Source organism: Macaca mulatta, chromosome 12 (genome assembly GCF_049350105.2).
Source record: "Macaca mulatta isolate MMU2019108-1 chromosome 12, T2T-MMU8v2.0, whole genome shotgun sequence".
In the NCBI taxonomy this organism is placed as follows: Eukaryota; Metazoa; Chordata; class Mammalia; order Primates; family Cercopithecidae; genus Macaca; species Macaca mulatta.
Window position 1 is genome coordinate 90,834,715 of NC_133417.1, and position 144,179 is coordinate 90,978,893.

Sequence of the window (144,179 nt, forward strand, 5' to 3'; positions counted from 1 at the left end):
TTTTGCATTCATTACCAAGAAACTATCTCATTTCACTTAGGTCACTGACAGCAGGTGAGTGACAAAATGCAGTCCATTTCTGCTACTGCAGGCAATTAATTTCTACTTCCCAATGTAGGCAGAGATTCTGGAATATTCTTTAATGATATAGAGAAAGAAACGTAATAAGTTCATACTGTTGATGCAAAAAAACGATACTGGAGAAACTACACAATTATTCCACAGTGGTATGTTAACTACAAACCTGGAATCACATTCTTTCACTAATATTTGGATATTAAAAATCAAGGCATCATTTATTTATGAATTGAGGCATGTATCTTAAATTTCCATATAACAATGCCTGAGTGGTATTGTGTTCATATTTCACTGAAATACTTACAGCTGATATTTGTGTGCCACTCAACAGTTTATAGTATATTATATATATAATGTTATATATATATCACTATATTTAATAACTAGGTAAGATACATAGGACAGAAAATAGTATTCCATGAGATGTGACACCACTAATTTCAGAAGAATACTAATAGCTTAATACTATATATCTAATCAATTGGAATCTTTCTGTTTTGCTAGACTGTGAAAAAGGGTAAAGTACACAGAAAAACTGTCAGAATTAAGTCATTATTATTACCCTAATACACCATGTTTGGGAAGTGAGTTAATGAAAGGAGAAGGAAAAGAATAAAAAAGAAAAGCTTATAAATAGAATTAATAGAGGAAGAAGATGATTACATAGGACTTCCCAATTAACTTATATGTTCTCATCAATATTGTATCCCATATCTTTTTATAATATGAACTAAAATTGATTTATGTTAATTTAAACATGTTTATTATCTTATATTTGGAGAAATTCTGCATTATGGGTGTGTCAGCATTCTTGTCAACTTGTCTGAGCTGCTAAATGCTTAGCAGATACATACTTACCACAAGTTTTATATCCCCAGAGGTTTGAGACTTGAGAGCAAACTAAAGAATGTTTCCAAAATTGCCAAGTGGTACAATAAATGATTGTAACAAAGTAAAACTTAAGCTTAATTTAAAGTTAAAATAACTTAAAAGGCAACCTAAAAGGCTCCTTCTTGATTTTATAAAACCTACAAAATGTCAGTTAGGTCACAACCGTGAGAGTATAATGCCTGATGATCTGATTATCTGAGGTGGAACAGTTTCATCCAGAATCCATCCACCCCCACCCCCCACCCACATCCATGGAAAAATTGTCTTCCATGAAACTGAAACCAGTTCCTGGTGCCAAAAATGTTGGGGACCACTGATCTAAACTATGTAAGTAACAACTACTTACATAGCATTTACATTGTACCATATAGAGATGATTTAAAGCATCCGTGGATTTTGAAGGGGTCCTGGAACCAGTTCTCTATGGATACCGAGGGATGACTGTATTAGTATTAGTAGTGAACACGTGAAAACCGAAATTAAAAACCACCACTGCTTAAAAGGATAATATATCATGACCATATAGAGTTTATCTCTGGAATACAAGATCAGCTTAATATTCAAAATTGACTTAATTAACAAATTAATAGATTTAATTAACAATTATACAATTTAATTAACAATTATACAATAATAATATAACAATATATATAATAATATACAATAATAATAACAATAATAATATAATATAATAATATATTATTATACAATATAATATTGTTATATATAATAATATATTAATATTATAATATTATATATAATATTAATAATATATTAATAATATAATATAATAAATATTAATTGATTTAATTAACAATATTAATGAAATAAAGGATAAAAATCTTTGTTCACTTAAATATATACATAAAATTTGAGAAAAAGGGCAACACTCATTTACAATACACACTCAACAAATTAGCATTAATAGACACCTTCTTCCTTAACCTAATAAAATGAATCTAAGAAACACCTACAGACTTTATTTTTTTAGTGGGGAAATCGTGACTCATTTCCTTCTGAAATCAGGAAAATGGAAATGATGCCTACTTTTACCACTCCTGTTCACATTTTTCCTGGGGTGGGGGTTGTAATTTTCACAATAAAGTGCAAAATAAATTAAAGACATAGAAACAGGAAAGGAAGAAGTAAACCTTCTATAGATGGTATAATGATTTAAGTAGAATAATTCTATGGAATATAAAAACAAACAAGCAAATAAAAAACTACTAGAACGTATAAAGGAATGTGTCAAAGTCCAAGGGTAGAATGACAGATACAAAAAAAAAGTTGTATTTTTATTGACTAGTGTCAAACTATTGTAAAATAAAGTATCTAAAAGTTTATTTACTGTTTCAACACAATATATAAATAAATAGGAAGAAACCTAACAAAATATGTATAAGATCTCTACAATGAAAACTACAAATCATAAATGAGAGAAAATAAAGATGACCTAAGTAAATGGAGTAATATAGAATATTCATGGACTAAATCACTCTATGTGTTAAGATAACCATCTCAATTGAACTATATGGTAAATATAATTCCACCTACACAAATTGATTAGTTGATTCTGAAAATGATACTAAAGAAGAAGAAAAAGTTGAAAGCATCATTCTGCCTGATTTCAAGAATAAAGCTACAAAAATTAAAACTATTTGTTATTAGCAAAAAGGCAGATGTGTAGATCAATGTAATAGAATGAAGCATACAGAAATAGGCCTGCTCATGTAAAGTTAATTTATTTTTGACAAAGGTGCCAAAGTTATTCAATTTAATTTGTATGGATAAAGATTGAGGGCTGGGCCTGTAATCCCAGCACTTTGGGAGGTTGAGGCCGGTGGATCGCTTGAGCCCAGGAGTTCAAGACCAGCCTGGGCAACAGGGTGAAACCCTGTCTCTATAAAATGTACAAATATTAGCTGGGCATGGGGGGTGTCCACCTGTAGCCCCAGCTACATGGGAGGCTGGGATGGAAGGATCACCTCAACCTCAGAGGTCGAGGCTGCAGTAAGCCTTATGTCACCACTGTACTCCAGTCTGAGCAAGAGTGACATCCTCTCTTAAAAAAAAAAAAAAAAATAGCATTCTCCCTATCTTACACCATGCACACATCTAACTTCAAATGAAAAGTTTTCCTAAATGTGCAACTAGAAACTATAAAGTTTCTAAAAGAAAAAGACAGGAAAAATTTGTGATCTTGCAAAAAAATTTTACATAGGCTAAATAAAACATGAAATATAAAAGTAAAAACACAAATTATGACTTCATAAAAAATGCTCCTCCAAAGATACCATTTATACGATTAAGACAAAAGCAGTTTAGCTACCAGGTGTTGAGGTGGTAATTAGGGCGAGCTAAACCAAAAGTCACAATCAAACCTTTATTCACTTACCACGTGTATTCATTTGCTTGGTCTGTCGTAACAAAGCACCACAGACTGAGTGGCTTAAACAACAGAAATTTGGTTTTTCACAGTTACGAAAGCTATACTTCTGAGATTAATGTGTTGGCAGGACTGTTTCTTCTGAGCGGTGCCTCCTTGGCTTGTGGATGGTCATCTTTTCCCTTTGTCTTTCATACTTCTCCCTCAGTGGGTGTTTGACCCTAATTTGCTCTTCCTGTAGGAATACCAGTCATTATTAGATTACGGCCCATCCCAGTGATCTCATTTATCTTTAATTACCTTTTTAAAGACCCTGCCTCTAAAGACAATCACATTCTGAGTTATTGGTGGTTAGGACTTCAACATATAAATTGGTGAGGGAGGAGATGCAATTCAGCCCATAACACTTCAACAGTGAACAGCCATAACACTAACAGTGAAGGTGAGGGGCAAAGAAAAAAAAAAAAAAGTGCTCACTACCAGTGTTCCATTTTCTTCTACAAAATGGCTCTGGTCAAGGGTCAGTCAGATGACATGCAGGGCAGGTAGAGGAATAATCTCATGGCTGATAATCCTGAAAACAACAACGAAAACCTTTCTGTCTTTTTACAGACCCAGGTAGCCAGGAGGAAGGTGAGGGAAATGTGCCAGGAGTGGAAACTGTTACGTCAGAGTGGAGAAAATATCTTAGTCAAGGTTCCCTGATAAGGTTTCAGCAGAAGCACCTAAAATATATCCAGCCTCAGTCCCCTCATAATGAGGTCTCTGAATGGAGGCACCTGTGCTAGAAATGCTGCAAAGCACATGAGCATGCCTGGCCCAGGAGTGGGGGGCTGCATCCTTGACTGCACTTCCTCTATATTTAAACTATCAAAAATACAATGTATAAATGAAAGTCCACGTTTTTAATACATTCTGGATATATAATCTAAAAGTAACTAAAATTAAATTGTCAGTGTACTAATAAAGGAACTGTAGAAATAAACAAAATCCACTTAAATGAGAACAAGCAAAGGCTATTGATTCAGAGCTTCCCATATAGCGATGGAGTGAGACACCATTCCTCGTGTTTGGCAGAGACTCAAAGGCAGGCACACAAGTGGCTAAGTTTTATATGGAAAAAAAGAAAGGCTACAAGTATGCTCTGATTGGAGTCTGTTGCCATGGAAAAGCTGTAGGCAGGCCAACTACAATCAAGGGCATGCTCTATGATTAGTTATGGAGGCTTATTTGGCTTTCTCTCATTAGTTCTAAGTTGGAAGTAGGGGCAAAAATTAGAGATGATGTCAGTTATTTATCATGCCTTGGCTGCTTTGGGCCAGTGGCTACTGGGATTGTTGTTCCACTTCCTGAACCGGTTGCTACAGAATAAGAGAGTTCTCTTTTTATATATGGTGTGACTATTGTCTGTTGTATATTCAGTCTCTCAAAGAGAAAGCAGTATAATATAAGCTCAGGACTTTATGACCAAATTATACTGTCGGTTTTTGAATAAAGCCCAGCTAATGAATATTCTTTTGCATTTTCTTCCCGGAAACTGGAGTTTATACATGAAATGGAAAGCAACAGAAACATACCTTATAAAATTAGAATTAAAATTACATGTTAAAGTAGAAAAATGTTCAAAAAGCAGAAAATTAAGTGCAATATGCATGAATATACCACAAAATACTAAGGATGAAAAATCTGAGCCGGGAATTCCATGGAGCATAGTGAATAGCAATGCAAATCATAAATAAGGCAAAATACAAGATCAACAGGTCTTAGATCCTAATAAGTTATAATTTTTAATTCATCATACTGTGTTCAGGAAAAAAAATATGTGGAATAGCAAGTTTTAGCATGTTGGAGAAGGCATATATTCCAAGGTATTGATAAAATTAACGATCAGAGAACAAACAAAACTTCCGGCTGTCTCTCAGCCAGTGTAAAAGTAAATGTAAATTGCATTGCTCTTTTTATGTGAAAGAATGAAAAACGTCAAAACCTCAGAGAAGAGATAGTAACATTTTACTTTAAACACTAAAGCACATTTCTCATGCTTTGATAGTTTGGTATGATGGTTAATTGCATAGTCTCTGAAATTAGACTACCAAGGTCAAATCCTATCTTTGTCACTTACAAGCTAACAGTTTCTCTTCATGACATGGGATTCTTGTCATGATTATGTATCATACATTTGAAACACTTAACATAAAACCTATCATGTAGGTTGTTAATACCTCGTCAATGTTTTCTATAACTGTGTTATTTACATGAGTGATAGGTACCGAGTGTCGAATGCTTTACAATCACCATTTAAAACACTGGGGATTCAACAGTAAACCAAATAAACGAGTTCTTTCGTTTTATTGAGGTTGCATTCTGGAAGAATATAAATGTTTTAAAGAAGATTAGGGCAAAATAACAGCTAGAGAGTGATAGTGGAAAGAAGTACATTCTATATAGAATGGTCCAAAAGGATCTCTTTGACGAAGCAACCTGGGAGCAGAGACATGAAGTAAACGAGGAAAAAGTCCCATGAAGACGCAGTGTATTTGATAGAAGGAGTTTGGAATATCCATTACACTTCAATGCATTTTTAATATGTTCCAGAAATAGCAAGGCCAGTTTGGTGGAAAGAATAAGGAAAGAGATGACTGATAGGAGAGATAGACGGGCAAGAACACATACAGTCTTATGAGACACGATGAGAACTTTGGAATTTACTCAGAGTAAGATGGGAAATTACGAAGTATTTTAAACAAGCAATGACTTGATTTTATTCTGAAAGATTACACTGGCTGCTCTTTGAAGTATGAACTATAGAGGGACAAAGAAGGAAGAAAAAAGACCGTTACCGTTGTCTCTGTCTGCCTCTTTCTCTCTCTCTATCTATGTATCTATGAATTCATCTATTATTTACCAATATATCTCTGTCAATAGCTATCTAGAGCATATGTAAGTATATATATTATGGATAACAGTAGAAAAACTATCACATTTCTCTTATCTATCTAAGGTGATATAACAAGGACTCATTTTGGAAGACTTTTTTTTTTTTTTTTTTTGAGACGAAGTTTAACTCTTGTTGCCCAGGCTGGAGTGCAATGGCATAATTGTACAACACTAAAATAAATCAATAGCACATTAGAACAAGTGAGAAGGTTCAGCAAAGTTCTTAAATCTGTGAAAAATGAATAGTATTACTCTACATGAATAATTTACAAAAAATTATTAGTAATGGCATTATGCTATACCAGTAACAGCAAATATAATGGAAAATAAAATACTATGCACAATAACAACAATATCTAATACTCAACCTAACAAAGAAAGCAAGAGTCTTTTACAGAGAAAAAAAGTAAAGCTATATTAAATTGTACAAAAGGAGATTTTTAAAATGAAACTATATACATCTTTGCAAGTAGGGTAAATCCTTCAGTTTTACTCTTCTTTTTTGAAATTATTTTGCCTTTTCTAGGTCTTTCACATTTCTTTATTCATTTTTGAATCAGCTTGTCAACCTCTGAGGAAAGCTCCCATTGAGATTTTTATTGGAATCTAGTATTTGTAAGGTTTGCAAACAGTTGTCTGCAAAATATTTATAGTGTACATAAGAAAATATCTTAGCTTTCAAAGATGTTTAACCTAGGAAAATATAAATTATTCACTAGACAATAATATAGAGAAACATTTGGCCAATTGTTTTTTAATCAATATTTTTCTTCATTAAAATACATAAATCCAGCAGTAATTATTCCTAAATATAAGAAATACAATATTCTCTAATTCTCTTTAGGTATCACTCTAAATTTACATTAAAATATCTTTCTCACTAGATTACAGGTGAAAATTAAAATGTTGGTCCAAATTAACAGGACTTGCTATAATAAGCATAGCATAGACCCTAATTAATGTTCTTAATTTTCATTAATGTGATAGCATATTTTATTTACATATTATTATTTTATTGTAAATATAATTAGCACTCAGTCTTCTCAGCTGTACAATTTAATGGGTTGAGTTTGATCACACAATTATCAAGAAAGAACAATATATAATTATGAATGATTAAAAGAAAATATTCTTTAACAGTTTATCTCTGTAAAAAACTAAAAAATTCATTTAATTCTTATAAACATATTTAAATTCTGCTTAAATTAGAAAATGCCAGTTTAAAAAAGATACAACAAAAATTTAATATAATTTTTTTTAGGTATAAGTAAACAGGGACAAATATTAAAAGTCACAATTCACCTGTCATCTCTTTTGGTCCACATTTATCACTACATTGCCTTAATATGTGTCTTAGTCTATTCTGCATTAGTATGAAGGAACACCTGAAGCTAGGTAATTTATAAAGAAAATAAGTTTATTTAAGTCGTAGTTCTGCAGGCTGTACAAGCATAGTTCCAGAATCTGCTTCTGGTGGATCTCAGGAAGTTTTCAATCATAGTGTGAAAGAAGGGGAGTAGGCATTAGATGGTAAGAGGAAAGAATCAAGAGAGAGTAGGGGTGCCAGGCTCTGTGAAACAACCAGCTCTCATATGAATTATTAGAGTAAAATCTCAATACCATGGGAAAATGCCAAACCATTCATGAGGGATCTGCCTCTGTGATCAAACACCTCCCAAAAGATGCCATCTCCAACACTGGGAGTCAAATTTCAACATGAGATTTGGAAGAGACAAATATATAAACTCTATGTATTTAAGCACTGGACATTTGCACCATTGTTGGCTTGACTAACAACAGGAAATTATGTAGAGTAGAACCTTGGAGAAATATATTTAAGTATTCTGTCTTCTGGGGAGCAAAGTCTGTGAAATATCTCGGTCTAGCACTGCTCCTACTGAATGAGCTGAAAAGCACAGGCAAAAGTTCCCTGGGAACTGGAAGGGTTCAGTGTTTATAGATGTTGGGTTATCTGTTGGTCTTTCCAGATGATCAGTGATACGGTTTAGCTTTGTGTCCCCACCCAAATCTCACCTCTAATTGTAATAATCCCCACAGATTGTGGGAGGTACTCGGTGGGAGGTAATTGAATCATTGGGCAGGTTGTTCTTTTTTTTTTTTTTTTTTGAGACGGAGTCTTGCTGTGTTGCCCAGGCTGGAGTGCAGTGGCGCCATCTCGGCTCACTGTAAGCTCCGCCTCCTGGGTTCACGCAATTCTTCTACCTCAGCCTCCAAAGTAGCTGGGACTACAGGCGCCTGCCACCAAGCCAGGCTAATTTTTTTGTATTTTTTAGTAGAGCTGGGGTTTCACTGTGTTAGCCAGGATGGTCTCGATCTCCTGACCTCATGATCCGCCTGCCTCGGCCTCCCAAAAGTTACAGGTGTGAGCCACCACCCCTGGCCATTGGGCAGGTTTTTACCATGCTGTTCTTATGACAGTGAGTGAGTCTCACAAGATTTGATGGTTTTATAAAGGGGAGTTTCCCAGCACACTCCCTCTTGCCTGCCACCATCTAAGATGTGTCTTTGCTCCTCCTTCACCCTCCACCATGATTGTGAGGCCTCCTCAGCCATGTGGAACTCTGAGTCCATTAAACCTCTTTTCCTTTATAAATTACTCAGTCTCGGGTATATCTTTATTAGCAGTGTGAGAACAGACCAATACAAACAGTCTGGGATAGCTAACCGGTTAATCATCTTATGTAGTTGCAGTGTGTCTAGACTGACCAATATATCTAAAACTGCAACCACTTCTTACTGTATTCACTACAACTGACCTTTATTGCCATTTCTTAGCTACATCATCATAATACATTTCTAAGTGGTCTTTCCTTGCATTTCTGCTGTTCGTTCTCTATGAAAAAAAAGAGTGAGCCTTTAAAATCATTATTCAGATCATCTCATTCTACTGTTCAAAATCATTCAATGTTTTAATCACGGCAATTTGGGAGGCCTAAGCAGGCAGATCACTTGAGGCCAGGCATTCAAGACCAGCCTGGCCAACATGGTGAAACCCCATCTTTACTAAAAATACAAAAATTAGCCAGGTGTGGTGGCTCACACCTGTTATCCCAGCTACTTGGGTGCCTGAGGCACAAGAATTGCTTGAACCCTGGAGGCAGAGGTTGCAGTGAACCAAGATTGTGCCACTGCACTCCAATCTGGGTGACAGAGCAAAAGTCTGTCTCAAAATAAGAAAACAAAATCTTCAGTGGCTTTCCATTTAACTCAAAGCAAAAGCTAAAAGTTCTCATAATGGCCTGCATTACTGCCTAAAATCTAATTCTTGGTAATGCTGTGTCCTTGTTTCTTTTAAGACAATATTAAAGGCCATAAAAATGGGCCAACACAACTATAGAGTTTGACAGTTTTCTACTTAGTTTTTGAAACCTCCAACCCCTGCAGTTGTATGATATGTGATCTTCTCCCACACACATACCCAAAGAGATTGTTTAACCAGCTGCTTCATTATCAAATATGGATTGTCCCTACTTGTTAGTGGAAGAATATTCATATCCATCTAGTGACACAAAAAAGTCATACTTTAAAGCCTGTGAGATATAATACCCTGCTTCCAAGTACCAGAATAAGCATTAAGTACTGCAGATGATACCAATGCATCCCAAACTAGTTCTAAGAAAAGAAAATATAGTGCTTATCAAAAAAGAACATTAAGAGGGGACATGAATTCAGGGATATCTCCTTTTCTTTTGACTTTACCCTTCTTCCTACTGTATGAAGCTCCTTTTATAAGCTTTACAGATGAGGTTCCAACATTCAAACAGCTGAGAGGATCCAATGTCATGTCTTCACAGTATACGGGTTTAGAGATTTTTTTTTATTATTTCCCCCTTTTTCTTGTTTCTTAAAAATCAATATTAGAGAGTACACATTATTGTCACTCTTTAGTTTATATGCTCAATTTTTGACAGACATTGTTGAAGAGGGAAAGAAAAACAATAATTGACCTGATCTGGGTCATTGTTCCCCTGAAACTTCTAAGTCAGGGCTCTCGGAGTGCCTTACCAGGGTGGCTCGGTGTGTAAAATTGACTTCTCAAAGGGAGAGATGCTGTAAACTACAGCCAAGTGTGGCTGAAACGAGGAAAATTATCTGATTTTCTTGCTGTGATGTAGTATGTCTGCACTGCAAAGATAAGATATGGAAGAAAGTAACATTTGTCACCTGGCAAATTCTGCATCTTTGACTATAAAAAGGTTTTCACCCTGTAGAAGAATGTGACATTTTCATAGAGAAAATTAGCAACAGACTCAGAATTGATGTTTTGCTCTCAAGAAACTTGAGTAACCCATATCAGTGAGAAACCCAGGGGTTAATGCTGTATGTCTGCAAATATGTAATATGATAAGCCTTACATGGGTAAGGCTTCAAAAAGGTTAAATTCCATGAAAAAAGTGGAAAAAAACTGCTATAAGAAGGAGGAATCTTGGATCTAAGAACATATAAATTAATACTAGTTTTCAACATAAAAAAACAACAAATTATTTAACAGAGTAGCAAGAACTGCCACAAAAATATATGGATTCACCTAACAAAAAAATACGTAAGTATTTTATAATTTCAAAACTTTATTACAGAACATATTATAAAAGAATACCTATACAAATACAGCCATATATCATGTTTATAGCATGATAAAAAAAATCAGTATTATAAAGATGCTCTTCTCTCCACATTATAAATAAGTTTAAATCAATACAAATCAAAATATAAGGTTATATATAAAGGTCCAAAATGTGCATAGGAAAATAGGTGCCTACAAAGAGTAAAAAAAAAAATTTAAAAGAACAGACATAAGGGAAGCCAAGGAAAGTTCACCCTAACAGATATTAAGCTATCTGAAGCCACTGCAATCAAAATAGCATGGAACTTGCAAAGACAAATAGACCCAATAGAGTTCAGAAATCAGTGTGAATTTATGTAGAGATATCATCATAAATAAAAGCGAAAATAATATAATAAATGACTTTGGAAAATTGTCTCACTTTATTAAAAAATAGCTTTATTATTATCATAAACTCATATCACATATGAAAATAAGCCCCAGATGGATTAAATATCTAGACATGAGAAGCAAAATTACAAAGCTAAAGAAGATGAAGCTAAAGAAGATTTTTTGGAATAGGAAAAATTTGTTATACAGGGCCTCAAAAACACAAACTCCAAAATAAAATGTGATGAATTAACTACAAAATATAATGATAAATGCATACTCGTTTAGCTACTCTAACTTGTTCTAAACAATCTTCATAGTCAATATAAATTTACCAGTAATCATTAAGCATTATGTTAAAATCTAAAAAGTACTGCTGAGAGTGCAAAAAAAAATCCCTGTTTTCAAGAAGTTGACATGCATGTTAAAAATAATTCTGATTCCAATTAGAATATAATACATATCTCAAAATAATTGGAAACCACTGGTCATTTTTTCCACATTGTATATTTTAAAGAATAATGTTCTATATATATGTTACCTTGTCCTAATTTCAGAGAAGCATGAAGGATAAATTCAATAATTTTATGTTTTCATTTATGATGCTATCAAGTAAGCTTACTAATGTATTTTCAAAAACTGCTTTAAAACATCTATTCATTTCAAATTAAATTTAATATAAATAGGAAAAAGTATAATGTTGCAATAGCCTGTTGACTGACAAATCTGTTGCTTTAAACACTGATAAAAATGTATAGGCTTTCCCCCACACCATGATTATATTCTGCAAAGTTCTACGTAAGCCACGTACCATATGGGTCACACCAGAGGAAATTCATTTAACATGTTACAAAAGACTATTTTCTTCCCCTTTAATTAAGACTCTAATGCCAACAAATTAAATCACATTAACCACTGCACCCTAAGTTAGCCACAGAAATTATTAACATTATGCTTAGATTTGATTTAAAATTTTATTATCCCTTTTAACATAGTAATGCAAAAAAGCTAATAAATTAGAATAAGATTTATAAGATTTATAATTTTTTTTGAGACAGTGTCTTTCTCTGTTACCCAGGCTGGAGTGCAGTGATGTGATCACTGCTCATTGCAGCCTTGACCTCCTGGGCTCAAGTAATCCTCCCACTTCAGCCACCTAAGTAGCTGGGACTACAGGTGCACGCCACCATGCCCGACTAATTTATGTATTATGTGTAGAAATGGGGTTTCTCCATGTTGCCCAGGCTGGTCTCGAACTCCTGGGCTCAAGCAATCCACTCACCTCAGCCTCCCAAAATGCTAGGATTACAGGTGTGAGCCAGCATACCTGGCAAGATACAATAAAGATATATGTTTTATATTTAAAAAATTAGATGTTTTGAATATGCACTTTAACTTATTTGGAAATAACCTAAAAGTGATGTCAAGATCCAACTAGGTAATATTGTGGCATCCATTCTATGTTATATTCAAATGCAAACTGGTACTGATTTCTAAGTGACAAAAAGGTTCTAAAAACACCCTACATAATGTATCACATCCAGTGAGGCAAAGACAATATATACTCATATAGGGAATATTATAATATTTTCTTAACTGTAACATCTGCCACCATCTTCTGTCCTTTGAATTTTTCCAGTATAGTGTTGCTTGCTTATTCTTTCAAAACCACTCTCAAAGATTTCCCTGTTCAAGAGTCATCAATTCTTCACTGCCTCCGGGAAAAAAGATGTCTACACTTATTAACTGACTTAATGCCTTCCACACTCTTGCCCAAATAGATTTGCAACTATATTTTCTCTTAGTATCTTACAGGCAATTTGCACTTCAAGATTAAGAGCTTACTTGCTGTTATATAACACTTATAATTCACTCAAATATTGAATACCTACTATGTATCAGGTATCATTTTAGCACCTTTGTTTATCTAATGCATTTCATATGACATCCTCTGGTGATTCTAGTTATTAAAAGTCTATGGGTCTTTCATGTCTCAGAACAGACCTCATCTGTACCATAACATGTTTCTTGAATAAAACATGGCCATCTCTACTAACACTAATAATGTATGTTCTGTACAATCTGAAACATCCACATAACATACTTCTTTGTGTTGTGTTTTCTATTTTCTCATATTATTATTTAATATGAATGTTATTGCTCCTGCTTTCCAAAGCTTATAAAACCAAAGAGCAGACAACCACTCCAATACCTTCTTCTGCCACATGCCTCAATAGGCATCCAGTCTATCAATCAATCAATCTAGCTAGCGATCATCTACTTATTTATATATCTATCTACACACACATAATTTATGAAGTTCTTCTTCTTTATTTACATATTCCTTTTTCATTCACTCTCCAACTGTCTTCAACTACTTTCCTAATCTTTGTTTTCTTTTAAAACCTTTAATATATTTTTTTTTTCTTAATCTCTGCTGATGACCTTGGTTCCTATTTCATTGATTAAAATGCACACACACACACCACCACTGCCGTCGCCACCTGGTCTACTAATAGACTCAGATTTGTTCCTATAAATTCTGCCTTTCTTCCTTTTTTAACCTATTTTGGGTCTTATCTAAGACCAATCACTCCATATGTGCCCTGTATCTAAGGTTATTATACATTCTCAATTTTTCAAGTATAATCCTGATTTACAGGTATATTTTGTGTGTATTTATGATAAAAAATCTTTCACTAATGTGATTATATGTACAAAGTTCAATAAAATACAATTTCACTGTCAATATTTCTTTTAAGGCTATTATCAGTATTTGGGGTTTATTTTCATGGTAATAACTAAAAATGATGTTGTTGTATATAGGAGGGAAATGTCAAGAAATAATCTGCTCCTGGTGTCAAATCCATTAGATATGCCATTATCTCCTTGTAGACAGATCCAGCAATTAATATCCTCTTTTCTATCAGCATGTTTGTACATAGTTGATGTCTTCCTCCTCTTCGCACATTCTTTCCCTCAGAACATCGGTCCCTTAGTATTCTTCCCCATCACCAACCACTGCTGTTTGGTCCATTTTTCTGATGCCCTTTCATCAATCCGACCCCTAACTGCTAAAATGTTTATCTCACATCTTATCTCTTTTATATTAACATTTACTCCCAGAGTTTCAGGCAGAATCATAACCCTTATTAAGGTATAACTTTTAAAATGTTAAATTTATCACTCTGCATACATTATTAAAATAGACAAACTTCTAGTCAGAATGATCAAGGAAAAAAGGGACCAGACACAAATAGCAACATTATCAATACAAAGAATAGTTGAGAGAATCTTACTACAGATACTTATAGACATTAAAGGATAATAATTAAATATTACGAAGAAATGATTCCAGTAAATTTTATAATGTACATGAAATGGACAGATTACTTGAAATATACAAACTATCAAAGGTCTAGGAAAGAATGCAATAATTTGTGCTTGCCCCAAGCAGCTCCTCTCGTATTCCAGTGCCAACCATAGAGCAAGACTCTCTATTCTTTCTTATGAGCCCCCAGTGATAATACTGAAAAGAATTTGCCAAGTAATTATAAACTTTTCCTATGTCTGGAGCCCAAATCATCCTGAAATACTAACCCACACATAACATTTAGGAATCAGTTAAAAATTATAATTTGATGACTAAATTCTGACCTTTTTTCTTTTTCTCTTGCCCAAATTCCTATGTAAGGGGCCTGGGAGTCACACCCTACAAACCATAAAATCTCATTAGACAGATTTTCATTAACCTTATATAATGTGTCTTATTCCAGCTTCGCTGTATCATATAGTATCACATGACAGCAGACCCTGAAAGAAATAAAAATAATTTCCCCAAAATATATTTTTGACATATTTGAAAATGGCTGCCACAGGGTCAACAGATTGAAATGGTCCTGCAAAGCTGTCTTTTGTTGGGGGAATTTGCGCCTGTAGAGAATCTGTATTAATGTAGCCACACCTTTTCTCTTCTAGGCCTTTCCTGGATCTAAGAGAGATTAACTGAGAGCCTGATACCTTCAAATTCTTAAAAGAAACATTTACCATCTATTCTTTCTGAGGGCTGCTACCTATGAAGCCTCCTCTACACAACAAGAATCTTGAGCTCCAAAATTCCCTTATTTCAACTCAGGCAATCTTATTTTTTTATTATTTTTTTGATACAGGGTCTTGCTCTGTTGCCCAGGCTGGAATCCAGTAGCATAATCATGGCTAACTGCAGCTTCAACCTCTCAGGCTCAAGCAGTCCTCCCACTTCAGCCTCCCAAGTAGCGGCATGTATCACAGGCATGTACCAATATGACTAATTTTTTAAATTTTCTGTAGAGATAGGGTCTCCCTATGTTGCCCAGGCTAGTCTGAAATTCCTGGGTTCAATTGGTCCTCCCACACTGGCCTCCCAAAGTGCTGGGATTACAGGCATAAGCCACCATGCCCAGCCTCAGGCATTTCTTTCTACTGATTTTGTCTTTAGACAGTAGCTTAACTCTCAACCAATTGTCAACTAAAGAATTCCTAAAACCCACCTATGATTTGTCAGCCCCTACTTGTAGTTGCCCCACCTTTTCAGGCCAAACCAATGTATACTTTCCATGTATTGATTTATGGTTGTACTTGCAGTTCCTGTTTCCTTGAAATATATAAAACCAAACATAACACAAACACCTCAGGCACACTTTCTAAGGAGATTAGAAATCTCACACCTCTTGGGATTGTGTAAGCCAGGCCTCAGTCACTCATATTGATTCATAATAAACCTCTTTAAATATATTTTGATGGAATTTGGTTTTTCCATCATCAAAAGAATTGTTCTCACCTGTTTTTATGACAGCCCATTCTTTTTCACATGTTCTAACAAATTGAAGTAATACATTTGTCTTGTCTTTCTTTGGAGAGACCTGCCATTCTGTGAAACTCAGATAACCTAGTGACATCAGATCTCTTATGGTTTTTAAAAACAAACAAACAACAACAATGACAAAAAAACAACAACAACAATAACAACAACAACAAAAAGCAGCGTCTCACTCTGTCACTCAGGCTGGAGTGCAGTGGCATGATCACAGCTCACTGCAGCCTCAACCTTCCAGACTCAAGGGATCCTCACACCTCAGTCTCCTGAGTAGCTGGGACTATAGACACGTGCCACCACACCCAACTATTTTTTGTTTGTTTGTGTTTTGTAGAGATGGGGCTTAATGATATGATTTTTCACATTGTCTGGATTTTTTTTCTCTTTATTTGGGATGACAATGATGTTCTCTCACAGTTTTCTGTTACTGGAGCTCAGAAGCTGATACCTCAAAATAGGGTGTTTTGATATACGGAACTACAGAATCCTCAAGGTCCTTGTGAAGTTCTCTCACCCTAGTCTTGCCCAAAGCATAGAATAAAGTTGTTCTCTGAAGTTTTTTTATCTGTCTAAAATACAGACTTTTCTTAGTGAAAAACAATTATTTTTTTCTTTCCCTTTCTGTTGTCTCATTATCTTTTGCAGAAAAGAAGACCAAGAATGTAATTACACCTTAACAGACCCTTTCTCAAGATAATGCCTGTCTCTCATATTCATTCAAATTCCCAAAGAATTATTTACCAATTAATCTCTGCTTCCCAATTCATTCATTCTTGCTAGTAATCACTTATTGCCCCCCAACAGGATTCTTCTTTTTCCCCTTTCCATAACCTGTTAGCCAGGATGGTATATAAGCCTCTGAACTCCTTTGTGGAGGTAAGTAATCATTCTGTGATTCTTCCCCTGTAAACACATTAAATAAATTGACATTCCTTTTCTCCTATTAATCAATCTGCCTTAGCCCAGTAATTTTCAAACCTCCAGGGAACCAAGGGCCTTGGTCCCTATGCTATATTTAAGCACAAGTCAAAATCCTTCCAGAGACTTTTTAAAATTATATAAAATGTATAAATGCTTGAATTGTTTAACATTTACATTTGCTCTTGTTTTAAATTTTGATTCTTTTTTCTTAAAGGATTTTCAAATAAAAATATAAATACAAATTTGGTAGTCTCAAGTCATTTCACTCTCTTGCGTAAAACCTTTCAAAATACAAACTTCTCAAGATATGTGTTGTCCCTGCACTGCCTATTGCTCTGTTGTTTCCCTCAAGACTCAGTAGATGCTGTTTCCTATACCTAAGTTCCTCCCTTGCATTCACACCAGCTAATTTTTTAAGTGCTTTTTTTTTTTTCCTCTTCAACTTTAATTTTATATTGCAGAGGTACATGTGCAGGATTGCTTCAGAGGGATATTTCTTTATGCTAAGGTTTGGAGTACAATTAAACCCATCACCCAGGAAGTGAGCATAGTACCCAATAGGTAGTTTTTCAACCCTTCATCCCCTCCCTTGTACCTACTTCTTGTATTCCCCAGCATCCCTGTTCCACATGTTCATGTGTACTCAATGTTTAGCTCGCAATTATAAGTAAAAACATGCCATATCTGATTTTCTGTTTCTGTGTTAGTTCACTTAGCATAATGGCCTCCAGCTGCAACCATGTTGCTGCAAAGGACATGATTTTATTCTTTTTATGGTTGCATAGTATTCCATGGTGTATATGTACCATATTTTCTTTACCCAGTTCACCATTGGTGGATACCTGGGTTGATTCTGTGTCTTTGCTATTGGGAATAGTACTGAAATCAACACATGGGTACCTGTATATTTTTGGTAAAATGATTTGTTTCCCTTTTGGTATATACCCAGTAATGGGATTGCTGGGTTAAATAGTAGTTAAACTCTTAGTTCTTTGAGAACTCCAAACTGCTTTCCATGGTGGCAGAACTAATTTACCCTCTTACCAACAGTGTAGAAGCATTCTATTTTCTCTGCAGTTCTGCCAACATCTGTTATTTTTTACTTTCTAACTACAGCCATTCTGACTCATATGAGATGGTATCTCATTGCAGTTTTGATCTGCATTTCTCTGAGGATTAGTGATGATGAGCCTTTTTTTTTTTTTATGTTTGTTGACTACTTGTATGTCTTCTTGTGAGAAGTATCTATTCATGTCCTTTGCCCACTTTTTAATAGGGTCATTTGTTTTTGCTTGTTGATTTGTTTAAGTTTCTTATAGATTCTGGATATTAGGTCTTTGATAGATGCATAGCTTGCAAGTATACCTCAGATTAATTATAATTATTTTAGGGTACTTTATCTGGCTATGCCATCAAAATGATCACCCCACTCCCATTTTTGCTATTCATTCACCAAACATCTCCACTCTTCCACAAAAGCACCTATATAATTTTATTCTCCTTGGAACTTCTTTGATTGTATACAGAAAGTCTACCGGTGATAGATTCATTTAATGCATTCTTATTTTACCTTTCCTTCTGAACAATAATTTGACTGGACATGGAATCCTAAATGGGCATAATCTTTTCTTTCAACATTTTATTTCACTTTCTTCATGTTTGCATGGTTTCTGGTGAGAAATCTGCTGTAATTCTTATCCTTATTCATCTGTACATAAGATTTTTCTAAAAAAATTAATTTTTAATTTTTGCAGAGACATAGTATGCATATATATATTTATTTATGGGGTATATGGGGTATTTTGATACAGGCATAAAATGTGTAATAATCACATCAGGGTAATGAGGTTATCTATTACCTCAAGCACTTATCCTTTGTGTTACAAACAGTACCCTCTGGCTTCTTTGAAAAGTTTGTCTTGTGTTCTCTGTATTAGGAATATGCTATACCCAGGTGTAGAATTTCTGGTATTTATTCTGCTTAATTTACTCTGAGCTTCATGGAACTGTGCTTTGGTGTCTGTCACAAATTTTGAGAAATTCTCAGCCGTTATTATTTCAAAATTTCTTCTCTGTTGTCTCATTCCCTTTTTTATATGTTATATCTTTTGTCATTTTCCACAGTTCCAAGACATTCTGACTTATGTTTGTTTTCATTCTTTTTTTTACTCTTTACTTTTCAGTTTGGGAAGTTTCTGTTGACCTGTTCTCAAACTCACTGACTCTTTCCTCATTCATGTTTAGTGTAATAACGAGTCCATTAAAGGCATTTTTAAATTTCTGCTACACTGTTTTTGAGTTCCAGCATTTTCTTTTTCTTTTCTTACAGTTTTCACTTCTCCACATAAAATAACAACTGTTCTTCAATGTTTTCTACTTTTCCCATTTGAACCTTTAACATATTAATTATAGTTATTTTAAAGTCCATGTCTACTAATTCCAACATCTGTGTCATAGCTAAGCTCAGTTCTTATTCTGCTTTATATTTTCAGATTACATTTTTTTCTTGCCTTTAATATGCCTTGTAAATATTTTGTTGAAGTCAGTCATGATATATTTGAGCAATAGGAAGTATAGTAACTAAATGTTTACCATGCGATTTTCTGTTAATCTGGGATTTTGGCTTTGTTTAATGTTTCCTGTGGTTACAATTTCAGCTTCTTCTACTGTCCTTGTTTTTGTTTTCTTCCTTGGCTTTGGACTTCCCTACGTATTTCTCTGAGACAGCCTGGCTTGCAGCTTTTTCAGCTGAAATCCAATGTTGTAATACTGGAGCTCCATCGGTGTGGTGGCAAGGTAGGTGGGAAGAGATGTACTCTATAACTTATAAATCACTTTCGGTTTTTTAGTAGGTCCTTGAATCTAGTCTGCGACCCCCCCTCAAATATTTGTTATTTCTTCCACTTTTTGGCAATCAGAAGGCTGCAAGGGGCTGAGTGGGAGAAATGCGCTGTGAGATAACACTCTGGTAAGATCCTCTCCCCTGGAGAGTAGCAAATGCTCCAGGTACATTTCTCAATTGTTAATCTTCCCCAACCTCTATAAGAGCTAAGATGAGACATTTCCTGGCTGTTCAGTGTAAAAATCTAGTGCAGTAGGAGAAGCCACACAAAAGTGTGGGCCACCATGGAGACTACGGCTTCCAGGAGCTTCTCATTCTCATAGTAATCCACACTAAGCCTCCAGAAGTTTGTCAAAATTACTTAAGTGTTCCTACTAGTTTATGGCTCCAGCAGCTTCTCCCCCAGGTAAGGAGATCTCAGCTGTGACTCCCTAGATTTGTCCAAGTCTCGAGATTATGGGGTAGCAATTTGCCATGAAATTTCAGTTCTCTCATAGGCCTTAGAAAAGCATTGGTATTCCGTTTGTTTAGCTTGTTTCTTGTTGTAAGGATAAAAGTGACAACTTCCAAACTTTTTACGTTAGAGCTGAAACCAGAAGTACTTATTATTTATTTGTACATTTATCATTTCTATAGTTTGCCCTCCCCAAATGATAAATTTCATGACCACAAATATTATTTGTCTTCATATTGAACCTAAGTAGTAGCACAGTTTCTGGAATATGGTAGATAATTATATTTTTGAATTAATAAAAATTTACTATTGCATTTTTAAAAAGCATTTCAGTAAGATAGCATATTCTCTATTGTTATCATAACTTTGTAAAAAAAATAAATATTTGGTCAAAATTACATTTGTTGATTAAAAGAACCCTAATTTCTTTCACTGCTGCCACAGTGATGATTCTTTTACATGTGTGTGCAGTCAACAATCTTGTAATTGGATATTATAAAGTAACATTTAAAATTTTAGAAAAAGACATTATCTTATAAAAGTAAAAACATTTGAAAATCAGCAATTAATATAGAAGGAAATTAAAAATTAAATTGTTAATCTGCTCCTTCAAAAATCAGAGTAAGCAACTACTATGGAAAAACCCCTCATGTTCTTTAATCATCTCTCATAGGATATTAAATGAAACAATTATAAAGGCTTTATTATAATATAAATTATAAATGGTTTCAAAATGAAAAATCAAAAAAACCAAAAATGAAAGTCACAGGATTTTCCATATAAATCAAGGTCTTTTTATTTCTGAAGCAAATGACTGCATCCACTTTAAATTTTAAACTATGTTTAATTCTCTTCATAGAACTATTATCTACTTTGAGAGACAGTAAACCTCTATCTGTGGAATAAATTTAAAAGTGTATATAATCCTACTTTCATACCTGATGTTCACTTCAGTTTATTGATTTACACAGACATTCTAATATCTTGAAGCTAAATTTTCTGAGTACAGTGAAATAAAATTCTACTCATCATTGATGCCTTATGATGAACACTGCACTTCTGCATTTGCTGTCAATGTAAAAAAAATCAAAAGACATTAAAGTGCTTACTTTTACGACACAAACACAAAGAAAAACAAAGTACTATAAATGTAAATTACAAAATCAATTTAAAAAGAAAACTCCCTTTTAATAAAGTTAAATACACATAACTATCTTGACATCTTTAAAATATAAGGTTGTGATATTTTATAAGTCATCTCGGTTAAGCCTGTAGCCGACAATTCTTTCCTATCTCTGAAGAGTGCTGCAGCAAGTATGCTATGTGGGAGTCAAAGATGCCTTAGTAGATGTTATAATAGGTTATCGGAATATAATCTCAGTCAGGATGCTGACTCCAGTGTACCATTCTTTAGTACTTTAGTAAGGTACTGCACTAGAGGTATCAGCATAACCTGGGAACTTGTTAGAAAGGTAAATGCTCCAGCCCCGCTAAGACTTACTGGGTTAAAAATTCTGGTATGTGTTTTAATAAGCAAGCCCTCCATGCCTGTAATCCCAGCAGTTTGGAAGGCCATGGCGGGCAGATTGCCCAAGACCAGATGTTTCAGACCAATCTGGGGAACATGGTAAAACCTCATCTCTACAAAAAATACAAAATTTCGCTCGGCATGGTGACACACATCTGTAGTCCCAGCTACTTGGGAGACTGAGGTGGGAGGATCTCTTGGGCCTCAGTGGGGCCGAGGCTGCAGTGAGCTGTGCTCATGCCTCAGCACTTCCAGGCTGGGTGACAGAGTGAATAAATAAAATAAAATAAAATAATAATAAAATAAAATAAAAATAAGCAAGCCCTCCATGTGTCTCTGCAAAATGCTAATCTGTGAGAACCGCTACTCTAGACATCTGGCATGCCCCATTAGCTGATTATCTCACCTAAAAGGATGAGAATCCTCCACTTTCAAAGCCAGCAACAGCAGGCCCCATCTTCTCATGCTTTAAGTCTGCCCTGTTCTCTCTCTCTGTTCTCTCTCTAGCCACACCCTGGAAAGATTTTTCACTTTGGAGGACTCATGTGATCAGATGAGGCCTACCTAGATCATCCAGAATAATGTCCCCATCTCAAGATCTTTAACCTTAAGCATATCTGCAAGATGTCTTTTGTCATGTGAGGTAACATATTCACAGGTTCTAGGGGTCAGAAGGTGAGCATCTTTGGGTACAGAGGGCATTATTCTGTCTATCATGACTCTGAACCCTATAATCCAAGAACTGAGTTAGTTTTTCCAAGAGGATTTTATAAGCATGGGCTTCATAAAGTTAAATTTAGGAATAACTGAAGTTTCCAATTATGCCCTGGTAACAAGGAATATAGATTCCTATTGAATCTATGCACATAATTACAAGGTTATGAGAATAAGAAAATGAGGGCTTTCAAAACCTGGAGAAGCCAAGCAGAGAAAAGAAGACAGATTATTTTATTTCTCTTTACAAAAGCATGGTCTATTAGACTGTTATGACTTATAGATATCTTAAGAGGAGAAATATATTCCCTATATATACAAAAATAGAACGTTAAAACCCCAGCAATATTCCAAATAAAAACCAAAGTCATCCCTCATCGAGTCATTTATGTCATGTAATTAATTCTTTTTGCTCCATTTTGAATTTAGTGGTCTCAGGAACCCATCTGCTTCTTGACTAGAATTCTGGAATTTGTGACTCAGTTTAAACGTAGAGTTACAAATTTATTTAAGTGATACCATCAGAAGCTGGTACCTAAAAATACCTGACATAGTCCTTTTCCACTGAACTCTGAGACAGTCCTTCTTTGTTTTAGACAAAGCACCATAGCCGGTAGCTGATGGCAATTGCTTTCAGGGAAACAGTGTAAAACAAAAGCTACTGGTAGATTACAAAAGACTTAAAATGGCTGTTGTTAACTTATACCTGATGATTTTCAAAAATGAAAAACCTGATAAGAGTTCATATGAAGAACAGTGCAACTTAAACAAAATCTTATTGTTCCTATTACATGCAAAAAAGATATTAAAATCAATCCCAAAGTATTTTATTTAAAAATCTATATTTTTATATATCTATAAAAATAAAGATAACCGTATTTTTAAAGAAAAGTATATATTACATCTTATTTATAAAAAATAGGTGAACAAAAAATTTTCAGATATAATATTCCCAAACATAATATGCCATGAATATACCATGAATATACCATGGATATAGTTAGAATATACTGAGAATACATCAAGGATATCAGTTAAAAAGATTCAGTAAGTCTAGAGTAAGTCCTAAATATGTGTATATTAATAAACCTAAACAGGTAAGTGACATAAATTGGAGAACTGTGGAACACTAACCAAGAAGATGCAAAATTCAAATTAAAGAAGTAAAGTAGCATCCACGTTATCGTTCAAATAAACAGCTAAAATGACCAATAATATTATACTATTGATGTCTGATATCAGGTAATACATCCATCAGGAGTCCTATAAATAGAAACATATCCTGGACAGCTAGAGCATTGACAAATTTTTAGGCACTATTCATATAGCACAGTTTCTAAAATATTTATAATAGTAGCATGTTACCCATAGAAATTTAATCTAAAGGATATTAACCATGTATTCTGATGTGATCTTTCTTCCTACGCAACTCTTCAATAATAACATATCAAATAAACTTAATTATTTTCAGCATCTCCTTTTTGGTAAGATGAAAGCATATATATTTGTGATCTCTGGGGCATCTCAAATATAGTTTTTGGGGTAAAGTGTATCCTGCAAGTTTTATAGCATTTTACATCTAGGATTTAATTTCAGAAAAAAAAGTGGGATGCAGTAAAAAATAAAGTCACATGCCTAGGGAGAAAATCATATTAAATGCTTGAAATTTATTTTCTTTATTTATTTAGCATTTAAAGAGAAGTGGATTTACACAAAGAGAAATATCGTATCTTTAGATTTACACTCTCTGTCTTCTGACATATCCTGATTAGAAAAAGCATTAAAAAATGAAATGAAACAAAACACTATAAATGCTCAAAAACCAAAGCACTTTGTGTCCACTTAAAGGTAAGTAAGAAAATGAGTTAGGAACCATAAGTTTGATATCCACCTATAATTGAGTCACATGAAGGAAGTAAGATGGCAACCAGGAAATAAACTCTTTAGGGGAATAAGCATATGTAGTCCAGGAACAAAAATTATGTTGATTATTCAAGTGAAAAAAACAGGCTCAGAAATTGCCTTTTGGCTCACAAATTTGTCTGTAGTGCTAGGTCCCCAGTACTTAACATGGCTTGCACTGTTTTATATTGGTAACAGATGGAGTTAATGAGGAGACCAAGTGCATGCCATCTCCTTCTTGACATACTTAAGGATTCAGAAACATTGAAGCAGAATTAAAAGCAAAATGCGTTGACACCAATGGGACCTTTTTGGCCCTAATTCCCAAAAGATGTGAAGCTGCTGGCAATGCTGTTCAAACATAAAAGGGTCCAGCCAGATTTGAAAAGTTGGTAATTCCTATCTCTAAGAAAGATTTTTTTCCCTCTGCAATACCACACTTTGAATTTCAATTAATTAAACTGTGTTTCAATCATTCATTATAAAATCAATAACATTTTTAAGCATCTACCAACACTAGGCTAGGTACAAACAGTGATGATCAAAATAGATGTGACTCTTGCCCTCATGACCCTTATATTTTGGTGTTATCAGAAAGGAATAATAGTTGAGCAAACATATTAGGTCCCATAGTGCTTAAAATAAATTTTGGAGGTAAGATTTGATGATTAAATGCTAATGATTAGTGCATATGCCATAGGAGTCATAGTTCTTTAAGACACTGATAGTCTTCACTGATAGTCTTCATATTTTATTCTTAACAAGAATGGAGAGAGTATTGCTGGCTAAAATGGTAACATGAACAAAGAAAAGAGGAACAGGCTGAAAAAATCTTACATTACTTTATTCAAAAATATTTTGCATATCCACATAATGTAATTTCTAGAAATCTCTGTAATTTAGTTCTTATTTTTCAATTTTCTATCTAGGATAGGTGAGATATAAAAAGGTAATTGATGTGTTCAAGTTTAGTGAAGCTAAAAACTGCCTGAACTAGGACTAGATCATACATTTTCTTTAATCCAGTGCTTTTATACCATAATGTTATATAAATTACCACTCAAATAACATTTTCTGAAGCAAACGATCACAGTAGATGCTATGCATAGTTTGTACGACAGAAATCAGATCTGGTAATAAGAATACCAATTCATAATTTTTCAAAATACATGCTAAATGAGTTTAGAGAAATGGTTGGTTGCTTTTTTCCCCAAATTTTCAACAATATTGTACTTTTACCTCTTTACATTGAACATTTGCTGTAACAAATATTTTGAAATTTTTCAACATATTTAAATTATTATTATTTTCTTTTTTTCTTAAAAAAAAAAAAAAAAAAAAAACAGATGAGGCCTCACTATGTTGCCCAGTCTGGTCTCAAACTCCTGGGCTCAAGTGATCCTCCTGTCTCAGTCTCCAAAGTGCTGGGATTTCAGGCATAGCTCAGGACACCCAGCCTCAAATTATGTGGTTGAAAGCTATATAAGATCTTCCCTACATTTTACTATTACATAAGCATTTATTCACTAGGATAATATAAGAAGGAATATATTTAAAGATGAGAAATAATCATAATTATAGAATATAGGAAAATTAGACAGTTATTATATAGATTATCCTACACTGTTTAGTTTCTAATTCCTGTATTTAAGAAAAAAAGGAACAAATAATATTATCTAATAAAAAAAGGATATATAAATAGGCAATATTGACACAAATGATAGCGTTATAAAATAATATGGTAGAATTAATCAATTTTCCCTTTTTCATACTCATAGGTATGTACATTTAAGTATTCATATTTCCACTTATAGACTATCCACATATAATACCAGTACTTGAAAGTAAAAGATATTCACTCTTTTCCTCTACTGAAAACTGTATAATGTTTTTATATATACCAGTAGCTAGTGAGTAGATTATGGAAAAAGAAGAGAGAGGAGGTGAAAGCAAAAAAGGAAGGAAGGAGAGAGAGGACAGGAGGGAGAAAAGAAGGAAGGAAGAGAGGAAGAGAAGAAGGGAGGAAGGGAGGGAGGAAGGGAGGAAGGTGAATGGGCAAGCATCACGTTCACTTTGTGAATCGGCTTTATGGCCTTTTAAGTTTGAATTCTTTGATACTAAGTTACTAGTGTTCAGAAGGTTCAAATGCAGAAAGCAGCAGAAATATAGAATTATTATGTAATTGACATTCACAGTCCTATATTACAAAAATCCTCATATAAAGAGTGCCTGTATGTAACTAGTACACGTACAAAGCAAGAAACAGTTGCTAATTTTTGTCCATTTTTATTATCAAGCTAATGGAGTACTTTACTGAAGCATGAACTAACATTTTTACTGCTGTATACTTACAATGTAATCTTAGAGCTTATAATTTATAATGTTTATAGAGTACCTTTTTATCATATGGACAGGTCTATTAGTAGATAAACATTCACAGTTCTATTTTATAGATAAAATGAAGGTTTGGGTGGCTAAATGATTTTCCGAAGGCCGCTCAACTAATAAATGGTAAAGCCCAGACTTAACCGTATCTTATGAGTTTAAAGGCTGTGTACTTTCCATTGCTAAATAATCCCTATTGTAATGAGTTTTCATTATCTAGTGGTCATAATCAAGGCACATGCTCATCAACAGCCATGTGAATTGAAGTCAGAGCAGCCAGATGACCACTGAATTAGCTCCTTTTCCTTTCATGCTAAAGATAATAACTTGAGCATGCTTAGAAAATTTTAAACTTTCATCATATTTTAGATATCAAAACACTACCTACTGAATAAATAGCTCTGTCTCCTCTGTAAAATTTTGCTTCTCATCTCAATTAGAGTTCAAATTTGGTGCTATGGTGCATAAGGAGTTTATGTCCCCTGAAAATTCATGTGTTGAAATTCTTAACTCCAAAGTTATATATCAGAAGGTGGAGGCTTATAAAGTGATTAGGTCATGGGGCATTGTCTCCCGAAGGGGATTAGTGCCCTCATAAAAGACATCCAAGAGGATCTCCTAGTTCCTCTGCCATGTGAGGTAGCAGTAAAAGAGGGTGATTTATGAGAAAGCAGGCCCTTGCCAGATGTCAAATCTATTGGTGCCTTTATCTTTGACTTCAAATTTTCCAGTACTGTGAGGAACCATTTTTTGCCTCGGCTGGCATGCGGCGGCAGGATCTCGGCTCACTGCAAGCTCCGCCTCCCGGATTCACGCCATTCTCCTGCCTCAGCCTCCCAAGTAGCTGGGACTCCAGACGCCCGCCACCTCGCCCAGCTAATTTTTTGCATTTTTAGTAGAGACGGGGTTTCACCTTGTTAGCCAGGATGGTCTGGATCTCCTGACCTCGTGATCTGCCTGCCTCCGCCTTCCACAGTGGTGGGATTACAGGTGTGAGCCACCGCGCCCGGCCTAAATTTTTTTTTTTATAAGCAACCTAGTCTATAGCATTTTGTTATAGTAACTCAAACAGACTAAAATACCTAATGAGGAGAAGAAGCACTCACCATTTATTTATCTCTTGGAAAATTTCTATTTTTTACAAAGAGGAAAATCCCAAAGTGGAATGTTCCCTGAAATGACCCTCAGATTACAATAAGACATCACGTGCCACAGATGCCAGGCAAAGGTCTCTTAGACCCATTTGTTTTCACAAAGTATGCCTTCTGATCTTAGGTCTATACTACTTTATCACAAATTATGTTCCACTCCTGGTAGAATGAGTTTCCTTGCAGGTGTCCTAAATCCCTAACCCACTCTTGAAAATGATTAATTTTTCTCCCAGGGCTAAATACATACTTAGCCTGAATGTAAAATGCTTTGGTGCAAATAAATAACAAAATAACCCTCTTGCTGAGGTCTTGAAGTTCTCTTCTGCATGTACCCACTGGGCCATGAATTTCCCAATGATCTAATCCACTTTGTAATTCAAATTGTTATGTTTTCTCCCTTGCCCAAGCATTCTCAGGTTATCTAAGCCTCAGAAACTTGTGGATATTTATTAGAGAAATCTTACCAGAGTTAACTAGAGTAATTTCTTCTAGGCCATTCTTTGATGCCTGCCTCAACTGTGAGAAAAATATTTCCAAATTTAAACATTTATTTATCTTTATAGTCAACATTTCAGAAGAAGCCTCGAAAAATTATTGAGATTATATCAGATACAGACATTGGCATCAGTTTGTGGATCTTTTTTCTTATTAATTCAATCTTTTTATTGACTATGTATGATATGCTAAGTAAGATATTGAGAATATAATGCTGTGAAAAATAAAACATGGCTCATTTATTCATGGATTTTAGGGTCTAGTGTGATTGATAGTCAACCAATCACACAAATAAAAATAAAAATAACCAAGCATTATAATTGCTATGAAATAATGGTCTTACAAAAGATTAGCACACAAAACAGGAGAACTCCCCAAAAATTTTCCTTGAGGATGTGATATTGAGTTGAGTTTTGAAGAGTAAGATTAAAAGAATGATAAAAATGCTTTGGGCAGACATTTCTCAAAAGAAGACATTCATACAGTCAACAGACACATGAAAAAATACTCATCATCACTGGCCATCAGAGAAATGCAAATCAAAACCACAATGAGATACCATCTCACACCAGTTAGAATGGCGATCATTAAAAAGTCAGGAAACAACAGGTGCTGGAGAGGATGTGGAGAAATAGGAACACTTTTACACTGTTGGTGGGATTGTAAACTAGTTCAACCACTATGGAAAACAGTATGGCGATTCCTCAAGGATCTAGAACTAGATGTACCATATGACCCAGCCATCCCATTACTGGGTATATACCCAAAGGATTATAAATCATGCTGCTATAAAGAGACATGCACACGTATGTTCACTGCGGCACTATTCACAATAGCAAAGACTTGGGATCAACCCAAATGTCCATCAGTGACAGACTGGATTAAGAAAATGTGGCACATATACACCATGGAATACTATGCAGCCATAAAAAAGGATGAGTTTGTGTCCTTTGTAGGGACATGGATACAGCTGGAAACCATCATTCTCAGCAAACTATCGCAAGAACAGAAAACCAAACACTGCATGTTCTCACTCATAGGTGGGAACTGAACAATGAGATCACTTGGACTCGGGAAGGGGAACATCACACACCGGGGCCTATCATGGGGAGGGGGGAGGGGGGAGGAGGGAGGGGGGAGGGATTGCATTGGGAGTTATACCTGATGTAAATGACGAGTTGATGGGTGCTGATGAGTTGATGGGTGCAGCACAGCAACATGGCACAAGTATACATATGTAACAAACCTGCACGTTATGCACATGTACCCTAGAACTTAAAGTATAATAATTAAAAAAAAAAAAAAAAAGAAACCAAAAAAAAAAAATGCTTTGGGCAGAGAAAACGACGTAGACAAGGGCCCTCTGAAAAATACGACACATTCAAAAGAATAAAAAAAGTCTGCATGACTGGCACAGAGAGGGAGAACATGATGTATGCTGTGATAAACTTTTGACAGTCCTCAGTTTGGTTTCTCTGTTGCCTATCATATCTGCTTTTTGTAGCTTTTCTTTTCTATCCTTTTTATTTTCTTCCTTCTTTTTCTGCTATCCAGTCCTTTTCGTCTTTTCATTTTCCCTACAGAATGGTGAATGCTTATGACCCATGATCAGATAATAAGTAAATTTATTAGGCTTCCAAGAAATGTACTAACAAGTAAAAACTATATATGAAATAAAGCAGTTTCACATACTTTCTTTTGTTTTTGTATTAAGTACTACAACATTTTAACCAACATACATATTTAGACTATTACAAACTCTTTTAAAATTATGATTCTGAAAATGTAACAAGAATCTTTTATGTAGTAATTTTTCATAGTCCATAATTAGTGCATGTGCACTGAGTATAGATTAAATGGATTAGAAGATTAAAATAGCTAGGTAGTCATGTTTTTACCCCATGCTTCTCACTGAAATCAATTAGGAAGACAGAGAGAGTTAATATGTGAATAAGTGTCACATAGAAAATATTTTGATACCAACCATTGGAAAATAACAAAACGTGACATATAAATGCATTACAGATCTCATGTACAGTGCAGAATTGTCTAAAAGAAATTGGCATGTCCCTAATCCATTCAAACAACAAAATCGTTTTGAAAATGTAAGTTCTAGGCTTGCTGCAGAAGAAAGTTAAGTGATTCCCATATATTTCCCTTTTTATACTGCATTATAGCTAGGAAGGAAGAATAAAGTGGGATATACGCTTCTTAGTTTTTTGATATCTAGTTGTATAAACTAGAAATGTGAATGGAAATGTGATGAACAGGAGAAAAAAGGTTGAGCAGAAAGCAGCTCCGTAGCCACTAACTCAAGTCTGTTGAGCCTAGATAAATAAATTTCTACTCAAAAAAACTATGGGAGCAATGAAAGCTCCTACTTACACACATGAAAATGGGGCACCAAATACCTATGGGCAAATATGGCACCCAGGGGAAAGGACCCAATAGATGAAGACAGAAAGTGTCTTATAAAGTATAACCTAATCAAAACTTTCAGATGATTCACGGCATTTTCCCCAGCTTTCCCCAACAATTTGTGATATAGACAAAATTTTAAAAAGTTGTCGGTGGTATGAGCAACATAGCAGGTTAGATGTTTGGTTTCCTATTCAATATATTGATGTGTGCACATAAAACAACAGTTAACAATGATCACACATTCACACACAAAAGAAACACTTCTTTCTCAGGAAAAAACACACTTGTGCCTAGTAAATGCTGAAAGGAAATCCTAAAATTCTCTCTGCTGGCAGCTACAATAGAGAACTTTAGAATTATTAAGAAGTAGCAGTGACAGTGACAGAATAGAATAGGGAAAGACAATGAGGCACTGAATAGTAGATGTCTGAAATCAAAAGGAAACACGGGTTTGAGTCATGTGTGGCATTTGCACAGCACATAAGTACATATGAAGGTGTAAAAAGAAGGTATAAAAATAGCTCAGTAACAGGAAGGCGACAGATCACATGAAGTATGAGGAATAAATGTCTTCTAAAAGAGAGAGGGGCCAGCTGTGGTGACTCATGCCTATAATCCCTACACTTTTTGACAGTCTGCGGCTGGAAGATTGCTTGAGCCCAGAGTTCAAGACCAGCCTGGACAACATGGCAAAACCACATCTCTACAAAAAATGCAAAATTAGTCACATGTGCTGGCATGCACCTGTAGTCTCAGCTACTCAAGAGCCTGAGGTGGGAGGACCACTTGAGCCCTGGGAGATTAAGGCTGCAGTGAGCAGTCATTGCACCATTGTAGTCCAGCCTGGGTGACAGATTGTATTAGTCTGTTCTCACATTGCTATAAAGACATACCTGAGACTGGGTAATTTATAAAGAAATGGGGTTTAATTGGCTCATAGTTCCACAAGCTGTACAGGAAACATGACTGGCGAGACCTAAGGAAGCTTTCAATCATGGCAGAGGGCAAAGGGGGAGTAAGCATTTCACATGGCTGAAGCAGGGGGAAAGGAGGGAGTGGGGAGGTGCCACGCACTTTTAAACAACCAGATATCATGAGAACTCTATCACTGGAACAGCACCAAAGGGATGGCGCTACACCATTCATAGAAGATCCACACCCGTGACCCAATCACCTCCTACCAGACCCACCTCCAACACTGGGGATTACAATTAAACATAAGATTTGGATGGGGACACCCATATCACAGAGCAATATCGTGTCTCAATAAATAAATACATACAAACATACATACATACATACATACATACATACATACATACATACATACATAAATACATAAGAGAGAGAGAGATCTTACAAGGCAGGGGCTAGGAATTTTGGTGACAGCAATCAGTGAAGGAACTAGAGAGCATTGGAAGCTCCCTGGAACATATTTGGGTTCAGAAAATCAAGCTTGACTGTCTAGATTAACCATATTTAAAGAGAATAGTAGCCTTCACAAAGTTTCTGGGAGAGATTTACTTGCCATCTCCTCTTGTGCAAAAAGAAGCTGGCACAGGAAAATTGAACTTAGAAGCAGATAATAGCAGTAAGCAAACTGTTGAGTGAGAAATAGGCAAACTTTAGTTTCTTAGAAAAGTAAAACATTCACAAAAATAAAGATAAATTTTTAAAGAACACAGGATATATAGACCTGGTAAATAGCAATATAGGGAACAGAAAGGATATAAATACTAAATTAGTAAACTGAAACAAAAATACAGATTAAAAGCTACTGGTAAGAAATTGATAGACGAGCAGGGAAAAGATAGCCAACATAGGCATACTTGGAGTTTCCAACGGAAAAGAACAACTGGAGAAAATAAATATTTGGTAATATAATTCAACCAGCATTTCCTGAATCTGAAGTTGAAAGAGGACATTTTCTAAAAATTAATCGAGAGTGTTTGAGCCATGGTAAAGATGGCAAACTAGGTGCAGTCAGGAAGAGCTTCTCCCACTGAGAGACCAGACCATCAAGAAGACTGGAACACTCCACGCAGATCTTTGGAAGGAAGGCATTAAAAGTGGACAGCATTGGGGGACTGAGGGAGGATGCAGACTCTAGGCTAAAGGGGGAAGATTGGAATCCTGAATGGGGTTGCAGAGCACCAATTCCTGGCCCTGATGGGCTACTGGGGAAGAGGTGAGTTAAATAAAAATGAAATGGCTCATTCTCACCACAGACTTCTGGAATCCTAGCCACAGGAGCCACCACAACCCCCATGGACATTTGAGCTGGCAAGGTGTGCTGCTTGAAGATTTGGCAGGGACAGATAATTAGTGAACAAGCATAAAGGTCTCTAATAAGTATATGAAGTGAAAAACAGAAAGTATGATATTTGACTCTTTTAGGGTTAGTTGTCTCCACATAGTTTCTGGGAGGGAGGGACTTACCTGCTTTTTCCCCTTATGCAAAAAGCTGTTACAGGAAAATTGAACTTACAAGTAGACAATAAGAGTAAGTAAACTGTTAAGTTAGATACTGGTGAAACTCAGTTTCTAAACTCTCAGAAAAAAAAAAAAAAGAGAGAGAAATATAGAAAAAAGCAAAAGGAATACACAGCATATGGTAGAAAAGTGTAACATAAAGTACAGTTGAGATGGTGACAAGGGGGAGAGAAGGAATGTGGCAGAATAAATACTTAAAAGAGTTTATCACTGAGAACTTCTAATTCTAATAAAAGGCTTCAATCTATATATTCTATGAGCACTGGGAACACCAAACTGGAAGAAAAATGTCAAAAATACCTAATTCTCCATAGTAAAATTGATGAAAGCAAAAAGAAAGAAAAATGTTTTAGATGCATCAATAATAAAAAGAGAAAACGAGTTCTGCTAAAATGAGACATATGTGTTCATATATAAATAGCCATGCTCTGCAAAATCCCACTACAAATTTATAGGAATTATGGCTAAATGGAGTTACAGGAACAACACTCAAAAACTTTGTTAGTGATCATGATGTTGATCTGAATAAAAAGCAACATAGTTTTACATGTTACATGATTAAAAATGCATTACTATAATAAGTATAGTGCTTCGCCTTGAAAAAGCTGGAAGTTTACTTATAAAGTGGGAAGTCGAAAGAGTTGGAGCTGATAATACAATCATCTGAGGTTTTTTTTAATGTGTCTAATCATCACTACTTTCAGTAACTGTATTACACAGTTATTTTGAGTATAAAATACAAGCAAATCAATTAAAAGAATATGTGTCAAACTTTTTAAGCATTGACTAATTATTATTATTTATCAAGGAAGTAAAAATAAAAACCAGTTTTTACCACTTTATATCCACTAAAATGGTGGAAATAAAAGTGTATTTAGTGCTGCCAAGAAGGTAGAAACACTATAATTCTCTATATTTCAAGTATGTAAACTGACAAAACTACTTTGGAAAACTGTTATATAGTTTAAAATAGATTTATGCTATGATGGAATAATAGCACTAATATGTATTTACCCAAGAGCAATGGATGTATATGCTCACAAAAAGATTTGTAAAATAATATTCATAGCAGTTTTATTCATAATGGTTAAAAACTGGAAACAACACAAGTACACATCAACAAGTGAATGGATGCAAAACTTTTGGCATATTTTTATATTTTAATACTAAGTAGCAAATGGTATAAAATACTAATTCATGCAACAACATGGAAAAATCAAAATATATATATTTATATATGATTAATTTATATATAATTTATATATGATTAATTTATATATAAATGTATATATGATAAATTTTTTTTAAAAAAAACAAAGCTAACAATGCTGAAAAATGAGAGAAAATATTTTATGATTCAATATTATATGTAGTTACAGGATAAGGAAATCTAAGCTAATGGTGATAAAAATCAGATCAGTCGTTACTGGAGGCCAAGGCATTGAAGGCAAAGTATCAGAAGAAGCTTCCAATGATTACAGAAGTAATTTTTATCTTAATTTATATTGTGGTTCCAGATATGCATATATTTGTCAAGACTCACCAAATTGTATTCTTAAAATCTGCTCTTTTTATGTACATTATACCTCAGTAAAATTGATTTTTATGATTCTGAATACAACCCAAATGCCCATTAATAAATGAATAGATAAAACATTTGAAATACAGCCGGGGACAGTGGCTCATACCTGTAATCCCAGCACTTTGAGTGGCCACGGTGGGCAGATCACTTGTCAGGAGTTCAAGACCAGCCTGGACAACATGGCGAAACCTTGACTCTACTAAAAATACGAAAGTTAGCCGAGCGAGGTGGCATGCACCTGTAGTCCCAGTTACTCGGGAGGCTGAGGCAGGAGAATCGCTTGAACCTGGAGGGGGCGGAGGTTGCAGTGAGCCTAGACGGTGCCACTGCCCTCCAGCCTGGGTGACAGAGTGAGACTCTATCTCAGAAAACAAGCAAACAATAACAAAGGAAAAAACATTTGAAGCATACTCATATATGTAATATTTATTGGAAATAAAAATAAATAAACCATTGATCCATGTAACAACCTAGATGAATCTGAAAAACACTGTGTTAAGTCCAATTAGAACACATACGATATAAATGCATTTGCATGAATTTCTATAAACAGCAAAACTCAGCTAAGCTGCTAAAAGTCAGAATACTGACTGCTTTGGATGAGGTAAGGATATTGGGTGGAAAGAAAAAACAACAAGGATTTCTGAGATGATGGGAAAGTGGCAGAGCTCATAAAATGTACAATTAAAAATTTGTTGATTTTCTTGGATGTTGCTTATACCTCAGTAATTAAAGATAGTATAGAAATATATGGGTGGATGTCTTTGAAAAAAAAATCTGTGACTATTTCACTTTAAAATATGTTCTAATATTTGAGATAGTATTAAATTCTTAACATATGCCATAAAATATGAAAAAAAATCAAGCTATGTTTTTGCTAGTCCTAGTATGTAACTAGTATGAACACTAATTGATGTTTCAAAAATGAATTTCAAGTTCTCTGAAAATAAATCCAAAATTAGAGCAAGCAGAGGGGAAAAACTTGTTAGTCAAAGAAAAGATGCATGATTCTAATTTGGGGGTGGAAATATACAAATAATTAAAAAATAAAACACCTCCTTTCATCATGATGACTGCATATATTCGTTTACAATCTTATGGAAATAAAAACATTAAAAAATCAGTGTATTTGCTCGATGTTTCCAGAGTCATTTTCAAAAAGACAACCTCCTGTCTTATATATCAAGATCTAATCATGCAGCTCAGTGGCCTGCATCTACGCCTTCACTGCTTGAGAGTGAATTTTGCCCATAACTGTAACCAATGGCCAAATTGAAGCACAAGTCAATTCATCATCCGTTTAAATATTTTTCACTCATGATGACATTAATATTACTAGGTAGATAATGTCTAACTCCTGTAAGACACCTATACTAATTCCCTTTCATTCTAATAAAACATTTTTCTCATTTCTCTAAATTTTATATTATATTCACATTTTAGGGAGAAAGGCAGAAATAGACTCTAACATAAATTGGAAAACCGCTGCTTGTCTCCCAAAACGTGTGCACTAGGCCAAATGTCTGTGGGTCCTGTCTCTCCTTTGTGTTCCTTATCAATTGTATTACACAATTTTAGAGTCTTTGTTGTTAACCAGTCTCCTTTCAATATTCTCTAATTTGTTCCAGCACCCACTCCAGTGTTCATGTAATCTGATTAACATCCAGAAACTTACATTGTCTATTTGTGGTTGTAACACCAAGATAGAATGCACTAAATCTGTGGTTTTTAATAATTTCTGGGCTCACAAATGCTTTTAAGAGTGCAATAAAAGTATGAACTAACTCTCCTGAGTGGATCGTATAGGTTTTTTTCTGGACGCCAGATTGAGAGATCTTTCTACAAGCAGATCTCCACATTTGATTGTATCTACTTTGAACGCTAGTGTTTTGTCAGCTTCAGATATCTCTATATATCATTATCTGAAATAGACTTTTATGCAAATTTTATAAGATTGGCAGGATTTTTAAATTTATTTTAATTAGACACACAATATTGCACATGTTTATGAGGTACAATGTAATTTTTAAAATCTGAATACAATTTGTAATAAATTAGGGTGATTGGCTTATCTATTATTTCAGGCATTTGTCATTTTTTTGTAGTAAGAAGGTTCAAAATCATTTCTTCCAGTTATTTGGAAATATACAGTATAGTATTGTTAACTATGGTCAACTGTATGCATTTCTCTGATGCTTTGATATTGATCATTTTTTGATCATTTTTTCATATACTGTTAAATATTCATCATCCTCTTTTGAAAATTATGTATTCATTTTTTTGCCCACTTTTTAATGAAATTGTTTGTTTCTATATTGTTGAGTTGTTTGAGTTTCTTGTATATTCTGGATGTTAGTCTTTTGTTTGGATCAATAGTTTGCAGATATTTTCTCCTTTTCAACAGGTTGCCTCTTCACTCTGTTGTTTCATCTGCTATGTAGAAGCCTTTTAGTTTAATATAGACCTGTTTGTTTATTTTTGTTTTAGTTGTCTGTGCTTTTGAGGTCTTAGCCATAAAATCGTTGCCCAGACCATCAGTTTTATTCTTCTGCATATGGATATCCAATGTTCCCAGCACCAATTGTTGGAGAGAATGTGCTTTCCCCAGTGTATGTTCTTGGTGCCTTGTTGAAAAACAATTAGCTATAACTATGTGGATTTATTCTCGGGTACTCTATTTTGTTCCCTCTGTCTGTGTTTCTATTTTCATACCAACACCATGCTGTTCTGGTTACTAAAGCCTTGTTATATATACGTGTGTGCGTGTGTGTGTGTGTGTGTGCGCGCGCGCATGCGGGCTTGTGTGTGTGCTTGTGTGTGTTTGAGACAGGCTCTCACTCTGTCACAGAGGCTAGAGTGCAGTGGCACAGTCTCAGCTCACTGTATCCTGGAGCTCCCAGGGGTCAAGCGATCCACTTCAGCTTCTCAAGTAGCTGGGACTAAATGTGCATGCCACCACAAATTATTTTAAATTTTTTTGTAAAGAAGAGTTCCTACCATATTGCTTGATCATGAGGTCCTGGGCTTAAGCAATCCTGCCACTTCGGCCTCTCAAAGTGCTAGTATTACAAGCATGGGCCACCATGCCCAGACCCTTGTAATATATATTGAAGTCAAGTAGTGTGATGCCTCCAGCTTTGTTCATTTTGCTTACGATTAGTTTGAATATTCTGACTTTTTTGGTTTCATATGAATTTTATAGTTTTTCTATTTTTGTGAAAAATAACATTGAAACTATGTAGAGATTTAATTATATATATATGTGTATATATTGCTTTGGGTAGTACGGTTATTATAATGATATTAATTCTTATGATCTATGAGCATGAAATTTTGTTTCATTTGTTTGTGTCCTCTCCAATTTCTTTCATCAATGTTTTGTAGTTTTTCTTGTAGTGAGCTTTAACTCCCTTGGTTAAATGATTTCCTAAGTGTTTTTCTGCAACTATTGTACATTGAATTCCTTCTTAATCTCTTTTTCAGCTAATTCATTATTGATACATAGAAATGTTATTGATTTTCGTATGTTGATTTCATATTCTGAAACTTTACCAAATTTGCTTATCAGCTCTAAGAGATTTTGGTGGGATCCTTTTCTAAATTTCAAATCATGTCATCTACAAAAGGGCACAATTTGACTTTCTTCTTTCCAATTTGGTTGCCTTTCGTTTTATTTATTGCATGATTATTCTGGATAGGACTTCCAGTACAGTGTTGAATAGTAGTGGTGAAAGTAGGCACCTTGTCTTGTTCCAGTTTTTAGAAGAAAAGCTTTCAACTTCTCCCGATTCAGTATAATGCTGTTTGGTTTGTCATATGCAGCCTTTAATATATTGACTATGACTAGTTTATGGAGAGTATTTATCATGAAGGGGTATTAAATTTTATCATTTTTTCTGCATCTGTTGAGATAATCATATGGTGTTTGACCTTATTTTATTTATGTGATGTATCATGTTTATTGATTTGCATATGGTAAACCATTCTTGCATTCCTGGGATAAGTGCCACTTTATCATGGTGTATAGTCTTTTTGATGCACTGCTAAACTCAGATTGCTAGTATTTCATTGAGAATTTTTGCATCTATGTGTATCAGGGATAGTCACCTGTAGTTTTTGTTGTCATTGTTGCGTACTTATCTGCTTTTGTTATTAAGGTTTTGCTAGACTTGTAGAATAAGTTAGGAAGTATTTCCTTCTCTTCAATTTTATTGGAATAGTTTGCAGAAGATTTGTAATAGTTCTTTCTTATATGTTTTGTAGGATTATGCAGTGAATTCATCAGATCCTAGACTTTATTGGGAGACATTTTATTACAGATTCAGTCTTGTTACTTATTATTGGTGTATTTATGTTTCCTATTTCTTTTTGATTCAATCTTGGTAGGTTATAGATTCCCAGAAATTATTGCCTCTGGATTTTCAGTTTGTTAGCATATAGTTTTTCATCTAGCATATAGCCTCTGATTCATAGCCTCATACCTGGCATCTAGTCTCTGATAATTTTTTGTAATTCTGTGGTATCAGTTGCAACGTCTTTTTAAAGTTCTGATTTTGCTTATTTGGGTGTTCTCTTTTCTTTTCTTTGTTAGTCTGGGAGGGAATTTATCAGTTTTATTTATATTTTCAAAGAGACAACTTCTCATTTCCTTGATGCTTTGTATTGTTTTCCAGTCTATATTTTATTTAGATCTGTTCTGATCTTTACAGTTTCTTTCCTTTTGATAATTTTAGGTTTTATGTATTCTCACTTTTCTAGTTCTTTTAGGGACATCATAAAATTCTTTATTTGAAATATTTCTACTTTTTTGCCGTAGGTATTTGTTACTATAAACTTCTACTTTATTACTGCTTTTGCTGTATTCCCCAGGTTTTGATCTGTTGTGGTTTAATCTCATTTGTGTCAAGACATTTTTTTTTCAAATGTTTATCTTAATTTCTACATTGACTCAATGGTCATTCAGGAACATATTGTTTAATTTCTACGTATTTGTAAAGTTTTATAAGTTATTTTTGGTATTTATTTCTAGTTCATCTTCTTGCGGTTTGAGAAAATACTTTAAGACACTTGATATGATTTTGATTTCTAACAATTTATTGAGATTTGTTTTGTGGCATAATATATAGTTTATCTTTGAGAATGTTCCATGTGCTGACAAGAAGAATGTGTATTCTGCAGCAGCTGTTCTATACATTTCTGTTAGGTTCACTTGGTCTAAAGTCCAGTTTAAATCCAATGTTTCCATGTTGATTTTGTATCTAGTTGATCTGTTTAGTGCTATGAGTAGCATGTTGAAATCCCCCATCATTATTGTATTGGAATCTCTCTAAGTTTAATAATATTTGCTTTATGAATCTCCATGCTCCATGTTGAGTGCATATATATCATATATATTTAGAATTCTCATATCCTCTTGCTAGATTAATTCCTTTAACATTATATAACAACCTTCTTTGTCTTTTTTTTTAACTGTTTTTTGCTTAAATATGTTTTATCAGATATAAGCATCTCTACTTACACTCACTTGTGGTTTCTGCTTGTGTGGAGTATCTTTTTACATCCCTTTACTTTCAATCTATATGTATCTTTACAGGTAAAGCGCATTTCTTGTATGCAGCATATACTTGAATCATGATTTTTTAAATTCATTCAGTCTCTATCTTTTCAATGGATAATTTAATCCATTTACATTCAAAGTTATGACTGATATTATTGATACAACAGGTTTTGTTCCTGTCATATTGTTAGTTGTTTTTTGGTTGTTTCGTGTATTCTTTGTTCCTTCTTTTTCTCCCATTGTTTGTCATTGTGCTTTGGTAGTTTTCTCTGTTAGTACCACTTGAATCCTCCCTTTCTCGTTTGTGTGTATGCTTTACCATCGAGTTTTATACCTTTGTGTGGTTTCATGATCGTATTGCCACCCTTTCACTTCTGGGTTTCTTGAGTATTTCTCATAGGACTGACCTAGTGTTGATGAATTCTCTCAGCTTTTGCATGTCTGGGAAAGAATTTATTTCTTCTTTATTTATGAAAGCTAATGTTGATGCATATATTACACTGGGTTGGCAGGTTTTAATTTTCTTTCAGCACTTCGAATATATTATTCCATTCTCTACTGGCCTGTAAGATTTCTGCTGAGCAATTTTCCATTAGTCTAATGTAAGTTTCTTTATAGACATTATACTCTTCCAGTTTTTAAAATTCTCCATTTGTCTTAGACTTTAGATAGTTTGACTATAATGTGCCATGAAGAAGACCTTTTTGCATTATGTCTGCTTGGTGATCTCAGAGCCTTCTGTATCTCGATGTCTAAATATTCAGCTCAACTTAGGAAGTTTCCACCTATTATTTCTTAAATAGGTTTTCTAACATTTTCCTTTTCCTTTTGTTCTTTGGAACTGTAACAGTGCAAAAATTGTGTTGCTGTATGGTGTCCCATATATGACAAAGGCTTTATTCATTTTTTAAATTATTTTATCTTATAATTGTCTGTCTTCAAGTTATGAGATTCTTAATTCTACTTGATCTAGTCTATTGGTGAAGCCTTTAGATGTATCTATTTGCATTTATTCAATAAATTCTTTAGTTCCAGAATTTTTGTTTGGTTCTTTTTTTATGATATCTATTTTTTAGTTAATTTATTATTATATCCTGAATTGTTTTTTCAATTTATTTGAATTGTTTTTCAAAATTCTCTTAAATCTCCCTAACCTTCTTTAGAATCAATAATTTAAATTATTTTTCACAGAATTGTGTCAATTTCTTTTTTATTGGGATCTATTTCTGGAGAATTATTGTATTCCTTAGGATGTGTCATATTTTCTTGCTTTTTTATATTTCCTGTGTCCTTGCATTAATATCTGTACCTCTGGTGTGTCAGTCACTTCTTCCACTATTTTGAATTTGTTTTCATAAACGCTGTTGAGAAACTGTGAGAGATTTTGATAATAGTAAGACCAGGGAAGCAGGAATATTTCTTCTTCTTCTTTACCAAACACAATAAAGACCTTTGGTCTTTCTCAATTTGAAGAAGTTTCTAGCACATTCTTTGCACAGGCAGAAAGATATCACCTTGTAGAAATATATCTTTGGTTTTTTGAGACTTTAGAGAAACTCATTTTAGTTTATACAAATTAAATATAGTAAACACTTTAAGAGAAAAATTGTTTCAACATGGCATGACTGCACTACACCTCGTTATTAATATTCAGAGATCTGGAAAGTATGGACCAGTTTATTTAGCTAGAGGTCTTTTTGGTGGTAGAGACCCAATCTTTCTCTCCATAAAATTCAAAATTCTAGAAATTTGTCAGCTGAATCTGAGTATCCTTGATCAAGGGACATTACAAGCTAGATGATATTAATTGACTGACCATGAGAGGAGAGTCAGGATCGATTACCTGAGCCTAACCAAAGGACATAAAGTTTCTTACACAACTGATGTTACTTGGGGAAAATGACATGTGGACCTTGGAGTTTTGGGTTAGGGAATTATAACAGTGTAAGTAGCGATCTATATTATCTACTATTGATTCCACTTCTCTGATTGAACCCCAAGTGACATGTAATTCAGCATTGGGAATGATTCCAGAAAAACAGACTCTTAAGGATGAGTTCTCTAAACTGATTCTGTGATTTATGAGATAATGGCTTAGTCCATTTTGCGCTAATGTAACAAAAAATATAAATTGGGTAGTTTATAAAGAAAAATCCAAGATAAAGGTGCTGACAGGTTCAGTTATTTGGTGAGGGCTTTACTCTCTGGATGGGGGGACACTGTGTCTTCATGTGGAAAGTGGAAGGGCAAGAGACTGAACACTGTGTGAAGCTTCTTTAGTAAAGACTTTAATCCCATATGTGAGGAAGGAGCTCTTATGGCTCAATTACCTCTTAAAGGTTCCACCTCAATACTATCACATTAGCAACACCTTAATTTTGGAGGGGACATATTCAAACCACAGAACATAAGTTCTCTAATCTGATTTGATATAAAAAGTTTGATTATGCTTCCAATGGTAAGGAAAGTGCTGATAGTCCACGGCATGCAGTGGCAAAACAGTTACTCAAATTATCATGCGAAGATGCTTCTAATAAAGGCAAGACTCTGGGTGATGATGCATTTGCCCCCACAGAATATTACAGTTAAAATAAGGAGAATTATGTGGTTGGTTGTTTAGTTGCATCTAACTGCACTGGAATGCTTAAGAAAAGATGATGATAAGCTTGTTACTTTAAATTCCTAGCTCAAGGCCTTACATAAGAGACATGAAAGCCTTTATGAATGACCTGGAGAAAAAGAGCTCTCTTTCTGAAGCCACAAGACCAATATTTCTAAAAATCAAAGTTTAATCTTTTGGGTGGCTGACCACAAGCACAATGAACTCTTAAACATGTTAGGCTCTCTTGTATTAAAGTGAGGACATTGATTGGGAAGAAATGAGATTCTAACAATTAGAATGGGAACAAATTCCAATGAATATTGGAAATGCAAAGCAGGTGGAGAGTACTGCTCAGCTGTGAATATATGCCATATTTCATACAAAAGTAAACATGACTTAAAAGAGCCTAAAAGGTAGAATTCAGAGCCATGGAGATTTATTCCCAGGCCTTGAGACTATTTAAGAAACTCTCAACAGTAGTCCACTTGAATTTCAGGAATTCTATGGACCGGTGACTCACTTGAGCCTCCTAGTTTTAGGGTTTTTAATAGGAATGTCCACAGTGGTTATCCTGTGTCTATCCCACCATTGTATGGCAGGTGTGTGACAGGGAAACAGTTTATATCTTCAGTTTCACAGGTCAAGATAAATTGGGTTCAAATAGTTGTATTTAAGACATTACACCTGAGAAGCCTTATCAACACCTGGACCTCATTTAAAGAATAAGATTTTGGAGTTTGTGCTGATGCTATAGTAAAATGAGACTTTGAGTGTCCTTGGAAATGAGACAGTATATCTCAAATGTAAGAGGGATATGAATCATTAGGAGTTACAGGGGACCTTGTGGAAGTCAGCTTCTGAGATGAACCCCAATCATCTCTACCTCTTGGTATCCAAGCCTGTATTATAATTCCCTCGTCTTGTGTGTGGTCTGGATTCAGTGACTTATTTCCAATGAAAATGATAAGTGCTAGTGAAGATGTAAAGAAATTGTAATTCATTAGACACTATTAGGTGTAATGTAAACTGGTTTAGATAACATAGAAAATGGTATAGATTTTTCCCCCAAAAAATTAAAAATAGATCTACCTTATGATTCCGAAATTCTACTTCTGATTATATATATATGAAATAATTGAAATCAGAATCTTGGAGAGATATCTGCACCCCCTTGTTAATTGCAGCATCATTCACAATCGCCAAGGTACAGAAACAGTTCAAATATCCATCGAAAGATAAATAAAGAAAATGTTGTATACATACAGTGGAATTTTATTCAGCTTTAAAAAAGTAAATTCTACTATTTGGGACAACATGAATGGACCTAGAGCATATAACACTAAGTTAAATAAGCCAGTCACCGAAGGGCAAATGCTGCATAGTCCCACTTATATGAGGAATCTAAAATAGTCAAATTCAGACAAGCAGAAAATAGAATACTGGTTGTTAGCAGATGGGGGAGGAGGAAATGGGAAATTGTTTCTAAACAGATATAAAGTTTCAGTTGTACAAGACAAATAAGTTATAGAAATATATTTTACAGCATGGTAACTATAAATAACAGTACAATATTGTGCAGTTTAAAATATGTTAAGGAGATAGGTGTCATGTTATGGTGTTCTTATCACACACACACATATATACACACAGAGAGACACATACAAGAAAACACAACAGAACACAAATAAATTTCTGGAAGTAATGGGTATGTTTAATACCTTGATTGTGGTGATGATATCATGGATGTATACATATGTTCAAATTCATCAAAATGTATTGCATTAAATATTTGCAAATTGTGTAGATCATTTCAATAAAGCATTCTTTAAAAATACATCAGAAGTAATATTACTTCTGAGATTAGGTCATATGTCTGAGGCGCACTCTTCCTCAATTTGTCTTAGATCATTTGCTCTGGGTGAAGCCAGCTACCATGTTGTGAGGTGTCCTACAGAAAGGTCCATGGAGCCAACAGCCAATGGTGAACTGATGTTGTCAATCCAACAGCCCACACAAAACTGATGTCTGCCAAAAATCTTGCAAGTGACTTTGGAAACAAATTCTGCCCTAGCCAAGTATTTAGAGGAGAATTCAGGCCCAGCTCACAGCCTGACTACACAGTTATGAGACCTTGAGCCAAACCAGCCATCTAAGCTGCTCCCAAACTTATGATCTACAGGATTTCTAAGATAATAAATGCTTGCAGTTTTAAGCTGTTAAATATTGGAGTAATTTGCAACAATATATAACTAATATATTACTTCTAAAATGAATAAACAAAATTATAAGAGATATAGACTGTGTTTCTGATGGCAATATCCCAAATTTTCTTAGAAAGCAACTGAAAACTTCAGTAGAGTTTCCGAATACATGTGTTCTATATCCATGGATTCAAACAACCATATATTAAAAAATTTTTGGCTGGATGCAGTGGCTCACGCCTGTAGTCCCAGAACTTTGGGAGGCCAAGGTGGGTGGATCACGAGGTCAGGAGTTTGAGATGAGCCTGGCCAATATGGTGAAACCCCATCTCTACTAAAGATACAAAAAATTAGCTGGGAATGGTGGCATGCTTGTAATCCCACTCACTTGGAAGGCTGAGGCAGGAGAATCACTTGAACCTGGAAGGCAGAGGTTCCAGTGAGCCGAGATCACACCATTGCACTCCCGCCTGGGCAACAGGATGAGACTCCGTCAGAAAAAAAAAAAAAAAAAAGGCCAGGCACAGTGGCTCACGCCTATAATCCCAGCACTTTGGGAGGCTGAGGTGGGCAGATCATGAGGTCAAGAGATCGAGACCATCCTGGCCAACGTGGTGAAAGCTCGTCTCTTCTAAAAATACAAAAAAATTAGCCAGGTGTTGTGGCACACGCCTGTAGTCCCAGCTACCTGGGAGGCTGCGGCAGGAGAATTCTTAATCCGAGAGGCGGAGGTTGCAGTGAGCTGGGGTGGCACCACTGCACTCCAGCCTGAGCAACAGAGCCAGACTCTGTCTCGAAAAAAAAATAATTGTGTTTATAGTGACCACACGCAGACTTTTTTCCTTGTCATTTTTCCCTAAAAATCACAACTATTTATATAGCATTTACATTGTATTAGGTATTATAAGTAATCTAAAGATAGTTTAAAGTATACAGGAGGATGTGCATAGGTTATATGCAAACACTAAAATATTTTATATTAGGAACTTGAGCATCCATGGACTTGGACATCTGTGGGAGGTCCAGAAATGAATTCCCCACAGATGCCAAGGGACTACTACAAATCTAGGAAACTTTTCAAGGGATGGGTATCTTTTCTGGGCTAGTTTCGATTTCATACCTTTTTCATTATTGCGGATTCTATTTTGAGGATCCAACATTCCTTTATTTCTTTATATCCTAAATACTAGAATTCAACTTCATTGTTTTAAAGTCTTTACTATTAAGTTCTTAGCCTTTGTATATTCAATGCTGCAAGTACATCTTAACCACTGAATCTTTATCCGTTGATTTTCAATTCAGGATCTCCTAATGTTTGCTACAAAGTGCCAGCTCTCTGCTTTAGTTGTGGTCCTTGAGAATGTTTATGTGTTTGGCCCTACACGCCCTTCTATAATTAATCAGCCTGCCTTGAATTCATATTTTTCAGTTAGCCATGTCACCTCTGCATACTGAGTCAAATGTGAGGGTGTTTATTTTAAAATTCTTATTCTTACTACAAGGAGGAGTAGAAGGCATGCAATCTTATATAGTTATGGAATAGCTCTTTTACCAAAAATTTATTTGTGGCGAGTCTACCTGCAACTTATTATCTCAATTTATACCTATTGTCCAAACACAATGTTAGCACATTTTTTCATTCTGGGAAGTATTCAGAAGTGAATACTACAGTTTTGACAATTCCTTTTGTAACGAAAATTGCCCAATCAGGAGAAGCAGTGTTGGATTGTAAGAATGCAAGCTTTGTGAAAACTGGAATTGAAATCCTAACACTACTTTTTTCAGCTTTTTGCTCTTGGTCAAATGACCTGATCTTTACTTTTAAAATAGATGAGAAAAACATAATAAGAATTCATAGGCTTGTTATGAGTATTCAATAAGTTACTATACATAAAGTCCTGAGAAAAGTGCCATACAGTGATTACTCAATAGATATGAATATTGTAATGGGTAATTTTATAAGTACACTGGATTGGCCATGAAGTACCTAGATATTTGTTCAAACATTATTCTGGGTATTTTTGTGAGTGTTTTTTTGGATAACATTTACATTTAAATTGGCGTACTGAGTAAAGCACATTGCCCTCCCCAATGTAAGTGGGCCTCATCTAATCAATTGAAGGCCTGAATAGTGAGAAAAAGCTGATCTCTAAGTAAAAGATAATTTCTTGTGCCTGACTGACTTTAAACTGAGACTTCAGCTTTTTCCTGCCTTCAAACTTGAACTGAAACATTGGCAATTCCTGGGTCTTAAGGCTGCAGGTCTTTAGGCTGGAATCACACCATCAGCAATTCTGAGACTCCAACTTGCTGACTCTCCCTGCAGATCTTAGGACTTGTTAGTCTCCATAATCTGGTGAGCTAATTCTTTATAATAAACAAGTACACATGCACACATCCTTAGTTTTTTTCTCTGGAGAGCCCTGAATAATAGAAGTATTAAAGAGGCTATAACAAAATTGCTTAATAACAATCATATATGCTAGAGAAGAGGGATACATTCTTCAACTTTTCCACCTGTAACTTTCTTAGAAAAGGAGATTTGACACTGATGCTATACAAGTCTATTAACAAAATATTCTGTAGGGGATGTGACACATTAGCTTAGCATTAAAAATATGGAATATTATCATTTAAGATTTGAGTTCTCAAACTTTTGATAATTATTCTGATGAGGATCATGATGATAATTATTATGGTTATGGAAATCAAAGCAATTGTTATAGACATAGTTTACCTTAATACAAAGCTACCATGGTTTGAATTCAGCTGTAAGGTATGGAACATTAAAAAGTCAAAGAAAATATGTGATTCTTAGCATCAAAGTACAAGTTATTCAATGCAAAATAATAAAGCACAATTTAATCTGTCAGAATAGCAAAGTGTTTCCTTTTTCAAGTAACTACTGGTTTCAAATAGCATTATGTTAAATAGCTGGTTTCTTAGGTTTCGAGCAGCTATAATCTTAGAACTAATTTACCTTAAAAAAAAAAAAACTTGTCTAAACCAAGAGTTAACATCAAATTTAATGTTGAAAAACTAAAAGCTATATCTAAGATCAACAACAAAATGAAGATGCTCCATCTCTCATCACTTCTACTTAACATAGTACTACAAGTCCTAGCCAGAGCAATTAGTCAAGAGAAAGAAATAAAGGCATCCCAATTAGAAGGAAGGTAGTGCAATTGTAGCTGTTTGCAGATGATATGATTTTATATATAAAAAGTCCTAAAGACTCCATAAAAATGCTGTTAGAACTAATAAGGAAGTTCAGTAAAGTTTCGGGATACAAAACAACATATCAGTAGTGTTTTTACATGCTAAAAATGAACTTTCTATAAAAGAAATTTAAAAAAAACTTATGGTAGCTATAGAAATAAAGAGTATTTTACAGCATTACAGCATTGCAGCATGGTGACTCTAGTTAATAATATTGTATTGTATACTTGAAATTTGCTAATAAAGTAGATCTTAAGTGTTTCACTACACACATGTACACAAAAAGTAACTGTATCAGCTGATGAATATGTTAACTAGCTTGATTGTGTATACATCCATCTAAATTATTCTGATGTATACCTGAAACATATACAATTATTATTTGTCAATTATACCTCAATAAGTCTAGGGGGAACAAAACTTGACTAGGAAAATAATCAGAAATGCACACTAAAAAAACACATACACAAAAAAATTACTTTTGCCATATTTAAAAGGGGAATAATTGAGATAACAGAAATTACTCCAGTTATACTACTTTAAAAGAATATTGTGCCCATGCTAAAATTAAGTTTATTAAAAATTACTAATGGCATGTCAAATTAATGTTAATTGACAAAAAATCAGGGTGCAATGCGATTGCAACCGCATTTAAAATACTCTAGAAATAGAAAATATAGCATATTATAATTTTTACTTTTGAGTAAGAAGATCATAGTTTTTAAAAATGATAGTCCCAGCTACTCAGGAGGCTGAGGCAGGAGAATGGCACGAACCTGGGAGGCAGAACTTGAGGCGAGCCAAGATGGTGTCACTGCACTCCAGCCTGGGGGACAGAGCGAGACTCCGTCTCAAAAAAAAAAAAAAAAAAAAGGATATTCTTTAAAAATTTTAAATACATTTTCTCCAGTTTTCACCAATAAACATAATACTTCAATTATATGGGGAAGATGAGGAGCAAAAAATATAAATAAATGAATTATTTACTGAACAAAAATAAACGTGGTCTTTGCCATGGTGATCTTTTTTTTCAACCTTATATATCATATTGTAGTGAGAACACTTAAAATCTCTTAGCAGTTTTCAAGTATAGAATGCATTGTTATTGACTATAGTCACCATGTTGTACAACAGAGTTCTTGAACTAATCTCTTCTGTCTAAGTAAAATTTGGTATCCTTTGACCAATATTTCCCCAATCCCTCCATCACCCCCAACCCCTGGTAGCCACCATTCAACTCTCTGCTCTGAATTTGACTTTTTTCAGATTGCACATGTAAGTGAGATCATGCAGTATTTACCTTTCTGTGCATGATTTATTTCACTTAACATAGTGTCTTCCAGATTTATTTGTGCTGTCACAAATGACAGAATTTTCCCCTCTTTTAAGGCTGAATAGTATTTCATTGTGTATGTATACCACATTTTCTTTATTCATTGATCTGTTGATGGACAATTAAGTTGATTCCATTTCTTGGCTATCGTTAATAATGTTGCAATAAACATGGGAGTACAGATAACTATTTAATATACTGACTTCATATCATTTGAATATATAGCCAGTAATGGGATTGTTAGGTCATACACTAATTTTATTTTTAATTGTTTGAGGAAACTCCATACTGTTTTCTCTAATGACTATACTAATTTACATTCCCAGGCATGTTGATTTTAAAGCACGATGGGGCTTAGGGAAATCTCTTGAATTATTTTGACGTGTGAGTCAGGATCAACTGTCACTTTGAATCCCAATTTTTTAGACAATATAAGCTTCAAACTCTCAAGAACAAAGTGGGTACCTCAATTGGTAATGCAGAAATCACCCGCTTTCTGTGTTGATCTCGCTGGGAGCTGCAGACTGAAGCTGTTCCTATTCGGCTATCTTGCCAGCCGCCTCAAAGTATGAATGTATATCTGCTACACAAAAGCATCTATAATGCGAACACTGGGAGAATATGACTGATTGAGTATAGTAAAGTCTTAAGATATTGTAAGTCTATTATTTCATAATATCCATATTAATGAAGCCATTTCATTGAATTTTGATTTTAATTGTTTTTCCTGAATATAAATTAATAGAAGTACAAATTCTAACATTTTCAGCCACTATTTTGCTCTAAGCGAAAGTCCCCATTAAAATCACCTACAAAGTATAACTATTATTAATAATTTTTAAAATATATGTTTTTCTAGACATCTGTGACTGTCCTCTCTCTCTCTGTCTGTTAGTTTATATTATTTGGTCATACTACAAAAAGTATAAAACGACTTTTCCACCATATATATGTATACATATATTTCCACCATATATATATATACACACACACACACACAATTTCTATACCTATTTAAAATTTTGTAAAATAGTAAATAGCATAGACTTGTTAATAATAAACTGCATTCAAATTCTACCACATATTGTCTGTGTCACTTGAAGCAGAATTATGTAAACTCCTCAAAGTCCAATTTTCTAATATATGAAATGCAGATAATATTATCTGGATAGGATTCTAATAAAAATTTAAGGCAATAATACACATAAAGCTTTTAGCACATTATCTAAGAGATGAATGTTAAATATCTTAGGTAGTTTTTGAGTTGTTGGTATTATTATCATTCCATATTTTATAACAAAATATTATTTTATATGTATAAATAATTTTATTCCTTCCCTTACTGTTGTAATTTCTGTCATTACAAATATATAATAGATAAACATGTCTATGCAAATATTGCTCAAGGATTAATTCTTGTAAGTGAAATTTTAAGTTTTATTTATTTATTTATTTATTTATTCATTCATTTCTTTTTTTTTCTTTTTTTTTATTATTATAAGTTCTAGCATACACGTGCATAACGTGCAGGTTTGTTACATATGTATACTTGTGCCATGTTGGTGTGCTGCACCCATCAACTTAGCACCCATCAATTCGTCATTTACATCAGGTATAACTCCCAGTGCAATCCCTCCCCCCTCCCCCCAACCCCCTCCCCATGATAGGCCCCGGTGTGTGATGTTCCCCTTCCCGAGTCCAAGTGATCTCATTGTTCAGTTCCCACCTATGAGTGAGAACATGCAGTGTTTGGTTTTCTGTTCCTGCGATAGTTTGCTGAGAATGATGGTTTCCAGCTGCATCCATGTCCCTACAAAGGACACAAACTCATCCTTTTTTATGGCTGCATAGTATTCCATGGTGTATATGTGCCACATTTTCTTAATCCAGTCTGTCACTGATGGACATTTGGGTTGATCCCAAGTCTTTGCTATTGTGAATAGTGCCGCAGTGAACATACGTGTGCATGTGTCTTTATAGCAGCATGATTTATAATCCTTTGGGTATATACCCAGTAATGGGATGGCTGGGTCATATGGTACATCTAGTTCTAGATCCTTGAGGAATCGCCATACTGTTTTCCATAATGGTTGAACTAGTTTACAATACCACCAACAGTGTAAAAGTGTTCCTATTTCTCCACATCCTCTCCAGCACCTGTTGTTTCCTGAATTTTTAATGATCGCCATTCTAACTGGTGTGAGATGGTATCTCATTGTGGTTTTGATTTGCATTTCTCTGATGGCCAGTGATGATGAGCATTTTTTCATGTGTCTGTTGGCTGTATGAATGTCATCTTTGGAGAAATGTCTGTTCATATCTTTTGCCCACTTTTTGATGGGGTTGTTTGTTTTTTTCTTGTAAATTTGTTTGAGTTCTTTGTAGGTTCTGGATATTAGCTCTTTGTCAGATGAGTGAGTAGATTGCAAAAATTTTCTCCCATTCTGTAGGTTGCCTGTTCACTCTGATGGTAGTTTCTTTTGCTGTGCAGAAGCTCTTTAGTTTCATTAGATCCCATTTGTCAATTTTGGCTTTTGTTGCCATTGCTTTTGGTGTTTTAGACATGAAGTCCTTGACCATGCCTATGTCCTGAATGGTACTACCTAGGTTTTCTTCTAGGGTTTTTATGGTTTTAGGTCTAACATTTAAGTCTCTAATCCATCTTGAATTAATTTTCATATAAGGAGTAAGGAAAGGATCCACTTTCAGCTTTCTACTTATGGCTAGCCAATTTCCCCAGCACCATTTATTAAATAGGGAATCCTTTCCCCATTTCTTGTTTTTCTCAGGTTTGTCAAAGATCAGATAACTGTAGATGTGTGGTTTTATTTCTGAGGACTCTGTTCTGTTCCATTGGTCTGTATCTCTGTTTTGGTAGCAGTACCATGCTGCTTTGGTTACTGTAGCCTTGTAGGATAGTTTGAAGTCAGGTAGCATGATGCCTCCAGCTTTGTTCTTTTGACTTAGGATTGTCTTGGCAATGCGGGCTCTTTTTTGGTTCCATATGAACTCTAAAGCAGTTTTTTCCAATTCTGTGAAGAAACTCATTGGTAGCTTGATGGGGATGGCATCTAATCTATAAATTACCTTGGGCAGTATGGCCATTTTCACGATATTGATTCTTCCTATCCATGAGCATGGTATGTTCTTCCATTTGTTTGTGTCCTCTTTTATTTCACTGAGCAGTGGTTTGTAGTTCTCCTTGAAGAGGTCCTTTACATCCCTTGTCAGTTGGATTCCTAGGTATGTTATTCTCTTTGAAGAAATTGTGAATGGAAGTTCATTCATGATTTGGCTCTCTGTCTGTTACTGGTGGATAAGAATGCTTGTGATTTTTGCACATTAATTTTGTATCTTGAGACTTTGCTGAAGTTCCTTATCAGCTTAAGGAGATTTTGGGCTGAGACAATGGGGTTTTCTAAATATACAATCATGTCATCTGCAAACAGGGACAATTTGACTTCTTCTTTTCCTAACTGAATACCCTTGATTTCTTTCTCTTGCCTGATTGCCCTAGCCAGAACTTCCAACACGATGTTGAATAGGAGTGGTGAGAGAGGGCATCCCTGTCTTGTGCCAGTTTTCAAAGGGAATTTTTCCAGTTTTTGCCCATTCAGTATGATATTGGCTGTCGGTTTGTCATAAATAGCTCTTATTATTTTGAAGTACGTTCCATCAATACCGAATTTATTGAGCGTTTTTAGCATGAAGGGCTGTTGAATTTTGTCAAAGGCCTTTTCTGCATCTATTGAGATAATCACGTGGTTTTTGTCTTTGGTTCTGTTTATATGCTGGATTATGTTTATTGATTTGAGTATGTTGAACCAGCCTTGCATCCCAGGGATGAAGTCCACTTGATCATGGTGGATAAGCTTTTTGATGTGCTTCTGGATTCGGTTTGCCAGTATTTTATTGAGGATTTTTGCATTGATGTTCATCAGGGATATTGGTCTAAAATTCTCTTTTTTTGTTGTGTCTCTGCCAGGCTTTGGTATCAGGATGATGTTGGCCTCATCAAATGAGTTAGGGAGGATTCCCTCTTTTTCTATTGATTGGAATAATTTCAGAAGGAATGGTACCAGCTCCTCCTTGTACCTCTGGTAGAATTCAGCTGTGAATCCATCTGGTCCTGAACTTTTTTTAGTTGGTAGGCTATTAATTATTGCCTCAATTTCAGAGCCTGCTATTGGTCTATTCAGGGATTCAACTTCTTCCTGGTTTAGTCTTGGGAGAGTGTAAGTGTCCAGGAAATTATCCATTTCTTCTAGATTTTCTAGTTTATTTGCGTAGACATGTTTATAGTATTCTCTGATGATATTTTGTAGTTCTGTGGGGTCAGTGGTGATATCCCCTTTATCATTTTTTATTGCGTCTATTAGATTCTTCTCTCCTTTCTTCTTTATTAGTCTTGCTAGCGGTCTATCAATATTGTTGATCTTTTCAAAAACCCAGCTCCTGGATTCATTGATTTTTTGGATGGTTTTTTGTGTCTCTATCTCCTTCAGTTCTGCTCTGATCTTAGTTATTTCTTGTTTTCTGCTACCTTTTGAATGTGTTTGCTCTTGCTTCTCTAGTTCTTTTAATTGTGATGTTAGAGTGTCAATTTTAGATCTTTCCAGCTTTCTCTTGTGGGCATTTAGTGCTATAAATTTCCCTCTACCCACCGCTTTAAATGTGTCCCAGAGATTCTTGTATGTTGTATCTTTGTTCTCATTGGTTTCAAAGAACATCTTTATTTCTGCCTTCATTTCGTTATGTACGCAGTAGTCATCCAGGAGCAGATTGTTCAGTTTCCATGCAGTTGAGCGGTTTTGATTGAGTTTCTTAGTCCTGAGTTCTAGTTTGATTGCACTGTGGTCTGAGAGACAGTTTGTTATAATTTCTGTTCTTGTACATTTGCTGAGGAGTGCTTTACTTCCAATTATGTGGTCAATTTTATTTCATTTTTTTTTTTTTTTTAGAGACAGGGTGTCTCTCGGTTGCCCAGGTTGATCTCAAACTCCTAGGCTCATGTTATGCTCCCACCTCAGCCTCCCAAAGTCCTGGGATTATACACATGAGCCACTGAGCCCAGCCAAAATTATGGGTTTTAAATTTTGTCATCTTAACTATTTTTAAGTAGTTTTAGATGATTAACATTCCCTAAAACAATATGAGAGCTATTGGAATACTTTTTTACACATACTAAACAGAGAATGTTTTCTGGAGTTTTTATTATTTTGCCAAAAAAAGAGGTAATTTTATTTGTTTCTCTTTATTTTCCAGATCTTTATGTATTTCAGTTGATATCACTTCATCTATTTTTTTTTCTTTTCTTTTAGAGACAAGGTCTCATTCCATCACTCAGACTGGAGCACAGTGGTGTGATTGTAGCTCACTGCAGCCTGAAACTCCTGGGCTCAAAGGGTCCTCCCATGTCAGCCTCCAGATCAGTTGAAATTATAGGTGTGCACCATCATGCCCAGCTAATTTTTAAATTTTTTTTTTTTTTTTTTTGTAGAGACATGGTCTTCTAGTGCTGCCCAGGCTGCTCTCGCACTCCTGGACACAAGCAATTCTTCCTCCTCTGCCTCTCAGAGTACTGGGATTAAAGGCATGACTAACCACACCCCACCCATCTATTTCTTAACATGTGTGTATTTGATATTTGGATGTGACATCATATAACAGAGAACTCTTAGCACAGTGAAATAAACAAGTAAGGAATTTAGAGGTTGATTTATTTTCCATAAAAACCAGGAGATAATAGCTTTATGCATCAAGTTCCCTTTCAGGTAGAATGACATTTTACATATATATATATAAAATACAGATAGGATCGATCTATCTATCTATCTATCTATCTATCTATCTATCTATCTAGAACCTATGTGATAAAAGCAAAGCTTTCGCCAGTGGCCAACATTTCTACCTATGGCTGATGGACAAGAACTGTCATAAGGCCCTCCCTAATTTCAAAGGAACCCGAGAATCATATCCAGCTGGTGCCATCACTGTCCCAAAAAAAGCAGTTTCTGTTATTAAGAAAAAAGATAAGTGACATTAGATAGTTTATCAATCTCTATTTCATTAACCTTTTATAGTTCTTTTTTTTTCTAACCTTTTTACTTTTTGGTCCATTTTTCTGTTCACCTGCTCTATTTTTTCCTCTTTATATTATTATACAGTTTGGTATAATGATGTGCTGATAAATGTTTAACAACTAGCTCTCATCACAAAATGAAAGAGCCTAATTTGTAGCATTTTTTAATATTTATGGCATAAATGCTGTTACTGTGGTCAATCTCACATTCCCAAAGTAATGTAATTAAATGTGGAGTTAGAAAGGAGATGAGCAGTAATACACCATTATCTAGTAATTCCACGCCAAAGATACAATAAAGATAAACTTGAAAGCATAGATAATAGTACAATGCAGTAAACTAATTAGAAAGTGATGTTTTTCCATGTTTACTACTTTTATTTCTTATTTAATTTTATATTTATATAATTTTCATAATAATGACTGTATTTAACAACTGACACAAAATTAATGCAACAGTTGGCTCTTACAAGCTATGAGCTGGCTCCAGCATACAAGTGGTTTGACATGCGTGTCTGTTTCTGTATGTGAGAGAGCATGTTTATGCTAGAACACTCTTATTAATCATATTTTATTTTTACATACCAATAATTTGTTTTTAATTTTGATAGAGGCATGTTCAGATCTCTTCATTGCTATTTTATTTTTGTATAATTCTAGTATTACATTATAATTAAATGAAATTTTGTCTTGCATCATCAATGAGGATTAGATTTTCTTGTAACTTTAAAATTTTTTCATTTATTTATGAACTTCACAAGCTACTAAGTGCTAAGTGTAGTTTTAGGTACTGGAGATACAGAAGTGACGTCTTTGAAAGTACTTGCTCTGAAGAAGTGGGTTTGTGTTGGGAGATGGGGAGTGTATCTGGAGTAGGAAGAAAAGGGTTAGTAGCCAGCCTACAGCTTATCACCATTCCCATGAGGACATACATGCAGTCAGAAAAAGAAAAATGTTCAGGTCAACTCATCTTGACAACATGTTATCAGACCTTCTGATGGTATTTACCAGAAGAAAACAGAGTCTTTATCTGTGAGATGCTTTTCTCAGGACCTGCTCTAGTTGCTTATAAAACATAAATCTGGAATTGATGGAATTATGGAGCAAAGTATCCTGGAAAACATTATATCTCATGTAATTATTAAGTATAAAATGCATATATTTTATGATCAGTTAAGTTACTTTTGTATAAACGATGCTTCAAATGCATTGCTTTAAACCTCCTATGTTAAATCTCAATCCAATGTCCCCAATGAAAGAAGACATAGGGATATGTGCTGATGGTTTTAGACTGTTTTAGACATGCTCTTCCTTGGTCATGCGATTGCCTGTATCCATTGAATTTCTTTCTTTTTTTTTTTTTTTTTTTTTTTTTTTTTTTTTAAGACGGAGTCTCCCTCTGTCGCCCAGGCTGGAGTGTCGCCCAGGCTGGAGCCATCTCGGCTCACTGCCAGCTCCGCCTCCCGGGTTCACACCATTCTCCGGCCTCAGCCTCCCGAATAGCTGGGACTACAGGCGCCCGCCACCACGCCTGGCTAATTTTTTGTATTTTTAGTAGAGATAGGGTTTCACTGTGTTAGCCAGGATGGTCTCCATCTCCTGACCTCGTGATCCGTCCGGCTCCCCCTCCCAAAGTGCTGAGGTTACAGGCGTGAGCCACCGCGCCCGGCCCATCCATTGAATTTCTAGTAACATTTCTTATTGGTCAGATCTCTTTGATTTTCATGAGTCTGGCCTGGTTTTTTTGTTTGTTTGTTTTTAATTTGAGGGATAGCAAATAATAATACTAAAGAAAATATCTGATAATAACTACTATGCAGATAATTAAAATTCTTTCAGTTTCAAGAAATTTAAAATGTGACTGATTTAGAGCTTGTGATCAGAGAAAGACAATTTGAGAAGACAATGTTTAATTTTGAACTGAAAAGTGAGTGATACAACATTCCAGAAGAGCATTCCAGGCAGAGACCTGGCAAAAGAGCCAAAGATGAAAATGAGCTAAGTTCACATCGAAAAACTGAAGAAATTCCAGATGTCGAAAATGTCATGGGATTGGGTAAGAAAGACAGAACATAAGTCCAGAAAGATGAAGAGATGCCAAGTAATTCAGGCCTCATAGCCACAGGTGAAAAGTTTAACATTTATTTTAAGTCCCCAGTGAAGCCATTAAAAAGTGACAAAATATATTTATATGGTTTCTGTGTGAAGAATTAATCGTAAAGAGCCATGATTGAAAACAAAGAGAAATTACATACAAGAAATTGCATACAAGAAAACAGTCCATACAAGAGAAGATACTGACTTTGAACAGGGAGTTAGGAGTGGAATGGAAAACAAATGGAAGGATTCAAAATAAAGAGGTAGGGTCTAATGCAGTCATTCCAAATTGGTTTATTTTGTGCCTAGAGAACATCTGACAATATGTGGATACCTTTTTGATTGTCACAACCGGAGACAGAGATGGTACAACTGGCATCTAGATGGTAGATGCCTGGAGTGATGTTAACCATCCTACAAAGCACAAATACAAAGAATTATCCAGCCCAAAATTTCAATGGTGTTGTGGTTGAGAAACCCTGGTCTAGCAAAATTTTTGCTAGATTAGGTACATAGGTGTGACAGAAAGGGGGAGCCAAAGTCTGATTTCCAGATTTTTAGGTCTGAGACATTATTGATCTTCCTTTTCTTGTACACATTTTTAAATTTTTTTTAATGTTAGTTGATTTAATTTAATTTTCCTTAATATTAGTAATTTAATTTTCTTAATTTAATTAAGATTGATTTAATTTTCTTAAATGTCAGTAATTTAATGTTTATTTTATTTGTTTTGTATAAGTTTTATAAATTTTTGCATACTCTTAACATTTGACTCATTGGAACTTTTAATTTCTAACTTAATTGTATTATGGTTGTAAAACGTGGTCTAAATTAAAACATTGAATATTTATAATTTATTGAGATTTTATTTGTGCCAAATGCATCTTCACATACTCCTTGCCCATATACCCCCTGCCCAATGACGTTTAATTGAAATGCTTTAAAACATGGAAAACAGAGAGAAGAGAAAATAATCTTCACTTTATTTTTTACAAAATGATAATTAAAAACAGAAAATTCTTTTTGTTTATAAGTACGTATAAAAAAGAAGTGTTCCAATAACTTCACTGCATTTACATTTTCATAGTTTAATTATAAGCAAATTTTCATTCCTTTTTGAATTTTTTGAAGTATAATATATAGAAAAGTTGAGAAATCGTACGTGTATGGTTTGATGACTTCTTACAATTTAAATTCCCCCATGCAACCAGCACCTAGATCAAAAAGCAGAACACATGCACCCTTTTATTCATTGTGCCTAAAGGGTAACCACTATTCTCCTTTTAATGCCATATATTATATTAGATTTTCAAAAACCTTTTATCCTGAGAACCATACAAATAAAGATTGAATTTTATTAATTCAACCATATGTTGTGAGATACATTCATAATGTTTGTAGTTGTAATTCATTCACTTTCATTGTTCTACAGTATTCTAATTGATAAGCAGTTGAAAATTTATTCCTACATTTTACCTATGGTAGTTGCCAGTATTCTACCATTATGACTAAGGCTCTTACTTTCATTCTTGTGCATATCATTTGAACATGTATGTGCATTTCTGTTAGGAATATACTTAGAAGTTAAAAGGCTGGTTATGGATATGCTCTCCTCTAGTAAACACTGCCAAATGATAGAATAAATTACTGTACAACCAGCCATGTGTGGATTTTTAGTTGCTCCATATGTCTTTTTTTCCTTTTCTCTTTTTTTCATTTGAGCAATTGTGAGTATGCAGCAGAATTGTAATGTGATTTGAATCTGCACTTGCCTGATAAATAATAAAGTTGATCACCTTTTCTTACGTTTATTGCCCATTTGGATATTCCCTTGTAAAGGGCTTTTAAAGTGTTTTGTCTAGACATACATATTTTTCAGTTTGTTTGTTTGTAGTCAAGAGGTCTTCTATTTTTATTTACACCTATTATGCCATGAATTCATAGGAAATAGCTTCCAGCAGCTCGGCTTCGCACGGGGTCTCAGAAAGTATACTTATTTGCGTGGAGCAGGCTGGCACTTCGGTTGAACTCACATGTGTTTCTCTTTTGCTTCCTTCTTTTTCTGATCATTTTCCTTCCTGCATTTCAAAAAGTTATCTCGGCTGTTAGAACGCTTAATATGCTCAATATGCACACTAATTATCTTGGCAAGAATCTTGCTCTTAACTTGTTTGTTTATAACAATGCCAACAGTATGCTGGGTACGTTGTAGAGAGAATATTCCAGTTTTTCCATGGTAACATTTGTGGGGCATTCCTTTCTGAACAGTATGCATTCCTTTGATGTCTGCAGTATCACCATTCTTAAAGATTCACATGTATATGGCCATAGGAGCACCTCCATGTTTTCTAAAAAGCCTACAGAACATATATTGGGTGCTTCTCCTCTTCTTTCCCTTTGTGTTCATCACTTTGGCGGATTACTGGAAGAAGGAGGTTCTAACTGAAAGGCTAAATTTAAAGTGTGAGTAATGTTTTAAATAGTACACAGTATTTTGTAACACATTTCTTCAGCAATAATTTCTGCTATAAGTTTCATGTATACTCTTTCAGTGATAACCTATGCAAATATAAAGTTTTTCATATTTTTATATTTATATAAATATAGAGTTATAACAAAAGGAAATCTGTTATGACTTTATATGGATGTATGTAAGCGCATTGTATATGTAAAAATTATTTTTAAAAAGCAAATGGCAGGACTTGCACTTCTGGGAAGATAGAGCGAGGCATTTTTTTTCTGTTCCTTTCATTAAGTACAATAACCCCCCCCGGGCATTATATATAACATAAATATAAGAATATTTGCAAAAATAGAGAAAAGAAGGCAGACTATACAGTAACTTGGGACACAAGCAATGACATGAAGGGAATTTTACTGGGGTTTCTTTTTGCCTCATATACTCTAGGCTGGGTACTGAAGAAACCAGGAAAAAAAAAAAAAAAAAAAAAAAGCAGCAGACAAAAATGTCCCCAGGAAAAGCATACTCTCTCAAGTTAGAGAACCTGGAATGGAGCAATTTAGAAAGATAGAAAACTTTTAGATAATCACTGTATTCCTGCTAAACAGTGCAGAAAAATTATGGCCTCATTTTCATCCCTACCAGCAAATGTTGAGGGGAGAGTCTAGACTTCAACTCTTGCCCAGCTGTACCAAGACATATCCATTATCCTGGCCCTCTAATGTAGTATCAAAGAAAAACCATTGAGAGTTAGGACTTTTTTATTCTCATAGACAGTAACAAGGTATTATCCTTATTCACTTACCAGAGTGATCTCAGAAGATATCTCATAAAATAAGATTTTTAAAAATTATTTTTTTATTTCAATAGGTTTTTAGGGAGCAAGTGTACACTGTACCCAAAGTGTTGTCATTTATCCCTCATCTCCTGCCACAGTTTCCTCCAAGTCCCCAAAGCCCAATGTATCATTCTTATACTTTTGTGTCCTCATGACATAGCTCTCATTTATGAGTGAGAACATATGATGTTTGGCTTTTCATTACTGAGTTACTTCAGTTATAGTAATAGTCTCCAGTTCCATCCAGGTTGCTGCAAATGCCATTTTCATTCTTTTTTATGACTGATTGGTGTGTGTGTATATGTGTGTGTGTGTGTGTGTGTGTGTGTGTGTGTATCCCTATATATATTTCCATATATAGGGATATATATTAATCTATATATAGGGATATATATGGATATATATGAATATATATGGATATATTTGAATATGGGGATATATATGGATATATAGGGATATATATGGATATATATGATATATATATATATCACATTTTGTTATTCACTCATTGATTAATTGATGGGCATTTGGGCTGGTTCCATATTTTTGCAGTTGTGAATTGTGCTGCTATAAACATGCATATGCAAGTATCCTTTTCATATAATGACTTCTTTTCTTCTGAGTGGATACCTAGTAGTGGGAGTGCTGGATCAAATGGTAGATCTACTTTTAATTCTCTAAGGAATCTCCACACTGTTTTCCTCAGCAGTTGTACTAGTTTACATTCCCACCAACAATGTAAAACTGTTCCCTTTTTACCACATTCATGCCAATATCTATTTTTTTTTTTTTATTTTTTGAACATGGCCGTTCTTGCAGGAGTAGGGTGGTATCTCATTGTGGTTTTGATTTGCATTTCCCTGATAATTAGTGACGTTGAGCATTTTTCCAAATACTTGTTGGCCATTTCTATATCTTCTTTTGAGAATTGTCTATTCATGTCTTTAGCCCGCTTTTTGGTGGAATTGTTTAATTTTTTCCTGATGATTTGTTTGAGTTCTTTGTAGATTCTGGATGTTAGTCCTTTGTTGGATGTACAGATTGTGAAGATTTTCTCTCACTCTGTGTGTTGTCTGATAACTCTGGTTATTATTTATTTTTCTGTGTAAAAGTTTTTTAGTTTAATTAAGTCTCATCTATTTATCTTTGTTTTTGTTACATTTGCTTTTGGGTTCTTGGTCATGAAGTCTTTCCTTAAACCAATATCTAGAAGGGCTTTTCTGATGTTATCTTCTAAACTTTTTATAGTTTCAGGTCTTAGATTTAAGTATTTGATCCATCTTTAGTTGATTTTTGTATAAGGTGGGAGATGAAGATCCAGTTTAATTCTTCTACATGTTCCTTGCCAATTACTCTAGCACCATTTGTTGAGTAAGGCGTCCTTTACCCACTTTATGTTTTTATTTGCTTTGTTGAAGATCAGTTGACTCTAAGTATTTGGTTTTATTTCTAGGTTTCTCTATTCTGTTTCGTTGGTCTATGTGCCAATTTTTATAGCAGTGTCATGCTATTTTGGTGGCCAGAAAGATACAGAAACTCTAAACAGGCCAATAACAAGCAGGGAGATGGAAACGGTAGTAAAAAAAAAAAAAAAAAAAAAAAAAAAAAAAAAAAAAGCCAACAAAGAAAATTTCAGGACCAGATGGATTCACAGCTGAATTATATCAGACATTCAAAGAAGAGTTGGAACTAATACTATTGACACTATTCCAAAAGATAGAGAAAGATAGAATCCTCCCCAACTCATTGTGTAAAGCTAGTATCCCCCTAATACCAAAACCAGGGTAAGATATAACAAAAAAAGAAATGTACAGACCAATATCACTGATGAACATAGATGCAAACATCCTCAACAAAATACTTGTCAACAGAATCCAACAGCATATCAGAAGGATAATCTACCATAATCAAGTGGGTTTTATACAAGGGAGACCAGAATGGTTTAACACATGCAAGTCAAAAAATGTCATACACCATGTAAACAGAATTAAAATTAAAAAGATCTCATAATTATCTCAATAGATGCAGAAAGAGCATTTGACAAAATCTAGCATCCCTTTATGATTAAAGCCCTCAGCAAAATCAGCATATAAGGGACATACCTTAAAGTAATAAAAGCCATCTACGACAAACCCACAGCCAACATTTTACTGAACAAGGAAAAGTTGAAAGTATTCTCCCTGAGAACTAGAACAAGACAGGGATGCCCACTTTCAGCACCTCTGTTCAACATAGCACTGGAAGTCCTAGCCAAAGCAATCATACAAGAGAAAGAATAAAGGGCATTCAAATCAGTAAAAGGGAAGTCAAACTGTTGCTGTTTGCTGATGATATGATCAGGACCTAGAAAATGCTAAAAACTCATCCAGAAAGCTCCTAGAACTGGTAAATGAATTCAGCAAAGTTTCAAGATACAAAATTAAGGCCAATCTAACACAAAGATGTGAAAATCCTAATTGTGTATGTAACAAATAACAGAGCTGCAAAATATGGGAATTGAAATCTGGTAGAACTGAAAGGATAAATAGACAAATGCACAGTTATAATTGGAGAGTTTACTTCAAAACCCTTTCTCAACAGGTGAAAGAACGCAGAAAATCAGCAAGGATATAGAAAAACTCAACACTGAAGCAACAGGGTATAATCAACATTTATGCCCCCAAAAATAGAATATGCACTTCCCCCCAACCTAGCATAAGCCATATACCAAGATAGGCTATATTGTGGGTCATAAAACAAACCAAGCAAATTTAAAATCATATAGAATATGTTCTCTGACTATAATGGGATCAAATGATACTGATACAGAAATCAATAGCAGAAAGATAACAGAAAAATTTTCGAACATTTGGAAACTAAACGACTAATTTCTTAGCAATGCATTGTCAAAGAACAACTCTTAATGGATAATTTAAAATGCACTGAATAAAATGAACATGAAAATAAAATACATCAAAATTTGTGGGTAGAAGTTATAGTGATGCTTGCTGGAGGGAAATTGTAGTAGTAAATAATTAAATTAGTAAATAGGAAATGTCTTGAGTGAGTTAGTTATCAAAGTGCCCACTTCAAGAATCTGGAAATAGAATAGAAAAATAAACCCAAGGCAAGCAAAAGAAGGTAAAGAATAACAATAAGAGTAGATACCAATAAAATGTAAAACAGAAAAAAAAGCACAATAATAAAAATGAAGCTTGTTCTTTGAAAAGATTAATAAAATTGACAAATTTCTATGAAGACTGACAAAGAAAACAGAAAGAAGACACATATTGGTAATGTCAGGAACAAAGCAAGGGATATCACCATGGTCCCTGTTGATAGTAAAAATATAATAAGGGAATATTATCAGTATAAGGATAAAAAGAAAATTCTACACACAGAAATTGATCACTTTACATAAAATAGACAAATTCTTCAAAAAGTCTAAACTACCATAACTCATCCAATATAAAATTTATCCAAAATAAAATGTATCCAAAATAAAATTTTTAGTGGCTATATAACTACTAAGGATATTAAATTGTTATTTAAACTCTCAGAAAGTAAATCTCCTGCGCCAGATGGTTTCAATGGACAATTAATTCTACCAATTGTTTGTAGAAGAATTAACATTAATTCTACACAATCTTTTCAGAAAATAGGGATGGAGGGAATGTTTCACGATTTATCCTATGTACCTCGTATTGACACTGATACTAAAACCAGACTAAGTCAGCACACACACAAAAAGGAAATTACAGACCAATGTCCCTCATGTATACAGTTGCAAAAATTCTTGACAAATTTTATAGAAGTCAGCAATGTGGAAAAATAACTGTACATTATCAACCAAGAATATTTATTTCCAGATATGCAAGACTGATTCAATGTTCAAAAATCAATCAATGTAATCCACTATATTAACAAGCTAAAAAGGAAGCCACATGGTCATATCAATCACATAGGAAAAGGTTTTGGCATGATTCACTTTCATTCATAAAAAAAATTCAGAGACTAGAAATGGAAGAAAAGTTTGTCGATTTGAGAAAGAGAATCTATAAAACCTATAGTCTAAATTATATTAAAAGGTGAAATATTGAATGCTTACCCCCTAAGCTTAGAAATAATATAAGAATGTCAATCCTCACTACTACTAGTCCACACAGTACTGACATTTCTAGCAAGCATAGTAGGACAATAAAATGAGAGTTAAAAAAATTACTGCTTGGAGAGAATTAATTAAAACTGCTTCAATTTTAAGATGACATGATGTTCCACAAAGAAAATCACAAGGAATGTAAAATTAGTAAGAGGGTTCAGCAAGGTGGCTATACATAACACATGAAATTATATTTCTATATACTAGCAATGAATACATGAAAACAGAAATTAAAAATCGAGTTTTATGTATAGTCATTCATAAGTAACGAAATGCAAGGGTTTTAATCTAACAAAACAATTACAAGGCTTGAATGCTGAATACTATAAAACTGTTGGAAAAAAATCAAATAAATTCTAAATAAGTGGAGAAATATTCTATATTCATGGATTGGAAGATTCAGCATAGCAAGGATGTCAGTTTTCTCCAAAATAACATATATTTGATATTGAAAAGCTAAGGAACTAAAATAGTTAAAACAAATTCTGGGGGAAAAAAGTAGGAGGAACCGTTTTACCTGATTTTAAGTCTTATCATCACCACAGTAATCAAGACTCTAAGGTATTGGCAGAGGGATAGAAACAGTCAATTGAATAGAATAGGGAACTCTCAGAAATAGTGCCACAAAAGTACAACCAACAGATTTGTGACAAAGGTGCAAAATCAATTTAAAAGATTGAAACTGGCTCAATTGTCCCACAGGACTGATATTTATCGTTTCTTATGAATAAACATATAAATAGACCCTTCCAGTCTAAAAGATTGAAAAAGTTAAATTTATCTTAGCTGAGTTCTTTTGTCAGGAAAATCAACCATCAGGCCTCCCATCTGGGAGTATCAAGGAACTTAAACTAATACATTTCTTTCCAGGTCACTGCATCTGTACCATGAGATGCCAGATCTCTCAACTATCATGATTGCCTAACCAACCACCTGCTTCCTGTTGACCAACTCTTCTCCTTAACTCTCTAATTTCTGTTTTCCCATACACGGTTACATTTCTTCCGTACTATATAATAACCCCCAATTTTACTCAGTCAGGGAGATGGATTTGAGACTGATTTGTCACCTTCTCTGCTGCAATGTTGTCTTGTGATTAGGCTTCTGTCTGGTAGGCAACAGGATCTAGACCAAACCCCTAGTTTTTTGGTAACAGGATCAAGGATAATGTTTTTAACAAATGGTGCTGGAGCAACTGAATAGCCATAGACAACAACAACAAAACCAAACAAAAAACCCCCAAATTTTGATTTAGGTTTCACACTTTGTGCAAATATCAACTCAAAATAGATCATAGTCTTCAATGTAAAACAAAACTAAAACAACTTTATAAGATAACATAAGAAAAAATATTTGAGACATAGGGCTTGGTGAAGAATCCTTTAAAATGATATCAAAGTACAATTCTTTAAAAATATTGCTAAATTGAACTTCATTTATATTAAAACTTTTGTTCCATGAAAAACCCTGTTAAAAGACAAACTACAGATTTGGAGCAAATATTTTTAAAACTATATATCTAACAAAGAATTCATATAAGAATATACAAATAATTATCAAAACTCAACTGTGAAACCAAACTATTTAATTCTAAAATGTGTAAAGGATATAAAAAGACATTTCACAGAAGTGAATATGTGGATTGAAAACAAGCATAGGAAAAGATGTTCAACATTGCTAGCCATTAAGACCAGGATGAAATATCACTACATACTTACTAGCATGGCTAAAATAAAAGTGATGTTTAAATATTATAAATATAGTGATTTAATTTAAATATATTTAGTAAATTTATGTTATTGAATAATAGTAACTATAAAAATAGTAATAACCAAAGGATGCAGAGAATCTGGGTCTCTCACACATTGCTAGCAGAAATGTAAAATGGTACAGTCTCTATAGAAAACTACTTCAGCAATTTCTTTTAAAAAAACTAAACACACACTTACCATGCGTACTACTCCTTGGGCATTCATGGCAGAGAAATGCAGATCTATGCCCTAAATGTTCCCATGATTTCTTATAGCAGTTTTGGGGGAACTTTTCCTCGGAAATTAGAGCCTAACACTGGAAACAGCCAAAATATCCCTTAACGAATGATAGTTAAACAAACTGCAGTACATTCATACTGTAAAATACTACTCAATAATACAAAGAAGAAACTATTGATATACTCAGCACTTTGGATATATCTCCAGCATGTCTGCTGAGTTTAAAAACAACAAAAAAGCTAATCTCAGAAAGTCACATACAGTATGATTTCATTCATAAATCGCTCATGAAATGTCAATATTATAGAATTAGAAAATATTTGATTTGTTTTCAGGGGTTAGGTATGGTGGGTAGGGGTGTGACTGTAAAGATGTAGCATGATGGAGATCTTTTAGGTGATTTAGAGTAATTTTTGTCTCTACATGACTGTAGTGGTTACATAAGTCTACCTATGTGAATGAATGGTATAGAACTATATATATACAGTGTACCAATGTTAAGTTCCTGGTTTTGATATTATTATACTATAGTTATGTAAGATATAACTGTTATGGAAAATTCAGTGAAGAGTACAGGGGACCTCCCTCTGTACTATCTTTGTAATTATTTTTTATCTATAATTATACCAAAATTAAAATATTTATACAAAAAATGTTAGCATAATGTACTCATTTATTTTCACCTGGAAAAAATTAACAATTTGTCCTGGGGATTATACCACACTACCTAATTCTTTTTATGGCTGTGTATTATATCAGTTTTTATTTGGTCCAGAATCCTTTGGTATTTTGTGGGTTTTTTTCTGACTTTTTGGTATACTAAACATTGTTGTAATAAATGTAGTTTACAGAACGGATATCAGCAAGTGCTTATCACAGTACATTCATAATAGGTGGCTACAGTGGTCATCTATTCCAAAAGAGTGGGCATACAATTTGATGAATCAGTTCCATTATAGTACTGGCTACAAATGTTCTATGTTTTGTGCTTATCTGTATGATAAATTTCTAAGAGTGAAATTACTGGATAAATCTATTTTTATTATAGCAAACTTTAAATTAGTTTTAATAATAGAAACAGTATTTCCCTATTTTATTTTATTTCTATAAAATTCCTTAAGAATATTTATTATTTATTTTAATGTAAATTTTGGAATCAACTTTGCTAACTGCAAAGTTCACACTGACATATTATTAGATATATGTTATATATGTTAAAAGTATAGATTAAAATAGGGATAAAGAGTATCTTTCTGATACTATATTGTCTCAAGATCACACTGTGAGTATAATTATTCAGGTCTTCTTAGCTATTCCTTAATTTTTTACATAGACTTAAAACATTTCTAGTTAAATTATTTTTATTTTTGAGGCTCTTGTAAACTGGATTTGTTCTTCAAAGGTGTTTTCTAATAGTACTGGAATTTTTAAATAAGTAGTTTATTATTTGTGTATTTCAAAAGTTATCTGCAGAACATGGCCTGATTTACTAGGTGTCTACAAATTTTTTGGTTTTCATCTTGAATATACAGAACACATCTCTTAGGCACAGTGCATGTGTGTGTGCGTATGCACGCGCACACACACACCACCTTGGAGTTAGGTATTCCATGTGATTAAGTTCTGACTAACAAATATAGGCAGAAGTGTTATGACACATTTTCAGGCCTTCACCAGGAAAACTACTTATATAGTCCTACACATTCTCTCTCTACCACCCCAGCGTGGAGAGTTGCAGGAGATAGGTCAGTGTGGTGGGAGAAACTATAGGGAAAATGAGCAGGCAGATTACTGATATCAAAGCAAATTATACTAATAAGGTATGAACATGGAATCATCCTTGCATTCCTGGTATAAACCCCACTTGTTTTGGTATATCAACATGTGATATGCTAACCAATTAAATTCACAAATATGTTTTTTTAATCAATTATGTTCCTAAATTAAACTGTTTTTTTGAAGCTTTTATATGAATAATAGATGGCTTCATAAAATAAATTTGGAAGCTTTCATTTCTACTCCATGGTCTTGTATTAGTCAAGATCGTCCAGAGAAACAGAACCAACAGAACGTGTGTGTGTGTGTGTGTGTGTGTGTGTGTGTGTGTGTGTGTGTGTGTATGAGATTTATTATGAGGAAATGGCTCACAGTATTGTGGAGGCTGAGAAATCCCACAATATACTGCCTGCATGCAAGCTGGAGACCCAGGAAAGCCAGTGGTGTAATTTCAGTCCAAGTTCTAAGGACTGAGAACTGAGGGAACTAATAGTGTAAAACCCAGTGCAAAGGCAGAAGAGTGATATTCCAGCTAAACTATGCAGGCAGGAAGCAAAAAGGAGTTAGTTCTTCCTTCTTCTACATTTTGGTTCTGTTCAAACCCTTAATAGATTGGATGATTGATTTCCCATGCACATTGGAGATGGCAGTCTATCATTGAGCCCACCAATTAAAATGCTAATTTCATCTGGGCACATGTTGTCAGGCACATCCAGAGATAATGTTTATATACACATTCCGTAGAGCAGTCAAATTGACACATAAAAATCATCATAGTTTTGAAGGGTACAAATGACAATGAATAATTTGTATCCTGTAGATATTGTGAATCCCCCCAGTCTCATCCGGGCTAACACTTCTAAAAGGGATACATCATTTACAAATTTCTCACCTTTTTAAAAATATTAAGCATATATAATTTTTTATATCTTGAAATGTTTAGAAATTCAAGTTTCATAAAAATATCAGTACCTCCAACTTGTAAACTTATTTTCCTTTTCCTAGATCCAACAAAAACATCAAAGAAGAGTTCAATAGGTAATTTCAGAAATTATTTATGTTTCAAGTTAACCAACCCTAAATTTCAATTATTTTTAAAATAATCTATGATTTGGCTCTGTGTCTCCACTCACCTCTCATATGGAATTGTAATTCCCAATGTTGGGGGAGAAACTTGGTAGGGGGTGATTACATCATAGGGGTGAGTTTCCCTCTTGCTGTTGTGATAGTGAGTGATTTCTCACGAGATCTGTTTGTTTAAAAGTATGTAGCACTTCTACATTTGCTCTCTTTTCCCCTTGCTTCAGTCATGTAGGACATGATGGCTTCCCCTTCACCTCCTGCCACAGTTGTATATTTCCAGAGGCCTCCCCTAGCCACGCTTCCTGTACAGCCTGTGGAACAAAAGATAAGTCAATTAAACCTTTTTTATTTATAAATTATACAGTCTCAGTTAGTTCTTAAAAGCAATGTGAGAATGAACTAATAGAGATAATTGGTACCAGAAGAATGGGGCATTGCTATAAGGACACCTAAAAATGTGAAAGCAGGCTTAGAATTGGATAATGGGCAGAGGTTGGAACAGTTTGGAGGGCTCAGGAGAAGACAGGAAGATTGGCAATAGTTTGAAACTTCCTAGATACTTATAAGATAGTTGTAACCAAAATGCTGATAGTGATATGGTCAGTGAAGTCCAGACTGGTCTCAGATGGAGATGAGGAACCTATTAAAAACTGGAGTAAAAGTCACTCTTGCTGTGCTTTAGCAAAGAGACTGGTGGCATTGTGCCATGGCTCTAGAGATTTGTGGAACTTTGAACTTCAGAGAGATGACTTAGGGTATCTGGTAGTGGAAAAATTTCCAAGCAGGAAAGCACTCAAGATGCAGCCTCACTGCTTCTAACAGTGTAGGCTGTTACGACTTCATAAATAAATGGTCTGAAATTGAAATTTATATTTAAAAGGGAAACAGAGCATAAAAGTTTGGTAAATTTGCAGGCCAACCATGTGGTAGAAAAGAAAAACCCATTTTTTCTGGTGAGAAATTTAAGACTGCAGAAATTTTACATAAATAAAGAAAAGCCACTTATTAATAGCCAAGACTATAGGGGAAAATGCCTCAAAGTCATTTCAGAGACCTCATGGCAGCCTCTCCCATCATGGGCCTGGAGGGCATGGGGGAAAACTGTTTTTGTGGGCCAGGTCCAGGGTCTCGCTGCTCCGCACAGCCTTGGGACTTGGCATCCTGCATCCCAGCTGCTCCAGCTCCAGCCATGGGTAAAAAGACCTCAGATATGTCTCAGGCTACTGCTCCAGAGGCTGCAAGTCATAAGAAGACTTGGTAGTTTCCATGTGGTTTTAAGTATGTGGGTGTGCAGAGAGCAAGAATTGAGACTTGGGAGCCTCCACCCAGATTGCAGAGGATGTATGGAAATACCTGGGTGTCTAGGCAGAAGTCTGCTCCAGGGGTGAAGCCTTCATGGGGAACCTCTACTGTGGAAGTGCAAAGGGAAAATGTGAAGTTGGAACCCCCTCACAGAGTCCCCAATAGAGTACTGCCTAGTGGAGCTGTACAGTCAATTTCTCCCATTTGAAATGGAAGTATTTACCCAATGCCTACATCCCCATTTTATCTTGGAAGTAACTAGCTTGTTTTCGATTTTACAGTCTCATTGGTGGAAAGGACTTACCTTGTCTCAGATGAGACTTTGGACTTGGACTTTTGAGTTAATGCTGGAATGAGTTAAGAATTTGGGGGACTATTGGAAAAGCATGATTGTGTTTTCAAATATGAGAAGGACATAAAATTTGAGAGGGGCCAGGGGCAAAATGATGTGGTTTGGCTCTGGGTCCCCATTCAAATCTCATCCCAAATTGTAATTCCCAAAGTTGGAGGAGGGTTCTGGTGGGAGGTGATTGGATTATGGAGGTGGATTTCTCCCTTTCTGTTCTTGTGATTATGAGTGAGTTCGCATGCGATCTTTTGGTTTAAACGTGTGTAGCATTTCCCCCTTCACGTTCTCTTTCTCTCCTCCCCCCAGGTGAAGATGTGCCTGCTTCTCCTTTGCCCTTCTGCCATGATTGTAAATTTCCTGAGGTCTCCCCACTCATGTTTCCTGTACAGACTGTGGAACTGTGAGTGAATGAAATCTCCTTTCTTTATAAATTACCCAGTCTTAGGTAGTTCTTTATAGCAGTGTGAGAATGGACTAATATAAATATATACTTCTAATACATTTAGGTATAATTCTAAGTAAAATTGTTTTAAATTTTTAAAAATATTTTCTATTTTTCTTTTCTACTTGAACTAGTGATGTCAAAATTTACTACATTTCCAGGAATAATTACGTGTCATTTAAATTATTCTCTAATTTGAAATATTTAAGTATTGTAGAAATGGTGGAAAAATTACTCTTTTGACAGGTAGACATTTCTGACACTTCTCAAATCATTTAAGAAATTGACTTTCAATTGACTTAGATATAAGACTGGTTCTAAATAAATGAAAAAAATGGTATAATGGATTCATTACTTAAGGCATTTGGAGCCTGTGAATTTGAAAATGTCAAAACATATCTAAAAATAATCTTAGGCTATAGCAAAGACTAGATGACCCTAATTGTTTATTCGAAGGAAAAAATTATTAGAAAATGAGTTTTGAACATCAGACTAGTTCGATCATACCTAAAACTTTGCCTTAGTCTCAAGTATAAGAAATTTATAAGCGTCAATTATTTAGTAAATTAAATGATTGCAGTGTTCATATATCCTTTTCTATATAGTTACATGAATATTTTCTTACTGTTTCAAATTAAGTTCCAGAATTTTAGAAAAGTCTCTTGAGTGTATATTTTTTTCTCATTATCTCCCTCAATTATGACAGATTTTATATTGACTTTCAAAATTGTGACAATTAGGACTGAGAGAAGTGTAAAAACATAGATAGCATTTAAAATTTTAAGCTCCTGTGTCGTGAACTGAAACTCATTTAATATAAGTGTGCCAGACATTCCTCTGTGTGTTTGTTTGTGTGTGCAATGGTTTTACTGTCCTTCAATTGCTATGGGCTTTGAAAATGTATTTTTATAAATATCAAAAAACGAACATTTATTTATGCATTTTTCATTTGAATTTCATTTGAATTTAGAAAACTGTTGATATTTTAAATAAAATTATAAATATGGTTTTAGAGACATCCAAAATTAAATTTTAAAACACAATACACAAAAAACACCATGGGTGAATGTGATAATGTGATTGCTAACATTATGTATGAATTTGACTGAACTAAGGGATGCCCAGATAGCCGATGGATTTGTCCATCCCAACACCGCCATAAAGAACTAGTTTAGATTAGGTAATTGATGAAGAAAAGTGGTTTAATTGACTCACAGTTCCACAGGCTATACAGGAACTATGTCTGGAAGGCCTTAGGAAACCTACAGTCATGGCAGAGGGTGAAGGGAAAGCAAGCACATCTTACCATGGTGAAGCAGGAGAGAAAGAGAGAGAGAGAGAGAAAGGGAGAAGTGCTACATACTTTCAAACAATCAGATCTCATAAGAACTCCATCATGAGCACAACAAGGAAGAAGTCTGTCCCCATGACTCAATCATTTCCACCAGGCCCTTCTTCAATACTTGGGGATTACAATATAACATCAGATTTGGGTGTGAACACAGAGCCAAACCAGCAAAACACCATTTCTGAGTGTATCCATGGGGGTGATTTTAGAAGATATTAACATTTGAATCAGTAGTTTGAGTAAAAAAGATTGCCTTGATTAGTGTGAACAAGCATCAGTCAATCTGCTGAGGGCATAAAATAGAATAAAATGATGGAAGAAGGTTTAATTCACTTTCTCTATTTGAGTAAGGGCATCCATCTTCTCCTGCCCACAGACTTGAACTAGGACATACACCATTGGCTTCCTTAATTCTCAAGCCTTTGAGCATGAACTAGAATTATACCACTGGTTTCTCTGGGCTTCCAGGTTATAGACAATAGATGAAGGAACTTTTTGGCCTCCATAATCATGTGAGCCAATTCCTGATAATAAATATATTTTTATCTCTTGATAGATAGATGATAGATAGATAGATAGATAGATAGATAGATAGATAGATAGATAACCTGTTGATTCCTTTTCTCTGGAGAACCATGATGAATTCAGTGAGAATATTAAGAAATCCTTTATCAAGTTAATATTTTGAAAATAATTCTGCCTATTATTGAAATATAACAATTTTAAATAAATGCTTCCATGCATTACAAATTTTATTCAAATGTTTACATCCTATCTTGTCTCTTTGAAGGCATAGATACAGATATAAAGGCACAGGGATAGGTAAGTAGATGGATATAGATGTATAAATATATTTGTGTATATTATTGTTATATACACAAATTTGACTTCTCTAAGATTTTATAAACATTAAGTACCTAGACATTTTACATGGTTTCCAGAACACTAAGTTTATCCAAAATATAAGTGCTTTTCCAGACAAGATGTATTATTTAAAGACTTCTAATTTCTTGTAGCATGAGGATAAAATAATAAAAATTTTAAATGCATTGCTACCTTGTTTTCTCTTGGACATCATAAGCATTATGTCATTTTCTCATTTATAGGAATAAAAAGAATTATTAATTCCAAGCTAAATTAGAATTTCATAAATAAAAGCATAATTCTTTTCATAATTCAATTTCTCACTTTCTCTTTTTTATGACATTTATTCTTACTTTAGAATGACTAAGATGATCTTTATTACATTGCTTTTTAAAAGTCTTTGGTAAACAGGCACCTGAGGTTACCTCATATTTTCCTTTGTGTAATGGATCAGCTTAAATCAGCCTGGAGGTTAATTCATCATTTTTAAGTTATACTGTAAAACTAATTAACTCACATAGCTCAATACTGCCAGTATATCTTAAAATATTTATTTCTAATTCCCACTTGGTTTTCTAGATCCATTGTTTTATAATATTTTATATTATTTTCAATTAATATCTCTATAAAATCCCCTTGAGAAAAACATACATCCTTCTACATTATTTCTGAATATTATTTTTTGAGTGGGTTTCTTCAGTCTAATTGTAGTTTATTACTCATTTCCTTTCCTTTATGTTATAGTATTTTTCTCAACTTCTGAAAATATTCTTCACTTGAATTTATCCCTGAATAGTTACACGTAGGTATCTTTGTTCCTTTGAAAATTTTTTCTGTTTTAGTAAACAAATATTAGTTATTAAGATGTGCTACATTTCCTCCAGCCTGGGTGACAGAGCGAGACTCCGTCTCAAAAAAAAAAAAAAAAAAAAAAAAAAATGTGCTACATTTCTTTGACTCCTATTATCCATTCTTTATCTTGTTAACAATTAAGAGAAGAGGTATTGGTGTTTTTTATATATGCAACTACAATTATTCTAACATTTACAAAACATTGATTGGGAACAAGATATATAGTTCCTTTTTTTCTTTTGCATTAAAATATGTGGGTTTTGCTTTTTAAAGGATTTTTAAAATATTAATTGATTCATAAGAAATATTTGTAACATTTTATTAATTTAATACTTTTAAGTCCTTGTTTGGAGTTAATGTAAGTATTTTTGTGTGTATGTGTGTGTCTGTGTGTGTGTATCTGAGAGAGATAGAAGATAGAAAGAGAGATTCTATGTGTCTCTACTTTTGTTTTTAGTTTTCTTTTGCTACATTCTAGCTTTGTTATGTTATAGTCAGAATAGTGTCAACACTGTGATTTATTGGAATTTTGGATTGTCTAAAAATGAGATAATTTTTAAAGTGATACACTTACATAAGTTCAAAGAAAGGACAAAACAGAAGTTATAGAGAATGTTATGAAAACATGGGATACAACTAGAACACTGCAGAGGAAAATTCTGCTTTAAATATTTTCATTTCTAAAAACAAAAAATGAACACAAATTAATTACATACTTAATTCAAGAAAATAGTTTTTAAAAAGACAACCAAATGAACCTAAGAAAATTTGATGAAAGTAATTACTAAAGAGAAATACAGACATTAAACATTAGAAAATAATAAAAAGTATACAAATAATAAATAAAACCAAATGTTGACTATTGGCAATAAAAGCAAACCATAAGATTAAAAAAAAAACATTAGTTCACCTAATCAAAAGAACACAAAAAGCAAAAATATGCAAAATGAAAAGAAGCAACATTTCAATTTGATAGGAAAAGAACATTCTTAAATTTACTCATTCTTCATTCAGGGTGAATATGAGATGACAGTCTGCTGAAAAGAAACATGATATTCTATAATTATCCAGAACATCAAATAAGGTATCTTCTAAAACTCAGTTACATCAAATGCCTCACACGTTCTGCAGTGTTTACTTGTATTCATGGCTTAAGGCAATATACAAAGTTGAGACTACAGAAAGAGTCTCGTGAAACATAATAAAGTGTGGGTCACATAATGCTAAAGTAAAAAAAGTATTAATTTTCTTAAATGTGTAAGAGTCATGTGATTCAGCTGGGATATATGAAGGAAACAATGAACTTAATTATGGGCAGCACTAACCTCCTCACACTTTATCTAGGTAGGCTCAGTCCTGGAAGCTGTCTGATGTCTTGAATTTATAATTGCCTTGAATAGGAAAAAACAGATTTATTTCATTTAAAAATTAAAAAGGAGAAAACACCACTCTATGACTAAGAACAGGGCTCAGCCTGATCTTAACCTGTGTTCCAGAAACCTCGTGGTTTCGGAAACGAAGAGCTAGGGTGTTGTCAGTGCTTCTGTGAATATGACATTGCTGTAAATTATATGACATTAAATACTCCAGAACCAATTGCTCAAGCCATCTAGAAGTCCACATAATCTAAACAAACTTAGACTGATATTAAGCTGCCCATTTTTCTTCACCCTCTGCCTATAATGAAGAGACCACAAATTCCATTTTGTTGAGTCCCTCCCATGAGGCTGAGGCTGTGTCAGCAAACATCTGCACCTAAAAATAACAACAATAAATAGGTAAACCCTGAGAAATGCTGATAAAAAAATTATAAAGCTGATAAAAAATTAGCATTAAATGCTGATTTTAATTAAAAAATTAAATGCTGATAAATGCTGATTTAAAAAATGTTAATTTTGTATCAGCAAAGAATGACTGCCCTCCGGTCAACACAAAACTATGCTCGACACATACACACCCACACACAGAGCTAATTAAGAGTAACAACTTTCAGAACATTTTAGCCTGTGGCTCTATTAAGTATTGGCTGTAGCAAGGCATGAGTGCAGAGTGCCTTTTACTTATTTTAGTCATGTAATCATCAGATGGGTTCTTCCTGCCCACTGCATAGACAAAAATCAATCCACTGAGACTACAGCATTGCAGTAGAGAAGTGGTTTAATTGATGTGAGGCTGGCCCACATGAGAGAACTGAAGTTAGCACTCATATCATAGCTAGGGAATGGGTGATCTTTACTGACTGAGGATGAAATCATAGGGGTGTGGAAAATGGTACTCATATGCTGAGTCCACCTCTGGGTGGGGCTACAGGATCAGTTGAGTCATGAGTCTAGGTGGGAACAGTCTGAAAGGTATCTCAAAAAACCATTCTTAGGTTCTACAATAGTGATGTTATCTATAGTAGTAATTGGTCAAGTCACAAATCTTGTGACCTCTGGTCACATAACTCCTGAGCAGTAAAGGATTATAGACACTATGCCTACATCTTAGCAGAGTTCAGGCCCCTTCCATAATCCTATTCTTGTGACTTTTCATTAGTTTCACAAGGGTGGTTTTGGGTCTCTGAGCAAAGAGAAGAGTAGTTTAAGGAGGGGTTGTTATTGTTGTGTTCAAGTTAAACTGTAAACTAAATTCCTCCCAAAGTTAGCTTGGCCTATGCCCAAGAATGACCAAGGACGACTTAGGGGTCAGAAGCAAGACGGAGTCAACTATGTGAGATAGCTCTCAGTAGTAAGTTTGCAAAAGCACCTTCAGTAGACTGTGAACCTAGGAGAAATATTCCACATGTTGTGAAAGAAATGTTTCAGGTAAAAGCTGAGATAAATATTCAAAAAATAAGTTAATGAAGTTGCCTAGATGAATTCGTGGAGCAGAATCAATGCAGGCACCAAAAAAAAAAGAACGAATCAGATAATACAAAACCTGGAAAAATACTGCTGAGGAACTTCTGCCAAGGTGCTTCTGGTAACATTTATATGTTCGAGGTGCTAATGTGTTTATGGTGTTTGACTATTTTCAGTAAGCTACAGCTAAAAAAGTTATTTCTACTCTTGATAGCATGTTGGATCTTTAAAAAAATATTAGTACTGGGTATCAAATCGCCACCTTCTGATTTAACTTATCTCCTTGTAGCCTGGGCATCGCATTTTAAAATCTGATTTTCTTAAAGTGTCCCAGAGATTTCTAACATGCAGCAAATGTTGAAATTCACTGAGTGAGGAAAACACGCTTAGAATAAATGTACATTCCTACCCATCCCATCCCCAAAGATTGCAGCTTCTCATCTGTTGCTATACCAAACCAAGTAGCAGGATGATAAAAATGGATTCCTTTTTCTTTAATTATCTAGAAAAGAGATTGGCCTGCCTGCATTTGTAAATAAAAATTTTACTGGAACACAATTATGGTTTCTATTTTTCATCTATTGTACTACTATGTTGGAGTTGAGTAACTACAATAAAGACTATGTTGGCAAAACTGATTGGCGCTTTACAGAAAGTTTGCCGACCCTTGACTGATGAGACTAACTGGGAAGGACACTCTTGCTCCTTGCCTATTTTTAATTCATTATCCTCCCTCATCGTTGCCAGTAAGCTATAGGAGGGGTAAGAAAAGTAAGATGGGCAGAGAAAGCACATGTTACAATTTTGAAGGAATTTCATGATTTTTAATTTTTGTACTCGAATGGACATAAAGATTACTGAAGTGAGAATGTTTGAGGTTAAAGAGGAATAAAACTTTCTATTTACTGACTGCTATAAACTGAATGTTTGCATCTCTACAAATTCATATGTTGAAGCCCTAATCCACAGTGAGGTTGAATTTGGAGACATGTCCTCTAAGGAGGTAATTAAGGTTAAATGAAGTCATAAGAGTGTGACCTTAATCCAGTAGGATAAGTGTCTTCATAAGAAGAGACACCAGAGAAAGCGTTCTTTTTCTTTTTTTCTAACTCTTTCTCTTCTCCTGCCACCCCTACTTCTACCCTCAGCTGCACACCCACTTGTTACAGGACTGCCAGTTTTCTATGCCCACTGCACAGCCACAGACCAATACGCTGACAGCAGGGTTGCAGTAGAGAAAGGGTTTAATAATCACAACTCACCCAATGAGGAAATGAGAAGAATTCTCAAGCCTCAAATCCATTTTGTCAAGGGGCTGTGGGCAAGGGTTTTCAAGGGGATTTGTGGAGAGTGAAGGGCTGGAAAATTTGAGGTCATCAATTGGTCAGGATAAGGGACATGAAATCATCAAGATGCAGCAACTGCATTTCTTCATGAGTCAGCTTCTTACTGGGCCCGCCAGACCAGCTGGCATCTGTAGTTTTCTTAGTATGAAGAACTTAGGAAAGAAGCTCCAATAGAAGGCTTATCATCTCACAATGTCTTAGACTTTATAGAATAGAAAATGAAAAGAGTCTTGTGACAAGGGCCACATTACACTGGAGTAGTGACTCTACAAGTAAGTGAGCCAAAAGGCAAGTTGGCATAATGATTGCTGCTGTGATTAGCTGGATTTTTTTTTCTTAATCGATTTTATAAAATCCTGAGGTGAGGTGATTTCACACTGAGGTAAGAACATATGAAGATAAGTGAAAAGGAAGCCAACTGCAAGCCAAGAAATGAGCCCTCTCCAGAAACCAAATTGGTTTGATGTTGAACTTTCAGCCTCCAGAATTGTGAGAAAATAAAATTTCTGTTGTTTAGACCACTCGGTCTATGTTATTTTGTTATGGAAACCTGAGTAGACTAAGACACAGGTGAAAAGTTAAGAGATAAGCTATAGGCTTCTCAAACTTAAACCCAGAGAAAAAGGAAAAATTAGCTTCAGCACAGTTTTAAAAGGTCAGTTTTGGGGGAGGCAGAATAAAGTGGTTTTCTAGTTGGAACTCACCATGGGTTATATTTTGGACATTTGCACAAAGCATTCTCATCACTGTGACACATTTTAAAAGTAATTTTGAACACAAGATAGATGTTTCCTTTGATGATTGCCTGGTTTTGTTTCTTCTTCCTTTTTTTCTTTTGTTTTAGTTTCTAATGTCATTATAGTTGTTTCTATATACTAGGGAAAATGCCTTAATTTACTTATTAATGTAAATTTGTGACTTGTATATAAATGTTGTAAAATTTACTACACATTCCCATTATCCTTGTTCAGTTTTGTAATAAAAACTTACTCCTCTTATGAAGGACTTCTCTTTTCTCTAACTACCCCCCTCATCCACATCACAAATTATCAGTAATATTTTATAGAAATAGTAAAACAAAATATATAACACAGACTCACAAACACATATGTATGCATATACATAATTCTGAAAAGAAATTACCAAAGTTAATCTCCCCTAAAATTATTATTTAAAGTTATATGCCTTGAAAAAATTAAAATAACATGACAAGAAAAATTTTTCTTTATTATAATCTACTTCTAACTGGGGAAAAAAGTCTTGAATTTTTTTACAAAAATATTTGCTTTTGGGAGATGCTTCTTTTCACCCTTATTATTCTCTTGACTCCAATTAAAAGGAAATTTTACTTTAGTCCTTTGGAAAGTCTGGCTAGCTATGTTAAGAATCTCACATCTACTTATAAATGACTTTTGTCATTTTTTTACTTTTTAAAATTCAAATATGTTACATATATTTTATTATGGAAATATTTTAAGTAGTTTGGAAATGAACTGCCACATGGAATTCAAAACAAAGAAACTTCTATTGCCTTTTCTTTTTTAAGTACTACAACCACATTTTCTCCAAGTACAATTTTTGTTTTCTGTTTACCAATAGACCAGTATGAGAAATTGTGGTACCAACATCCTTGCTCTCTCCAGAACAAAAGGTAAGCATACTTACTGGCTGCTGTGAAAGATTCAGGTGTCATAAGCTCAGAGCGCTCATGTAACACAACTGGTGTTTGCATAGACATTACTTGGTACACTCCACAGGGAGACTGGGGCTCAGAAAATCAGTAGAAAAAAATGATATTCTGGCTACTGCTAGTTCTGTAAAAATTAAAATTCTTTATCTCTGACCCAGAAATCATGTCTCTGCTTTCAGCAACCATGAAATTGTGGTAAATTTACTTATTAGATTTCAAGTAGGGTAAAATTTCAGACCTTACACAATTTTTGACAATTTTTATCCTCCAATAAACTAGACTAGCTGTGATGACAGACTCTTAATGTGGCCTGCATTATTGCTGCCTCTTTTTGTTCACACCCTTGTGGAATACCCTCCACTCTATTGAGTATGGGCTGGACTTGTGACTTGCTTCAAACTGATAGAATATGGCAAAAGTATATGATTACATATATAATACATAACATAAGGTTGTATATTCATCTTTTGAGTCTCTTCTTGGCTGGCTTTAAGGTAGCAAGGAACCATATTGAGGAGCCAAAAAATAGCAAGGAATGGCAGTCAATCTCTGAGAGTGAAACATTGAATTTCTCCAACAACCTGAATGAGCCTTGAAGAACATCTTTACCCATCCAAACCTCAGATGAGACTGCGGCCCCAGCCAACCCTCTAATTGCAGTCCTGTGAGATCCTAATCAGAGAACTGAGATAAGCTAGGCCTGGACTCCTGGATCTCAAAAACTGTGATAAAACAAATGCATGTTGCTTTAAGCTGCTAAGCTTGTAGTAATACTGGTATGTAGCAATACATAAATAATATACTATCTTACCCACAGCATGGCCTCAGGGAGGCATTCCAAGGACATGAAACTGAAAGCTGCATGATCTCTTAAGGTCTGGACTCAGAAGTCAAATTACATCCTCCAATTGGTCAAAACAAGCCAGAATGCCAGCTTATGTGCAAGGAGTGAGGAAATAAATTTCAGCTCTTAATGGAAGGAACAGAAAATTACAACTCAAAGGACAGTGGGAGGAACCATTTTAAACATCTTTAAAAACTACCTACCACAATCTTTTCTGTGATCTCAATAATTCACATCCCTACCACATGCAAAATAAACTCCTTCTCGCCTGTCAAGACAAGTCTTGCCAGAAATGGCTTCAGGCTCAAAGTCCATCCATGAGATTCATATTAGACTCCTCAAGTACTATCATTTAAAAAAAATTAAAAACCAGGGTTTCTGTTTTGTTTTATTCAATTTTTGTGGTTTAAAAAATAGTGTAAAAGCAAATGTTCCCTTTTAATATAACAGTAGTTAAATATAATCAAAATGACAAAACCTAGATGAGAGCCCACCCCTAAATGTGGAAAAACCTTATCTCCTATTTCAGCTTTATTCTTTCCCCTTTCTCTTCAAAACTCTCAACTGAGTTTTACTTTGTCTTAAACCTTTCCTCTCAATGTATAATGGCTTTTCCTCTCAATGTATAACACTACTTCACTCTCCTACTTGTTCTTTAGCCAATAAGAGTTTTTAATCCATCTGTCTTAAAAGTGGCAGCAGTGAAGTTAGCAGTAAGGAAATGTAACAGGAGCATATTAGAGGAGAAAGGGATTATATGTTATCATTCTTGTTTGGGAGTATGAATTAACAAAGCATAGATTATTGAAGTTTTTGTTAATATTGTTATCCCTTGTTTCATTTTCTTTTTCTTTAAGTGATATAACTAACATTTTAGGCAGTGGAATTTGTACGTTTTAAATGATGGGCAGGCCTTCTTTACTAAGATATGCTTCCTTTCCACTTTCTAGCTCCCATTCTCACCCACTGATTTTCCTATCGAGAATACAGGAAAAAAAAAAAAAAAAAACCTGAAGATAAAGGTTAAATAAGTCTGCTAAGTTACTCTAAAGCACTGGTTGGCAAACTTTTTCTGTGAAGAGCCAGACAGTAAATATTTTAGACTGTGGGCCAAATGTTGTCCACTGCAACTACATAACTCTACCACTGCAACATGAAAGCAGCCATTAATAACATGGAAACAAATGGGCGGGTTGTTTTACAGAAATCGTATGCAGACTGGATTTGATCTGCACACTGTAGTTTATAGACCCCTGACGTAGAGCAGCACTGTCATCTACAAGTATAATGTGATCCTGCATATCTAACTTTATATTTTATAGTGGCCTCACTTAAAAACTAAACAGAAACAGGTAAAATTAATTTTGAGACTGTTTTCTTTAACCCACTATATCTAAAATATTAACTTTTCAACATGTAATCAATTAATAAAATTGTTATTTTATAGTAATTTTTCTATAAGAGTACTATCTTTTACATGCTTTAAAAATATTTTAAACACCATCTTTTAAAAAATCTCTACATTTGTTTTTCTTTCTTTTGTACTAACTTCAAAATGTAGTGTGAGTTTTATACTTATTATAGTACATCTCAATTTGGACCAGCCAAACATCACATGCTCAATTACATGTATCTGTTGGCTATCTTATTGGGCGGAACAACCTTAGACTATGAATAAAGTGAAAACAAATTCATATTACCCAAAACCTATGTCGTCTTCTTTTGCCAGTTTAATTTCTCCTATACCTAAATTAGAAGGTTTAAGTAGACACATTATTCAACAATATTCAACAATACTAAAAACCCATAATGTGTGTGTGTGTTTATTTTATTTTATTTTATTTTTCCAAAACCATTGTCACTGACCTACAAGGGCATATAGAGAGAGAATATATTATTTATATGAGAATATATTAGTTAAATGATTGTCTTAACTTAGTGATTGGGTACTTTAGTTAGATATCCAAGTTACATGGTCACAAAACAAAATTTGGATTTCTTGTTGAAAATGTAGATTTTCCCTACAGATTATATTTTATAGAACTAAATGTTGGCCTAAAATTTTATAATTAATAAATATTCCATGGTTTTTCTGGAACCCGGGCTAGTTTACACAAAGTTGCCTAGTGAAGATAATATGGATATGCATATAAACTAATTCCTGTAATGACTTGGAAACAAAATTATTCTTTTAACAGTCACACAAACAAAATGAATAAGAAAAAAGCAGTCCTGGCAAACACAAGTGGCTTTTAGAAATTTTCATCATTTCTCACTCAACAAGCAATTCTCATTTATTTTCCATTTTATCTAATTTATTTTCTCTTTTCTTCTTCCTTGGTTTTATTTTTCCCTTCGTTTTCCCATTATTCCTTACAAACTGAACTCTTTTCTTTATATGACCTCCCTCTCACCACCCTCAGAATTTTATTCTCAACTTTTACTCCCATGATATCTTATTAATAGATTCAGTCTCTCTCTTTTATCCTTACTCCTATTTTCACACGTGGTTCTTGCTCTCCTAGTGCCACTGTATTCCTTATCCCTCCATTTATCTCCAACAATGTCCATGACATAAATCATCACTTCAATAGCCACTTTCAGTTTATCCAGCTCAAAATTCTTCAATAAAACTGACTGAAATAGAGTATGAGATCTCATCAATTTGCCATAGGCTGTTAAAAATGAAACAGACCTTAAAAATATTTCCTGCCCTTACAGATTCCTGATACAGTGCAAAGAATTTTTCACTTATGTGATACATTCCAGAATATTTCCAGCGGATGGGTGACTTGCCGTTTTTTATGTTACTCTTCAACAGTTTCAGTGATTTGATGCAATATAAAGCTAAGTGACAAATGTGAAACACCATGGACATTTTAATTGAAAAGTAGAAAGGGACAACAGTAGAGAAAGAAAGACAGAAAAGTAAAGATATACAGATAGGACCTGTGAGAGGAAAAGAAGAATAGAGACATGAACAAATAAACAGACAGAGGAAAATGAGAGGAAAGATACTCAGCAAGAGACAAAGAGAAAAAAAATGAGAGGAAATACATTAAAATTACATGATTATCTTTGGATGAAATGAATATAGGATAATTTCATTTTCTTGGCTTTATTTTTCACATTTTCTATAAATAAGCATACATTACTTTTATAACTAGTTTAGATACAGTTCTGTAGATAATTTTGTGCTACAATCTAAAAATCATATGTAATTTTAAATATAATTTAATATTAAGACAAAATAATTTTACCCATTCTTATTGTAAAAATATGACATTTATTGACATTCTTGGTCTGAAAGATAGGTTCTGGAATCAAGTGTTTTAATATAAATTTGAGTTTTAATCTCAAAGCTACTTCAATGAAGGTACAATGAAGCTTTTGCATTAAACCTGGACTCTCAAATTTCTAAATGGTCTTATTTTCTAAAAGTATTAGTTTTCACACCATTTCTCTAATAAGTTATCAGTGCCTCTAAATCTTTCCAGTGATGATCAAAATCAAAATTTAAATCTGTTCTTCTGGAAAACTCTGAATCATTATTAAAAGAAAAACAAACTAGAAATTCTTCTTGAAATGAATTAACATCAACGGAAGGTTAATACTAAATTGCGTGAGGAATAAATGAACTCTCAATGTTGTATTCCAGTCATATTTTACTTCCAACATGCTCCCACTGGCCTTCCTGACTTCACTGGCAGTCTTTTTCAGGGCTGTCCTCTTCAGAACAACTGAATTACCTACATCAACTGTTTAGTCATTTGATAAATATTTTGTTAACTTTTGCTGTATACCCAGTATTGCTCTAAAATTTTACTATAAAAAGATAATTTATAAGATCTCTGCCTTTAAGACATGCTATAATAATATCTACAATTTAGTGTGATAAAGCACTTAGCAAAGATAGGGATGAAAGCCTATATCCAATGTCACCGTGAATCTGGATGAAAATTAATAAATAGTAGGTGTCCAAAAATACATATGTGTCAAATTAATAGATAGTGGAGTATGTAATCAATATATTTAGAATATATGTAGAATTAATTTCCCTTGTTTTTCACCAACTAAAATGAAATGTTAGCATGAGTTAATTCCTTTGGAAATAACTTTATAATGCTATATGCATAAATAATATTGGGGAGATTATGTGAAGTAAAGGTAGAGGAACATTGTTGGGCAAATAATTTAGCAACAAGCAATCTGTAGAACTAATGCAAGATTAGTATATCCTTCGAAGAGTATGTTAGAATTCTTTTTTTTAGAATTTTATCTGTTCTTTATATGGTTTTATTGTTTAGTTTTGTTTTGTTGTTGTTGTTTATTTGTTTTCCCGAGATGGAGCCTTGCTCTGTCACCCAGGCCTGGAGTACAGTGGCGTGATCTCAGCTCACTGCAACCTCCGCCTCCTGGGTTCAAGTGATTATCCTGCCTCAACCTCCCACATAGCTGGGATTTCAGGTGCCCACCACTCTGCCCGGCTAATTTTTGTACTTTTTTAGTAAAGACAGGGTTTCATCATGTTGGCCAGGCTGGTCTTGAACCTCTGACCTCTGATCCGCCTGCCTCCCAAAGTGCTGGGATTACAGGTGTGAGCCCCCACGCCCAGCCCATATGGGTTTTATTATAAATCCATTTTATTAAAATGTTCTTGAAATCGTATTCTTTTTAATCTTTGCTTTTTACTTAATGATATTTGAAGATACTGTAACTTGAAATAAAAGATCAAAAAACAGAACAAGTAAAAAAGTGATTTTCGAGACATAATAACCTAAAGTTCTGGAACAAAATTAAACTCACATTTCAAATGAAGTAATTTGTATAGGTGTACTTCAACTTTCTTTAAAAAACCACTAGTATCAAATGAAGATCTTCAAAAAGTGAGAGGGCTTCAGACAGTAGTTTTCATAATGAAAGAATTAGTAAGAGGAAGCAGCTTCTTTCACCTTTCCAATTCTTTTTAAGTCAGACATTTGTGTTACCCTAACTATAATTTATACTTTGTACCTTCAAGACACTAAGAATGCTGGCTTTTACCTTTTATTTTCTATAATCTGGCATTGAGTAGACTCAGCCATTAAGTCATAAGAATCATCTATAAAAATGAATATCATATAAAAGTAATGAGTAATGAAATAATTGCATGAAAAATCATAGTGATTATTAGTATTTTATTATAATATTCTAAATATGTAGTATTGGTTTATTATACTTTGCCCTGAAGACAATTCTAGATTTGGTTTTCTGAGCTAAAATGATTTTTCTAATGAGAACAAAAGAACAATAAAATTATGCAATCAATTCCTCTGCCCTGTACCTCACAAAAAGAAAGACTAAACAGAAATAATTTGTGTTTGACATTAGCTGCTTAATGCAACCAGTAATCTCAAATTTTAGAAAACCATCAGTTTTCAATTACAAACAAGTACAATATGATGTTGTTTTATTACCAAGAGTTATGTTCCTATGTTGCATTACAAAATCATTGCCCATTGGTTTAACAAGTGTTTAAATAAGAGGCTTTGGAATCACATACTTGGGTTTAAATCTTAGCTCTGACATTTATAGCTGGTTGTTTGTGGATAAGTTATTTAAACTCTGTGTTTTAATTTCTTCATCAGCAAAGCTCAAAAACAGTCTTGTACTTACCTCATAGTACACATTGCACAGCCTCAGTGAGTGTTATCACTGATAAAGATCTATAATGAGGCCGGGCACGGTGGCTCACGCTTGTAATCCAGCACTTTGGGAGGCCGAGGCGGGCGGATCACAAGGTCAGGAGATAGAGACCACGGTGAAACCCCGTCTCTACTAAAAATACAAAAAAATTAGCCAGGCCTGGTGGCGGGCGCCTGTAGTCCCAGCTACCTCAGGAGGCTGAGGCAGGAGAATGGCATGAACCCGGGAGAGGGAGCTTGCAGTGAGCCGAGATCCCACCACTGCACTCCAGCCTGGGCGACACAGCGAGACTCCGTCTCAAAAAAAAAAAAAAAAAAAAAAAGATCTATAATGGGCTTACCCACAGTACTGACGGAACAAAGTCCTATGAGATACTGGTGGTCATTTCCAGGCCTTCAGTAATTTCCCAGGTAAGAAAATGAGACATTTAAGAAATATCAGCTACACAGTTAAAATCTGGAAGATTAGGGCTCTATCTCAGATCTTCCATCTGTAAGTGTACTATCCTAATCCACATCCTGGTTTATATCGTGACAGGCATCTTTCTCCAGCTTGCCCTTCTTCTCCCCTCAACTCCACCCCACCATCTTCATCATCACTATTGACCGCATCATCACTGTCCTCATCATGATTACCACCTGAGCCAGGAGTTACTCATTTCCAACTCTGTGCCAGTCACTGTGTTTGTTATTTTACAATGATTACCCCAATGTTTCTCATAATAACTCTGGAAATGTTGGGTCATTGCTGGACACTTGAGACACTGAAGCTATAAAGCATTTAGGTAATTTTTTCAAAGACTTTGAGCTATTGATTGATAAAACTTGGAGCTAAAACTGTTTTTTGTAATGTCAAAGCCCAGGAGTTCTTTTAAAGCAGCTTTAGTGAGATATAATTCACATACCATAAAATTTACCTATTACACCATTCAATTAAACAGTTTTTAGTTTACTACATTAATAATTTTTTAAATTTTTATAAAATACATATAATATAAAAGTTGCCATTTTAATCATCTTTAAGTGTACAGTTCATTTATCATATTCACAAAGTTGTACAACCGTCACTGTTCTTTATTTCTAAAATGTTTTTATCACCCCAAACAGCAACTCTGTAATGATAAAGTGTAACTCCTCATAAATGCCCTTTATCATGTTGAGAAAGTTTTCTCTTTCCTAGTTTTCTGAAAGGTAATTTTTTTCCATGAAAAGGTGTTGGATTTTGTCAAATGTCTTTTCTTTTTTAAATGTAATTTTATTGCCTTTTTCTTTAATCTTGTGTTTTTTAAAATAATTTTGACTTTTATTTTATATTCATGGGGTACATGTGCAGTTTTGTTACAAGGGTATATTATGTGATGCAGTGGTTTGGGGTACAACTGACCAATCACTCAGTTAGTGAACATGGTACCTGATAACTATCAGGCAGTTTTTCAACTGCATTGATTGAGCTGATTATGTTTTCTCCCCTTAGTGCTACTAATGTGATACATTGCATTGACTGATGTTCTTATATTGAACTTCCCTGCATTCCTAGTATAAATCATCTTGATCCTTGTGTATAATCCTTTTAATATGCTGTAGGATTCAGTTTGCTAGTATATTGTTAGTGGGTTTTGCATTTAGACTTACAAAGAGCATTGGTTTATAATCTTCCTTTTATGTCTTTATCTGGTTTTGATATCAGTGCTAGATAATAAAGTACTCAAAAAAGTTTTGGCCAGGCGCAGTGGCTCACGCCTGCAATTCCAGCACTTTGGGAGGCCAAGGCAGGTAGATCACAAGATCAGGAGTTCAAGACCAGCCTAGCCAAAATGGTGAAACTCTGTCTCTACTAAAAGTACAAAAATTAGCCTGGCACTCTAGCAACCGCCTGTAATCCCAGCTACTAGGAAGGCTGAGGCAGAGAATTGCTTGAACCCAGGAGGCGGAGGTTGCAGTGAGCCAAGATAGTGCCACTCCAACCTGGATGACAGAGCGAGACTCCATTTCAAAAAAAAAAAAAAGTTTTAGAAACCCACCATATTGATAAGAGTATGTCAAAGGAACACAGGAATCAATTGAAAGTGCTCCCAGTGGTTATGCTGAAATAAATTGATCAAGGGAGTAAAGCATTGGATTATAACCCAAAGTGTAAACTAAATATTCATGAGTCCATACTGACATACAATAAGCAAATTTCTGTATTATCTTTTCAGTTCTCCTTTAAATCTAAAACTGTTCTTAAGGCCGGGTGTGGTGGCTCAAGCCTGTAATCCCAGCACTTTGGGAGGCCGAGACGGGCGGATCACGAGGTCAGGAGATCGAGACCATCCTGGCTAACACGGTGAAACCCCGTCTCTACTAAAAAATACAAAAAAAAAAAAAAAAAAGCCTGTTCTTAAAATACTGTATCTATTTAAAATTAAGGCAAAACAAAAAATATGATGGTGGGGCAATAAGCTAGAATACAAAGATATATTTAAAAATATAAGAAATATATCTAAAGAGAACTCTACAGATGTGACTATTTTCACATGTAAACCAATGTTTGGAGTTGATAAGTGGTTGAATTTCTAATTCTGTGAGAACTCTAACTTTGGTTACCTTTCTAATTTTATAGCATATTTAATTATCTCTTAATTGTAACATGCTAAAGGCAATAAAAATTATCAATCCTCCCTATTAGTTTTATCCTTTCTAACCTCTTCACTAGAGGTTTGAGTCAATTTTGCTCCCCAGAAGGTGTTTGGCAGTTTCTGGGGCCATTTTTGGCTTTCACAAGCCAAAAATGGTCTTTGAGAACAAAAACATACGTAGTGAGTAGAAGTCAGGTTTGCTACTAAACATCCTACAATAAATGACAACTCCTAACAACAAAGAATTACCTCGCCCCATATGTCAATAGTACTAAGAATATTGAGAAACCTTGCCCTGGATTTATAAGTCTGTATTCTCAGTTACCTCAAATGAAAGCTTTACAAAATATTTTGCCAGTATATAAGACAAATCACCAATTTTCCAGTCTTTATTTTACCAAATAAACAACTGACCCATTATTAAGGATTTTGTTAGTGCTACACTTTAATTTTGGGACTAATCTTTGTTTATTTGTTTGTTTTACATTTTTTATTTCCATAGGTTTTGGAGGAACAGGTAGTATTTGGTTACATGAGTAAGTTCTTTAGCGGTAATTTGTGAGATTTTGATGCATCCATCACCCGAGGAGTATACACTGAACCCAATTTATAGTCTTTTATCCCTCACCCCCTTCCCACCCTTTCCCCCTGAGTCCTCAAAGTCAATTGTATCATTCTTATGCCTTTGCACCTTCATAGCTTAGCTCCCATCCTGTATCAGCCTGGGTGCACTAGCGTATAATGAAGCGTACTTTTAAATAATGAAGAGCCATACAATAATTTTTAAATCTTTGTTTACCAGTCGTATTACATGTCCATTTTAATATGGATAGGAGACACTAAATGATCATGGTGACAGGAAGAAGAAAGAAAGCTGAAGGTCTTACACCAGCTATAAAATACTGCAGTCCAAAGCTACCTTCTTCTACAGTTTGTGGCAAGAACTAACCCTGTGATGGCCACCAAACTGTGAGAAGGGAAAGGAACCATAACTATACAATGTTTCTGGAAGTAAATCATCATCAAATAGGATTGAACATATACAATTTTACATCATTTTTTGAGTTTCAACTTAATATTTTGTTCTATAATTGTATACAATATTTTACCTATGTTCACACTATTATCACATAGTCTTCATAATCAGTGTTTTTAGTGTCATATTATTTAATGGAATAGACTAATACCACTTCAAAAGCTATTCTCCAGTTGAGGTGTTTAGATTTTTTTCTGCTTTCTGTTAGCTTACATGTTGCTTACGTCAGTAACAATCAGTGTTAAGTTACAGTAAAAATATCCTAATGTCAGGAAGTTAAGGTAACAAAAATGTATTTCTTTTTCATACTATGTACATTTCCAATGTGATTAGGCTGTGGACTCTGCTCTACATCCTTCTCCCTCTGGGATCCAGGCTGACTGACCAAAATCTATCTGGAATGTTGCTGATTGTCATGGTAAAATGAGAGGGAAAAGAAACTCTGAACGATTTAATACCAGTAATAAAAATCTCAAAACAAGAAATGACATGACATACATCATTTCTGTTTATAACTCATTGGTCAGATTTAATCACTTGATACTATGCAAACAAAAGAGCACTGGAATGTACAGTCTTACCATGTGCTTAGAATATTACAATGCTGAGACTTTAATGACCATAAAACTTCCAAGCAGCCCATTTCATCACAAGCCAGGAAGCCAAGGAGGAAAAAAAAGACGGTTTCATGAGGCAGGCGCACAGACTTGCCGCTTTGCACAGTTTCAGGATTTGGTGTCCTGCATCCCAGCTACTCCAGCTGTGGCTAAAGTGAGCCAAAGTACAGCCTGGGCCTTGGCTACAGAAGGCATCTCTCATGAGGTTGTGGTTAAGCTCTCAGCCATAAATATGGTCTCTGAAAATAAGACTGGGACCATAGGATCCAATCTAAGCACCCTCACATGGGTCTTAGCAGGAAGTTATTTTTCCTCACGCTGTGGGTCATCTCATAAGACTGCCCATGACCTGGCTTCTTCTACAAAAGTGGAGAAAGAGAGAGAGAGAAAGACACTGGGGGAAAGTAAAAACTTACATGATTTGATCCTATAAGTGACATACCACTACTCCTGTATTCTATGGGTCACACAGAACAGCCCTGGTACAATTTGAGCAGGGGTTACACAATGATGTATAAGGCCCACAGGTGGAATTATTGAGGGTCATCTTTGGGGGCTAACTACCTTAGCAAAATACATGAGTTCCCACGAAGATAGAAGAGTAGATATTGTTGTATGAAAAGGTGGTTTACCTTTTTCTACACTATAAAGCAGAGTCATCAGCTGAGACTGAGGAAGGCAAGACACTTGTTAGAATTTTGTGGCAAGGAATGAATGTTTAAACGTAAAGCTTCTTAGAGACTGAGAAGAAAATAAAGATCTGTGATAGGATTGCCATAATATGCTGAATGACCACTCATTCTTGGTCATAAATTAAAGTATGACCAGTTATCATAATGTGTTTTTCTCCAACCATGTTTTGTTGCTTGTTGGTAGGCTCAGTAAAAGTGAACTACTGAATTTAAACAAGGTACAGGTTTTGCAATGAAAATGCAATGGGAAAAAAGTTATAAGGAAACCAAAAGTGTTTGCCAATAAACTATTAAATACAATCAAATAATATGTGTCATGGATAAATGCTAGGGAGTAGATATCAAACAACAGAATAATGATCAGAGGGTGAGCTACTTGAAATAAAATATTTGTAAGCCTTCAGGGATGTATCAGTACTTTATTTATTTATTTACTTTTTTTTTTGCAGTAAGCTGACATGTTTATTATATATATATATTCATTTATTTTTATTATTGTACTTTAATTTCTAGGGTACATGTGCATAACGTGCAGGTTTGTTACAAATGTATACTTGTGCCATGTTGGTGTGCTGCACCCATCAACTCGTCAGCACCCATCAACTCATCAGCACCCATCAACTCGTCATTTACATCAGGTATAACTCCCAATGCAATCCCTCCCCCCTCCCCCCTCCTCATGATAGGCCCTGGTGTGTGATGTTACCCTTCCCGAGTCCAAGTGATCTCATTGTTCAGTTCCCACCTATGAGTGAGAACATGCGGTGTTTGGTTTTCTGTTCTTGTGATAGTTTGCTGAGAATGATGGTTTCCAGCTGCATTCATGTCCCTACAAAGGACACAAACTCATCCTTTTTTATGGCTGCATAGTATTCCATGGTGTATATGTGCCACATTTTCTTAATCCAGTCTGTCACTGATGGACATTTGGGTTGATTCCAAGTCTTTGCTATTGTGAATAGTGCCGCAATGAACATACGTGTGCATGTGTCTTTATAGCAGCATGATTTATAATCCTTTGGGTATATACCCAGTAATGGGATGGCTGGGTCATATGGCACTTCTAGATCTAGATCCTTGAGGAATCGCCATACTGTTTTCCACAATGGTTGAACCAGTTTACAATCCCACCAACAGTGTAAAAATGTTCCTATTTCTCCACATCCTCTCCAGCACCTGTTGTTTCCTGACTTTTTAATGATTGCCATTCTAACAGGTGTGAGATGGTATCTCATTGTGGTTTTGATTTGCATTTCTCTGATGGCCAGTGATGATGAGCATTTTTTCATGTGTCCGTTGGCTGTATGCATGTCTTCTTTTGAGAAATGCCTGTTCATATCCTTTGCCAACTTTTTGATGGGGTTGTTTGTTTTTTTCTTGTAAATTTGTTTGAGTTCTTTGTAGGTTCTGGATATTAGCCCTTTGTCAGATGAGTAGATGGCAAAAACTTTCTCCCATTCTGTAGGTTGCCTGTTCACTCTGATGGTAGTTTCTTTTGCTATGCAGAAGCTCTTTAGTTTCATTAGATCCCTTTTGTCAATTTTGGCTTTTGCTGCTGTTGCTTTTGGTGTTTTAGACATGAAGTCCTCGCACATGCCTACGTCCTGAATGGTATTACCTAGGTTTTCTTCTAGGGTTTTTATGGTTTTAGGTCTAACATTTAAGTCTCTAATCCATCTTGAATTAATTTTCGTATAAGGAGTAAGGAAAGGATCCACTTCTTGCTTTCTACTTATGGCTAGCCAATTTTCCCAGCACCATTTATTAAATAGGGAATCCTTTCCCCATTTCTTGTTTCTCTCAGGTTTGTCAAAGATCAGATGGCTGTAGATGTGTGGTATTATTTCTGAGGACTCTGTTCTGTTCTATTGGTCTATATCTCTGTTTTGGTACCAGTACCATGCTGTTTTGGTTACTGTAGTCTTGTAGTATAGTTTGAAGTCAGGTAGCGTGATGCCTCCAGCTTTGTTCCTTTGGTTTAGGATTGTTGTGGAGATGCGGGCTCTTTTTTGGTTCCATATGAACTTTAAAGCAGTTTTTTCCAATTCTGTGAAGAAACTCATTGGTAGCTTGATGGGGATGGCATTGAATCTATAAATAACCTTGGGCAGTATGGCCATTTTCACGATATTGATTCTTCCTATCCATGAGCATGGTATATTATTCCATTTGTTTGTGTCCTCTTTTATTTCACTGAGCATTGGTTTGTAGTTCTCCTTGAAGAGGTCCTTTACATCCCTTGTAAGTTGGATTCCTAGGTATTTTATTCTCTTTGAAGCAATTGTGAATGGAAGTTCATTCATGATTTGGCTCTCTGTTTGTCTGTTACTGGTGTATAAGAATGCTTGTGATTTTTGCACATTAATTTTGTATCCTGAGACTTTGCTGAAGTTCCTTATCAGCTTAAGGAGATTTTGGGCTGAGACGATGGGGTTTTCTGAATATACAATCATGTCATCTGCAAAGAGGGGCAATTTGACTTCTTCTTTTCCTAACTGAATACCCTTGATTTCTTTCTCTTGCCTGATTGCCCTAGCCAGAACTTCCAACACTATGTTGAATAGGAGTGGGGAGAGAGGGCATCCCTGTCTTGTGCCAGTTTTCAAAGGGAATGCTTCCAGTTTTTGCCCATTCAGTATGATATTGGCTGCGGGTTTGTCATAAATAGCTCTTATTATTTTGAGATACGTTTCATCAATATCGAATTTATTGAGAGTTTTTAGCATGAAAGACTATTGAATTTTGTCAAAGGCCTTTGTATCTATTGAGATAATCATGTGGTTTTTGTCTTTGGTTCTGTTTATATGCTGGATTACATTTATTGATTTGCGAATGTTGAACCAGCCTTGCATCCCAGGGATGAAGCCCGCTTTATCATGGTGGATAAGCTTTTTGATGTGCTTCTGGATTCGGTTTGCCAGTATTTTATTGAGGATTTTTGCATCGATGTTCATCAGGGATATTGGTCTAAAATTCTCTTTCTTTGTTGTATCTCTGCCAGGCTTTGGTATCAGGATGATGTTGGCCTCATCAAATGAGTTAGGGAGGATTCCCTCTTTTTCTATTGATTGGAATAGTTTCAGAAGGAATGGTACCAGCTCCTCCTTATACCTCTGGTAGAATTCGGCTATGAATCCATCTGGTCCTGGACTTTTTTTGGTTGGTATGCTGTTAATTATTGCCTCAATTTCAGAGCCTGCTATTGGTCTTTTCAGGGATTCAGCTTCTTCCTAGTTTAGTCTTGGGAGAGTGTAAGTGTCCAGGAAATTATCCATTTCGTCTAGATTTTCTAGTTCATTTGCGTAGAGGTGTTTATAGTATTCTCTGATGGTAGTTTGTATTTATGTGGAGTCAGTGGTGATATCCCTTTATCATTTTTTCTTGCTTCTATTTGGTTCTTCCCTCTTTTCTTATTAGTCTTGCTAGCAGTCTATCAATTTTTTTGATCTTTTCAAAAAAGCAACTCGTGGATTCATTGTTTTTTGGAGGGTTTTTTGTGTCTCTATCTCTTCAGTTCTGCTCTGCTCTTAGTTATTTCTTGCCTTCTGCTAGCTTTCGAATGTGTTTGCTCTTGTGTCTCTAGTTCTTTTAATTGTGATGTTAGAGTATCAATTTTAGATCTTTCCAGCTTTCTCTTGTGGGCATTTAGTGCTATAAATTTCCCTCTACGCACTGCTTTAAATGTGTCCCAGAGATTCTGGTATGTTGTATCTTTGTTCTCATTGGTTTCAAAGAACATCTTTATTTCTGCCTTCATTTCGTTATGGACCCAGTAGTCATTCAGGAGCAGGTTGTTCAGTTTCCATGTAGTTGAGCGGTTTTGATTGAGTTTCTTAGTCCTGAGTTCTAGTTTGATTGCACTGTGGTCTGAGAGACAGTTTGTTATAATTTCTGTTCTTGTACATTTGCTGAGGAGTGCTTTACTTCCAATTATGTGGTCAATTTTGGAATAAGTGTGATGTGGTGCTGAGAAGAATGTATATTCTGTTGATTCGGGGTGGAGAGTTCTGTAGATGTCTATTAGGTCTGCTTGCTGCAGAGATGAGTTCAAGTCCTGGATATCCTTATTGTCTCATTGGTCTGTCTAATGTTGACAGTGGGGTGTTGAAGCCTCCCATTATTATTGTATGGGAGTCTCAGTCTCTTTGTAAGTCTCTAAGGACTTGCTTTATGAATGTGGGTGCTCCTGTATTGGGTGCATATATATTTAGGATAGTTAGGTCTTGGTGATGAATTGATCCCTTTACCACTATGTAATGGCCTTCTTTGTCTCTTTTAATCTTTGATGGTTTAAAGTCTGTTTTATCAGAGACTAGTATTGCAACCCCTGCTTTTTTTTGTTCTCCATTTGCTTGGTAGATCTTCCTCCATCCCTTTATTTTGAGCCTATGTATGTCTCTGCATGTGAGATGGGTCTCCTGAATACAGCAAACTGATGGGTCTTGACTCTTTATCCAGTTTGCCAGTCTGTGTCTTTAATTGGTCCATTTAGTCCATTTACATTTAAGGTTAATATTGTTATGTGTGAACTTGATCCTGCCATTATGATATTAACTGGTTATTTTGCTCATTAGTTGATGCAGTTTCTTCCTACCATCGATGGACTTTACATTTTGACATGTTTTTGCAATGGCTGGTACCGGTTGTTCCTTTCCATGTTTAGTGCTTCCTTCAGGGTCTCTTGTAAGGCAGGCCTGGTGGTGACAAAATCTCCAGGCATTTGCTTCTCTGTAAAGGATTTTATTTCTCCTTCACTTATGAAACTTAGTTTGGCTGGATATGAAATTCTGGGTTTAAAATTCTTTTCTTTAAGAATGTTGAATATTGGCCCCCACTCTCTTCTGGCTTGTAGAGTTTCTGCCGAGAGATCTGCTGTTAGTCTGATGGGCTTCCCTTTGTGGGTAACGCGACCTTTCTCTCTGGCTGCCCTTAAGATTTTTTCCTTTATTTCAACTTTGGTGAATCTGACAATTATGTGTCTTGGAGTTGCTCTTCTCGAGGAGTATCTTTGTGGTGTTCTCTGTATTTCCTGAATTTGAATGTTGGCCTGCCCTACTAGGTTGGAGAAGTTCTCCTGGAAGATATCCTGAAGAGTGTTTTCCAACTTGGTTCCATTTTCCCCCTCAGTTTCAGGCACCCCAATCAGACGTAGATTTGGTCTTTTTACATAATCCCATACTTCTTGCATGCTTTGTTCATTTCTTTTTCTTCTTTTTCCTTTAGATTTCTCGCTTCATTTCGTTCATTTGATCCTCAATGCTGATACTCTTTCTTCCAGTTGATCGAGTCGGTTACTGAAGCTTGTGCATTTGTCACGTATTTCTCGTGTCATGGTTTTCATCTCTGTCTGTTCGTTTATGGCCTTCTCTGCATTAATTATTCTTGTTTTCAATTCTTCCACTCTTTTTTCAAGATTTTTAGTTTCTTTACACTGGGTAGGTAATTCCTCCTTTAGCTCTGAGAAGTTTGATGGACTGAAGCCTTCTTCTCTCATCTCATCAAAGTCATTCTCCGTCCAGCTTTGATCTGTTGCTGGCGATGAGCTGCATTCCTTTGGAGGGGGAGATGTGCTCTTATTTTTTGAATTTCCAGCTTTTCTGCCCTGCTTTTCCCCCATCTTTGTGGTTTTATCTGCCTCTGGTCTTTGATGATGACGTACTGATGGGGTTTTGGTGTGGGTGTCCTTCCTGTTTGTTAGTTTTCCTTCTAACAGTCAGGACCCTCAGCTGTAGGTCTGTTGGAGATTGCTTGAGGTCCACTCCAGACCCTGTTTGCCTGGGTATCAGCAGCAGAGGCTGCAGAAGATAGAATATTGCTGAACAGCGAGTGTACCTGTCTGATTCTTGCCTTGGAAGCTTCCTCTCAGTGGTGTACTCCACCGTGTGAGGTATGGGGTTGTGGGGTGTCGGTCTGCCCCTAGTGGGGGATGTCTCCAAGTTAGGCTACTCAGGGGTCAGGGACCCACTTGAGCAGGCAGTCTGTCCATTCTCAGATTTCAACCTCCATGTTGGGAGATCCACTGCTCTCTTCAAAGCTGTCAGAAAGAGTCGTTTGCATCTGCAGAGGTTTCTGCTGCTTTTGTTGTTGTTGTTGTTGTTGTTTAGCTGTGCCCTGTCCCCAGAGGTGGAGTCTACAGACACAGGCAGGCCTCCTTGAGCTGCTGTGAGCTCCACCCAGTTCGAGCTTCCCAGCGGCTTTGCTTACCTACTTAAGCCTCAGCAATGGCGGGCGCCCCTCCCCAAGCCTCGCTGCTGTCTTGCCCTTAGATTGGAAACCACTGTGCTAGCAATGAGGGAGGCTCCGTGGGCGTGGGACCCTCCCGGCCAGGTGTGTGATATAATCTCCTCGTGTCCCCATTTGCTAAGACCCTTGGTAAAGCACAGTATTGGGGTGGGAGTTACCCAATTTTCCAGGTGTTGTGTGTCTCAGTTCCCCTGGCTAGGAAAAGGGATTCCCTTCCCCCTTGTGCTTCCCAGGTGAGGCGATGCCTTGCCCTGCTTCAGCCCTCGCTGGTCGGGCTGCAGCAGCTGACCAGCACCGATTGTCCAGCACTCCCTAGTGAGATGAACCCAGTACCTCCGCTGAAAATGCAGAAATCACCTGTCTTCTGTGTCGCTCGCACTGGGAGCTGTATACTGAAGCTGTTCCTATTTGGCCATCTTGCTCCGCTCCCCCCCCACCCAGTAGTTTATTTAAAGAAAGCATTGATTATGACCCATTCAAAGGTATTTGCTATTACACATTGAGGAAATGTTTTCTTAATTAAGGGAAAAAATTAAATTAAAAAATTTTGTTTCTTTGAAAGGTTATGACCAAGAAAGCTACTAGGTCTCAAAATAATTTTCACATAAAATTGGATTAATATATTGTTTATGTTATATATAAACACTGACCACTATAGATGATAATCTACTCATCATATTACTGATAAATCATAAATAATACAGATTTTATTATTTCAATTTAATCTACTGTTAATAAGTACATCACAAATTCAAAAGACATACCTTACTCAATTTCCTATAAGTTTACCCTTGACATTGACAAATGTATGTCAATTGGGAATGAAAAATTATGCCACACTAAGGTTATCAATTTTGGTATAATAAAATTATACTTTTATCACTTAGTAAATTAAATAGTCTAACTAAGCTTGGGAATATATCTGAGAAAATGTATATTTTTATATTATCATATTTCATGTGTGAATGAGGAAGAGACTTTTTCACTTATCTTCAAAATGATGGAAATTTCTTGACTGACTTCAACACAGAATAAGAAGTAGAATTGCTGGATTCTAGGAAATGCACATGTTTTGTATTAGTAGGTACTGCCAGATCATTTTGTCTTTCACTAATTTTACTGCTGAATATGGAAACATTAAGTGGTATATAAAAGAATGTCTTGAGTTCTAGTCATGGCTTTCCCTGCTTGCATTATTTAGCAGAGACCTAACTTCCACTCCAGTTTATTTAATCACTCCTTACTTTGTTGATTCAGTGACATGAGAGCCCCAAATAGCCAGAGAGCCATATACCTTCAAGTTCATGCCAACCATTGTGTTCCCTGATAAAAGCATTCATCCCTTGCAAAATAACACTGTTAATCAAGCTTCAAGAAAGGGAATAAAATTGTTCAAGTGCTTTATTAAGTGAAACAGTAAAAGGAATCTCTCTCACTTCCAACCCTTGATTTCAGACCCATATATTCTGACTAGATTTATCCAGTCAAATGTATGCAGTCAAATACAAATACTACAACCTGTAGGACAGAAGCTCAACTTTGCAGGATGCTGTCTCTGAATGGCATAATAAATATCTTCAGTTGGCCACTCTTATGTTATGCAATGCCAGCTGCTTTAAAGTGATAGAGTATAGGGCAGGACCAGTGAACTCAATTAGCATAAACTAATTATTTGGTGTACTTTGCTATAATATAATAACCATGTTCAGAAGCAAAGTTGTATGAGGCAACATGGTAGTGAATAAATATTTTATAAGTTATCAAGTAGCTGGAAGAAGCATGGTAACCCAAAGAAGCAATACCTTAACTAGGCCAAGTGTTTATTTAATTGAAATAAACAACCACTCCTTTCAAATTAAGATGATTTCAATGATACTTAAATTCTATATGTAGTAGTCAAGTTTTGGGTTTAATCCTCAAATGTAACAGAGCTTTTGTTATCTGCTTATGCCTTAACTGTATAAGACTGGCTACAATTTAAATACCTGACCTATTCATATTTCTTGTATACATTACTTAATACAGGCAGAATATGATGATTGCTAAATGTCATGGAGGCTCCAAAGGAAGTCAGTGAGTGGCAAAGGGTAATTAATTACCTATGTAGGACAGAGTGTGAAAGCTAGCAGACCTCTTTAGTGTCATAGAAAATGATCTGATGTTCAATGCTGCACCTTCTTAGGATCCTCTCCCATCCCTCCTCTCCTGGTCACCACAGAAATAAGAGAATGAAATCACAAATTAACCAATCCATGGGAGTGCTAGACTTTCTAAAGGAGATAATGAATTATATATCTGAGGAACTGAAGGATCCAGCCAAAATATACCAGAAGAAGCTGGCAGAGCATGTGTGGGACTGGATCCTGAGAGTGCTGATCAAGGAGAATAGAACATAAAGCTCTAAAACCCTGATTAGGGAGAGTCTATTGATGTGGAGGCACTCTTCCATGATACAAATGTAAACATCCTGAAAAGTGCTAGCACGCTGCTAGGATGGATCTTGGAAGGTTGGACAAAGTGATGGTCCACAGGTGACTTGGAAATGCCAGTGTAGTCATAAGAGATGGTGGAAGAATGCATGAAAAGATTCAGAGAAGAGGATAAAGTAAATAAGACTGGAAACCTGGTAAGATGTTTATGTTCTTCAAGAGAATTAGAAATTCAAGAAAAAACTTATTTATCAAAGTAATAAAGAATGTGCTGGTGAACAAGTCATCAGTACTGTCAAGAAGGTCAGTTGTACACTCTTTGGACAAGGGATGACCATGAAAGATGCTGTTACCAGACTAGCCTACCTGAAAGCAATGGAAGGAATAAAATCCTGAAATAACAGAAATCAGGTAACAGTATCTAAAATTCAGAAACAAGTTGGGCATAATTACCATAATAGCATCAAAGTTTTGAATGGCAACAAGGGGATCTCATTGGTACAGCACTATGGAGACAGTTAATAGAACACAGCATCTCTGGAGAAAATACAGATGGAAATCAACAGATATAATTTTCACTGTGTACAACCAAAATAAATGCAGGATGAAAGATCAAAGGCTTAGGGTAGCCACCACAAAAGAAGTCAGTATTCTTTGCCTAATTTCTGTATCTAAGCTAGCTTTCAAGTCCCAAAGTAGGAAGAATCTTACAAAACCATAAAAAAGTATATTTGATAAATATTTCCCCATTCTTCTCCAAAGGGTAAATGTACTGAGAAGAAATGTACTAGCAGTATTTAAAGATCCTAAGGACTGTTTGAGTCCAAGTCAACATTAATATCTAGAACACAAATTTCAGTTACAATGGAAACTTATGGTGGGCAAGTACTAAAGGTAATCCTGAGCCAGGATCAGTGCAGAGTGGAACCACCAGGTCTTAGGGCTCACCCAGTAGACATATAATCAATTTACAAATGTGTAATTGAAATAGACATACTTGGTGCTTGGCAGAACCCCCATATTGTTACCTGGATTATGGGGTAAGTTCTCTCATAGTGCAGAAGGCGAATCTGCAGCTTTGAAACTGCCCACTTGTCGAGTCAGCAAGCTAAAAACAATATCACTTCCTGGAGAAAATAGCAGAAATTAATGCAACTCTTAAAGATCTAAAAGGGTGCAGTGGTAGTTGCCCCCATTTTTATTCCCAGTGAATTCATGAATTTGTCTACAACAAAAGCTCAGAGAGATCCTGAAGGATAACAATGGATGATCACAAGTTCATCCAAGAAGAATTCTCACTTGGAGATTCTTTCCAGAATTACAGATCTTGCTACAGCTTATAACACAACACAAATATATGGTAGCTCGAAGCTTTCAAGGATGAGGGTATGTATTACCCTGCCAGGTCAGACAAGTATACCAGCAGAGCTGTTAGCATGTGGAAAGTAGTAGTGGAAGAAGATAATAAGTGTCATCATGGCCCAGAAACCAATTGGCAGTGACAGGGCTGTAGTTACTCCCACTAATATTATTTCTGTGTGTTTTTCTAAGAAACCAGAATGATAAAGGAGATATTTCCAGAAAGAGTGAAGTTAGTATCTAGATCTGAGTAGTGCAAAGCGGGATTGGAAATGTATATTGCTGAGGTGGTATGCTGCTTGGTATCTCTGAGAATCAAGGTCCTAATCCCCCCAGCTGCTAGAAGGATTGTTTTCCAATGGCTAATACCTAACTGCATCCCCAAAGAATTGTCCTTGCCCAAAGATTGCTGCTTTGCCCAAGGCTATGCCCTTTCTGCAGAGGCATCTCACATCCAAGGACTTGCTAATAAGTGAGTACAAACCCTGGCTCCAGCTTCAGAGCTTGCTGTGAAATTGGCTGAGGCCTTTGTAGTAACAGTACAGCAGTTAAACTTCTTCCTCTGCCTAATCTTACTTTCCTTACTTCCTAACAGAGATCATTCCCTGGAGAACTACCCAGTAAAGTCATACACACAAATTTCCATTTTGGAGTCTCTTATCTCAGGAACCCAGCCTGAAATAAAGTCTGAGAAAACACCAATACATTCGGCAGTTGTGAGCGTATAGTGACAATCAAAGGGGAACTCATCTGGTTCTGCTTCTCACAAAGAAAACTACAGTTTGTTAATTTTTCTAGTTTATCCACTAATATAGTCATAAAACTGGATGAATAAATAACAAAATGAAATTCAGGGGTTGGTATTTTTTCTTTCTAGATTAGAAACTATTTCTGAATTCATGTAAGTTTAAAATATTTCTCATATATACTAAGATAAATTATTTTATTGTCTCTACTTAGCAGCAACCTTTTAAAAATCAAACTGATAAATGATGCAATTTGTGATTAATCAGTTGATCCCCAAAAGAACAGTTTTTTAATATTTCTATAGTTAATTCAAAAACTTTATAACTGATTACTTAGCAAAGCAATTATAATACAAAAAATAAATGCAATTCAGTCTATTCCATCACTATTCACTTATCTTTCCTTTATAAATATGACTTACTGATTCTGAATTTGTCACCATCAAAACAATCCTATCTATACGTATTATATAAAATTGCCATTATATTGCAAAGGCAAAATAATATGTTAAGGAGTAAAGTGGTTTTGAAACAGCATATGAATCACATATTTCAGTTTCACTGAGATATATTCAGAATAATTCAATGTTTACAATCGAAAGACGAGAAAGTGCAGGGATTTTTTTTCATTGTTAATGTACCAACACCATTCAGTTGAGAACAAATGGTTCTGACACAATTGCATATCTACATGCAAAAGAAAGAAGATGGTCTCCTAGCTCACTTGATATACAAAACTAAATCAAAATGGATCAGAGGCTAAATTTAAGTGCTAAAACCATAAAAACTCATAAAAGAAAGCAGAAGAGTAAATTTCATAACGTTGGATTCAACAATGATGTATCCTTAGAAACAACACAAAAAAGACAAGCTACAAAATAAAAAGATAGGTAAATTGAACTTCATCAAAATTAAAATGTTTTGGACTTTAAAGTACATCATCATGAAAGGGTATAGACAACCACCAAATCGGAGAAAATATTTGCTCTATTAAAACTAAAGAAAAGGTACTTTGTAAACTTTTTTAAAAATTAAGAATGTGAATAGTATAAAAAGACTAAAAGGTAAATAATTTTTCACAGAAATACAATATAGATTAATTTAAAATATGTACACACAAATGGCAAGGTTTCTATTATGTTTCAGCAGAGAGAACCTAGAAAAAGTAAGAAAAAAAATTGTACAGGACTTTGGTGAAAATTAGTTGCCTTAAAATTAAAACCCTACAATTTTAACCAACTTCATTGTGACATTTTGATTTTAAGGGAATTTTACTTTTTTTAGGAACAGAAACTCAGGACACATACCAGAGTGATAAAAAGATTGGCTGTGATCCTTCTCAGCATGCAAAGAAAATTGAAAGCATGACAAAGTTAAGGACACTGGAGAGCATCTAATGAGAAAAATGTTCTCTGAACTTTGAAAAAAAATCAAAGGTACTTCATATTCTTGTAGATAGAAACGTTCTGTTTCTGAAATCTGATATTAGTGCATAATCTCATATAGTAGTACAAAGTATAAATTATGTCCTATGAAAATACTGTTTAAAATGACAATTTGAAAATGTAATGAAGTATTAATATATGATATGACAGAATATTGCTAAACTACAGGTATTCTCTTATATCTAGCTAAAGAACTCTATGATTAATGCACCAAGGAGAAAATTCTGGCAAAGCAATGTGTTCAAATCTCTGTTTATAATTCCTCCATTGAAATCCAGGCTTGATTGGATACACAATTATAAATTCTTATACCATTATCTAAACTTGGTTTTATTGTGTCTCACGGTTTACAGAAAGAGTAACAAAAAAACTCAATTATCTACCTGCAATGTATCTACTTTATGAAATTTCCAATGATCTTCTTTTAAAATTCTAGTCTCTGGATTCATAAATTATAATATAGTAACTGAATTAAAGTCATTTAATACAGGAAAATCATTCCAAATCAAAAGGAATGTAGGTTGAAATATTGCAAAGGAAATAAAAAGGGTAAGAATCTAAAATATTGCTTGAATATGCAAAACTAAGACATTCACACCTACAATGTGGCTCTATAATATACTCCAGAAATTACACAAATACATGGAATATCATGTGGTTCCTTATAAACTCTGATTTCAATAGCAGGACTAAGATAACCAATTTACACACAGTGGAATGAGCATGAGCCTCACTTGGCTTTTTTTTCTCTCTCTCTATTAAATGGCACATCTTTATACAGGCATACCTCATGTTATAGTGCTTTACTTTATTGTATTTCACAGATATTGTGGTTGTTACAAATTGACAGGCTGTAGCAACAATGCATTGAGCAAGTCTATTGTGCCATTTATCGAATAGTATGTGCTCATTTCATGTTTCTGTGTCACATTATGGAAATTCTCGCAATTTTTTCATACATTTTCACTATTGTTATATCTGTTATGGAGATCTGTGATAGATGATATTTGATGTTACTATTGTAGTTGTTTTGGAATGTCACACACTGTTCATGTAAGATAGCAAACTTAATTGATAAACATTTTGTGTGTTCTGACTGCTCTACCAGCCAGTCATCCCCATGTCTCTCTTTCTCTTTTTGGCTCTCCCTATTCCCTGTAATACAACCATATTTAAATTAGGGCAATTAATAACCCTACAATATCCTCTAAGTGGTCAAGTAAAAGGAAGAGTCTCACATCTTTCATTTTAAATCAAAAGCTAGAAGTAGATTAAGCTTAATAGTTTCTAGCTTTTTGAAGCTAGCTTTTCTAGCTCTAGAGAGGCATATGAAAGCCAAGATAGGCTGAAAGCTAGGCCTTTTGTGCCAAAGAGTTAGGCAAGTTATGAAGGCAAAGGAAAAGTTCTTGAAGGAAAATAAGAGAGCTACTCCAGTGAACACATGAATGAAAAAAAGTAGAACAGCCTTATTGTTGATATGGAGAAAGTTTTAGTGGTATGAACAGATTATCAAACCAGTCACAATATTCCCTTAAGCCAAAGCCTAATCTAGAGCAAGGTCCTAACTCTTCAATTCTATGAAGGCTGAGGAAACTTCAGAAGAAAGTTTGAAGCTAGCAGAGGTTGGTTCATTATGTTTAAGAAAAGAGGCTTTCTCCATAACAGAAAAGTGTAGAGCACAGAAATAACTGCTGATGTAGAAGCTGCAGCAAGTTATTCAGAAGATCCAGCTAAGATCACTGATAACAGTGGCTACACTCAATAACAAATTTTCCATGTGGACAAAACAGACTTACATTAGAAGATGCCACTTAAGACTTTAATAGGTAGAGAGAAGTCAATGCCTGGCTTTAAAGCTTCAAAGGACAGGCTGACTCTTGTTAGGTGCTAATGCAGGTGGTGATTTTAAGTTGAATCCAATATTCATTTACTACTCCAGAAATCCTAGGGTTCTTAAGAATTATGCTAAATCTACCCAGCCTGTGCTCTACAAATGGAACAACAAAGGCTGGAGGAGAGCATGTCTGTTTATAACATGATTTAACAAATATTTTAACCCTTCTATTGAGACTTACTGCTCAGAAAAAAGTATTCCTTTCAAAATATTACTGTTCATTGATCATGAACCTAGTCTTTCAAGAGTTTTGATGGGGATGTACAAGAAGATTAATGTTGTTTTTATGCTTGCTAACACATTTATTCTGCATAGATGAAGGAGTAATTTCAAATTTCAATTCTTATTATTTCAGAATAAGATCTATCTTGGTGTTTTCAACATGTGTCTGGTGAATAATTTATCTTTAATAGTAGCTATGTTCAGAAGAGAAGGAAATGGATCAAGGGTAGAGAATTTAGACTAGTTAAGGAGAGTCTTCTACAATAGTTCAGGATGATGCCTTTAGACCAAAGTGATAGCACTGGAAGTAATGAGAAGACATTTTATTTTAGCAATATTTTGAAAGTAGAGCTAAAGGTGAATTTGGACAATGGAGTTGAGGTATGAGAAGAAAAAAGGAGTAAAAAATGACCTAGCTTTAAGATATGAGCAACTGTCAACTGAATTGGGGATGGGTATGGGAGATATAAGTTTGGGTGAGGGAGGATCAATATCAGCAGCTTAGTGTGAAAGATGATAAGCCTTATTTGTCTTTTGATACCCAAAGATCATAAGCCACATTTAAGGTTCAAGGTATCAATCCTGAGCTAGTAACATAATTTTGGTTAGGATCAGCATAGATAATATTTAAAATTTTAAGACTGGATAAGTTCATATAGAGAGTGAGAATAGATAGAAAGACTAAGTTTGAAACAGAGCCCCGAACACTCCAGAAGTAATAGATGAGGAAGATGAAAGCATACAAACAAAGGAGACACAGAATAGTTGACAAAAAAAAAAAAAAAAAAGGCAGGGAAATGAGGTCAGTATTATCAAAGCCAAGAAAGAATTACCAATAGTGCCAAGAGCTACTGAAAGGTCAAGGAAAAGGAGGACTGTGAATTTTCCATAGGAATTGTCAATATAGGAGCCATTGGTATCCCTAATAAGAGTAATTTCATAGAGATATGAAGGTCATTTTCTGACTTACGTGTATTCGAGAGATTAGTGAGAGTAAGGAGGAAATAAAACTCTGTAAGCAGATAAAATTCTTTCAAAACATTTTCTGTAATGGACAAGAGGGAAATTGAACCATAATTGGAGGCAAAGTAAAGTAATTTATAAAGTTTTTAAGAAGGAAGAAATATCATTACTATTATATGTTTATTGGAATGACTCAAAATAAAAGGAAAAATTAATGATGTAGGACAGAAAGAGAAGAAAATTCTTGGGGTAATGACTTTGAGTAGGCAAGACAGGATGAGATCCAGTACACAAGTGGAGTGTTTAACTTTAAATTGTAGATTGGAACAGGAAAAATGTATCTGTGGTAAGAGCAGGAACACAGATACAGGTAGATGGGCAGTTTTGGTGCTGGCAGCTTATAGGAGACACTTTCTGATTCCTTCTTCTTCTTTTCCTCCTCCTCATTCTCCTCTTTTTCCTCTGCCTTCTAGGTAGGAAGCATGGTCATTAGCAGAGAGTAAGCATGGGGGAGATAGTGTTGGAAGTTTGAGGAGGTAAAGGTGAGAAGCAGGCCTCTTGGAGAGTGGTAGAATTAATAATCTAGGAAATTATAGTCTGATTTCTGAGTAGCATTAGAAGTTCACTTGAACTTTATGGTCATGAATCAGAACTACACAGCATGTTTGTGTGTTCCTTCCATGTTGAAGAACGACAGTGAATTGCAAACTATTATTTTCAAGAAATTATTGGGAGTGCTTTGGGATTTACAAGTGAGATTATTTCGGTGTAGTTTGATGATACGAGATTTAAAGCTGAACATTTCAGGAAGATGAAAATATGTTATGGAAGTAACAGTAAAGAGCAGTTATTTACCATATGTTTAGACCTAGTAGCAGAAGGAGAAAAGAAGGAGAAAATTATTCACCACCTGAGAGAGCTGCAGGACAAACAATGGCATCATGAAAATGCTGGGTGTCAGAGAATGAATTTTTAAAAATACTATCCCAAAGTGACTGGTGATATAGGAGATTTTACTGATGACTTAACTTGAGTTTCAGATGGCAGAATGAAAGAGAGTTAAGCAATGGATCAGGATGCAGGATGGATCAGAAAAGATTATGTACAAGAGCCATATGGGAATGAGTGCCTAAGTTTGAGGAGCAACTTTGGAGTTCAGTGGCAAGCTGGAGTAAGCTCATAAAAGGCTGATACTCTAGCAGCTCACAAGAGCCAAGTCTACAATTTTCAGGAATCTCATGAACCAGTTACTAAATGTGGTCATTATTCAATGTTAACTTGTATAAATTTATAATTAAATAAACCATGTTAAGATGGGAAAGAATAAATATTCAAAAGTAATTACTTTTGAATAATTTTACTACATTTTACTGTTATCTATGCTCTTGAGGGTTATTTACATCTATTTGATCTGTATAATACGAATATTATACAGTGGTGAGCTACTGCACACTTCTTCCAAACTCTGTGTTCAGTGATGTCAGTTTGGTTGATTAAAACAGACAATAGCAAGAAATTGATAAGTGCAACAGATAAGACTTTATTCATTGTTTTGTTGATTTTCTAGACATAAAAATATGGAGTAAAATTTAATACAGGTGTCTTGTCTGGTGCTGAAGTGAAAGAGGTTTCAGTTTAATCAACAAAATATTGTTGAGGGTGAGAATTAGTTTAACAGTAGAACACATATGAAATATAAAGAAAACAAATTTATTGGATAATGAGTTAAAGGATTGGGAACCAATTCCATTTGTGAAATCATGTTTGAATTTCAAACAGAGATAGACTATATGAAAACATTTGGCAATAATTGACAAAAGCATTCTATGAAAATCAATTAAGTATGTGGAACTTAAAATAAAAAATATTGTGTTTTTATAATTATTTTTAAATCATATATTGCAGTTCTTTCTTATTAGTAAAATTTTTATAAACTCTGGGATATGTATACATATCAGATATATATACACACACTCATATGTGTATATATAATAAAGTGTATATATACATACTTCATTGCAGAGAGCTATTATGAAGCATTTACCAGCATAACACTGCCTGGAGCTAACATAAATAGGGGTGACTAATGGTACAACAAAATTAGCCCTGGTGATTCAAAGCTAGGTAGAGGTGACATGGCTATGAGGATGGAAGCTAGGAAATGTGACAAGAGTTTGGCAGGTATGTCAAGCCTTCTGGGGTTAATGATGCTAGTTGAGATTTGTTGTCCTGTGGGTATAGGATAGTGGGGCCTTACTCCTAAAACAGGGCCTTCTTTTGACTTCTGCAAATAGTAGCATGCAGAGAGTCGGTCTTGCTCTGAGACAACTTTTTTTTAATTAACTTTGTAGATAATTTTGTTTTAGGTATTTATCTTCTTTTAGCATATTAGTTGGGTTTTGCTTTGTGTTTCATTATAATAGTACTTTTTAAATAGATTTATTTCACCAATTTTGATTTATAAATATAAAATATATTCGGTTTCAGTTCTGTCATCATATTTTATATTGTACTTCATTTTTTATTGATTTTTTAAAAACTTTCCACTAAATGTTTGACATATTCTGTGTTTCTGTTGATATATTTATATTTTTGTTCTAGTGGCTACATTTAAGTATAACTTTTTAGAATATATTATTTTGTTATTTTAGTAACATATATTAATTTATGAAGAACAAAGATAAAATGCATATATTTCCACATTCTATATATTATTATTCTCTCTACCACTCAGTTTTAGTTTATTTTTTATTTTAGTGGTTATACTATAAATACAGACAAATTTCTATTATTTGATGTGTGAGTTTTAATAAATATCTTCTAGTTTCTCCTTCTAAAACATGCAGAAATTAGCATATTTACACTGTCTCCCTGGTTCTTTCTTTCTCCTCCTGTTGATTTTTGTTCTTTTTATCTTTTTTACTCAGCACAGTTTAAAATATGCATCTATATTATAATCATAATACTTACATTAGTTTTAGCCTTGTCCTATAGTTAAATGAGTTAGATTATCACCCTCAGACCCTTCAGTGTAGTTTCTCAAACCATTTCCTGCCTGAACCTCCCCTCCTGCTAATTTAAGACAGGATTATGGAATCTTTATGTATTCATTAGGATTCTCTAGAAAAATAGACAACAGAAAGATAGATGATAGATAGATAGATAGATAGATAGATAGATAGATAGATAGATAGATGATAGGTAGACATTACAGGAAATTGGCTCACATGATTATAGTAGATGACAAGTCTAAGATCTGCAGAGCTAATGACCCATTTAAGTATGAAGGTTGCTGTAGAACCAGGAGAAGCTGACATTCTGGTGCAAAGGCGTTCAGAGAGGAGAATTCTCTCTTACTAGGAGGTGGGTCAAATTTTTGTTCTGTTTAGGCCTTTGATACGATGAGACACACCCACATTGTAGAGGACACTTTGTTTTATTCAGTCAATTAATTTAAATGTTAATCTCTTATGCAAATAGGGATAGGATGAAAACATTTATTGTATACCTTAGGGCAAATTAATAAAGAGATCACAAAAAGCATTGAGGCACAACGAAAGTCTCTAAATTCCTTAGCTTAAATAGTTTTAGCAAAATTCTTATGTTTTATACAGCTAATCACTTCGAATATATACCTAAGACCAAGACTGCAGTAAGTTACTGCATAGAATTTATAGGTAACTCAATCTTGTGACCTTGCTTTTTGGTTTTGGGTTTTGGCTGCTATGTTGCTTAACAGATTTTAAGGGTTGATTGGTGCCTGCTCAATTCCATTCCTGCCAGGTCTGGAATATTTAATTGGTTGTAAGTGTTTTGACTCTAAATCCCGTGGCCATACGGGTCCCACTGAGGAACAGGATGGACCCAGGGAAGGTAGCCACACTACCTCAACCAAAATATGGGACAAAATACAAGTTTGGTCATTGATGCTGCCTCTAACAAATCTAGGCCAAAAGGAGGAAAATGACAAATGAAAATATTAATAAAATTAAGCCCTCCAACTGACTGAAAAAATGATCCTTTGGCCAAAGGGAACTGAGAGATTTTGAAAACTAAGTTCTCAGCCATGATAAGATAGCAGGTCAGACATGCCTCATTATATCCCCTCCCTCACTAACTGCCATTAGACTTTCTTCTCTAAGGGCTAAAGAGAAACCATCCCTTTCAAAAGACTTTCTGCACTGCTGATTTCAACTAACTACCTGATGCTGCTCCTCTCTTTTGTAGCTTTGTTACAACAACTGCACAGCATTTTTGCCTGATAAAAGACTACTAGACACAGAGTGCTTCTGGCCAGTCTATGCATAATGCACAATAAGCATTTTCATGTCCTCTGCTTAATCTTTTGACATCAGAGAACCCAAAACTCCATGCTGGGATCATGCTAACTACCATTACATGGGACTCATGAAGGGGTATGAAGCTCAATTGCACATGAACCTTTCCTTTTTCATAAATATTCACGGTTCCTCCTATAGCTTATTACATATGTATATTTGGGCACCCCATTCTGAGATAAATTCCCAATCCCCTTTGCCCCTCAATTGAAGTGTCTGTTTCTGTTTTCTGGCTAGAGGCTATGCTTTCCAGCCTGTCAGAATGGCCACCCTGCAGGCTGTAACCCTTTAAGGGAAATAAAGCTCTACTTTCTAATTTTTTGTAATAGCTCTTTTAATAAAATAAATGTTAATCTCATTCAAAATTACCCAAACTGAAACACTCAGAATTATGTTAGTCTAAATATTGGGGCATCCTATGGCCCAGTCAAGTGACATATAAAGTAAACCATCATAATACTACATTTTCTGAAATTTTTCCTGTTCAAATTTTATTTTTGCTGCATTTGAACATTCTTGGATTGCACTGTAGTTCCTACAGGATTATACACGTATTTGTCCACTTTTCTCTAGCTTTGAAAATTATTCTTAGAAAGTATAAGTTCAGCTTGACATTTTCATTTATAAGTGACTTTGCATATTTTTTATGTATACCTCATTTTTTTTATCTGTAGTGTCCAATAAAATTTTCGCATTGACCACTAGATGTCAATTATTTTGTTAGTATTTTTTGATTCAAGTCTTATTTTATTCTTGCATATTTTTCTTGAGTTATAACTTACAATACTTTTTTATTTTTCTTATTTTATTACTTGCTCAGAGATATCGATTTTTCCTGTTAGGTGGTCATTGTATATTTTCCTTTGCTCTTAATCTCTTTTATTGTGTTAAACATATGTTCTCTTTTATTTCATTGTGCTTGAATTTATCAGTCCTGTGTTCTGTCCTGAGAATGAAAAAAACTGGTTCTGATAACTGACAGCTAGTAACAGATAACTAAATATGGTCTTCCTCATGCAACATAAAAAATGGCCATGACAGTGACTATGATAGAAAAAGATAAAATCAATACTATTTCATAATTATATCTGAATGCCAAGAAAACAAAAGGACTCTCCAGTGGACTAAATAGTACCCTCTTATTCTAATCCCTATAACCTGTAAATGTTACTTTATTTGGAAAAGGAAAAGGTCTTTGCAGATGAGATTAAGATAAGGATCTTGAGATGAGAAAATTACCATAGACTATCCAGATGAGTTAAAATGTCATCTCGTATATTTGTATAAGAGAGATAGAGAAGGAGATTTGACAAAGGAACACAGAGGAGAAGGCAGTGTGAGGATGATATTTGGCAGATATTTGAGTGATGTGGCCACAAGCCAAGGACTCCAGTAGCCACCATAAGTTAGAAGAGGCCTCTGGAGAGAGGAAGCACAATTCTACTGACATCTAGATTTTAGCTCAGTGAAACTGATTTTGGATTTGTGGCTACTAGAACTGTGGGAAAGTAAATTTCTGTTGGTTTGAACTAACAAATTTGTTGCAGCAACCACAAGAAATGAATGATGATCCTTCCCAAAACAAGACAAAAAAGCCAAATAGCTCTCTCTCCTGGGTAAACTGAGTGACAACTGCTACACTACTAATGACAACTCTGGCCTCACTTCCTTTCTTCCATCCCCTAAATAAAAAATTAAGATATATTACTATCTGGTAGTACCAAAACCCAGAACAACTGAGCCTCCAGGAACTCTCTCTAAAATCACTGAACATGAGCCCAAATTCTATAACAAGTACCCCTACACACACCTCATTCCTTTCTGAGTTTCTCCAGTCTTTCCAGTTGTGTGCATATACTTCCTTGCTACAATGATTAATGAGAAGAATTTTGTTAGACTACATGAGTATATTTGGTAGTTGTTGCATCTTTACTATGTTTTCACTGTATCTATAATTCTTTGATCATTTCCGTAACGGTCTCTGTCTCTCTGTTTCTCTCTCTCTCTCTCTCCCTCTTTCTCTCCCCCTCCCTCCCTCCCTCTGTCTGTTTTCACAGTTACAGGTACTTATTAGTCTTGTGGAAGGGATAGTTTGACTTCTGTACTTTATTCTTTTGTTTTCTTTTGAACAGGAATCTTTTTTCTTTTTTAGTGAATTATGTAACTTCATCTTTATAACACCATGTAAAACCTGACAGTCCTAGGAAACATCTTGAGTAATTTCTCCTTCCTTTCAACTACCATAACATGTTCTATATAGCAAACTAATGTTTACTGTTACTCTATTTATTCATATACATGTCCTCTTCTCCACTGAACAATAACCACCTTGAAAGCAGAGACCTTTTGTTTAATATTTATATAATATTCTCTCCATATCCATTTATATAGTCAGGATAGCAGCTGGAACTAAGTAAGCTCCCCTAAATTAATTAATTTCATCACCAATTCAGCAAATGTTTAATAAGTGTCAGACACTGTGCTGGATCCTATAAATAAAAAAACGAAGTAGACATGCCTCCATCTTTAAAGAACATAGTCTAATAAAATAACAAGCATATTAAAAGTGTGATACAATATTTCAGATGCTATGAAAGATGCATATATGAAATAGAATAGGTCTTCAAAGAAAAGTGGCAGACAGGTGGGACAGGTGTGGTGACTCATGCTTATAATCCCAGCATTTTTGGAGTCCAAGGCAGGAGGATTACTTGAGTCTAAGAGTTCTATACCAGCCAGGGCAACATAGTGAGACCCTTTCTCTCAAAAAACAAAATGTAGCCAGGAGAGGTGGTGCATGCCTGTAGTCCTAGCTACTTAGGAGGCTGAGGCAGGAGGATCACTTGAGCCCAGATGTTCAAGACCAGAGCAAGCTATGATTTCACCATTGTACCCCAGTCTAGGTGATGGAATGAGACTCTACATATTGTAAAATATTAAAAATTAAGAAATTAAAAAGTTAGAGACAGAAAAAAACTGTCAAGCTCTATAGGAACAAGAGATGAGACTTCATAGATGTGACACATGAGCTAAGAACATAATGACATGTAGATATCTTTCAATAAAGAGGTTTTCCAAAGACAAAACACAAATAAAGAAATAAAACCGGAGGGCTTGCACCCAAGATGGTCAAATAGGAACAGCTCCAGCTTCCAGCTCCCAGAGTGAGTGCCAGAGAAGACAGGCGATTTCTGCATTTTCAACTGAGGTACTTGGTTCATCTCACTGGGGCGTATCAGACAGTTGGCGCTGGTCTGTGGGAGCAGTCCGATGAGCAAGAGATGAAGCAGGGCAAAGCATCACCTCACCTGGAAAGCGCAAGGGGGAAGGAAATACCTTTTCCTAGCCATAGGAAATTGAGACACACAACACCTAGAAAATCGGGTAACTCCCACCCTAATACTGCACTTTACCAGGGTCTTAGCAAATTGCACACCAGGAGATTATATCCCACACCTGGTCCAGAGGGTCCCATGCACATGGAGCCTCCCTCATTGTTAGCACAGCAGTTTGAGATCTAACTGCAAAGTGGCAGTGAGGCTGGGGGAGGGGTGCCCACCATTGCTGAGGCTTAAGAAGGTAAACGAAGCCTCTGGGAAGCTCAAATTGGGTGGAGCCCATCACAGCTCAAGGAGGCCAGCCTGCTTCTGTAGACTCCTCCTCTGGGGACAGGGCATAGCTAAACAAAGAGCAGCAGAAACCTCAGCAGAGGTAAATGCCCCTGTCTGACAGTTTTGAAGAGAGCAGTGGATCTCCCAGCATGGAGGTTGAGATCTGAGAATGGACAGACGGCCTGCTCAAGTGGGTCCCTGACCACTGAGTAGCCTAACTGGGAGACATCCTTCACTAGGTGCAGACTGACACCTCACACCTCACACGGCAGGGTACACCCCTGAGATGAAGCTTCCAGAACAAGAATCAGACAGCAACACTTGCTCTTCAGCAATATTCTATCTTCTGCAGCCTCCACTGCAGATACCCAGGCAAACAGGGTCTGGAGTAGACCTCAAGCAAACTCCAACAGACCTACAGCTGAGGGACCTGACTGTTAGAAGGAAAACTAACAAGCAGAAAGGACACCCACACCAAAACCCCATCAGTACATCACCATCACCAAAGACCAGAGGCAGATAAAACCACAAAGATGGGGAAAAAGCAGGGCAGAAAAGGTGGAAATTCAAAAAATCAGAGCGCATCTACCCCTCCAAAGGAACCAACTCATCGCCAGCAATGGAACAAAGCTGGATGGAGGATGACTTTGACGAGTTGAGAGAAGAAGGCTTTAGTCAATCAAACTCTCAGAGCTAAAGGAGGAACTATGTAACCAGCGCAAAGAAACTAAAAACCTTGAAAAAAGAATGGATGAATGGATAACTAGAATAATCAACACAGAGAAGACTTTAAAAGAACTGATAGAGATGAAAATCATAACACGAGAACTATGTGACAAATGCACAAGCTTCAGTAACCAACTTGATAAACTGGAAGAAAGAATATCAGTGATTGAAGATCAAATGAATGAAATGAAGTGAGAAGAGAAGTGTAGAGAAAAAAGAGGAAAAAGAAATGAACAAAGCCTCCGAGAAATATGGAAATATGTGAAAAGACCAAATTTATGTCTGATTGGTCTGACTGAAAGTGATCAGGAAAACGGAATCAAGTTGGAAAACACTCTGCAGGATATCATCCAGGAGAACTTCTCCAACCTAGTAAGGCAGGCCAACACTCAAATTCAGGATATATAGAGAACACCACAAAGATACTCCTCGAGAAGAGCAACTCCAAGACACATAATTGTCAGATTCACCAAAGTTGAAATGAAGAAAAAAATGTTAAGGGCAGCCAGAGAGAAAGGTCGAGTTACCCACAAAGGGAAGCCCATCAGAATAACAGCAGATCTCTCGACAAAAACTCTCCAAGCCAGAAGAGACTGGGGGTCAATATTCAACATTCTTAAGGAAAAGAATTTTCAACCCAGAATTTCATATCCAGCCAAACTAAGTTTCATAAGTGAAGGAGAAATAAAATCCTTTACAGAGAAGCAAATGCTTAGAGATTTTGTCACCACCAGGCCTGCCCTACAAGAGATCCTGAAGGAAGTACTAAACATGGAAAGGAACAACAGGTACCAGCCATTGCAAAAACATGTCAAAATGTAAAGTCCATCGATGGTAGGAAGAAACTGCATCAACTAGCGAGCAAAATAACCAGCTAATGTCATAATGGCAGGATCAAGTTCACACATAACAATATTAACCTTAAATGTAAATGGACTAAATGGTCCAATTAAAAGACACAGACTGGTAAATTGGATAAAGAGTCAAGACCCATCAGTTTGCTGTATTCAGGAGACCCATCTCACATGCAGAGACATACATAGGCTCAAAATAAAGGGATGGAGGAAGATCTACCAAGCAAATGAAAAATAAAAAAAAGGCAGGGGTTACAATCCTAGTCTGTGATAAAACAGACTTTAAACCATCAAAGATCAAAAGAGACAAAGAAGGCCATTACATAATGGTAAAGGGATCAATTCAACAGGAAGAGCTAACTATCCTAAATATATATGCACCCAATACAGGAGCACCCAGATTCATAAAGCAAGTCCTTAGAGACTTACAAAGAGACTTAGACTCCCATACAATAATAATGGGAGACTTTAACATTCCACTGTCAACATTAGACAGATGAGATAGAAAGTTAACAAGAATATCCAGGCATTGAACTCAACTCTGCACCAAGTGGACCTAATAGACATCTACAGAACTCTCCACCCCAAATCAACAGAATATACATTCTTCTCAGCACCACATCACACTTATTCCAAAATTGAAAATATAGTTAGAAGTAAAGCACTCCTCAGCAAATGTACAAGTACAGAAATTATAACAAACTGTCTCTCAGACCACAGTGCAATCAAACTAGAACTCAGGACTAAGAAACTCAATCAAAACCGCTCAACTACATGGAATCAAAACAACCTGCTCCTGAACGACTATTGGGTACATAACAAAATGAAAGCAGAAATAAAGATGTTCTTTGAAACCAATGAGAACAAAGATACAACATACCAGAATCTCTGGGACACATTTAAAGCAGTAGGTAGAGGGAAATTTATAACACTAAATGTCCACAAGAGAAAGCGGGAAAGATCTAAAATTGACACCCTAATATCACAATTAAAAGAACTAGAGAAGCAAGAGCAAACACGTTCACAAGCTAGCAGAAGGCAAGAAACAACTAACATCAGAGCAGAACTGAAGGAGATAGAGATACAAAAAACTCTCCAAAAAACCAATGAATCCAGAAGCTGGGTTTTTGAAAAGATCAACAATATTGATAGACTGCTAGCAAGACTAATAAAGAAGAAAAAAAGAGAAGAATCAAAGAGAAGCAAGAAAAAATGATAAAGGGGATATCACCACTGACCCCACAGAAATACAAATTACCATCAGAGAATACTATAAACACCTCTACGCAAATAAACTAGAAAACCTAGAAGAAATGGATAATTTCCTGGACACTTACACTCTCCCAAGACTAAACCAGGAAGAAGTTGAATCACTGAATAGACCAATACCAGACTCTGAAATTGAGGCAATAATAAATAGCCTACCAACCAACAAAAGTCCAGGACCAGATGGATTCACAGCTGAATTCCACCAGAGGTACAAGGAGGAGGTGGTATAATTCCTTTTGAAACGATTCCAATCAATAGAAAAAGAGGGAATCCTCCCTAACTCATTTTATGAGGCCAGCATCATCCTGATACCAAAGCCTGACAGAGATACAACTAAAAGAGAGAATTTTAGACCAATATCCCTGATGAACATCGATGCAAAAATCCTCAATAAAATACTGGCAAACCGAATCCAGCAACACATCAAAAAGTTTATCTGCCATGATTAAGTGGGCTTCATCCCTGGGATGCAAGGCTGGTTCAACATATGCAAATCAATAAATGTAATCCAGCATATAAACAGAACCAAAGACCAAAACCACATGATTATCTCAATAGATGCAGAAAAGGCCTTTGACAAAATTCAGCAGCCCTTCATGCTAAAAACCCTCAATAAATTCAGTATTGAAGGAATGTATATCAAAATATTAAAAGCTATTTATGACAAACCCACAGCCAATATGGGCAAAAACTGGAAGCATTCCCTTTGAAAACTGGCACAAGACAGGGATGCCCTCTCTCCCCACTCCTATTCAACATAGTGTTGGAAGTTCTGGCTAGGGCAATCAGGCAAGAGAAAGAAATCAAGGGTATTCAGTTAGGAAAAGAAGAAGTCAAATTGTCCCTCTTTGCAGATGACATGAGTATATATTTAGAAAACCTCATTATCTCAGCCCAGAATCTCCTTAAGTTGATAAGCAACTTCAGCAAAGTCTCAGGACACAAAATCAATGTGCAAAAATCACAAGCATTCCTATACACCAATAACAGACAAACAGACAGCCAAATCATGAATGAACTTCCATTCACAATTGCTTCAAAGAGAATAAAATACCTGGGAATCCAATTTACAAGGGATGTAAAGGACCTCTTCAAGGAGAACTACAAACCACTGCTCAGTGAAATAAAAGAGGACACAAACAAATGGAAGAACATACCATGCTCATGGATAGGAAGAATCAATATCGTGAAAATGGCCATACTGCCCAAGGTAATTTATAGATTAGATGCCATCCCCATCAAGCTACCAATGAGTTTCTTCACAGAATTGGAAAAAACTGCTTTAAAGTTCATATGGAACCAAAAAAGACCCCACATTGCCAAGACAATCCTAAACCAAAAGAACAAAGCTGGAGGTATCAGGCTACCTGACTTCAAACTATACTACAAGGCTACAGTAACCAAAATAGCATGGTACTGGTACCAAAACAGAGATATAGACCAATGGAACAGAACAGAGCCCTCAGAAATAATACCACACATCTACAGCCATCTGATCTTTGACAAACCGGAGAAAAACAAGAAATGGGGAAAGGATTCCCTATTTAATAAATGGTGCTGGGAAAATTGGCTAGCCATAAGTAGAAAGCTGAAACTGGATCCTTTCATTACTCCTTATACGAAAATTAATTCAAGATGGATTAGAGACTTAAATGTTAGACCTAAAACCATAAAAACCCTAGAAGAAAACCTAGGTAGTACCATTCAGGACATAGGCATGGTCAAGGATTTCATGTGTAAAACACCAAAAGCAACGGCAAGAAAAGCCAAAATTGACAAATGGGATCTCATTAAACTAAAGAGCATCTGCACAGCAAAAGAAACTACCGTCAGAGTGAACAGGCAACCTACACAATGGGAGAAAATTTTTGCAATCTACTCGTCTGACAAAGGGCTAATATCCAGAACCTATAAAGAACTCAATCAAATTTACAAGAAAAAACAAACAACCCTATCAAAAAGTGGGTAAAGGATATGAACAGACACTTCTCAAAAGAAGACATTCTATAGCCAACAGACACATGAAAAAATGCTCATCCTCACTCGCCATCAGAGAAATGCAAATCAAAACGACAATGAGATACCATCTCACACCAGTTAGAATGGCAATCATTAAAAAATCAGGAAACAACAGGTGCTGGAGAGGATGTGGAGAAATAGGAACACTTTTACACTGTTGGTGGGACTGTAAACTAGTTCAACCATTGTGGAAAACAGTATGGCGATTCCTCAAGGATCTAGAACTAGAAATACCATATGACCCAGCCATCCCATTACTGGGGATATCCCAAAGGATTATAAATCATGCTGCTATAAAGACACATGCACACGTATGTTTATTGCGGCACTATTCACAATAGCAAAGACTTGGAATCAACCCAAATGTCCATCAGTGACAGACTGGATTAAGAAAATGTGGCACATATACGCCATGGAATACTATGCAGCCATAAAAAAGGATGAGTTTGTGTCCTTTGTAGGGACATGGATGCAGCTGGAAACCATCATTTTCAGCAAACTATTGCAGGAACAGAAAACCAAATACTGCATGTTCTCACTCATGGGTGGGAATTGAACAATGAGATCACTTGGACACAGAAAGGGGAACATCACACACCGGGTCCTGTTGTGGTTTGGGTGGAGGGATATCATTGGGAGATATACCTAATGTAAATGACGGGTTGTTGGGTGCAGCACACCAACACGGCACATGTATACATATGTAACAAACCTGCACGTTGTGCACATGTACCCTAGAAGTTAAAGTATAAAAAAAAAAAAGAAATAAAACCAAGGTACTTTGAGGAATTATTCCTTTATCAATGAATTGTGTCATATGTCACATGAGGGGCATTCTATGTGTTATGCCATACAGTTAAGCAAAAACAAACAAACAAAAAAAAAACAAATTGATGATGAAGGTCTTTATGTACCATGCTATGCAATTTGTACTTTATTGAGAAGAACTATTGAAGTGTTTGGCATGGATGTAAATTATCAAGTTTTAATATTATGATCAATCCAAGGCACTTATGAGGATAGAATGAAAGAAATAAAGATTGTAGATCACTTTATAAACTTTGACATTATTAAAGCAAGAGACAGAAATAATCTTAAATAAGATGGTAGCAATAGCAATATTATCTTTACCAATATTCCTAGACCTGGTTCCCATCACAGACTGAATGTTTGTGTTCCCCTAAATTCAAATGTTTAAATTCTAAACTCCAGTTGACTGTATTTGGAGAAGAGGCCTCTATAGGAATAATTAAAGTTAAATGAGATCATAAGGTTGAGGCTCGGATCCAATAGGATTAATGTCCTTATAGGAAGAGACATCAAAGGGCATGCTCACTCTCAGCAAGCAGTAAAAGAAGTTTTGCAAGCACACAGCAATATGGCAGCAGTCTGTAACACAAAAAAAGAGGCCTCAGAATGAAACCTACCTGGCTGGCACATTAACCTTGACCTTCCCAGCATCCAAAATTGTGAGAAACAAATATCTGTTGTATAAGCCACCCAGACTCTGATATTTTAGTATGAAGTCGAAGCTGACTAATACAGTCCTCCGTTGGCTACAGGGATGGTGGGGAAGAGAGGGAAGGGAGAAGCAGGAAATGCAGACAAAAAGAAAAGAAGGAATTCCTGGACACAAAGATTGAATAACAATGCATTGTACCTTCAGGTGCAGGATGAACCCAGGTGAATAGGTTCTGGAGTGGACCCCCAGCAAACTTCAGCAGCCCTGTGGAAGAGGGGCCTGAGTGTTAAAGAAAAAACAAACAAACAAAAAGCAACAACAACAACAGCATCAACAAAAAAGTCCCCACAAAAACCCCATCCGAAGGTTAGCAACCTCAAAGATTAAGCTAGATAAATTCATTAAGATGAGAATGAATCAATGAAAAAACACTGAAAACGCAAAAGAACAGAGTGTTTCTTTTCCTCCAAGTAATTGCAACACCTTTCCAGGAAGGGCACAGAAGTGGGTGGAGGCTGAGATGGATGAATTGACAGAAGTAAGTTACAGAAGATGGATAATAACAAATTTATTTAAAAGAAGCTAACAATTTTATAAAACGTTACAGGAGATTTTAACCAGAATAACCAGTTTAGAGAGGAACACAAATAACCTGATGGAGCTGAAAAACACAACATGAGAACTTCACAATGCAACCACAAGTATTAGTAACCAAATAGACCATGCAGAGCAAAGAATTTTAGAGCTTGAAGATTATCTTGCTGAAATGAGACAGACAGACAAGATTAAAGAAGCAAGAATGAAAAGAAAAGAACAAAATCTCCAAGAACCAAGGGATTATGTAAAAAGGCCAGACCTATGACTGATTGCAGTACCTGAATGAGGAAAATGAAACCAAGTTGGAAAACATACTTCAGGGTATCATCCAAGAGAACTTCCCCAACCTAACAAGACAGGCTGACATTTAAATTCAGGAAATCCAGAGGACCCCAATGAGATACTCCATGAGAAGATCAACCCCAAGACACATTATCTATCAGATTCTCCAAGGCTGAAATGAAGGAAAAAATGTTAAGGGCAGCCAGAGAGAAAGGCCAGGTCACCTACAAAGGGAAGCCCATAAGACTAACAGTGAAGCTCTCAGCAGAAACCCTATAAGCCAGAAGAGATTGGAGGCCAATATTCAACATTCTTAAAGAAAAGAATTTCCAACCCAGAATTTCATATCTGGCCAAATTAAGCTTCATAAGTAAAGGAGAAATAAAATCTTTTTCACACAAGCACATGCTGAGGAAATTCATCACCACCAAACGTGTCTTGCAAGAGCTCCTGAAGGAAGCACTAAACATGGGGGGAAAAAACAAACAAACAAACAAACAACAAAAAAAAAACCATTACCAGCAACTGCAAGAACACACTGAAGTACACAGACCAAAGACACTATGAAGCAACTACATCAATAAGCCTGCAAAATAAATAGTTAGCATTATGATGACTAGATCAGATTCACACACAACAATATTAACCTTAAATGTAAATGGGTTAACTGCCCAAATTGAAAGACACAGAATGGCAAGTTGGATAAAGAGTCAAGATCCACCAGTGTGCTGTATTCAAGAGACCCATCTCACATGCAAAGACACACATAGGCTCAAAATGATGAAGAAAAATTTACCAAGATAATGGAAAGCAGAAAAAAGTAGTGGTTTTAATCCTGGTTTCTGACAAAACAGACTTTAAGCCAGAAAAGATTAAAAAAGACAAATAAGGGCATTACATGATGGCAAAGGGATCAATTCAATAAGAAGTGCTATGTATCTTAAATATATATGCACCCAATACAGGAGCATCCAGATTCATAAAACAAGTTCTCAGAGACCTACAAAGAGACGTAGACTTCGACACAATAATAGTGTGAGACTTTAACACCCCACTGTCAATATTAGACATATCACTGAGACAGAAAATTAACTAGGATATTCAGGACATTAATTCAGCTCTGAATCAAGTGGACATGACAGATATCTACAGAATTCTCCACCCCAAAACAACAGAACACACTGACTTATCAGTGCCACATGGCACTTACTCTAAAATCAATCACATAATTGGAAGTAAAACAATTACCAGCTATGTAAAATACCTGACATCATAGCAAACAGTCTCTCAAACCACAACACAATCAAATTAGAACTCAAAATTTTAAAACTCACCCAATAACACACGACTACATGTAAATTGAATAATCTTCTCCTGAGTGCCTCCTGGGTAAATAATGAAATTAAGGCAGAAATCAAGTTCTTTGATACCAATGAGAACAAAGAGACAACATACCAGAATCTAAAGAGACAACATACCAGAATCTCTGGGACACAGCTAAAGAAGTGTTCAGAGGAATATTTATAGCACTGGATACCAACATCAAAAAGCTAGACAGATCTCCAATTGACACCCTAACATCACAAGTAAAAGAACTAGAGAGTAAAGAGCAAACAAACCCCAAGGCTAGCAGAAGACAAGAAATACCCAAGATCAGAGCATAACTGAAAGAGACAGAGACACAAAGAACCTTTCAAAAAATTAATGAATCCAGGAGCTAATTTTTTGAAAAAAATTATAATAAAATATATAGTCCGCTAAAACAGATAGAATAAAGAAAAAAAGAAAGAAGGATAAAATCGACACAAAAAAAATGATACAGGGGATATAACCACTGACTCCACAGAAATATAAACAACCATCAGAGAATACTATAAACACCTCTATGCAAATAAACTAGAAAACTAGAAGAAATGGATAAATTCCTGGGCATATACACCCTCTCAGGACTGAACCTGAATCCCTCAGTAGAACAACAATGAGTTCTGAAATTGAGGCAGTAATAAATAGACTACCAACCGAAAAAAAGCCCAGGAACAGAAGAATTGAGAGCTGAATTCTACCAGAGTTACAAAGAGAGCTGGCACCATTTCTTCTGAAAGTATTCCAGACAACTAAAAGGAGAGACTCCTCCCTAACTCATTTTATGAGGCCTGCAACATCCTAACACCAAAAACTGGCAGAGATACAACGAAAAGAGAAGACTTCAAGCCAATACCCCGATGAACATCAATGTGAAAATCTTCAATAAAATACTGTCAATGTAAATTCAGCAGCACATCAAAAAGCTTATCCACAATGATCAAGTTGGCTTCATCTCAGGATGCAAGGCTGGTTCAACATACACAAATCAATAAATGTAAATCATCACATAAACAGAACTAAAGAAAAACCACATGATTATCTCAATAGAAGCAGAAAAGGCCTTTGATAAAATTCAACATACCTTCATGGTAAAAACTCTCAATAAATTAAATATTAATGAAACATACCCCAAAATAATTAGAGGTATTTATGACAAACCCACAGCCAATATTATACTGAATGGACAAAAGTGGGAAGCATTCATCTTGAAAACCATCACAAGAAAATGATGCCCTCTCTCCCTACTCCTATTCAACATAGTATGGGAATTTCTGGCCAAAACAATCAGGCAAGGAAAGGAAATAAAGGATATTCAAATAGGAAGAGAGGAAGTCAAACTAGCTCTGTTCACAGTTGACATGGTCCTATATCTAGAAAACCCCATCATCTCAGCCCAAAAGCTTCTTAAGCTGATAAGCAACTTCAGCAAAGTCTCAAGATACAAAATCAATGTGCAAAAACTACAAACATTCCCATACACCAATGATAGACAAGCAGAGAGCCAAATCATGAATGAACTCCCATTCACAATTGCTACAAAGAGAATGAAATACCTAGAAATACAGCTAACAAACGAAGTCAAGGATCTCATCAAGGAGAACTATAAACCACTGCTCAAGGAAATAAGAGAGGACACAAACAAATGGTAAAACATTTCAGGCTCATGGATAGGAAGAATCAATATTGTGAAAATGGCCATAGTGCCCAAGGTAATTTATAGATTCATCACTATTCCCATTAAAATACCATTGACATTCTTCACAGAATTAGAAAAAAAAAATACTTTTAAATTCATGTGGAACCAAAAAAGTCCCTGTATAGCCAAAACAATTCTAAGCAAAAAGAACAAAGCTGGAGGCATCACACTACCTGACTTCAAACTATACTACAAGGCTACAGTAACCAAACAGCATGGTACCAGTAAGAAAACAGATACATAGACCAATGAAACAGAATAGAGATCTCAGAAATAAGACTATGTATCTACAACCATTTGATCTTCAACAAATCCAACAAAAGCAAGCAATGGGGAAAGGATTCTCAAAACTGGAAAATTGAAACTGGATCCCTTCCTTACACCTTATACAAAAATTAACTCAAGATAGATTAAAGACTTAAATGTAAAACTCTAAACTATAAAAACCCTAGAAGAAAATCTAGGGAATATGATTTAGGACACAGGCACAGGAAAATATTTCATGATGAAAACACCCAAAGTGATTGCAACAAAAACAAAAAAATGACAAATGGGATATAATTAAACTAAAGAGCTTCTGGACAGAAAAAAAAAAAAAAAAAAAACTATCAGAGTAAACAGACAGTCTACGGAATGAAAGATAATTTTTGCAATCTATCCATCTGATAAAAGTCTCATATCCATAATCTACAAGGAGCTTAAACCAATTTACAAGAAAAATACAACCTCATTAAAAAGTGGGCAAAGGACATGAACAGACACTTCTCAAAAGAAGACATTCATGTGGCCAACAAACATATGAAAAAAAGTTCAACATCACTAACCATTAGAGAAATCCAAATCAAAACCACAATGAGATACCATCTCACACCAGTCAGAATGTGATTATTAAAAAGTAAAGAAACAATAGATGCTGGTGAGGCTGTAGAGAAATAGAAACACTTTTACACTGTTGGTAAGAATGTAAATTAGTTCAACCATTGTGGAAGACAGTGTGGCAATTCCTGAAAGACCTAGAACTGGAAATACCATTTGACCCAGCAATCCCATTACTGGGTATATGCCCAATGGAATATAAATCATTCTCTTATAAAGACACATTCATGTGTATGCTCATTAAAGTACTATTTACAATAGCAAAGGTATGAATTCAGCACAAATGCCAATCAGTGATAGACTGGATAAAGAAAATGTGGTACATATACACCATGGAATACTATGCAGCCATAGAAAAACAAGATCATGTTCTTTGCAGGGACATGGATGGAGCTGGAAGCCATTATCTTCAGCAAACTAAAACAGAAACAGAAAACCAAACACCGCATGTTCTCACTTGTAACTGGGAGCTGAACAATGAAAACACGTGAACACAGGGAGGGGAACAACACACACTGGGCCCTGTTAGGGGTGTGTGGGGAGGGACAGCATCAAGATAAATAGCTAATGCATGTGGGACTTAATACCTAGGTAATGGATTGATAGGTGTAGCAAACCATCATGGTCCACATTTACTTATGTAACAAACCTGCATATCCTGCATATGTATCCCAGAACTTAAAATAAATTTTTTAAAATGCATTGAAAAAAATTAAAAATATATTTGCAAGTGTCCCATGCCAATATAAAATACTTTGTAATGATAAGCATGTATATGTCCTATGAAATCAGTTAGAATGAACATCCTTATATTCACATTTATATAATTTGATATAAAATAGTCACAAGAGACATATTATTAATTTTGAAATTCTAGTTTTAAAATTTATGATCTGTTTAAAATACTTCACTTTATTTCTGAGGTCTGGGATATTATTTAGTTGATAATATCTCTGAATTCTCTGAGTGCCATGAGCCTGTGTAGCTTATTCTGCTGCCTCTACTGTTGCTGTTGTTGTTTTGAATATGGAATGAGTGCAGTGAGTGGTTTTCTTCAACTATTTACTACCATAGAACCTCTAGATATTTCTACCAAATAAATAGTAGAGAACAAAATAAAATACTTTTACAGCTACATTCACATCTATTAGATTGAGTCTTTCATAGAAATTTTATAAATGAGCTTCATAATCCTCACACTTGTCACAACACACAGTCTAAACAGGCAACCTCTATTCACTCTAGCACAATATCTAAGGGACGATGTGAAGGATATTGCAGGCACGTACAAACACACACATACTCACATCTCATCCCAAGTTAGTTTGCAAATAGAGGTTTACCTTTTAGGTAGTTAGAGAGGGCCAGTAAAGAAGTCACACACTTTCAGCCTAATCAGTAATTAGTTCAAATCCAATAGAAATGACATCTGAAATTGTAATCTTAGAAACAAGATTCTACTAAAAGATAACTTTAGAATGCACCCAAATTCAATTTTTCAATTTAGAAATGTTGCTTTTTCACTAACTCTTCAGTCATTACAGATTGTATTTTTTGATGTCTATATCTGGGAAAACCTTTGTAGCCTCAGGTAAAATTAAATGTGGAAATTGTCACTCTATCTTAATTTAATAAATGTATTCGGATTGTTTTAATGACATTAAAATAGTGTGGTTTGTCTTAGATTACAATCTTGACAATAGGGAATTCATGTGTATACTTAGCAAAATGAGGTACAGATAATGACAATGTGAAACCAATAATTTTCCAAATCCCTAGTGGTATTGACAAAGGTTATTACCTTTGTGGATTCTTAGAGTTTATGTCACTAAACTCAGCTTTGGGAAGTGAGCAACCAAAATGTAGAAAAGAACCCTGCATCACTGAAAGAACAAGAATGAAAATAAGGAGGTATTAGGAATATTGATGAATTTAGCAATGTATAGAAAATCTCATCCTTTGTTTTCCCTTTCATCTTTTCTCTCCCACCCTCACCCACTTATATCTCCTTCTCTAGCCACATTTTTCTGCCCTTGCCCCCCGCCATACGCACACACTGTGCCGTCTTTCTGTTGTCATCATCTGCACCTCACTGGCGGTAAAATAAAGAGAATAAAATTACTGGATTCTTACAGAGAACCCAGCCTTTGAAAATATCACTTCTCAACATCTAGTTTCACTAGTTCTTCCATCACTCAATCTGTAAGTGAACATGATTTTCTGAAAAGTCATCAATAATCAAACAGAATATTTTAAGCATCTTGTAACCAGGGACCACATTTATCCTGCTTAATTTTGTATTCCCTCCCCAGTAGGACACCTGCTATGAGCTCAGTAAATGTTTGTTGTTTAAACAAATTATCCAATGATTCTGAATCATAGCCATGCCTTTATAATGGACATTGTACATTTGTCTTCCCAGCTTCTTCACACCAATCCAACCCCTTTGCCCTCATGCCATCCATGGTAGGAACAGTAATAATTGTAAAATATGGTCATGGGCTAAGATTTGAAACCTGCTCCAAACTCAGCAAATGAACTCTTCCCCTAAGTAACTTACAGTCAGAACTAAGGGATTCAGACCAGGCATGATGGCTCACACCTGTAATCCCAGCAATCTGGGAGGCTGAGGTGGATGGATCACTTGAGGTCAAGAGTTCGAGACAAGCCTGGCCAACAAGGTGAAACCCCGCGTCTACTAAAAATACAAAAATTAGCAGGGCGTGGTATTGGGCACCTGTAATCCCAGCTACTCAGCAAGCTGAGGCAGAGAATTGCCTGAACTCAGGAGGTGGAGGTTGCCGTGAGCCGAGATTGCATCATTACACTCCAGCCTGGGAGACAGTAAGGGATTCAAGAGTAAGTCTGACTGCTTTATTGAAATGAGACCATGTAAACTCGGAAGCTGGGAAATAGAGGATGCTTACATGTAAAGATAGAGAAGAATGAAGCCGGCTTGCAAAGACAGAAAGGGGACCAGAAAGGAGACTGCAAGAGAAGCCCTCTATGGAGCACCTTCAGTGGGGTCTGGCCACATTCCTACCCAGTTTCTATAAGATACCTTTGTATGCTTAAAGTAAGTTCACCTTTCACAAGGTAGCGCAAGATAAGTTTTTATTTATAACCTAAAGAGTGTTAATTAATTTAGTACCACTATCATCTGTGAAGATTTTTCAAACCGAAAATGAGAGGCCACCCCAGGAGATTCAGACTCAGTTTGAAACTCAGTATGAATGGATAACGATGCTGTTCTCTCTCACCATATGTTTTAAAGCTTCACAGATCACTGAGATGCTTAACCAGGGTTGAAAACCACTGACCTATATTATGCATGTAGGAAAATACAAAGAAAAGGAAGACAGTAGCTTGGTGCTCCAGAGATTTTGGATTTCATTAATTGTATTGGACATGCACATGTAAACAATACTTACGTTTTGAAATAATGCATCAAATTTTTGAACAAGCTTTGTTTAGAGGTATTGAATAAACAGGGAGGAAACAGGATATAGAAATTAGAACAAACTGCTTCTCTTGGAAAAGTGTCTATTTCCATTGCAAAGGGATCTTTCAGTACAATATATTAGAAAACTTTAACCTCTTAAAAATGTAAAAATAATGTCAATTTAGGTTAAATGACATAATTTAAGGTTTAAAGAATGGTTCAAAACATTCAAATCATGAAAATAAATTGTAAATTAAGATTAGCTTCTTGAAACATTAAGATTATAAAACTGAAAATTTCTTTTGACTTATTACCTGACGAATTCATCCTACGTTAATTCTGTGTATTTGCTCTGGGCCATTTTTCTGTGAATTATATGCTATTCATCATCCTGACATTACTAAAATAGCAAAAGCTTCTATTGATAAAGATAATGCATTTTAAATGTCATTGCTGATATTCTCTTTATATTTCTATGTACATCAGAAGAGTCCTAAAAGTTAAAAGTTCTGAGTATGTGAATAATAAGTTGGCCAACATACATTTGATCTCAGAGACAAAAATACAGATTATTTTTCCATTAGAGTAACTTATATATTCCTCATAATAGATCTTTTTTATGAGAAAACATTCATAAAAATATTATCGACGAGCCTAGAACTATAGCGGGCTCTCAACTCTAGGCCACTCATTTTCACTTATGCCTTTATTTAAACATTCATCTTTATTTTCCATCGTGGAAAACATACACATTCCTTCTAGTTGATAAGAAAAAGAGTCATTCTTTTGCTTTTCTTTAATCCCACTTTGTAGCCCCAAATTATAATGTTTTAAATCAACTACGATCACTCAAAAAAATTCTCTTTCAGTAAGATGTTATTACAGTTTATACATTTCAATCAAGCTATAAAACCTGAATATAAACCTAATCAACTAATATTAGCTGGGAAACAGAAGGCAGAAGTATACCTTCCAAATTGAGGAGGAGTTAACAGTTTTCAGGAGTTGGTCCTCACTTTTACAGTACAGAAATTAGATGAGTATATTTTTAAGTTTACCAGACAGACGCATTACTATTTTTCTGAACCGCCTATTCAGTTTTTTTCTTGTCCCATTTTTCTATTGCAGTGGTCATCATTTTTATTGATGTAAAATAATATTGCATCATAAATCTTCATAATATGTGCTGCAAAAGTTTTTTCTAATTTTTCACGAATCTTTGATTTGGTATTTAATTTTTAGTTGTCAGAAGTTTTTAATATTTGTATTATCAAAGCTATCAGGTTATTAAAATTGACTTCTTACTTAGACATACTACGAATTTGTTTTAGGTAACAGAAATAAATATGTATCAAATTAAAAAACAGAGCATAGCAAAGCTGGCTATGTCCAATGGCAGTTGGACCAGTCACCTTTCTTAGTTCTTGACAGCATGTACATGTACCTTCATTCATGAAGTTCTCTCTAGCTTCCAGGATAATGTCTTCTGGATTTCTTCTTTCCTCTTTTGCCTCTCCTTTTCTATCTGCTTCATAGGCCCATCATGCATTACTTGCATACTTGTTGCAAATCTTCAAGATTTAGTGATAAGACCTCTTCTGATTTTATTTTTCACTCTCAACCTTGGATACCTCACTCATGCTAATATTAACTGCTCTCTGTGGTCCATTGGTTGCTCACATTTTTATATCCCCAACTTGGATCCCTCCGCTGATCTCCGTGTATGTTCAACTGCCTACTTGACACACATACTTGTAAACCATAAAGGTACCTGAAATTCAACATGTGCAAAACTAAGTGCCTTATTCCCTCTCTTCCTGAATGATGCTCTTCCAATATTACCTAATACAATGATAAGTATCAATATATCATGCAATTCTGAAATTTAGAAGCCATCTTTGACATCACATTTTCCTTTATGTCTATATCCAATGCATTATGAAGTGGTGCATAACAAACCCAACTGGTATGATTCTACCTCTGGAGATCACCTATTTCCCTTGCTGTTGTAAATTGACAATTTATAATTATATGAATTTATGTGGTACAAAGTGATGTCATGATTTACAAATATAGTGAGAAATAAGGAAATCAAGCTAGTTAATATATTCATCACTTGAAACAGTTAAAATTTTCTGGGATGAGAACATTAAAAATTTACTCTCTTAGCAATTTTGAAATGTACTGCAATGTGTTGTTAACTATATTCACCATGCTGTGCAATAGAACTCAAGAAGAAAAACATATCCCTTCTGTCTCTGAGATTCTGTGCTCTTTGACTACTATTTCTCCATTCTCCCATGACCCTGCTTTGTGTAATCACAACTCTACTTTCTGCTTCTATGAGTTTAATTGTTTTAGATTCTACATATAAGTGAGATTGTGTGGTATTTTCTTTTTGCCTGGCTTATTCCATTTAGTATAATGCTCTCCAATTCTGTTCATGTTGCTATGTATAACAGAATATCCTTTTTAAGCCTGAATAGCATTTTATTGTGTATATATACATTTTCTTTCTTAATTCATCTGTTGATGGACACATAGATTGATTCCATTTCTTAGCTGTAGTGAATAATGCTATAGAGAACATAGAGTGCAGACATCTCCATCTCTTTGACAAACTGATTTTAAAACTTGTGAGTAAATACCCAGAAGTGGGATTGCTGGATTATATGCCAATTCTATTTGTAGTTTATTATTATTATTATTATACTTTAAGTTATAGGGTACATGTGCACAACGTGCAGGTTTGTTACATATGTATACATGTGCCATGTTGGTGTGCTGCACCCATTAACTCATCATTTACATTAGGTATATCTCCTAATGCTATCCCTTCCTCCTTCCCCCTCCCCACAATAGGACCCGGTGTGTGATGTTCCCCTTCCTGTGTCCAAGCGATCTCATTGTTCAGCTCCCACGTATGAGTGAGAACATGTGGTATTTGGTTTTCTGTTCTTGCGACAGTTTGCTGAGAACGATGGTTTCCAGCTGCATCCATGTCCCTACAAAGGACACGAACTCATCCTTTGTTAAGGCTGCATAGTATTCCATGGTGTGTATGTGCCACATTTTCTTATTCCAGTCTATCATTGATGGACATTTGGGTTGATTCCAAGTCTTTGCTATTGTGAATAGTGCCGCAAAACTCCATACACAGTTCTCCATAAGGCCCGCATTAATTTACATTTTCACGCAGCGTATGAGGTTTCCCTTTTCTCCACATCTTGCTAACAGTTATTTTTCATCTTTTGTTAATAACCATTTTGACAAATGTGAGATATCTCATTGTGGTTTAAATTTGCATTTGCCTAGTGATTAGTGATGTTGAACATTTTTGTATATATTTATTGACTATTTGTATGTCTTCTTTTGAGAAATGTCTGTTCGAGTCTTTTGCCCCTTTATTAATTGGGTTTTTTGTTTTCTTGCTGTTGAGTTACTTGCATTTTTTTTCACATTAACCCCTTATCATATGAATGGCTTGCATATATTTTCTCACAATCCACAGGCTGTCTTTGCACATTGTTGTTTCCTTTGCTGTGCAGAAATTTTAGTTTGATGTAATCCTACTTGTCTATTTATCTTTTTGTTGCATGCATGTTTTGGGTGAAATCCAAAAATAATTGCACGGCCCAAAGTTGTGTGAATTTTCACTGATGTTTTCCTCTATTAGCTTTAAAGGTTCTGGTCCCATGTTTAAATGTTTAATCCATTTTGGTTTATTTTTTGTATATGGTATGAGATGAGGATCCAAATTTATTCTTCTGCATGTGGATATTCAGTGTTCCCAGAACCATTTATTGAAGAGACTGTCTTTTTCCCTTTGCATATTCTTGGCATCTTTGTCAAAAATTAATTGACTATTCCTACATGGGTTTATTTCTGGGGTCTCTATTTTGTTGAACTGGTTAATATGTCTTTTTTTTTTTTTTTTTTTTTTTTTTTTTTGGCCAGTACCATGCTGTTTTAACTGCTACAGCTTTGTAGTATAGTTTGAAATCAGATAGTGTAATGCCTCCAGCTTTGTTCTTTTTGCTCATGGTTGCCTCCTTTATTAAGGAATTTTTAGTTCCATGTGAATTTTAGGGTTGTATTTATCTATATCTATGAACAATTACACTGGAATTTGGATAAGGGCTGCAGCGAATCTGTAGATGTCTTTGGATTGTATGGACATTTTATTATAACAATATGTAATTCTTCCAGTCCATGAACATGAAATACCTGTTTATTTGCTTCTGATTGAATTTCTCTTATTGATATTTTATGGTTCAGTGTACAAGTCTTTCACTGTTTTGGTTACATTTATTCTCAACTACTTTATTTCTTTGTAGCTGTTTTATAAATGAAATTGACCTTTTGATTTTTTTCAGAAAATTTGCTGTTAGTTTATAGAAATACTGCTGACTTTTGTATTGACTTTGTATTCTGCAATTTTACAGTATTAATTTAGTTCTAACAGGTTTGAGGTGAAACCTGTAAGGTCTTCTAGGTTTTCTATACATAAGATAATGTCCTCAGCAAACTGACAATTTCACTTATTTTCCTATTTGAGTGCCTTATTTCTTTCTCTTACATAAAATTGCTCTGGCAAGAACTTTTAATACTATGTTGAATAGAATTGGCAGGAGAAAGCATCCTTTCCTTGTTTCAGATTTTAGAGAAATCTAAAAAGACCTTCAATTTTTCAACATTTGAGTATAATGTTAGCTGTTGGCTTCTCCTATATGATCTTTATTGTATTACTGTGTATTCCTTCTATACCTAATTTGGTGGGAGCTTTTTTCACACAAGGATGTTGAATTTTGTCAAATGCTTTTTATGCATCTAATTAGATGATCATATGATTTTTGTTCTTCATTTTGTTATTGTGATGTATCACAATTACTGATTTGCATATATTTCAACAATTGTTGTATCACAGGGATAAATCCACTTGATCATGGTGGAAGATCCTTCTAATGTGTTGTTGAATTTAGTTTGCTAGTATTTTGTTGAAGATTTTTGTATCTATATCAGGAATATTGGCCTACAGTTTTCTTTTTTTGTAATGTCCTTGTCTGGCTCTGGTATCAGGGTAACACTGGCTTCATTAAAAGAGGTTGCAAGTATTCCTCCTCTTTGATATTTTGGAAAAATTTGAGGATTGGTATCAGTTCTTTTTTAAATGTTTGATACAATTCTGCTGTGAAGGCATCAGGTCCTGGGCTTTTCTTTGAAGGTAGACATTTTATCACTGATTTAATTTCTTTGCTTGTTACTGGAAATCTCTGTTGAGATCTACTTTTTCATGATTTAGTCTTAGTAAGTTATATGTGTCTAGAAATTTATTTCTTCTGGGTTATTTAATTTGTTAGTGTATAATTGTTCATAGTAGTCCACTATTTTTTTTGTATTTCTGTGGTATCAATTATAATGTTTCCTTTTTCATTTCTGATTGTGTTCACTTTTAGTTTAGCTAAGGATTTTCAATTTTGTTTATCTTTTCAAAAACCAATAAATAATTTTGAGAATCTTTTGTATTTTTTTCTACTGTCTATTTCACATATTTTTGCTCTGATCTTTGTTATTTCTTTCCTTCTGCTTATGTAGGTTTACTTTGTTCTTTTTCCAGTTCCTGGAGGTGTAACATTAGGTTATTTATTTGAGATTTTCTTTTTTGATGGAGTCATGTATTCCTAAAGACTTTTCTCTTAGAGCTGCTTTTGCTGTATTCCATAAGTTTAGTATGCTGTGTTTCCATTTTCACTTGTTGAAATTTTTTAAATTTTTCTTTTAATTTGTTCACTGACTTATAGGTTGTTCAGGGGCATGTTGTTTAATTTCTGGATATTTGTGAATTTTCTGAAATTCCTCCTGATTGATTTCTAGTTTCAAACAGAAAATATATTTGATATAATTCCTATCTTTCTTAATTTTACTGAGGCTTGTTTTGTTTTCTAACATATGATATATCCTGGGGAATATTCCATATACAGTTGAGAAAAATATGCACTCTGTTGTTGTCGGACTGAATATTCTGTATATATCTACAAGTCTTATTAGAGTACTATATTTCTCTGTTCTCATCTTAACATCATCTTGATGAACACTATTTCATGATCAATGTATTTCTCTCACCAATAATTTTTAAACAGTACTTCTTATCAATATAAGGTATAAACTTAATTCTTAATTTTTATGCACTGTATCACATATTTGAGATGATTACTAAGTATGTGTTAGAAAAAGGTTAAAGATAACTCTCTTATAAATTGTTAATGGAAAATGGATTTCATAACTTTGCTTTCTTATGTCACAACTTACATAGAAAATATATATTTTCTGGTTGTCAGCTATGTGATAATTGTGTAATGCCACATAATTATAATCTTCAAGACAGTTTCTAACTCTATTTCATATACTTCAGAAAATCATGCTAAGCATCTAGCGATCATCACTGAAAATATTTAAGAAGACCTTGTAGTGGAATTTACTTAGATGCACACATTACGTGTAACAAAACAAAAATACTTATTACTCTGAATTAAATGTTGCTTTCTACATGCATTTTTACTTAATGTAATTTTTCAAATCAAATTATTTTAATGACTTTGAACACCCTATTACTGGCTTATGGACAATCACAAGCAAGTCAGTCAGAAATATGAGATTTACTACATTTGACATGTGACTCTATTTGGGGTACTTTTTTTTTATCAAAAGAAACTCACCTACATTTTTATGCCTGTGCTGACATTCAATTGTGCCAATTAAACGGGCTCCCTATGCTAAAGCTTATGAATATAATCATAACATTAAATGGTAAAAATATGAATGATTATATAAAATAACTCTCTATGGTCAGAGTAATAATAATGACATCTAGACTTTTCCAATTAAAAATAATAATTCATTGTTCAAAGTAATTACATGAAATTGAACTAAGTCTGGAAGTGATAAAATGTGATATCTCACAATGGCCATCTAAAAGGCTAGTAAAAAATTCATTACGAGAGATAGACAACTTAACATAATTTAAAGAAAGAACTTAGAGCCAAAAGCACTAATCAATTAACCTCAGACAAGTCACTTAACCTCTCTGAGTCTGATATTTCACATGTAAATGAGCTAACAACAACAACCTTGTAAGACAATATCTATGAGATAATTATACATTAGTGTGTGTACACAACTGTAAACATTCTTGTATACTTAAAAGGTATTATAATGCTCACCTTTTCATGGTAAATTTGCCTGCAAGATGAACCAGTCAACTTTTTACTATTGAATTGTTCTAAAATATTGAAGTATCTGATACAAGCTGATTAATATCACCTTCGAGGTGGGTCTATTCTGATCATTCTATTTTAAACAGCAACTCAATAAATGTATTCTATACCTCACACTCACAATGTACTTTGCTCTGCTTTTTTATTCCATAGCACTTATTAGCAAGCATTTAATTTTCTACATTTCATATTTTCTTTTCTCCTTCCTTCATTACAGTGTAAGTTCTGAATGATAAATGCAAAAACAATTGCCCATATTATGCAGACTTGAGAATAATATTTGCCACACAGTAGTCACTCAGAAAGTGTTTGTTAAATAAATGAATTAATAAACTTTGTACTTCGACTCTTAAATGTCTTTATTCCCCTACTTTGCTCCAAAGAGTTACTTGTAAAGCCTCCAGAAATAACCTGTCATTCCAGTTGCATGAAGTCCTATTGACCGAAAGGACATTCCTCTAAGGCTAGTTTGTCTATTCTTTCCCATCCTTTCCATATCTAATTTTAGTACTGTTTGTAATTCATTTATTACACATAATTTCATTCTACTTTCCATGAAAACAAATAGATGTTTTATCTAATCCTGTGGAGTGATTTTGTAAATCAATGATTGATTTATTTTTCTTAGAACTTTTTGTTATAACAGAGAAATAGGTGGTCATAATGCCTGTTGAATTTAACAAGTACAAATCATGGAATAAAAATAGAGTAATTTAAATTATAGGATAAAATGGCATGCTGGGTTAATTATGGCCGCTCTTATGCTAAAACTTATAATGACTTTATTTTTCTTCTCCTATTCTTGGAAACATACATTTTGGTTACTTTGAGATAACCATTTAAGAGATGACTATTTTAGATGATTTGAGGTAATATAAATTGGTAATATAAATTGAAGAGTCCCTGGGACAAAAATTTTAGTCTGTAAGTCATTTTGTGGGAGCTATTCAATGATAATGATAACATTAAAAATAAGTTTATTCCGGGAATGTAAAAGTCTCTAGGTATAAAACAGATTGACTATAGGCTATGAGAGTTTTGGAGTGGCAATGAATGCAAAAAATATAGTCAGTTCCAAGCATATATTAACCACAAGTCAGTGATAAGCCTTCAAAATGAATCTGAAGACAGAAAAATCCTCCAACTTCCAAGGGTCTTCCAAAATCTTGTCTCTGAAAGTAGGCCCAAAGATGTTCTTAAAAACTATGCGTTCCTCAGGATCTCTCTTCTGGCAGGTAAAAATATTTAAATACAATGAAAAATAAATTTTGATTAAAAAAACAAGTAATAAAAAAAATTACAAAGAGAACCAAAGATCGGGCACTTAGCCTAGTCTTAACATTAAAAATTGAGTCAGATTACACTTAAAATAACTGTCTCAGAATATGACTATTTTTTATTAAAAAGTATTGAGTTAATAATACAAATATTAGCATAACTAAACTTAAAATCTATTCTAAATTAGATTAATGCCTATCTTTTCTAAATTTTTCAATGTAAATACATATATTATGATTGTTTGGGCAGCCAGTAGCCAGAATTCTAACTCAACTGGTTGGCAATAAGAAAGATATGATACTCTGCATAGTGAAATACGACACCAGCAACTCAAGGTTTTATTAAAGATTTCAAAAATTCATGTTTTTTCTATTGTTCTCCTCAGCCACTCTCACAGTATTTTCTCTGCTGGTTTTCTTCATGGCCATAGAAAAGCTTCCACAGCCCCAAGTATATTAGACAGCATACAGAAAATAAGATAGTTCTATATATTCCTTTATGTCTCTTACTAAGAGTTAGGAAATAATGCTTGGAAGCCAGTCATTGCACATCACCTCACATCTTGTTCAGAGAAGTGTCATATGTCTATTCAAAATACAATTCTTGGCAAAGGGAATCAGGTTATAATAGTTACATTAAGTATGGGGTCGTACTATGTCTTTCAGTAGTAGAATGTATAATTAAATGGGGGTATATCCAGGCAATTGAACATTATTCATCACTACCAAGAAAAGAGCAATTTAGTCGTAAAAAATACAGGGAGAAATCTTAATGACATATTACTAAGTGAAAGAGGCCTATCTGAAAAGGGCCTCTTTCATACGTACTATACAAGACATTCTGATAAACATGCTAGGGACAAGGTGAAAAGATCAACGGTTGCCAGGGGTGGAGGGAAGAAGTGAGTAGGCAGAGTTTAGAGGATTTTTAGGGCAGGGAAACTACTCTGTATGATACTATAATACATGTCATTACACATTCACCAAAATCCATAGGAAAGACAACATCAAGGAGTGAACCTTAATGTAAACTATGGTCTTTGGGTAATAATAATGTGTCAATATAGGTTCATTGATTGCAACAAATGTACCACTCTGGTGCAGGATATTGATAGTGAGGGAGGGGAGCTGTGCATGTTTGAGGTCAATGGGTATACAGGATCTTTTGTACTTTCTGTTCAGCTTTGCTGTGAACCTAAAACTGCTCTAAAGAATGTACTTTTGTTTTAAAAAGCAAGTTGAACAGAGATATTTTAAAAACAAACTCTACAGGCAGAGACCTAAAATTTCAAATCATAAGGAGGAAGGAAGTCTGATCATGTAATACTTTGGGTAAATAAGTCAAAATAATCATTTAAAATTGATACAGAAAGTGAGACTTTAAAATGCTGATTAAAGAAGTATTTTCCAAGTTGAATTATCAGTAGATGTTTTCTGCTTTTTAAAAATATAGGCATCATAATAAGTTCATCAACACTGGTTCCAATAGATTTTATCTTTTTTTTTCTCTTGTTCCTAAGAGGCTTGAAGTCTTTATATAAATTGCTTTTGCAGAATGTGGAAAGCTAATTCCTTTTGTATTGACTCTCAATGAACCTATTGTTGAACTTGCACAGATTCTGAAAAGTGTGCCCTTTTCTTTGCATGATGCATAACACTTCATTATTTCACCATAGCAGATTTTTCTCATAAAGAGATAACTAAATGAACAATGATATATGATTATACCAAATAATTATAGATTTAAAAATTAAATAAGAAAAATGACTAATAACTTAATTCCACAAAGTTGAATACAAATAACATATTTAGTTAGTGAGACATTTATCTGACATCTTGGTGGACAGGGCACCATGCTAGAGGCTGTTCGACGATGTAAGATGAAGAAAAGGCGTTAGCATCAGGAAACCTCACATATAAAGAAATAACATTTAGAAAATTTACTAACAACATTGTGCCTGTTCTTTAGTCACTAACAGTTTAGAAAAAAAAAGGTAGGAGGGGCTTTCTATTGTTCATCTGTTTTTGACCACATGACAAGTATTGCTTTTAGTCTGCAAATATGTAATAAACGGAACCAAAAGGAAAAGGAACAATTTCAAAAGGAGAATAAAAGGCAAAATCAGTAATTGTTTATACAACTTTGGTAGACAAAGGGTTATGTATTTAGATTACTATTTACAACATCATGATTAAAGCTATTTGGATGTAAATATATAAATCAAGGCTAGTCATTAAATTATAGCAAATCCTCAGTGATACTTAGGATTTTTCATCACCTGGAACTAGAGAAAACCAGTAAAGGATATTCATAACCAATGTGGACAGATGACTTGCAATTTCTGGCATCCTTGCTAGTTAATATGTTGTAGCCATGCATAAAAATTACAAATTGGCCTTTGACCAAAACTGGAAGTTAGTAAGCTTATTTTTGTTATAGTCTTCAGAAACTTTTTTTTAATCTTTTGAAATTATTTTTATTGCTGTATTTTCCATCACATCTAGTCAAATTATTTTGCTTGTAATATTATTTATCTTTCTTTGCTACATCTTTTCCTATTATTTTTACTAAGTTAATTTGTTTCTCCTAAAATGTTCAACAGAAATTATATTTATTTTCCATTTTTATTCTGATGTATCAAAATGCATTTTATATGTTTATAGTGATGATTCTGGGTTTCACACTTGAAGAGTAATACTTCTGAATATTTAAGTATGTACCTATATAACATTTTTAAATGTGACATTAAATTAAAAACAATCCATAAGACATTTAATTAAATGGAATACTTCAAATAATATGCATACTAATGTAAATTGTAAATATTAAATTTAAATATAAAATTATTTATAGCAAAAAATAAGAAATAATATAAATGAATTTTCTCAGGGCTGAATAACTTTATTCCGAAAGAATAAACTTGTTTCCACAATATATAATTGACTATAAAGTATATTGTGTATCCCTAAATACCATAAAAATGTATAATTACTTCAAAAAAAATTTAAAAACTGGGAGTAGAAACATTGAAAAGGAATTTATTTATGGTGATTTACATGTAATTATAATATTTATTACTGTATATTCATGGTTTTATACTGATATAAACAGGATTATTTATGTTAACCATGACTGTATCAAAATAGATATGATATTATCTACTTATTTATTTATTTATTCTTTTTTTTATTTTTTATTTTTGAGACAGAGTCTCGCTCTGTCACCCAGACTGGAGTGCAGTGGCACGATCTCGGCTCACCGCAAGTTCTGCCTCCCAGATTAACGCCATTCTCTTGCCTCAGCCTCCGGATTAACTGGTACTACTGGCGCCCACCACTATGCCTGGCTAATTTTGTTTTTGTAGTTTTAGTAGAGACGAGTTTCACCGTGTTAGCCAGGATGGTCTCGATCTCCTGACCTCGTGATCCGCCCGCCTCGGCCTCCCAAAGTGCTGGAATGATAGGCGTGAGCCACTGTGCCCGGCCTATGTTGTTTTAAAGATGCATACATATAAAAGAACAGGAAAACATCATGTAAACCTCTCAGAAAGAATGAATACTACTATAGAGTAAATTTAATGTATTTCTTTTTGTATAGCTATTATTTTTGGCGCATTTGAAAGTAAATTTCAGATACCCAAATATTTGTAAATAATTTAGCACACATCTATAAATAGGGATATTACATATTCTAAAAGAACACATCAAAAATATTAACTTAATTCATAATATCTGTTTTAATTCATTTTATATTCAGAATTCTCTAATTCTCACCCAAATTTCCCTCATAGCTATTTTTGGTAAACCAAGATGAAATCCACTTTCAAGAATTATATTTGTTATTGTTTTCTGGTCCTTTTGCATTTGAGATTAGTCCCTGCATGTACACACCCACACATGCTTTTTGTTTATTTGTTTCGTAAGGCCATCGTTTTTTGAAGACTATAATCTATTATTTTCCTGATTGTTTACTCATAGTATTGTTTAATATGCTCCTCTACTAGGTGACTTGAACTAGAATTTTGGTATAAAATCTTGCTTTGATTCAAGATAAATTTTTTTTGTATGAATACTTCATCAGCGATATGGAATACTCTATATTGCATCAAATCAGGAGACACAGTATCAATCATATATTATTATCTGTTATGATTTGTTAAACACATTAAATAATATTGAGAACACTATAATATGTGTCAGGTGAGATACAATGAGGAAGTGAAACAAAAATACATTAAAAAAAAAAAAAAAGAAGAAGTTTATTATTCCCAGGTCCAGATTGGTTACAAGTGTTGACAGGAGGCCAATGGGAAGTCTGGAGACAACAGCCTGCTTGACCAGTGTGTAGAGAGAGATATATAGAGCAAGAACCAGTAAGACTACGTCTTTATTATAATCCACAGGTACTATTCCTTAGGCTTTCCCATCGGGCTGTGGATAGGCTAGCTTAAAAAAAACACATGAAGGGACATCTTAGTCACATGACTGGTGTTGACCATTAGTTTTCACTGTGGCCAGCAGCTGTGGGATGTCAGCAGTCAGTGAGATGGGGAATAACAGGGCTACATCACAAATAACCACTAGAGGAGGGAAAATTTTAATAAAACCAAAGGTGACAGGGCATGACTGGGTTACAAGTGACTATGTCAGGCCAAAACTGGATGCTGAAGCAGCAACTATATTAGACAAAGTTATGACACAAAATAACATTCATCTCTATATCTAGAGTTTGATTGTTTTATACTCATTACCTTCTGAAATAAAAAACAGTCCCCAAAACATTAAATCTCCTCTAGATGTTCCTTGATTCCTCCACAGTTGTCTCCAATGTGCTTGGATATAATGCTCTGCTTTTGTTTCAGGTTTTCAAACTTCAGATCTTACATAATGTCTGTAT

General features: G+C 34.9%; 1 long non-coding RNA gene across 1 annotated transcript; it reads right to left on the reverse strand.

The window, feature by feature from the left end:
- Window positions 1-3,015: 3,015 nt before the first annotated feature.
- Window positions 3,016-70,674, reverse strand: LOC114671371 (uncharacterized). The gene is made up of 2 exons (XR_003721342.2): window positions 70,418-70,674; window positions 3,016-3,590 (listed from the first exon to the last, which is right to left on the reverse strand). It is a non-coding gene; the product is annotated as an uncharacterized LOC114671371 (long non-coding RNA).
- Between the last annotated feature and the right edge of the window lie 73,505 nt (window positions 70,675-144,179).